The sequence below is a fragment of the Monodon monoceros genome, unplaced genomic scaffold (assembly GCF_005190385.1).
Source record: "Monodon monoceros isolate NGI ecotype Baffin Bay Population unplaced genomic scaffold, NGI_Narwhal_1 Super_Scaffold_12, whole genome shotgun sequence".
Classification (NCBI taxonomy): Eukaryota; Metazoa; Chordata; class Mammalia; order Artiodactyla; family Monodontidae; genus Monodon; species Monodon monoceros.
In genome coordinates this window covers 95,256,318-95,400,496 of record NW_021703768.1, presented here as the reverse complement: position 1 = coordinate 95,400,496, position 144,179 = coordinate 95,256,318, and the positions used below count along the sequence as shown (strand labels likewise).

Here is a 144,179-nt window from a genome sequence, read left to right as displayed (position 1 = left end):
TATGTATTATTTGTGTGAAAAGTATTATAAACCTATTATAGTACAGACTATATAGCTGATTGTGTTAGTTGGGTACCTAGGCTAACTTTGTTGGACTTACGAACAAATTGGACTTAACGAATGCACTCTAGGAACAGAACTCGTTCGTGTGTAGGGGACATATTCGTATGTATTTTTCCCCTCTTCACGTTTAAAATGGGGGAAGTTCTGGGGTAGCTCTCCTTGGAACAGGGTAGGGTCCTATTGTTGGAAACGAGAGCAGGATCAGCCTTTTGGTGTCCAAGGTTGTTACATTCCCAGAACACGCCAGACCACCTCCAGGTCCCATGAGCCCCTGAGGCACCTGGACACCTGGGCGTTGGTTAGAACCCGCTGCTCCCCTCAGCCAGAGGTCAGGAGCCCGTACTCTACGGATGAGCTGGGACCCAAGGGACAGAGAGCAGGACTCATCGGGACGGCCTGAAGCTATGCAAACCTTAAGCTCCGTTAGCCACCCCTGCAGTCGTCCAACATTGCAGAAACAGAAGCTTCCCCAAAGAACTCAGCACGAGGCTCAGAGGAAATAATAAGTGATCAGGAGAGCTTGTCAGAATCTTAGGCTGTCACTGCACGAAGGCAGAGGCCTGAGACAGCTGTCCAGATGTTTGAACTTAGATGTCTCTTTACTCTGGGCTTCCCTGTGCTCTCTTCTTCTGCAGCCACAGCTACTTGCAGGATTCTGTGACCCTTATTTTGAAAGGACAGCTCTGCCAAACAGGTAGAAGAAATAAAAAGATAAAATGAAAAAGAAGAGGACTAGCTCAATTTGAATTAAGTGGGGCTGGAGTAAGAGACAGTGTGGTGTGGAAGAGTTCTGGGCTAAGAAAGAAGCCACTTGAACCCAGTCCATTGCTTCCCAGGGAGAGACATCTGCAAGTGCCCCAGTAAGGCCCAAACCTCTTGGAACCACAGAATTCTCATCTCTGAGAAGGAGGGTGTTAGCCTATATCAGAGATTTTCAAGCTTGTTTGTTGTGAAGCATAACAGTCTTTATTCAAAACAGACTTTTTTTTTTTTTTTTTTTAAAGAACTGGTCTCGCTAAACTTGGAAACAATTGAAAACTCCTGGTCTAAAGGATTGCGGAAGGCCCTGACTGAAAATGCCCTCAGTACTCTTCCCTCACGCCCTGCACGTTCACCCCACACAGATGATGTCTTGTCCTCCACACACATGCAGCAGAAATTCCCTTGAGGGAATGTTAAAGTTGCAAAGTGATATTCAAAGAGCAGAACTGTTATTATGTTCTGGCAGAAAAGAAGGTAGATGAAAAAGGATCTGGGCCACACTTGTGACAGTTATTTGGAAATGGGAACAACCCTCAGTGAACTGGAAGAGAAAATATGTTGAGGAATTTTGTCCTGGTTGGTAGATCCTAGATTTGCCTGGGAGGAACTGAGATCCCAATAAATGGCCCTAGAGTCGAGATCCTTAGTTTGCTCAAGCCTTAGAGGGTTACCAAGGTCTTCCCTGCTCTGCAAGAGAGTTCTTTAGTCCCTGCAGGCCTCCTTTCTACCATTAAATACACCTTCACTCCATCCTGGCTCATCCCAACAGATCAAGAATTCAGAGACCCTCATAGCTGGATGTCAAACATCTCTAGCCTGTAAGAAACTCCTTCAGCATGCTGCCGTTAGCTTCTGAGGGTCTGGTTTTCCTTAGACCCTGGGGAAGGGGTTAGGCAGAAACATTTGGTGCTGTTCATTCACCAGCTGATATTAAATACAGGTAGAATTCTAAGCATGCAGCTGGCTTGGAACCACTAATATACTAATCTGTAGCATTCCTAGTGTTATCCAAATGTGGAACAAAACTTTTATACACACTTCTTGGGAAGTCAGTCAATCTGTCAGCACTGAATGAACTTCTCGGGAGCAAGGAAATATTCAAATTATTTACCAAGTACTACCTCGCATGAATGGACGTGTCAGAATGGGTGAGGGACTGGAGTGAGTCCTGGAGTCCTCCTGTTGTGCCAGGTGTTGACTTTTAGTTGATAAGTTATATTAGGGGTCAAGTTGTGTCCTTCCCAAAATTCATATGTTTAAATCCTAACCCCCAGTACCTCAGAATGTGACCTTATTTGGAAATAGGGTCATTATAGATAAAATGAGATTATACTGGAGAAGGGTGGGTCCCTAATCCAATATGACTGGTGTGCTTATGAAAACAGGACATTTGAACACAGACACTCACACAGGGAGAACACCATGTGTCATGAGGTAGAGATCAGGGCAACGTGTCTACAAGCCAAGGAACACCAAAGACTGTCAGCAAACTAGCAAACTCCCAATAACTGGGGGAGAGGCCTGGAACAGACCCTTCCCTGAGCACCTTCAGAGGGAGCATAACCCTGCCAACATCTTGACGTCAGAATTTGAATCTAGCCTCCAGAACTGTGAGACAATAAATTTCTGTTGTAGAGGCCACCCAGTCTGTGGTCTTTTTTTTTTTTTTTTTGCGGTACATGGGCCTCTCACCATTGTGGCCTCTCCCCTTGCGGACCACAGGCTCCAGACGCACAGGCTCAGCAGCCACGGCTCACGGGCCCAGCCACTCCGCGGCACGTGGGATCTTCCCGGACCGGGGCACGAACCCGTATCCCCTGCATCGGCAGGTGGACTCTCAACCACTGCACCACCAGGGAAGCCCCAGTCTGTGGTCTTTTGTTATAGCAGTCCTACCAAACTGATGTGGATGGTGAGAGGGCCTGGGAGCTCCAGGGGCGGAGCCTGGGTGGCAGAGGGAGAACATTTGAAGGCTTGCGGCAGTGCCTATTTTCCAGTGGGTACGGAAGCACTTCAGTATCTGAGCAATCAGTGTGGCTGTGCATCAGTTTACATACAAACTGATTACCAGGCCTGACTAGATGGTGGGGCGCCCACTGCCTGTCACTTCCGGTGATGTATAAGAGGAAAGAGAACTATCTGTTCAGGAGAGTTAGAGAATGCACCTGCTTTAATAGGGGGCTGGAGAAGAACATTGTTATTTAGGTCTATCTTAGCTGTGTGAGTACCTCAAGTTCCATTCTGTGTTGGGTACCTACTATGAGTTGCTTAGGTGGCCTAAGCATTGACAGAGGAAAGAGAAGTCTAAGATTCAGTCTCTGACCTACAATTTACAGTCTAGCTGGAAGGACAGGATTATGTCCCTCGAAAGAGAAGCTTATATAAAGCAATCAAAACTAGAGTGCAATATGACACATACAAATTGTTTTTCTTACGATTACTAATAATTATTGTTATTTTAAGAACCAGCTCAGATGACTACACTAAATTAAAGATTCCCATCAGTCCAAGAGCTCTTCTGTGAGATGAATGGCTATGAAATGCTCAGACTGATAGTTCACATCTTTTCCCCCTGCTCCAGCATACAAGTTGCTCCAAACATTGAGATGTGAGCATCTCTCTTAGATTGTGGGCTCCTTCTAAAAGAATTGGAACAGATCCCCATGCTTTCCACATATAATGTCAGTGTTCTCCTCACAACTTTTTTAGTCTCATTCTTGATTTTAATTCATTTTACATTCGGTTTCTGTGTCCATCCTGGTTGTGAAATGTGAGGGTGGTTAATTTGTGTTTCATTAACCTGCCCTCAAGCGTATCGAGATTTCTAGTCTGCTTAGGGCATGTGGATGTGGGCCAGACACACAAATAAGAGCTGTGCACAGACCCTTTCTAGAAAAAGCCAGGGGAAAGTTCTCTGTGTGGTGAGGAAAGCAGGTCTGACTGACAGGAAGAGGGAGGGAATGGGCGAGGCTGATCAGCAACAGGTCTTCCCAGAAGTGGCAGAATTTGCCAAGGGACATCCTGTGGCCCAAGGCCTGCCATGAACACGGTGCCCTTTTTAGCCCCATTTACACCAGGAGAGAGCACAGCCTCAGCATCATCACCTCTGAATAAGAAGGTGCGTGAATGGAGATGACGTGGACAAGTTCCCATCTCTCAGAGAACTATGGTTGGAGATTCTAAGGGATATAAGTCTGGCCACACAGTCCAGGAAGAAGCTTCAATATCTGCTCCGCCTCCGGGCCCAGTCTGGAGTCCACGAAGCCAACCGGCCAAATGTGTTATTTCCTCTGGCCAGAAACACAGTATCTTCACCTTGACTTTTCTTCCCTTTCCTAAGTTGTTTTTGTTATTGGGCTTTGTTTTTCTTCCAGTCTGATTTTCTTCATAACTTCTTCAAACTTTAAACTTGGACACCCACTCAAAAAGAAAAATGCTGTCACTGCAGATTCTGTGAGGCTGGGAGACAGGAGCTTTCGGAAGTGAACTGGGAACAGACGCATTTTGAATATCTGTTATTTAGAAACGTATCTAGGTGTTTTCTAAACATTTGAATTGAATCTCCATGAAACTCCTGTTGGATCTGTCTGGATCCTTCCATTACCATAACTGCCTCAGGGATGACACTGGTGTGGTATAAGTAACGCTTTACTTTTATCATCTCTACCCCAATTATCAACGCTTTACAAATTATAACACTGAGGCACACACGGCTGTGTCGCTGCTATAAACAAAGGATTAAATTATGTTTCCTTTTCATTTTAGTCCTAGTCCTAGAGTTGTACTATTGGTTACAAATTCTCCAAGAACTCTGTCAACCTGTGACTGTCTACAGGCAAATACCTTCTCCAGGGTGGAGCCTTCAGAAGAGTGTTGACTGATACTTAGGTAGGCTTTAACACTTCTAGTCAAATCTTAACATACTCCTTCTAAGAAGACAAACAGCAGACTCATGTTTAAACCCAGAATGTATCAACTTCAGTTATCTGGGTGAATTAAAGCACTAAGACACATACCTACCAAAAAGTAGAACTCCAAAATGAAGGCCAACTGAAGAGTAAACGATTTAGAAGAATTTTAATATTTTCTCCCTTCTAGTTCATTTCTGTGTAGGTTGGTTTATTTCCTTGGAAATCTACCTAAGTAAACACTTGATTTGCTCTAGCCAGATGTTTGTGGGCTCTTGGCCTGGTATACAGAAAGCAGTGATGGGGAGAAAGCTGGGGAGGAAGATGAGGGCACAAGGGAATGGAAGAGTGAGACTCAGACTGGGGTGGTTGCTGCTTGTCGCGACTCTGATGATTTCTGAAAAATGTTTCCGCTTTCTGTATTTACTGAGGAGCATCAGTTTCCAGGATATATGTTTTCTTCAAGAACTTCTATTACTTCACAGTGGAGCTGGGGTCTGTTGCTACACGGCTTGTAGTGCCTAGCACAGAGCCTTGTACACAGAAGACATTCCAGGAATGTGTATTTGCTAAATTTACATGAATTCCTAAAGATTGTGGGTAAATTCCATTTTTATAAGTTGAATCATACTTTAAGAATATATGGGGAACACATTTAAAGGAATACTGCATTAGATCATTTCGTAAAGTTAGTATCACCTCCTGATTTATTTGTTTCGTAAACAGAATTGTGTTTATCAGGTTTCCTTAAAACTGAGTGTGCAGATCCTCTGTTCCTCATCTGCAACATGGGGGGGTTGGACTCAGTGACTTTGAATATTTTTCTGTTTATTGAATATTTCTTCCAGTGCTAAAATTTTAAGGTTTTAGAACCTACCTCCGAATAACATTAAATTTTAGAAATTGAGAGATTTGGCTGTCTTTTCTGTTTTGGGGGATAGGGAGAAAAAAGTCAAGTGATTCCTCTCAAGTTTTGTCTTCATTTATTCACAATCAACTCCTTATTGCAATTATATTCACCTGAAATAATTATTTGTATGATCCCAGCCCTACCTCTCCTATTAGGCAGAGCTCTACTCTGGATTAAATGCATTGTTTGCTTTTAGATGTGCTTTACTTCTTGGCTACAGAAGAAATGAGCTCTACTGGATTGAAGAGGGAACAATTGAGCATTCCTCCCCCCTGTAGTGGCTGACTGTAAAAGACATGTATCTTAAAAGCAAAATCACACAACTAGGATCCTTTCTTTTTTTTTTTTTTTTTGGGTGGGAGTTTCCACAGGAAAAAAATTTTAAACATGCTATTTTTTTTTAAGATTATATAACTAACAACATTTAAATGTACTGATGGATTATGGTAATTTAGCAAGCTCTCTCTTGGGCCAAATATCCTGTAAATTCTTACAAAATGAAAACGTATGTTGGTTCCTATCATAACTAGAATATTATCAAGTTCTTGAGGATTGGCACATCTCTCTCCAACTCCATTTAAAACAACATAGTGACTTTAATATCTTGATAGGAATAACACGATTATTAAGTAATTCAAGCAGTTCAGAACATCACCACAATTTTCACTAGTCAGATACAGTAATCCTTAAAATGTGGTGGACAAACCCTTGTGCACTGTTGGTGAGAATGTAAATTGGTGCAGCCATGATGGAAAACAGTATGGAGGTTCCTCAAAATTTGAAAATAGAAATACCATACAATCCAACAATTCCACTCCTGGGTATTTATCCGGAGAAAATGAAAACACTAATTCAAAAAGAGGTATATGCGCTCCCATGTTCATAGAAGCATTATTTGCAATAGGCAAGATATGGAAGCAACCTAAGTGTCTATCAACAGATGAATGGATAAAGAAGTGACATACATATAAACACACACACACACACACATATATATATACACACATATACACACACACAATGGAATATTACTCAACCAAAAAAAGAAAAAAATTTTGCCATTTGTAACAACATGGATGGGCCTGGAAGGTATTATGCTTAACGAAATAAGTCAGAGAGAGAAATTCAAGTACTGTATGTTTTCACTTATGGGGGATCTAAAAAATAAAACAAATGAACAAATACAACAAAACAGAAATAGACTCACAGATACAGAGAATTATATATACAGCCTCATAGATACAGTGTTTTCCAGAGGGAAGAGGGGTGGGGGAGGGGGCAAAATGGTGAGGGGGGTTAAAAAGTACAAACTACTAGGTATAAAATAGCTATTACAAGGATGTAATGTATAGCACAGGGAATACAACCAATACTTTATAGCAACTTTTTATATGGAGTGTAATCTATAAAATATCAAATTACTGTGGTGTATACCTGAAACCAATATAATATTGTAAGTCAACTATATTTCAGTTTTTTAAAATGTGGTACACTGGTCAGAATGGCTGTCATCAAAAAGTCTACAAATAATAAATGCTGGAGAGGGTGTGGAGAAAAGGGAACCCTCCTACACTGTTGGTGGGAACGTAAATTGATACAGCCACTATGGAGAACAGTATGGAGGTTCCTTAAAAAACTAAAAGTAGAGTCACCATATGACCCAGCAATCCCACTCCTGGGCATACATCTGGGAAAGATGAAAACTCTAATCTGAAAAGGTACATGTACCCCAATGTTCATAGCAGCTCTGTTTACAATAGCCAAGACATGGAAGCAACCTAAGTGTCCATCGACACTTAGGTTAGATGAATGGATAAAGAAGATGTGGTATATATATAAAATGGAATATTGCTCAGCCATAAAAAAGAATGACACAAAATAGTGCCATTTGCAGCAACATGGACGGACCTAGAGATTATCATATTAAGTGAAGCAAGTCAGACAAATATCATATGATATCACTTATTGGTGGAACCTAAAAAATGATACAGATTAACTTATTTACAAAACAGAAACAGACTCACAGACATAGAAAACAATCATAGTACCAAAGGGAAAGGAGTGGGGAGGGATAAATAAGGAGTCTGGGATTAACTACTATATATAAAATAGATACACACCACCATACACACTACTATATATAAAATAGATAAACAACAAGGACCTACTGTATAGCACAGGGAACTATATTCAATATCTTGTAATAACTGATAATGAAAAAGAATCTGAAAAAGAATACATATATATGTGTGTGTATATACACATATACACACAAATATATGTGTGTGTATATATATATATATATACCTGAATCACTTGCTATACACCCAAAACTAACACAACATTGTAAATCAACTTTACTTCAATATTTTTTTAAAAAAAGGGATCCATACCCTGCAGGAAAAACAAAAATGTGGTGGACAGCATTACAGGCGACACTCTATGTACAAATACAGAGAGAAGAATTGATGGAAGAACAGAGGGATATATGGATGGATGGATGGAAAGAAGAAAGGAAGGAAAGAAAATCACACTATACATGCTTTTGGATTTTTTAAATGTATTTTTAAATTTTAGAATAGCTTTAAATTTACAGAAAAGTAGCAACGGTTGTATAGAGGGTTCCCTTATACCCGGTGTCCAGTTGTCCCCACTGCTAATATCCTACATTAGAAGGATACTGTCAGTGAGGGGGAAATCTCCCGCCTACCTCTCTTTTGAGTTCTTTTGGCTGGTGTAGTAATTAAATTGACACAAGACAGATAAAACAGGAGAAAAAAACAATTTAGTTCTTACACATGGAGTTCTTATAGAAATGGAATCCCCAAAGTGACAAAAGCAAGCTGTTTATATATCATTTTTAGACAAAGAAACAATTATTTGTGAAGGTTTAACAAAACAAAGGGGCTCGTGCTTGGGGTTGCAGACTAATGGAGAAGGAACACAGTTTGTTTATACAGCTTTCTTAGCCTTGAATTCCCTAACTGGTGATAAGGATGCTTTCTATCCTCCTGATACAGGGAGGATACCTTCACTTGGGAGATTTATTTCCTGCTTTCAGCAGGAAAGAGCAGGGTCAGAGTGGGTTTTTTAAAATATTTTTTTTCACCAGCTGCTTCTCAAGTAACTTTAGTTCAAAACAATCAATATGCCATTGAGGCATATTTTGGGGCAGCCTGCCCTGGGCCCCAACAATACATTGGTCAAAACTAATGAACTAATTTGTCAAGACTAGTGAACATTATTATTAACTAAAGTCCATACTTTATTCAAATTTCCTTAGTTTTTAATTCATGTCCTTTTTCTGCCCCAGGATCTCATCTAGGATACCACATTACATTAAGTCATCGCTTCTCCTTAGGCTCCTCTGGCCTGTGACAGTTTCTCAGATTTTTCTTGTTTTTGATGAACTTGAGAGTTCTGAAGAATACAGGTCAGGATACTTTGTAGCCTGGCCCTCAATTTGGGTTTTTCTGATGTTGTTCTCGTGATTAGGGTTAGGGTGCTTGGGGGGAAGACTGCAAAGGTAAAGTGCCATTCTCACCGCAACATGTCCAGGGTACATGCTATCAACAACACTCATCGCTGATGATGTTAAACTTGATTGTACACTTGTGGCAGTGTTTGTCAGATTTTTCCACTCTTGTCCTCCTTTCCATACTGTACTCTTTGGATGGAAGTCACTATAGGCAGCCCATATTTAAGGGTTAGAGGGTTATGCTGTATTGATTTCAGAGTATAGCACCTACATAAATTATTTGAAATTCTTTTTTTTTTTTGGCTGCACTGTACAGCATGCGGGATCTTAATTTCCCAACCAGGGATCGAACCTGGGCCCCCTGCAGTGGAAGTACAGAGTCCTAACTACTGGACTGCCAAGGAATTCCCTTGAAATTCTTTTGTACAGGAGATTTGTCTGTTCTTATTTATTTACCTACTCATTTTTTGTGTCAATATGGATTCAAAGATATTTATTTTATACTTTGGGTTATAATCCAATACTACATTTAGTTTGTTGCTCAAAATGTTTCAGCTTTGGCCATTGAGAGCTCTTTCGGATAGCCCGTGAGTCCCTTTGACATACATCCATTGTCTTGTTTTTTGAGCATTTCCTTGCTTTCTGGCACCACAAGATGCTCCGGGTTCATCTTGTATATTCCCTGTCCCAGCCCTAGGATCAGCCATTTCTCCAGTGAGTCCTGTTCCCCTTTACTGAAGAATGGTATTTAGAATCCAAGATCTGGGTGCTGGGTGTGCTCTTTGCCACTGGGGTTTAGCACTTCTTTCCTTTTCTCTTCTTCTAGACCCTCTCAGAGTAAAGAAATATTTCTGTGTATACTACCCAGTGTATATACACATATCTATATTTCTATATGCATCCATCTGTCTCTATATTACGACAAACATGAGTCCATACTAACGTCTCCAAGTCTAGTCTATTACCATACATTTTTAAAATATTGCAACTGCGGAGAAATATAAAGCCAACCTGATTTTTTCCCTTCTTCTACTTAACTCACTTTTCCTAGCAATTCTGCTTATCTTTCACATTCAGTAACTTTACCAGGCCCTACATTAGATTTGATCATTTTGACTGGACCCTGGCTCTATGAGTGGGACAGAAGTGTTCAGAGGACAAGACAAGGAAGCCACCTTCTCCACAACTTCTAGGCTAAGTCCCATGGTGGTGGCTCCAATCCTAGGACAAAGAGTTCTCTTTGTCCTCTCCTATTGTCCAACTAGGGAAAAAACTCTTCCAGGGCAAGTAGCTCCAAGTAAGGATTTGTAACTTACTTAGTTTTAAAAATTTATGTTTAAATTTGTACAGAGTAAAAGTCACTGTCTGTGATGTGCAGTTCCATGGATTTTGACAAATATATAGAGATGTGTATCTATCACCACAGTCATGATACAGAACAGTTCACTCACCCTGCAAGTTCTCTCCTGTGTCCCTTTATAGTCAACACTCTTCCCTTCTCCCCCATCTTTGTTAACCACTGACCTGTTCCTCATCCCTATAGCTTTGTCTTCTTCAAAATGTCATATAGCAGGCAGCCTTTTGGGTCTGGCTTATTTCACTTAGCAAAAATTCATTTGCGATTCCTCCATATTATTACATAAAATCACATAATTTTAATATTAATATCCATGTACTATATCAGCATAGTTTAGATTTTTGCCCTAGTGAATCCTTTGAATGCCTCTATTAGTTTCCTTTTGCTACATAACAGATCAGTGCCATCTTAGGAAGTTAAAACATCAGTTTATAACTCACAGTTTCCATGGGTCTGGAGTCCAGGCACAGCTTGAAGGAGTCCTCGATTCAGGGTCCCACAAGGCTGCAGTCAACATGTCAGTCTGGGTTGCTATCACATCTGAGGCTCACAATCCTCTTCTAAGCTCACCGCTGGCAGAATTCAGTTCCTTGCAGTTATAGGACTGAAGTTCTTGCCCTGCCAACACTTTGACTTTAGTGCTGCGAAACTGATTTCGGATTTCTGACCTCCCAGACTGTAAGAGAATAAACTTGTGTGTTTTAATCCCTTAAGTTGTGGTAATTTGTTACAGCATTAGTGAGACACTAATACACTGCACATTAGGAGAGAAGTGTATGTCCAAGGGATATATTAAATAGAATAGGGATTCTCAAACTCTTTTGACTGCCAACTCTTGGTAAGAAATACATTTTACATTAATATCCAATATGAGCAAGGATTCACAGTTGTATATATAATCCAAAGTTTTACAAAGAAATATTTATTCCCTAAAGTATTACCCTGACATTTTCTGTACTATTTTATTCCATTCCATTCTTCTTCTCCCTCTTGTTTTTTTAAATGCTGGTTGGGACCCACTAAATAGATTTCATAATCTCCTAATGAGTATCTTGGAAAACACTGGTGTTCAGGGAAGAGACTACCACCTAAGAAGGGTAGACTGGAACTCAACTGAGATGGGCTTTAAAGGTCAACCTCTTGACAGCATATGACAAATGCTTCTTAGTAGTTCATAGTTGGTGCCACTGCCATCAGGGACCTAAACAAACTACAGACAGTGCAAAGTTTTTCTCTGGAACTCTGAGCGAATTTCCTACTTCAATGGTTCTCAACTGAGGGTGATTTTGCAGCCCAGGGGACATTGGACAGTGTCTGGAGACATTTTTGCTGTTACAGTTGGGAGAAAGGCAGCTACTGGCATCAAGTGGGTGGAGGCCAGGGGTGATACTGATAATCAGTCTTCAATGCACAGGACAGCCCTCACAACAATGAATTATCTAGCCCCACATGCCAATAGTCCTGAGGCTGAGAAACCAAGCTCCGGTTGCATCTTAGTCAGCTGTGTCCAAACCGGCTGTGTCAGTCTCTTTTGAAGCCCTTTCCAGGCCTATTCTCCCTTACCATGTCCTGTGGTCCAAAATTATGCCTTTCCTACCTGGCATAAAACATTCACAAACTCTTGTGAATTACGTTTATGTTTTAGTCCATTTGGGCTGCTGTAACAAATACTGCAAACTGGTAGCTTATAAACAACAGTAATGTATTTCTCGCTGTTCTGGAGGCTAGGAGTCTGAATCAAAGTGCCAGTATGGTCGAGTGAGGGGTTCCTCTTCCGGGTTTCAGACTTTCCGTTGTATCCTCCCATGGCGGAAGAGGAGAGCAAGCCCTGCGGAGCCTCCTCTATAAAGGCACTGATCCCACTCATGAAGGCTCCACCCTCATGATCTAAGTGCCTCTCAAAGGGACCATCTCCCGATAACATCACCTTGCGGAAGACGGCGGCGGGTGGGGTTAGATTTCAACATGTGAGTTTTGCGGGGGACACATTCAGACCATACATAGCAGCTTGGGATAAATGACAGCTGCATTTAGAAGAGTTTATTAATGGCAAGCAGTGACTGGTGAAATGTGCACCAGACCTTCTTGGCACACAGCGGCTTGGTCCAGGCTGCTGCTCTCAGTGAATTAAACAGCCACACCTGCAAATTGTTTCAAACTTTCCAAACTACAAAGTAGCTCATCTGGTCATCTTTATGCTTTATTAGATTTTACTACAGTCAGAGTTAAAGTACATTTGAAAATCATCTGAATGGGACACAATTAGCGTTGGTCTACTGAAAGTTGAAAAGATAATGACTTCCACATTATAAAGCTGTTTAAGAAGTTTTTCACTCTAAATGTGATTTAAGTGTCCCTAATTCTGTAAGTTCCATGGTGGGGCACCAGAAAGCAGCTTAAGGGTAGAAGGAACAGTCAATAACTACCTTCTGTTGTTTCTACAAGGAACTGGTATAAAATACACCATATATTTAGGAAAGGACATCTAATTAAAGCCAATAGTGGTTAACTTTCTAAGGGAGGCCCAGGCCACATTCACAGGGCCAGCTCATTGGGATAGAGGTCAGTGGTGACACACATAGAGAAGGGAGTGGTTGTATTTAGTGTAAACGGTGGATTGTGAAAATAATCTATTTTAGCCTTCATATTTGGGGTGGTCTTTAGGGAAAAAAATACCACATGTATTGTTAATTCTAGAACAAATGGTTCCGTGGCTGGAGTATTATTGTCTCTTCTTGTTCCATAGAAACATGAAAGCACTTACAAAAATAAACTCCAGGAAGTGGACGATACATTACAAAGAGGGATTTATACATAATAATTAGAATTCCTGCCTTCTGAAACTAAGATAGCTTTACTGTGGAAAATACTCTGATCTTAATTTCTGTGTTGCAATATGCAGCCTTTACCCAACCCCAGGGGAGGTTGAAATAGTAGCCAGGAGGTCTTAGCAAACCAAAATTCAGGAGCTTGAATAGTTAAGGAAGGTGTCCAAAAGAGAAAGTTCCAGAAGGCAGTGTTCCAAGCAGAACAGACCCTTGAAAGTGAAAAATATTCTTTACTAGCCAGCCAGGCTCCTTCTGTACTTGTAGGTATTTCCTCCACCGGAGCAAAAACATGTTTTTTTTGTGTGTGTGTGCATCTGTGTGTTTTTTGGCTGTGTTGGGTCTTTGTTGCTGCGCACGGGCTTCCTCTAGTTGCTGTGAGTGGGGGCTACTCTACGTTGCGGCGCGCAGGCTTCTCCTCGCGGTGGCTTCTCTTGTGGCGGAGCATGGGCTCTAGGCGCACAGGCTTCAGTAGTTGTGTCACGCGGGCTCTAGAGCATAGGCTCAGTAGTTGTGGCGCATGGGCTTAGTTGCCATGAACCACAACTACTGAAACCCGCACGCCTTGAGACCATGCACGGGTAACCACCATTTTCTCTGTTTTTATGAATTCAGCTTTTTTTAGATTCCATATTCAGGTGATATACCTAGTATTTGTCTTTCTCTGTCTGACCCATCACACTTAGCGTAATACCTCAAGATCCATGTGGCTGCAAATGGCAGGGTTTCCTTCTTTCTTGTGGCTGAAAAATTGTGTGTGTGTATGATTTTTTTTCCACACTCTCACCAACACTTAACCTCTTGTCTTCTTGATGACAGCCATTCTAACAGATGTGAGTTGATAACTCATTGTGGTTTTCTTTAACCTCTTTTTTAATTGAAGTATAGTTAATTTACAATGTTGTGTTAGTTTCAGATGTACAGTAAAGTGATTCAGTTATATATATATATATATATATATATATCTCACATGATTCTTGTCTTTGTCTGACTTACTTCACTTAGAATAATAATTTCTAGGTCCATCCATGTTGCTGCAAATGGCATTATTTCATTCATTTCTATGGCCAAGTAATATTCCATTGTGTGTGTGTGTATGTGTGTGTGTGTACATATGTGTATATATATATATGCCACATCTTCTTAATCCATTCATCTGTCAATGGACACTTAGGTTGCTTCCATGTCTTGGCTATTATAAACAGTGCTGCTATGAACATTGGGGAGTATGTATCTTTCTGAATCAGAGTTTTCATCTCTTCTGGATATATGCCCAGGACTGGGATTGCTGGATCATATGATAACTCTATTTTTCGTTTTTTAAGGAACCTCCATACTGTTTGTTCTCCACAGTGGCTGCATTAATTTGCATGCCCATCAACAGTGTAGGAGGGTTCCCTTGTCTCCACACCCTCTTCAGTATTTATTGTTCATAGATTTTTTGATGATAACCATTCTGGCTGGTGTAAGGTGATATTTCACTACAGTTTTGATTTGCATTTCTCTAATAGTTAGCGATATTGAGCATCTTTTCATGTGCCTGTTGGCCATCTGTATGTCTTCTTTGGAGAAATGTCTATTTAGGTCTTCTGCCCATTTTTTGATTGAGTTGTTTGTTTTTCTGATATTAAGCTGTATGAGCTGTTTGTATATTTTGGAAATTAATCCCTTGTCAGTAGCATTGTTTGCAAATATTTTCTCCCATTCTGTAGGTTGTCTTTTCATTTTATTTATGGTTTCTTTTGTGTGCAGAAGCTTTTAAGTTTAATTAGGTCCCATTTCTTTATTTTTGTTTTTATTTCCATTACTCTAGGAGACGGATCCAAAAAACTATTGCTACAATTTATGTCAAAGAGTGTTCTGCCTATGTATTCCTCTAGAGTTTTATTATTTGGTCTTACATTTAGGTCTTTAATCCATTTTGAGTTTGTTTTTGTATATGGTGTTAGAGAATGTTCTAATTTCATTCTTTTACATGTGGCTATCCAGTTTTCCCAGCATGACTTATTGAAGAGACTGTCTTTTCTACAGTGTATATTCTTACCTTCTTTGTTGTAGATTAATTGACCATAAGTGCATGGGTTTATTTCTGGGTTTTCTATCCTGTTCCACTGATCTATATGTCTCAGGTAGATTGCTTATGTCTATTTCACTTAGTTCTTCTTCTGGGGTTTTATCTTGTTCGTTTGTCTGGAACATACTCCTCCATTGCCTCATTTTGTCTAAATTTCTATTTGTATTTTTATGTACATGGCAGGTTATGTTTCTCTACCTTGGAGAAGTGTCCCTCTGTAGGAGATGTCCTATGCATCCCAGCAGTGCACTCTCCTCTTGTCACCCAAGGGTCAGGGGCCAGCTGGTCCCAGGGTAATGTCTGGCCTGCCTTTGCAGTTTCGGTCTATAGGCTGTTAATTGTTTGGCCTGAGGTGTCCCAGCACTGGAGCCTACAGGCTGTTGGATGGGGCCAGATCTTGGTGCTAACGATCCAAGCAAGATGTCAGCCTCGAGGGGAGTTCATGCAGATAACCACTATTGATATATCCACCACCAGTGCCTGTGCCCACAGGGTGGGCCACAGCCGCCCCCCTGCCTCCCCAGGAGACCCTCCAAGACCACCAGGTAGATCTGGCCCAGATTCCTATGAAATTACTGCTTTTGCCTTTGGTCCTGGTGTGAATGAGATTTTGTGCACGCGTTTTAAGAGTGAAGTCTCTATTTCCCCCAATCCTGTGGAGCTCCTGCAATCAAGCCCTGCTGGCCTTCGAAGCCAAATGCTCTGGGGGATCCTCTTCCAGAGCCCCGGACCCCCGGGCTGGGGGTGGCCTGATGTGGGGCTTAGAACTCTCACTCCTGTGGGAGATCCTCTGAAATATAATTATTCTCCAGTTTGTGGCTGTCCCACTGGGTTGCGGTGGGGGGGTTATATGGGATTTGATTATATTGTTAGTCTGCCCCTCCTACTGGTCTTGCTGTGGTTCCTTCTTTATATCTTTAGTTGTAGATCTTTTCTGGTAGGTTTCAGACTTTTTCATTGATAGTTGTTCTGCAGATGGTTGTGATTTTGGTGAGCTCATGAGAGAAGGTGAGCTTAGGGTCCTTCTACTCTGCCATCTTGGCCACTTTCTCCCTCATTGTGGTTTTGATTTGCATTTCCCTGATGATTAGTGATGCTGAGCATCTTTTCATGTAACTGTTGGCTATCTGGATGTCTTCTTTGGAAAAATGTATACTTAATGTTCTTCTACTCATTTTTTAATCAGGTGTTTTTTTTGTTGTTATTTAGTTGTATAAATTCTTTATATATTTTGGATATTAACCCCTTACCTGATATGTAGTTTGAAAATATTTCCTCTTATCCTGTAGGTTGCCTTTTCATTTTGCTGATTGTTTCTTTTGCTGTGCAGAAGCTTTAAAATTTGTAGTCCCACTTGTCAATTATCACTTTTGTTGTTTGTGCTTTTGGTATCAAAAAACATTGCCAAGACCAACACTGAGGAGCTTATTCCCTGTGTTTTCTTCTAGGAAATTTATAATATCAGGTCTTATGTTTAAGTCTTTAATCCATTTTAATTTTTGTGAGTGGTTGGAGAAAGGGTCCAGTTTCATTTTTCTGCATGTGCTTATCCAGTTTTCCCAGCACCATTTGTTGAAGAGACTGTCCTTTCCCCACTGGTTTTTCTTGGCTCCCCTGTCAAATATTAGTTGACTGTACATGCAGGGCTTTATTTATGGGCTCTTGATTCTGTTGCATTGGTCTATGTGTCTATTTTTATGTCAGTACCATACTGTTAATTACTATAGTTTTGTAGTACAGTTTGAAATCTGGAAGTGTGATGCCTCTGCTTTTGTTCTTCTTTCTCATGATTGCTTTGGTCTTTTGTGATTCCACTCAACTTTTAGGATTTTTTTTTTCTATTTCTGTGGAAAATGTCATTGGAACTTTAATAGGGATTGAGTTGAATCTGTGAATGGCTTTGGGGATGGGGGTTGATGTCAGCATCATGGTGGCATGAGTTGTCCCTTTTTTCTTTCCCCTTTTATTTGCAACAAATTAGTTATTCACAACAAAACAAACGTGCTTCTTCACATTACACCAGAACACAGAGGGTGGGGTGGGGGAGGGGAGGGGAGACTAGTGAATGCAAAACAAGGCAGACATGCAAGGGAGACAGAGAATTTGTGGAAGTCCAGACAGGCTAGCAGGAGAATCAGGCATGCCGTTGGACCAGGAGAGAGGCCAGTTTGGAGGCAGAGGAGAAGGAGAATCTCAAGAAGTCAGCCCTCCTTCCCCAGGGTGACACGACATGCTCTGGGCTTTCCCAGCAGTAGCAATAGTGACTTCCCTCACAGAGGAGGTGGAGAGCAAAAGGGTGTGCGTGACTGACCACTGGGCTGCACAGGTCACAGGAGGATGGATCTGTTTCTCTCCAGCAGCATGGATTTCAGAGGAAAAACCTCTGTGACTGAGGGGGGTGGAGGGGAGGAAAGGAAAAGAGGCAGACAAGTATATCAAAGGCCATTAAAGGAACAAGTGCCCTCCTGCCGGCTTCAAGATTTCAGCAGGAGGTTCAACCCCAACTTGAGGAACTTCCTACTGGGCAATGGGCACCCAGAAAGCCCCAGGGGCTAAGCCCACACTACACCCTACTCTGCTGCTAGCTTTTTCCATGCCAGTTTGTTTGTTTGTTTTAACCAGGTGCTCCCAAGTGCAAGCCCAGAGCTAGTTCAGGTAAAGGGAGCCAAAAGCTTGACCAACGGCGCCACCGTGTGGAAAACAGAAGTTTCTAATTGCCCATCTGTTAAACTGAACAAAGTAAACAAGAAAGGTGTGTGGTATTTCAAATGCAACAGCAGAGGCACATTTCATCACTAAGAGAAATCATGGTAATATGGTATAACAAAAAGAACAATAATTCTCTAGCAACTGAACCCAAAGGCACAGAATACTGCAATCTAATTGATAAAAAATTCAAAACAGCTGTTATGAAGAGATTCAATGAGCTACAAGAAAACTCAGAAAGGCAATTAAATGAACTCAGGAGTAAAATGAATGAATAGAAGGAGTTATTTACCAACGAGACGGACATTCTAAAAAAGAACCAGACAAAAATTCTGGAGCTGAAAAAGTCAATGAATCTGATAAAGAATACATTAGAGAATTTAGGAAAAGATGCAGAAAGATCAAAGAGGAATTAGCAACCCACAGGATAGAAACGTAGAAATGAATCAGAAGAGTAAAGACAAACTAAGATTTTTTTAAAGTAAAGAAACCCTTTGAGAACTATGAGATATGATGAGAAAAACAAATAAAAGAATAATTGGTCTACCAGAAGGAGAAGAGTGGAAGGAGGGAGCAGAGAGTGTATTTAGAGAAATAAGAGCTGAGAATGTCCAACCCCTGGGGAAGGAATTGGACATACAAGTCCAAGAAGCTAATAGAACACCCTATTATCTCAATGCAAAAATAACTTCCCAAGATACATTATAACGAAATTGTCAAAAATCAACGATAAAGATAGAATCTTAAAGGCAGCCAGGGGAAAAAAAGAAAGTAACCTACAAAGGAACTCCCACTAGGCTATCAGCATATTTCTCAGCAGAAATGCTACAGGACAGGAGAGAGTGAAATACATATTCAAAGAGCTGAAAGGTAAAAATTGCCAGCCAAGAATACTTTATCCAGGGGTTACCCTTCAGATATGAAGGAGAAATACTTTCCCAGACAAACAAAAACTGAGGGAATTCATCACCACTAGACCTGCCTTATAAGAAATGCTGAAAGGATTCTTCAAGTTGAAATGAAAAGATTCTGGGACTTCCCTGGTGGCACAGTGGTTGAGAATCTTCCTGCCAATGCAGGGGACACAGGTTCGCTCCCTGGTCCGGGAAGACCCCACATGCCGCAGAGCAACTAAGCCTGTGCGCCACAACTACTGAACCTGCACTCTAGAGCCCGTGAGCCACAACTACTGAAGCCCGTGCGCCTAGAGCCCGTGCTCTGCAACAAGAGAAGCCACTGCGATGAGAAGCCCATGCACCACAACGAAGAGTAGTCCCCACTTGCCACAACTAGAGAGAAAGCCCGCGTGCAGCAACAAAGATCCAACACAGCCAAGAAAAAAAAAAGATGGTAATTAGTGACATAAAAGTAAATCAAAGTGCACTATACTCTAGCAATGGTGAAAAATAAACAGTCAGAACATAGATGACTTTTTATCAATTTTAATTTTTCCAATCCACAAACTTCCAATTGTTTGTGTCTTCTTCAGTTTCCTTCAACAAAGTCTTGGAGTTTTCATTCTACAAATCTTTGACTTCCTTGATTAAATTTATTCCTAGGCATTTTATTGTTTTTGAAGCTACTGTAAAAGGGATAGTTTTCATTTCTTTCTCAGCTCTTTAGATTTTTAGTGTATAGAAATGCACCTGATTTCTGTATGTTAATCTTACACCCTGCAATTTAACTGAATTTGTTGATTAGTCCCAACAATTTTTTCATAGAGTCTCTGGGATTTTCTATATATAAAATCATATCATCTGCAAATAATGTCAATTTTACTTCTTCCTTTCTGATTTGGATGACTTTTCTTTATCTTGCTTAATTGCTCTAGCTAGGACTTCCAGTACTATACTAAACAAGAGAGGTGAGAATGGATATACTTGTCTTGTTCCTGATCTTAGAAGAAAATCTTTCAATTTTTCTCCATTGAGTATAATATTACAATGTTACCTGTGGATTTGTCATATATGGTCTTGATTATGCTGAAGTATGTCCCTTCTATAACCAATCTGTTGAGGATTTTTACCATGAAAAGATGTATTTTGTCGAGTGCTTTCTCTGCATTTATTGAGATGATCATGTGATTTTCATCTTTCATTCTATTAATGTGGTGTAAGACATTTATTGAATTACATATGTTGAACCATCCTCACATCCTAGGGGGATGAATCTTACTTGGTCATGTGTATAATCTTTTCAGTGTGTCCATGAATTCACTTTGCTAATATTCTGTTCAGAATTTTTGTATTTATATTCATCAGGAATAATGATCTATAGTTTCCTTTTCTTGTAGTGTCCTTATCTGGCTTTGGTATCAGGGTAATGCTGTCCTCATGTATTGAGTCTGGAAGTGCTCCCTCCTCTTCAATTTTTTGGAATAGTTTGAGAAGAATAGGTGTTAGGACTTCTTTAAATATTTGGTAGAATTCCTCCGTGAAGCCCTCCAGTACTGGAGTTTTGTTTGTTGGGAGGGTTTTTGTTTTGTTATGTTTGTTTTATTTTGTTTTGTTTTTACTAACTCAGTTTCATTACTAGTAATTGGGCCATTCAGATTTTCTATTTCTTCCTGATTCAGTCTTGGAAGGCATGTGTTTCTAGGAATTTATCTAGGCTGTCTAATTTGTTGACATATAATTGTTCATAGTAGTCTCTTATGACCTTTTGTATTTCTGTAGTATCAGTTGTAACATCTGCTCTTGCATTTCTGATTTTAACTTATTTGCGTCTTCTCTCTTTTTTTTTTTTCTTGGTCTAGCTAAAGGTTTCTTTAGTGTAGTTGAAGGTTTGTACATTTTATCTTTCTCAAAAGCCAGCACTTAGTTTCATTGATCTTTCCTATTGTTTTTTTCTGGTGTTTATTTCATTTATTTCCACTCTGGTTTTATTATTTCCTTCCTTCTGTTAACTTTAAGATTAATTTGCTTTTTTTTCTAGTTCTTTGAGATGTAAAGTTAGGTTATTTATTTGAGATCTAATTTCTTAATGTATGCATTTCTTGCTATAAACTTCCCTCTCAGTATTGCTTTTGCAGCATCCCAAAGGTTTTGGTATGTTGTGTTTCCTTTTTTGTTTGTTTCAAGATATTTTTTTATTTCCCTTTTGATTTCTCCTTTGACCCATTGGTTGTTCAGAAGTGTGTTGTTTAGTTTCCACATATTTGTAGATTTTCCAGCTTTCCTTTTGTTATTGATTTCTAATTTTATACCACTGTGGTTGGAAAAATAGTTGGTATGATTTCAATCTTCTTAAATTTGCCAAGACTTGTTTTTGTCCTTTCACATGATTTATCTGGAGAATGTTCTGTGTGAACTTACCAGAATGTATTTTCTGCTGCTGGATGGAATGTTCTATATATGTCTGTTAGGTCCATTTGGTCTAAAATATGGTTCAATTCCAACATTTCCTTGTTGATTTTCTGTCTGGATGATCTAGCCACTGCTGAAAGTAGGGTATTGACATCTATTATTGCGTTTGTTGTCTCTTTCTCCCTTCAGACCTTTTAGTGTTTGGTTAATATATCTAGGTGCTCCAATGTTTGGTGTGTATATTTATGACTGCTATATCTTCTTGATGTATTGACACCTTTATCATTATATAATGACCCTGTCTCTTGTTACAGTTTTTGGCTTAAAGCCTGCTTTGTCTGATATAACTATGGCTATTCTACTTCTTTTGAGTTTCTCCTTGTATCTTCTTCCATCCCTTTACTCTGAGCCTATGTGTGTCCTGAAAGCTGAAGTGAGTCTCCTGTAGGCAGCATAAAGTTGGGTCTTGTGTTTTTATCCATTCAGCTACTCTGTGTCTTTTGCTTGGTGAATTCAATTCATTTACACTTAGAGTAATTAAAGATATGTAAAGACTTACTATTGCCATCCTAATGATTTCTTTCTGGTTGTTTTGTATTTCCACTGTTTCTTTTTTCCTTCTGTTTATGCCTACATTTGTAAATTGGTGATCTACTAGCTTTATGAACATGGATGTCCAAGTCGTTCCCCACATTTGGGAAGTTTCCAGCTATTACTTCTTTAAATAAACTCTGTCCCCTTCTCTATCTCTTCTCCTTCTGAAACACTTACTATTCTAATATTTGCCCTTTGATTGAGTTCCATAGATCATTCAGGCTTTCTTTGCTCTTTTTTATTATATTTCTTTGTTCACTTCCATGTTGTTTCTAAATTCCTACCTTCTAAGTCACTAATTCTATTTTCCATCTAGTCTGCTACCCATGCTCTTTATTGTAATCTTTTCATTCACTCTCCTGCTCCAGAATTTGTTTGGTTGTTTTTTATGATTTCTATCTCTTTGGTCAAGATTTCATTTTGTTTGTTCATGTATTTTCCCCCTAATATCACTGAACTATCTTTCTGTGTTTTCTTGTAGTTCACTGAATCTCTTCAAACAGCTATTCTGAATTCTTTATCAGCTAGATCAGTTTTCCGTAGCTGTGAGGTCAGTTGTTGGAGAATTATTCATTTTAGGGGTGAAATATTTTCTTGGTTTTTCAGGTTCCTTATGTTTTTGTGTTGCTGTTTTTCCATCTGAAGTAGAAGACAACTCCTTAAATCTTTATTGGTTGCCTTCAGATGGGGCAGTGATCACTGGTGCTGCTATATCTGGGGTTTCCTCAACTTTTGAGGGTAGACCTGCTCAACTCTCCTGTTCCCTCTTGAGGTGGCAGAATTCTTAAGATTTTACATCTTTTCTTACTCTTATAACTCACCAGGCTGACTGCTGGAAACCTCTTATGTCTTCCAGAAGGTGGTGCTACAGCTCTAGTTTGTAGTTTCTCCCTGGTCCATTTTTCTAAGAACACTCTGATTACTGGACCTGCTCTCTCACCTCTGTACTCTGGAGCACCCATAAGGATCCATCCACAGAATGGGGGGGGAAGAGGCACAGGTAGGAGTGTGGATTTAGCACTCCAGGTGATGGGGGTGCCCATGGACCCAGTGGTAGGATTTTCCAGTGGGATAATCCCGAAAGCTTGAGGGTGACTTCCTGCTGAAGTGCTGAAGTAGTCAGCAGGAACCTCCTTAATGCCTTTTGATATTCTTATCTGCTTCCTTCCCTTTATCCTCCTCTCCCCAGTCATGGAGGTCCCACCTCAGTACTCTGGGTGCTGCTGGAGAGAAATGGGTTTCTCCGGCTGTAACCCACAAAACTGGGCTAGCTGGGCACTCACTCACAGCTTTCCACCTCCTCCACAGGAGAGGTCACCAATACTTGACAGCTTAGTCCTATGTAGGCATTGCCCTGCATGGGGAAGGGGGCTCTGGGAGAGTCCCTTCCTCTCCACTGTGTACAAACTCTTATCCTTCCCGTCTTAATGGTGTACTGGTATCTCCCCTCAGGCAGGCTGGACTTGTACAAAATCCTCTTGCTCCTGGGTATCTGAATAGGCCAGTACTCTCCAAGTTTTGCCCCTACTGGAGTGAGCAGGGTGTGGGGCAGGCTCGCTGACTCCCTTCGGTCTGCAGCCCTTACCATGTCTGTTTGTCTATTTTTGGAAGCACAAGTAGGTGAAAGTCCTCCCAGGTCCCTTGGTGTAGGGTAGTAGGTCCCACAGCTCCCCACGAGGCACTTTTGTTCATGGAGAGATGTCTAATTAATTGCTAAAAAGCGGGGAGAGAAAACAGCAACATCTTACGTTGCTATGATGCTGACGTCACTCCCTATCAATTCTTAGGTATCGACCTATTACAGAAGGTAATTCTGACACAGAAATTATGTTCTCCAATTTCTGTGATCTTACATGGGTAGTAACCACACCTCTTCTTCACCTGCAATAACTGGTTACTCTTCAGTTTGATCTCTCTCTCCCTCTCCACACACAATATATATATATATTTTAACATCTGGTTTTGGAACCACCCTGAGTGAGCTGTGCTAAGTCAGCAGCTGCAACACCAGCAACAGAGTCCTAACGAAACCTATCTCCCAAGTAGCTGTGATTTTCACTACACGAGTCATGACAGCTATTATTTTTGGTGCTCTGAAAGACACTTATTTTGGTCAGACTTCAATAGGCTATGGAGGAATGGAGGATAAGGACTCTTTTCCTTGCCAACAAGATCTTTTGATATGAGCATCTTGAAATGAATGGAGGGCTGCTGTAGATTAAAGGTGAATACAATTCTTGTTGCACCCCTGGAGGAAGCATTTCTGGGATCCAAGACCTCTGTACCATAGATCCTAGAGTTTGTGACACAAATTCCCCTGGTGGGTCACTGGGAGTGGTGTAAGTCGAGCCACTCCTACTTCTACCCCTTGGTGCCTGGACCCCTGTGGTCTACTTGTTGGGAACAGAAAACCATATAACGGTTGTCAATTTAGGCACCTAGTGCCTCAGGTATGCCTTTTTAAAAGACCATTACTCTCCCTATCAGTCCAGCAGCTTCAGTTGGGCAGCATAGAACAAGGTCAGTTCATCTCATGGTTCTGCATTCATTGCAGCACTTCCTTTACTGGAAGGTAGATTCCTTGGTCCTTTGTGATGCTATGTGGGCTCCCATGTAGGTTGATCAAACCCTTTGTAAATCCTTCCATAGCGATGTTGGTTGAGGTCATGCAGCCAAGAAACAAAAGCTCATATCCAGAATATATGTCAATTCGATCAGGATTAATTCACTCCCCTTTCTAAAATCGAAGGGGCCCAAAATTAAATACTTGCCACCAAGTGGCTGCTTGGTCTCCTCAAGGGAAGGTGCTGTATCAGGGCCTCAGCATTGGTCTCTGTTACTGGTAGTTAGGACATTTGACACATGCAGTAGCTAAATCAGCCTTGATGAGTAGGAGTTCATGCTGCTGGGCCCACGTGTAGCCCTCAATCCCTGGATACTCCATTCTAGCTCCCATTGTATCAACACTGAGGCCAATAACAGAAGCACAATAACACTGTGCTGAGTCATTCTATTTGGCAGTACAGTGTCTCTTCAGATGATTTCTATAGGTAACACATGATTCAAAAATCTTCATATTTTCATGCTTATTCCTATATAGGTCTATCCACATGCCTCTTCCCCAAACCTTGTCCTTGATCTTCCAATCTTTCTCCTTCCAAGACTTTGGCTAACCAACCAAGTCATTAGGTATTGCCTGTGAGTCCTTGGGCCACTTTTATCTTCACATAGAGTGGATGCCCACGTATATAACCCAAAGTTCTGCCCACTGGATTTCTCCACACTACTACCTTTCCCTGGAGCTGAAGGAGAGGCAGTGGTCAACAGTGGAGAATGAAATTGGAATCAGGAGTTGTGCAGCTTACTTATGCCCTCTGGCTCCATTCTTTCCCATGTTATCACTTGCATCTTACTACAGATTGTTGCTAGTTCTGCCAAACCTTATGATTTTGTGACTCTGACAGAACCCAGCTCAGTTCTGGATGTATGATCACTTCTATGATCAGATGCTTGTCTCAACCAGGGCCCAGGAGTACCCGAGGAACTGTTTTTCAAATTACGTGTAGTTTTCCACTACAGGTGGCATTGTCTGACTGCAATGGGGTTTATGTTGTCATTGTTCAACTGGGGCATGCCATAAGCAGCACATGGCATCTTTTGCCATAACTAACAGCTCTGATATCATTGGGTCTGTCAGGGAGTATGGCTCAAGGGGGAGGGACACTTACATTGCAGGCTGGACCTGCTGCAGATCCCTTTCCTGCTCTGGGTCTCACTCATATCTAGAAGCTGTTTGTATGAATTGGTTGGAATAGTGTTCCCAGTATAAAATAGGCTGCCTCCAGAACCTGAAGACTCCCACCAACCTCTGTGTTTGCTTCTGAGTGGGGGAGCTGTGAAATACAATACTTTGTTTTTTACTTTGAAAGGGATAGGTTGGCATATCCTAGATCATCGGATCCCTAAAAACTTCACTGATGTGGTAGGGCCCTGAATCTTCACAGGGCTTATCATCCACCCATGGAGGGCATGTATCTTACCAAAGGCTTCGATGTGCTTGCAACTCCTTGTTCATCCAGTTCAAGTAACACAATGTTATCAAAATGCGGACCAATGTCACAGTATATCCAGATGACCCAGATCCTTTCTATGTTATGTTCTGAGGGCGAGTTAATATTCATAGTACACGGCTGTGTATCCATAATGTGAACTTTCTGGTCCTCCCACCTAACAGGGATGGAGAAGAAGGCATTTACCAGATCAACGGCCATATACCATCTATCTGAGGCCTTGTTAATCTTCTCTAACAAAGATACCACATCTGGTACAACACCTACAATTAGAGCTACAACTTGGTCCAGTTTGCAGTAGTCCACTGTCATCCTCCAGGACCCACCTGTAGGGAACTGGTCAATAAATGGGTATGTGATGGAGGCCACCATTTTAAAATCTTTTAGGTCTTTAAATGTCATACTAATCTCTCTCCTCCCCAAGACGCAATATCATTATTTATTTCCTATCTTGGCTGTGAGTATGGGGGCAATTGCAAAGCTTCCACTTAAGTCTTTCTTTCTATAATAGCTCTTATGTCACAGATAACTGTCCATGCCAGTTATATTCGGGTATGGGGAAAAACGACCAATAGGTGGATTTGTAGACCTGGCAGACTCACTATATCTGGGCCAGGACTAAATTTATTACCTAGCCCCCATATGCTCCCACTGTAATGGGGGCAGGGACCAAATGATGATATTTGGTCCCTAGTTAACAGTGTCAGCTTGGAAACTGTGCCCCAAAATCCTCAAAACATTGGGTATTTTCCATTTCCCAGTGTATGGTTATCCAAGTAAATAAGTCCCTTTAAGGAAGTAGTTGAAAAATCATTAATATTATGCACTTGCCATGGTGTGCAGGGTCCTTCCTCCTGGAGATTTGGTCCTTCTGTCAATCAATGAGTTCTGGGTCTGAGAACTGGCTCAGGACCAGAAACTGGAACAAAAGTAATGACTTTATTGTGGTGGCTGCTCTCAACCTCCTGATCATCCATTTTTTACTTCTTTAGATTATCTAGATGGGGCAACGCCCTTACTGGCTGACCATCCACCTTGTACCTACCGAAGCTTCGTTCCATTAACCACCTCTACAGCTCTCTGTGGATCAGGATCTTTGGTTGCCACTCTGACCCTGCAGTTCATTAAGATAATTAACCCACTATGCACCTCCTGGTTAAGTGCCACAACCTGGCATCTATTATTTCACGATCTCATCATCCCCACTGTTATCAGGGCACCTTAAGTCCTGGCCTTCAGAAGACAGTCACTACCGAGTTCCTAAATGATGCCAGTGTCCCTATAAACAGTGACATATTCCTTACTGCTTTGGTAAATGGAGGAACTTCCAGGCTGTCTTGCCTTACACAGTATATTCACTTTAGCCCACACACTTCTCTAAGGTTTGTAATCTCTTCTTCCCCTTGTCTGCTTGGAGGTTCTGTTACACTTCACTTAGCTGGGCCAAGTGTAGTGGCTCAGCCTTTCTCCAAGCTTCCAAGAACTACCCTAGCAGTGTGTCAGCACCGTCTCCTCAGGTCCCCGCCAGTGTTAAATGTTCTCTCATTGGAGAGCTTACATATAAAACACTCCCTCATCCAGCTTTATGTTCCTCTCCCCTTAAGCCAGAACCCTCAGGATCCAGGCCCAAATATATTCTCTTGGCTCTTCCAGGTTTATTTTGGCAAGGTTCTGCAACAACTTTGGCAGCCCTAGCACTTCCCTGGCCCAATTATGTTGTGTCTCCACCCGACTGGCTTGGTGTTCAGAGCAGGGGAGGCAAATCCTGAGGAGGGTGCATGTTAACCTGCAAGGCAGAAGCTTCTGCATCCTCTCCAAGCAAGGAGGAGGAAGGGACTGAGTGGTAGCTTAATGGTAAGAAGTGGGCTACTTCTATAGGTCTATATCCGAGACTTTTGCCCTGACCTTGGCTTAGCAGACATGATGAGGCTGGAATCCAATCTTCTCTTGAACTTTGCCAATCTTACAGTTAAGGCCTGGGCCTGATCCTCAGCTTTTTCTGTCCTCCAGCTGCAAGAGATGAAAGTCTTTTTATACGTTGTTAAGAAGCCCTTCTGGTCTTCATACATAGCCTTTAATTGGTAATTAATCACCCTCAGCATTTCTCTAATGGAATGAATGCCTGTAAGAACAGCCATCCAATTCCATACTCTTCATAATTACTAGTTCTCTTATATTTCTCAAATGCCTGAGACACTGTCCCTACCAAGGCATTCCCAGTTCACCATCAGTGAAAGTTTCAACAATTACACTGCTATGGCACGCTAGTGGTGAACCATGCTCCAGCTGCCACCAGTAACATGGTCTTCTGTTGCCAGCCTGCCAGTGGGTGGTCCAGCTCCAAAATCTCATTTTGGAATCTGCTTCCTCAGACCATTCTTGGCTCTAACTGTTTTAGATGGGCTTCCCTGAAAACCAGACTGAGACAGTGATTTGGATGCAAGCTAATCACTGTGATATGCCATTGGGATCAAAGCCTGAAATCTAAAGGAAGTAGGATGAGGCAGAGAGAAGAGTTAAACTGCAATGCAGTCATGACAAAGGCTTTAGCTGATCCCATGGGTAGCACTGGAGCTGCGATGGCCTTTCCGAGTTGTCCTGCCTTAGCCAAGTGGGTTGGGCTTTTATAACTTGGATGTAGGATGTCTTTGTTGAGGAGTCGTGACTTCAGGTGAAGTAGCTTCCTTCAGCTGGTGGCAATTCTCAGCAACTCAGCTGAGCGCTCTTAGCCACCAACACTGCCAGCAGCTGAGGAAATGAGTGCTTCAGTCCTAAAGGATGCATGCCAGAGCATCCACTACAGGCACCGAGGCACCTTCTCCTCTGCTTTACCCCAGAGTCCACATGCACAGCCTCGGAATTTTAAAATATCACCAATACCAGGATTACAGAAAACAATTTAATTCGGGGGGTGGGCAGGGAAGGTCTTTTAGTCTTTAGTGGTGTATAGTTAAGAGTTTTAAAGTCATGTGAAGCAGTTCCCCTTTGGGTGATTATGCCACCAACTCATCACATAGTTCAATTTATCTGCTTTGCTTTTAATTTTTAGGGGTTACTTTTTTAAAATTTAAGTTTGATTACTAATTACTTAAAATATTTACAAGGTTTCAAAACAAGGTACATTCCAAGAAGTCTAGCTTCTATCCCCACACTTCTGCCGTTTCCTCCTTCTCACTATATATGTATGTTGTATATATGTGTATGTATGTATGTGTGTATATATATATGATTTATCCTTTCATTTAGAAGTACACACAACACACACACCACTCACTCTCCCTTTTTCTTAGATAACTGGTAGAATACTGTGATGGTTAATTTTGTGTGTCAACTTGACTGGGGCACGCGAGTGCCCAGACATTTGGTCAAACATTCTGGGTGTTTCTGTGAGGGTGTTTTTGGTTGAGAGTAACATTTAAATCAGTAAACTGAGTAAAGCAGATTGCCCTCCATAATGTGGATGGGCCTCACACAATCAGTTGAAGGCATGAATAGTATTAAAAGGCTGACCTCTGTCCAAGTATGAGAAATTCCTCCTGACTGACTGCCTTCAAGCTAGGACATTGGCACTTTCCTGCCTTCAGACTTTGAGTTTTATAATAAATCTCTTATTTAAACAAAATCACCAACTTGATGATTTTATTTAAAAAGACTTATTATAAGGAATGCGCCCCTGTGATTATGGAAGCTTATAAGTCTCAAGGTCTGCAGGGTGAGTTGACAAGCTGGAGACCCAGAGAGCCTAAGATGGAGTTCCAGTCCAGATCTGAAGGCTGGAAAACCAGGAGAGCTGATGGTATAGTTCCAGTCTGAAGGCTGGCAGGTTTGATACACAGGATGAACCCATGTTTCAGTTCAAGACTGAAGGCAGGAAAAAGCCAACATCCCAGTTTGAAGGCAGTCAGGCAGGAGGAATTCTTTCTCACTTGGATGAGGGTCAGCCCTTTTATTCTATGCAGGCCTTCAACTGATTGGATGAGGCCCACCCACATTAAGAAGGGCAATCTGCTTTACTCAGTCTACTGAGTTAAATGTCAATCTCATTACACACACACACACACACACACACACTACTACTACTACTACTACTACTACTACTGGTTCTGGAGAACCCTGACTAATACACACACCATCAATATACTTTTTTCCATCTTGATTGTTTTTCACTTAACATTTTATACTAGGGATCAATTTTCAGCAATATAGAGAGATATTTTTCATTTTGATAGCTTCACAGGACTCCATAATGTGGATGTAATCCAGCTTTTCAACCAATCTCCTTCTAATGGACATTTGGGTCATTCCAGTCTTTTGCTATTACAACTAGTGTGGTAGTTACAATAATTTATTCAACATTTCCTTACTGGTGGGCATTTAAGATATCTCCAGTTTATTATTATTTTGTTTTAAAAAGTTGATGAAATAATTACCTTTGTATATAAAGATATCCAGGAATGCTAAGAGAATAGAGAGTTCCCAAAGTGAGTCACGGGGTATGTATGATATGTGTATTTTTGATTTTTAAAAATTTTCACAGAACTTGGCATATTCTTTTTTTTTTTAAGTTACAGTAAATTACATTCCCACGAGCAATGTATGACAGTTCTTATTCCTCACATCCTCTCCAACACTGGATACTGTCACCCCTTCTAATTTTTGCTAATATGACAGGTGAAAATAAAATCTAATTGTCCTTTAAACTTGCATTCCCTGGCTACTACTAGTGAGATTAAGCATCTCTACATATTTCGTGGTCACTGAGATTTAGTTTTCTATGACTTGCCTACTTCTGTCATTTGCACATGACTGGGTTTTCTTTTTCATACTAGAATATAGTAAAAGATGAAACCCTTTTGACTATTTCTTGAGGTTAAAGTATGATCCGGCCCAGAAGTTTCCCTAATTTTGGTACATTCTAACCAAATCAAAACTTAAATCTTTCCATAATCCACCCCCACCCCCCAAAAAAAGGGAAAAGAGAAAAGCGTGGTACTGCATATATGTCCATGAGGACAGGGACTTGTTCACCTGGCACATTCAAATGACTGAAGACCAGGGACCTCCCTGCATGTTCTGCTTTGCATAACCTTCCTCTACGACTTTTATACATCTCTGAACTGATGGAAATCCCAATAATCACAGACTGAGTTTCCTGTTGCCTCAGTAGGATGGGGCTTAGAGTCAGATTAATTTTATTTAGAACAAATAATGACTTTTCTTATACCCCAGAACTTGGAGTAAAATTCATACATGCCACACATCTAAGGAAATGTTTCAAAAAATAGTATTTGGGGAGGGAGGACTAGAACTAGAAGGAAAGCCTTAGTCCAACTGGAAGAAGAATCCCACTCATGGATCCCAAGATAAGATTAAATAAGAAAATGTGGGCAAATTATGAGAAACCAGAATATGAGAGTATTAGGACTTAAGAAAGTTTTGATTTTGGGATGAAACAAGTGGGGCCCCAAAGGGTTTTGTGTTCAAAAGCAACTAAGTATTTGCTATGAAATTATTTTTCATCATCTCAGCAAGAAGGGATCAGATGCAAGACTTAAACCTATGTGTGTAAAACAGATTTTGCAATTTCTCAATATGGATTTTATAAAAAGATTTGTCATCTCCCCCTCCAGATCTCATCCTACACAATATACTATGAGATACACTACTCTTGACTTGTGAAATAATTGAGTTTTAGAATAATGAGGTTCTGAATATTAAAAATATAAGTATAAATTAAATAAATCAACATTAACAGCTGCTTAACAGTGATAAAATATATTTTTATTTACTTCGTTGAGTCAGAGGGTCATAAAAAAAATTATTGCTAAAGTAGATACCAGGCAAACAGAATGGTGCTTTAGAAGTCCAGTTACCTTGGAGTTTATTTAAACTAAGAGAAAAAGGTCATAATGTTTTCATGCAATACATACTTCGTTCTTTAAATAACAATTCTGACAAATAACAGAAAGAATTAAGGAATGCTGTATTTGTGATCCATACAAAACACCAACATTTTGGGTTATACATAATTTAAAGAAATGTCCCAAACACTTTTCAAAATACTGTAGTAGCCAATACATAGAGGCATGCCTTAGGTGGCCATAGGAATGCAGCTTAGAAAATAAAGGAAAAAATCACACTGTAACTACTCAAATTCTTCAAAATCACTGAGCAAGAAAAGCAACAATGAACTTCCATACTGATTTTACATAACTTCTATACAGTACCTTGACTTAAATCCAAGAGCAAAAGTTAAGCCTCTCCTCCTCTATTTTTGGTAAACAACTGCATGGTAAACTTAGATGACATTTCCCCCGGATTTTACCTGGGAGTGGCCTTTTAAATTTTTTATTTAAAAGAGGGCAGGTTTGGCACTTTTATACTGATGTCACCAATGTTAATATTTCTTGGGATCTCAGGAAGATTCATATTCTTTACAGCTGATACAGCACGGGCTGGAGCTCCTGCTAAGCCAGCCTGTATACAGAAGCAAATAAAAGAAAAAGAAAATGTACAGCTCAGGTGTAGCCCATCAAAAAACATTAAAACTGGAGGACAATGATAAAAGAGTTTCATAAAACAAGCTTAGAGGCCAGATGGTAGTTTGAATTGGTATGGAATGGTTACTTTGAAATACTAATCTATAAAGAGAAAACAGTTGACACCTTAAAAAATACAGTGAATACATGCAATGATAACAATGTAAAGATTTAAATACAAATTAACCTGTGCTACGGAAACATCACACACAATATTCAAATGACAAAGCTAGATCTTCACCTATATTTTGATTTAACTGACTTATGATATAAGCATAAAGCATATTTTACATTAGTTTCCTTATTAGACATCTCTTGCAACAACTGTGATAGATTTTGGGTTTTTGCTTTTCAACTGTCATTTATTATTAATATATGCTGTGAAATAAAAACTGAAAGTAATAAATCATGTTCGTTTAGTTTCTTAGGGCTAAACCCTTAAAACATTTCAAAACAATGAAGTTTTTAAAAATTATTTTTTAAAATTGTAGAGGCTCTTCTAAACTTTTCTAGGAAAGTTCTAGGACATTTAAAAAAAAAAATCAGGCTTTTAAAGTGAAGCCGTCAGGACTTCCCTGGTGGTCCAGTGGTTAAAACTTTGCCTTCTAATGCAGGGGGTGCGGGTTTGATCCCTGGCCGGGGAGCTAAGATCCCACATGCCTCGCAGCCAAAAAACCAAAACATAAAACAGAAGCAATATTGTAACAAATTCAATAAAGATTAAAAAAACATAATAAAGTGAAGCCTCAATCCAAAGAGAACGGTTCTGCCTAAAAATGAAACTGCAAGAACAGGATCAATCCAACCCTTCAATGAATTGGTAAAAATATAATGATTAAAAAAATTTTGTCATATAAAGTAGATTCAACATATGTTCAGTTTACAATATACAAATTTAGAGAAAGAAGAGCATAAATGCAAAAGGTAGGATATATATAAATAAATGAATTCTAAAATTTCCAATACCATTAGTGTACAATATTTGGCTTTCATCATAGTTGGAAAATTTATAATTTTTGAAATAATTTTGAGGGAAAATATGCTTAAAAATAAAGAAAAGTGGGGCTTCCCTGGTGGCGCAGTGGTTGAGAGTCCGCCTGCCGATGCAGGGGACACGGGTTCGTGCCCCGGTCCGGGAAGATCCCACATGCTGCGGAGCGGCTGGGCCCGTGGGCCATGGCCGCTGAGCCTGTGCGTTGGGAGCCTGTGCCCCGCAACGGGAGAGGCCACAACAGTTGAGAGGCCCGCGTACCGCAAAAAATAAATAAATAAAAAAATAATAAAGAAATAAAGAAAAATGCATATATATCACTTTTCTCAAATAGCTACATCAACAGTCTTCATATTTTTATGATTTAATTTATATACCAATTAGATTTCAGCAACTTTTATTCAGGTTATGTAATAAAGCCAACAAACACATGTGAATTCGGTGTCATACATTATCTTGCACAAAAGCAATTAAGTAACAAAAACAAATCTTCTACTTTGCTTAGATTACATATATGAGACAGTGTCCATGTAATCAGAAAGATTAGTTTTAATGTCCCTTTTTGTAATTTAGTTTTTTTCTCTCATGTAATCCTACCTCTTTTGTTAATTAAAAAATAATAATAATAAAGCTGTTACCTGAGAAAAATCTTGACTGATACAAAATAGGCCAGTGTAAACTATTTGCTGAATAAAGGATACAAACATTGTTAAGCAATGAAATAAAAGCCATAGGTTATCAAGTTAGAATTGGAAATAATAGAAAAATCAGTAAAATAGTATTTAATAATATATAGTCCACACAGGCAATGATAAGGGTGATATGGATGAAAAACTCCATACCCAATTAAAGACTGAATAGGGTTGGAGAATTCAATTTTTATAATTTAATGGAGTGTAGTTGTTTTTGATGTATAACTAAAAATTTGACTGACCTCTACATTTATACCTACCTGAAGCAATGCAGTTTTTGTTATACCCCACCTCTCTCCAACTGCCCCCCAAAAGATGTTGGAGATATAGATGAATATTATTTAGGGTAGCATGAATAATATTCAAAAGGATCTTTAACTTGATCTTTTCAAGTTCAGTGGTTAACTCCCAAAATTTAGAATGGTTTAGGATCAGAGAAGACTCTAATTCAAAGAGCTTCCTTTTGCTAGGAAGTATGTTGTTTGCCAAGGGAACAAAAATTATTTTACAAACTTACAGATAACCTGGAACTAAGTATCATTTTTCCAGTAGAAGGATTTTATAATTTTTCTAATTAAAAAATCAATTTGCCACTATTGCTACTTTGGAATTTCTATACAGGGTGCTAATTATGAGTAGGCTATAGAAAAGTAATGACAAGGTATTTAACTATAAACATTTTAAAAGGCATGAATTATTAGAGGATTTTATTATTGAGAAAAAGAGAGAAAAGGTAGGGTGTGTATGTGTGTGTCCATCTGTTTGTTTTACTGGATGCTATGGTTGACATTTATAAGTAGTAAAAATACTTTTTTTAGTATTAAATGTCATTGTCAAGAAGCCTTCTTTTCCATAATACCCGGTACCATGAGCAGCTAAACTAAAGAATAAAACTTCATCCTGTTAAATGTCATTAGATTAAGTCGTTTCTTTGTGACCACAGATGGTGTTGACTGTTAGCTGCTAATGAGAATACATAAAGTCAATATAGCAATTGATTTCAACAGCATACATGTGCCAAATTCATATTATGTAAAACCAAAAGAAGTTTCTAAGTCAACAAACTACAATTTCTCTAAACATAAGCAGCAAGCCATAGACATGCAAAGGATGGTAACTACTCAGAACACGCAAATGAATCAAGAGAATCAAATTATTTCTCAAGCATGTTCAATACTTTTGTGTAGTTATGTCACAAATTTAAATGATAGTAAATTTAAAAATTGTAATGTGTACTTCAATTAAGTTTTAATTAAACTAACATTTTAAGAAATCAGATTCTTTAGAATATAAAATGTAAAGAAAAATATGAGAAGGACTGTTGATCGCTATTCAGATGCTTAAATGAGCTGTCCATGTTTATATACAAAAACTCAGGGCTTAAAAAAAAAAGACTTCATGTCACTCAGGTAGTTAACACCAGAACTGCTATAAAACACATTTCAGTTTCAGACTTCCATGAACGTGAAGTCTGAAACATTTTTATTAAAGAATAAAATGTAAAAGAGGTAATTTGCCATTAGGAAATCAGTTTGCCAACACAAAGGTATAAAGGAATTTTCATCTTAGTTAAGATTTTTTTTTAGTAGGATATACTCAAAACAAGATAACTTTCATTAAACACAATTTTTTTGAACACTAAAATTTACAGAAATTAAGTTTACCTGACTTGTTAGTGGTATGTACAATTTAAAATGTAAAAATAAGATACTTCTGACAGTACAGCATAGTTCTTATAGATTTAAGATTACACAGTTGACATAAAGGAGAAATAAAAAGAATGAAACCCTACTGGAGAAATAACTTGTTTCCATCTATGTTGTTATACTTGAGCACCACCATGGCAGGTAAACTGCAGCAACTCCACTAACAAAAACAAATACATGAATCCAAAGCAGTTAAGAGTATGAATCGGATGGAAGAATGAAGTACAGCATATAAAAGAATGGTCGTGTTTTCTCTCCCATGAGATTAAATAAATTAACAGAATTAAGAGAAAGAAAACAAAATGAAGTCTGCAAGTATACCAAAATGAGGCCAAACAGAAGACTTATACAGACATACTCTCAGAAATTTCAAGCACTTGAATCACAAAGATAGTAATGGATGGATATGATTTGGTTTTGATTTTGTTTTTAAATTGCCAGACCCAAAAATAAACAAAATATGTGCAAGCGAAACTGAAAAAGCAGCATTACTAAAACATATTTCAAAGAATCTGAAGACTCCCTTTTCCTCATGCAATAAGCAATTAGCTTTCTCCAAGGGAAAAGGAAAGAACCTAGATATTTACTTCATCTAACACATAAAATTTCCTACCATCTTAAAATATTTTTTCAAGCTTGATATATAGCATAATAAGATGGTAGTTGAAATAATTTGTACATACTAAAACCTTTACCCACCCATCCTGCTGGAAGTTGCTATATGCACATTCATAATTTTGACCTAACAGCAAAGTGAAAGAACATCAACATTAATAAACACAGTATTAAATGGTTTCAGACTCAAAATCATTAACAAAATAATGGCAGGTTTTGAAAGCATGCTTTGAGCAGAATAGAAAATGTCAATATTTTAATTTCTGAATTTAAGGCAGAAAAACTTTTAAACTGGGGACAGGCTTGCTCTTTGCTTTAAAGGCAGTGCTATAATACTGCAATTATAAACAGATTAGAAATGCTGATGACGGTCCTCTAGTAAGCAAGAACTATGGCATTTTATGAAAATTTTTATCAAAATGAGAATATTTAAAATTTTTTAAACCTTTCAGTACTAGTCATTTTATGTAATCTTAAATTACAGTTTTAATTTCTAGCATAGGATTTACCTGTGTGAAATAAATATAGCAGACCGATGTCATTTATGGATTTAATATAAATAGTTTTGACCCTCACAAGTGACCTCAAGGGTCCTCATCATAATTTTGAATAAGAGAGTAACTGTGTGTCAAAGTAGAGGGGCAGAACCAACTCACAAGCTGACTTTCCAACATCTGTATCTTAGGGCTGCTTTTCTTGTTATCTATTCTTTGAAAATAGATACTTGATTAAAAAAAAAAAAGCAAATTACTAGTTCTAGTGATGGAAGTTATAAGACCTACGTGATTGATGGTTCTTTGGTAGAAAAAGCAATTTAACATAAATTAAAGACTGGAACATAGAAACTAGCAGTGATTGAGATCAATGGAGTAAATGAGACCATTACATATTTTCTATTCCCAGGATAAAGTAATACAGATCCAGGGTCCAAAAGTGGTGTCCCTAGCTTCATGATACATAGCCCACTAACTCGGGATAAGAAATTGTAAAGCTACCTGTATGTTGCTGCTTCTTAAACACATCCAGAACGTAGTAATTTAGTGTCTAAAAAGCAATGCCAAATTCCCAGTGGCATTTTTCTAATTACTAAAGTGGTTAATCTAACTTGTTAAGTTTACACATTTTTTCCTTGCATGGCACTCAATAAAGTATTCTCATTTTGAAATTTTTAAATGGAAGTATATGAACATTTTCATTTTCTTGAAATGTTTTTGTACAAAGAAGTTGTTCATCACCGTCTCTACATGGAAATGTTTAAAGAGTAATTCACACAGGTAACTTATGGTGTGAAAAATGCACAGGAACTAGCAGACAAAATTTAGTTTTGTACGGCTAGGAGTCTATTTAAAACATTTCCAATTTTTGCCAATATGCTTTGCAAAAATTTTCAGGGTTTACAATACCTTATTGAGTCTTACTATGATATGCCTGGATATCAGAAGGTTGCTACAGTGAAAATACATTTTATTTTGGTCAATATATTTAATTCCATGTTTTAGAGTATTTATTTCTATTTTAGAAGATTTCTGATCTTACTTTTTGTTGGCTACTTCTAATATTCACCTGTTAGTCAAAACTGCAAAAGCAATTGTTAAGACTTTGGAACTGAAAACCATTAGGTCCGGGGAAGGGGACTATTTAACAGTCACTGTTCTAAGCCTTTACCAGTTCCCACTTTGTATGCTAATCTCTAAAGGTTCAGCTTTTGGTTTTTAAATTCACAGCTTCCAAAACCCAGCATACAATTTTATGTTAGGATCCTAATTTAGAAACATGGGGGAAAAAAATCTGTGAGAGTTAAATTAAGGTTCTGCCATATGATGCTAAAAATAAACTCTGATTTACATACAAAGTAAATTGTCATTTCTACAAATGTAATTTGTCAGTTAAATGACAATGTTTAAAAAAAAAGAACAAAAAAACTTAAACTTTCCTTTTACAATGCAGGCACACAAAACAGAACAAACATGACATCAATGATATACTAGTAAAATACACTAAGTCCAATAAAAGATGAATAAACTACAAGGAGAAACTAGAATGGAAAATAGGCTACAGGGACTATATGGGTTCATTAACACAAAGAATTTTTGAGTCTGGCCTAAATAATTAATTGCCTTTGACATCATTTTGCTTTCCCTTTGTTAAAATACATTTTTCTCAAAGTCAGCAATACCTTGTCTACCTGTCCTGTCTGGGAGATTGAAAGATAAAGGTCTGTAAGAGAGAAGAATGGAAAGAGCTAGAAAGATCAGGATGTTCGGAAAAAAGAGGACTGACTTTTAAAAAGTAGTGACTAAATTCAGACCCATTTATTCATCTTGAAAATCACATGAAATACATAAAGGCTAACAAGTCTCCCCAACCCCACCCCTCTACCTCCACCCCCAGGGAGTCCTTTTACTCCTAGGCAGATTCCTGAGTGCCTCTTACACTTCCCCCAAATCCCACCAACCTCCCAGCTTAAATCCTCCTTTCCCAAGATCCCAATGTTATAGTAAACCATTTATCTATCAAAGCAGGATAGATGAAAATATATTCAGCGCATATCTTTGCTTCTCGTCTCTTTAAAGATCTGAGTGATCTTTGCTTCTACCTGTCTAGGTAATGGGAATTAAACTGGTTCACTTTTGACTGTTACCAGAAATGTACTACTTTTAAGATAAAATAATAAAATCTTTGATTTCTGACAAAGTAAAGGCGACTCGATACATCCATGTTATATTTTAAAAGCTGTATCTTAATTATATCCAGGCTTCTTAAAAGATAAATGATATTCTAAACATTACTTAAATTAATTTTTAAAACATGATAAACAGGTCTTTTCATCAATCATGGTATTCTGAACTTTAAGATTTGCTTTGTAGCTTTTTGCTTACATAATACATTTTAACTAAAATTTTGTAAGAGTAAGATTAATAAAAGCTTATAGCTTGCTCTCAAATAATTTTGGATTATTCTGCAGTCATATATTTGGTAGATATAACCAGTTTAAATAACATGGAAAAGGAACCCATATGAAAACTCTTGACATTTCACTGCATCTGGAATAAAGCTGGTAGCCTTCCAAACACACTTAAAATATATGAAAATTTCTGAAAAATTACATAAAATCAACATTATTTCAACACAATTTCTTAAAGTATGATCAGAACTGTATGGCTTCACCGTGACTCAAAATCCTACTTTATGAGGAAAATATTAGCAGACATCACACATAGAGAAACACTTGATAAACATATGTTAGTTTATCCATCAGATTTAAAACATACTTTTTTTGTAAAGGAGAAAAAGAAAAACTAATTTGGTAGCAGATAACAATTGATTATACATGTTAAAAGACAATCAGTGGATGAAAAACAAATATTCACCAGTATTCAAAACCATTTTAAATAGCATGTTTAAATAGCATGTTTCTGTTAAAGGACTTTAAGTTATAATGTTCTTATAACTATTTCCACTAAAAATGTAAATTCTTTATTTTACTGCTCTTTATAGATAAAAAAAAACTGGCTCATTAACAAAGTTTTACTGGACAATCAAAAAGCAAATATCCATTATGTAATTATTACAGGTCCTGCATGACTTCTGTCAATATTATATATAGCAAACCTAAGGAGGAAAAGGTGGGCAGGCGGGAGGAAGGGCACCACCAATGGAAAGGAGTTAAATACCTGGAAATGTGATAATTCCAGACAAGAGGTCGATATATTTCTACAGATGATTACATGGAATTCACAAATTACCACATATCCACTCATTTTAGACTAATTATTAATGGATTGTATCACTGTCTGTCTCTTGGCATTTAAAATCTATAACCATATAGTTTTGTAAAGCAAGGTTTAACAGACATAAATTTCAAGTTATCATTTTAAGACTTTAAAAACTATAGCTTAGTGTTTATGGTAAACCTTTTGCCATATTGAACAATACACTGCAAGCCAACTCCAGTAAATAATATTCTTAGCCCTTTTCCTTGTCCTAAAACAAAATTTTCTCTATTAATCTAGTTTGTTTTCCCTTTTCAAAAATCAGTATTTTAAAAATTGGCTGTAGAACACACAAAATATATACAATTACTTAAAAAGAGTCATAATTTTAAGCTCTTCCCCATTACAACCCTCTCCTTTGGGAAACCAAGGAGGATGATAACTTGAGATAAAGAGAAATTAAGGACTATTTTAATTTAAAACAGAACATTGGAAAATGTTTTTATACAAAACTTCAACTGTTTCTAATCCTCAGATTTCAGATTTATCCACCATCCTGTGTTTCATTCCATTCCAATGAGCACAGCATTTTAAGCTGATCTTTTGAAAAGCCAACAAGATAAAAATTCTTCAGAACTCACCTGTTGTAAATTAATGCTAGCATATTTTTAATATCTTTCTGCTTTCATAGTAATATTTACTTTAGATCAACCAAATAACTGTACTAATAATTATAAATAAAATTAGTTTTCTGCATTATGACTATAAATACCAAAGGTAAGAGTATCCTCAAACATGTGTAGTATTGAATGAGATATCAAGACTATTCATCTTTCTAAATTTCTGTATAGCAATAAGAAACAACCAAAATCATGTAAACTTGAGAGGCTCAGCTACAGCACCTGGTACTGATATTCAGCCTTGTTATTGAGGGAAGAGTCATACAATTCTAAAGTAGAGTTTTACAAAAGGCTAAACTGCTGGTTGGTCCTCATTCACTCAATTTAGCAGCACAAAGTTAGCTGTATATAACTAACCAAATCTTTCTCTTCTAGAATGCAATAAAAGCCATGAATACGTGTATCATTATATGGAATGTATGATTTAGCTAACTTGTCAGTGACCTTTGGGAAGGATCCAGAATTAAAAGATTAGAGCATTGAATTTCTTTTTTCAATGTGTACTCAGGCCTACTAAGCACCCATTATAACATTACTTCCTTATGAGAATTCCATTTTCTCTCCTTTCCTTTTGCAGAAATAGTTTTATAAAACACTAAATTTATATATCTTTAGAAAACCAGTTCTAAGACCTCCTTGATAATTAATGACTAAGGTTTACTAACAAATATTGATTGCATTATTCATAATTTCTTTTTTAAGCAACAAGAATTGGGAATTTTATTCATTACCCAAAGCAATTACGACTGTGGCTAAAAGAATACACAAAACTATTTGGTGGATAGTGGTCACAGAACATTTAACATACTAAAATGTGTATATTCCACTTCTTTTTAAAATTGAATAAGCATACCAGCTGTACCTAAAGGGTGATACTGAAGGACAAACAGTGAAAGCTACAAATCATGCATAATTTATGATCATGCTTACTACCTTCATTACCTAAAGCACTTTCCATTCTTACCTCAGATTTCTCCAGTTTATTTTGTGCCTCAATTTGTGTAACAATCTCATTCATGTTGGTCTCCAATACCATTCCCCCCATCACCATTTCTGCAAGAATATTGTGAACCTAAAGAAAGAAAATTCACTATAAGAATGTTTCATGATCCCAGTAAGTTTTCTTTCAAATACTGCTGTTTTATGAGCTGTAAAACAAAAATAATTTGGAGTGAAGACTCATAATACACTTATGTCACTACTGTGAAGCCTTAGGCAATTATACAAACCTCTTTAAATCTTAGTTTAATGAGCTGTAAAACAGAGATAATAATAGTATCTCCTTCATAGACTGATGGAAAGATCAAGTGAGGTCAGTGACCATGGAAGTGCCCAAAACAAAGTAAATAATCAATAAACATTAGCTACCATGATAGTATCAGGATTAATGCTAAAAAAAAAAAAATGACCCATAAGGGCCTTTTATACCTGATTCTTAGTCTGTAATTATTAAGTTGTTTTATGCTCAAGGTACTCAATGAGGCTATGTAGCATTCCTACAAGCTCTAGATTTAAAATGAAGTAAAAGTTTCATTATATTATAGGTACTTTAATAATGCTTTTACCCCAAAGCCCTCTCTATATATCTAATTACTCAGATTTTTTATGATCAAATACATCTTACAATGACAAAAAACAACATTTTCCATTGGGGAGAAAAACTATAACCCAGGTGTTTTGTCATAAGGTATTTTACTGGATCAAAAATCACCAAGTCAAAGCTGGAGTATCACAGAACAGTATACTGTGCTATAATTTTTAAAAAGTAATGTGGCAGCATTAAGAATGGAGACTCCGAAATTAGAAAGGTATAAATACTGACTCTATCACTTATTAGTTGTATACCCTTCAGAAGTTAGTTACTTGGCCTCTCTGTTACCTTATCTGTAAAAGAGAGGTAGAAATAGTATGGGTACCTCATAGAATTATCATAAGGATTAAATAAATTCAAGTGATGCACCTAATAGGTGCTTAAAAAAAAAAAAACCTAATAGGTATTTTAAACAAAAACTTTTAAAAATTAAATATATAATTATACTGTTTGCTTTTCATTCCTTTTTAAGTTTTCATGCAAATGTACTCATGATTTTTAAAATTCCTATTATTTATTAATGTTTCATTTTGGAAAGATGGACACCTCACATACCAATTTTGAAGAATTACAGAAATTACTTTTCCTTAGCAAACAAAACCAGAAGCTACAATTGTTTTAAACAATAGTGCTAAATATCATCACTTCTACTACTATCTTTTCTGTTACTAGATACCATTTATTAAAACTCTGTTTTGATGCTGCACTTACAGTATCTGATTTAATTCTCACATTAACCTTTGTTACAGCTGAGAGAATAAACCAGCTCACTCAAGACGCATAAGCTAATATGTGGCAAATCAATGACTCAAACCTAAATCTGAGTGATCCAAGTCCAATACTTTGCTTTCTTCTGTTAACAATAATAAATGAAATTGATACAGCAAATCATAATCTATGAAAATTCAATTAAAGGTCAAGAAGATAACTAGGTGATAAAATAAAATTACCTTATAATAGCTAATAGGTACTGTATGCATAAAAAGTGTTCAGAAAGAAAGGCCATGGCCAGGGGACAGAGATTCATTAAAACTTCTGTTTTAGCAGTGGAAATTCCTCTTTTCTTTTTAAAACAAATTCTTATGCAGTAGCGTGACTTATATGCTGATAGAAGTGTAACAACTCCACCACCCCCATTTTGCTCAGGCTTTCTTATGGGTTCATCCCTACATATACATTGTACTATTGCCTTTCGAAACATCTCAGAACACAATCACTAGATTGGTGGAAACTACAGATTTCAGTAATACTGAAATATCTACCAACCTTAGAGGTAACAAAATATGAGCAGCCTACAAATGTGGGTCGTATGTAAGAAATTCTAAGAAATGTATGTAAATTTGTCCTTAAAGTAAAAATAATTCCTATGAAAGCCAGTTCAGTTCCAGAAGAGACAGAAACTAGAATTGAAGGGCCTGTGAGCTAAATTCTTAAACATAATCTCACTTATTATAAAGATAATAAATGCCTAAAGAGTGTATTCTCAGTGAGGAGGTACAACACGTTATGTAGAAATTTAAGGAGAGGGCTTCCCTCGTGGCACAGTGGTTAAGAATCCGCTTGCCAACACAGGGGACACGGGTTCGAGCCCTGGTCCGGGAAGATCCCACATGCCGCAGAGCAGCTAAGCCTGTGTACCACAACTACTGAGTCTGCAAGCCACAACTACTGAGCCCATATGCCACAACTACTGAAGCCTGCATGCCTAGAGCCCATGCTCCACAACAAAGAGAAGCCACCACAATGAGATGCCCGCATAAAGAGTAGGCAACAAAGAGTAGGCCCTGCTCGCTGCAACTAGAGAAAGCCCACGCACAGCAACGAAGACCCAACGCAGCCAAAAATAAATAAATAAAATAAATTTAAATAAATAAATAAGAAATTTAAGGAGATAAACATCGTGGGAATGAGAACTATTAATTGGGAGGCTACTCCAATACTATTCAGGTTATGGTGTCCAAAGTAAGGTATGTCACATGAGGAGGGGAAATTAAGAAGGTGAACATGTCTACTGATAGAAAAATTCATGTTCCAACAATTGAGAAGAATTTTTGGCAGACTTAATATGAGAAAGAGGATGATAAAGCTCTGCTTTTAGCTTAGCCCTAACTCATATGGTTGACATATTTCAGTATTTTGTTTTATAAATTTTACTTAAAACAGATTTTTATGGAAATAAAAGGGTAACAATTTGCTTATAATACAACTCATCTACTAAACTGCTTTGATGTTCACCGAAAAGTTCAACGAGTTTTCACTCTCTCTTATGAATTTTTATAGGTATTTAAGTGTTTAAAAAGTGGCAAATACCACACTAACTGTATTTTTGCCTTTTTCTTCTGGACATAGACCGTAACTTCTAAATTTCATTTTTATTTTTTTTAAATCACAATATAAGCCATACAGAAACTTATATATAAAAATAGTCTCTACCATCCTCTGCTTCTGTTATTAGGTCCCTCTAAAGATAATCACAGTTAATTGTATCTTATATATCCTTCTAGAAAACTTGTTATGCATATACTCGTTATATGTGTGTGTGTATATATCTAATGTACACAAATGAGATCACATTGCACACATTATTCCCACAGTTCTACAAGAAAATAAAGATTGAATTGTCGGTGCTTTGTGACCACCTAGAGGGGTGGGATAGGAAGGGTGGGAGGGAGGGAGACGCAAGAGGGAAGAGATATGGGGATATATGTATATGTATAACTGATTCACTTTGTTATAAAGCAGAAACTAACACACCATTGTAAAGCAATTATACTCCAATAAAGATGTTAAATGGGGAAAAAAAAAGAATGACAAAAAAACCGACTGAATTGAAAGTTAGAGGCAAGAGAAAATGAGCATTATGAGTTAATAAAATAATAAAAGTTACTGGAGCCAGATATATGTACAAGAATAAGAATGATCAATGAAACTGTTGGTAAGAGCAAAGAAAAATACAAAACTAAAACGGTGAATCTACACTATTATCACACACCTAAAAATGAGAAATATACAGATTCCTCAGAAATACTGGTAAGTTATTAAATGAACAAATGAGAGGGACAGAACGATATCTATAATATGGTCCCACTGAGGTATACTAAAAAAATTACACACATACACACACTTGGATATACCCAGAAAAATTCTGGAAAGGCACGAAAATAATTAGAAAAAAAAAAAGACTTTATTTTTTTAAGAGCAGTTTTAGGTTCACAACAAAATTAAGAGGAAGGTACAGAAACTTTCCCATACATACAGCCTGGCCTCTGACATGCACAGCTTACCCAGAGTGGTAAATATATTACAACTGATGAACCTACACTGACACATCATAATCACCCAAAGTCATAGTCTACCTCAAGAGCTCTCTTTTGGTGGTGTACATTCTATGGGTTTGGATAAATATGATATATATCTATCATTATGGTATCACACAGAGTATCCTAAATATCCTCTATGCTCCACCTATTCACCCATCCCCCTCCCTCCCCAAGCCTGACAACCACTAATCTTTTCAGTATATGCATAGTTTTACCTTTTCCAGAATGTCATATAGTTGGAATCACACAGTACATAGCCTTTTCTGATTGGTTTCTTGCACTTAGTAATATGCATTTTAAGGTTCCTCAATGTCTTTTCATAGTTTGATAGTTCATTTATTTTTAGCACTGAATAAAATTCCATTGACTGAATATAACACAGCTTGTTTGTCCATTTACCTACTGAAGGACATCTTGGTTGCTTTAAAGTTTTGGCAACTATGAAAAGAGTTGCTATAAACATCCATGTGCAGGTTTTTGTATAGACATAAGTTTTCAACTCTTTTGGGTACATACCACAGAGCATGATTGCTGGATTGCATGATAAGAGTATGTTTAGTTTTTTAAGGCATCGCCAAACTGTCTTCCAAAGTGACTGTATCATTTTGCATTCACACCAGAAATGAATGAGAATTCCTGTTGCTTCACATCCTTACCAGCATTTGGCGTTGTCAGTATTCTGGATTTTGGCCATTCCAATAGGTGTATAATGTGCTGCAAATATTTTTTAATGGATAGTAGTTGCCTAAAGAATGGGATTGGAGGGCTGAGGAAGAAAGGAGACTTAGCTTTCTTTCATAGTTTTTGTTTGTTTGTTTGTTTATTTGTTTTGAAAACTTTTAACATGAGCATATATTACTTAAAAAAAAACACCTTCCTAAAGAGTCAGAGAGATCATTCAGAGGAACAATATTAAAGGCAATGGCCATGTACCTATTTAAGTTATTTATTTATTTATTTATTATTATTATTTTTTTTTGCGGTATGCGGGCCTCTCACTGTTGTGGCCTCTCCTGTTGCGGAGCACAGGCTCCGGGCGCGCAGGCTCAGTGGCCATGGCTCACGGGCCTAGCCGCTCCGTGGCATGTGGGATCTTCCCACACCGGGGCACGAACCCGTATCCCCTGCATCGGCAGGGGACTCTCAACCACTGCGCCACCAGGGAAGCCCCTATTTAAGTTATTTAAGAGGTAGCTCAAAGGTGTTGAATATTTGTTAGTGATAAGAGAAGCATGCCACTTTTTACATGTGTTAAACAATAAGTCTTTTTATGTGTCAATGCAGAACCTGAGACTTTGGCTTAAAACTACTGTAACACATAAGATTAAGTGGTCTCTATAGTATTTTATTATTATTTACAAAATATTATAATGCACACAGTTGGCATCTAATAAATATTAGATGCCAACACTTCTTTCTTCAAAATCATTTATCTCAATTATCTTAAAATTCAAAAGTTAAAAGAACACGGCATTTTTTGTACTTAGTCTAACTACCCCATCAGTAAACCATATTTATTAAATATTTATATACAGTGCTTACAGACAGCAGCATCTTAGTTGAGTAAAGCCTACATAATCATTGGAGAGTAAATGAAGATTAAATCAAATACATTTCACTTTTTACTGTTTTTTTGTCACACTGCACAGCATGTGGGATCTTAGTTCCCCGACCAGGGATCGCACCCACCCTCCCTGCACTGGAAGCATGGAGTCAACCACTAGATCACCAAGGAAGTCCTACATTTCACTTTTTAACAGTTACAGGTCAACCAGGCAGAACCAAGCATCTAAAAACAAAAAAATGAAAGGAAGTCAAATTACATAGAGCCCTTTCTATGGATTGTCACTTGTTTTCAAAGAATAAAGCTACTTTGCTATAATTTATGCTAGAAATGAGGTCCTTTGCACCAAACATCTTTTAATTTGACTACATTAATATCTTACTACAGGGGTGGTCAAGTAAAATACGGCATATACGTTCTACACAATATTTCACTTAAGAATAAAGCTGATACATATATATTGATATGGAAGGATCTAAAGAGAGATGAAGTTAATAGAGCAAGGCATAGAACATTATGTGAAATAAAAACATGCTTTATCACTCACTGAACCAAGAGAACTATGCATATCTTTGGAAACATATAGAAAGAAAGTCTGGAAGCCTATCTAGACAAACTATTAAGAGAAATTACTTCACGGAAGTGGGGTAGCGGTTAATAGGTATAAGGAAGGGGACAAGGTAAGAAGAACTTTCATGTTTAATCATATAGCCTTCAGTACTATTTGACTTCTTTGTTTCAAGAAATTTAAGTATTATTATTGTAATTTTAAAATAATAAAATATATGAATAACACTGTAATGTTAATGGTTTGTGTCTGTGAGACAGACAAAGACACAGACACAGGCAGACAGACACCACACATCTTCCTAAAACAATTACTTGAGGACTGGGGTAAGGACATATTCTTCACATAACCCTGCAAAGTGTTAAGCACTCAATAAATATTTTGTAAAATGTGTTCTGCAAGGAACACCTCCCTCTTCTCCTCTTGAAAAAGAACACTGAACAGGAGTTTTAAAAGGGGTTGAAGGGGAGGCAAAGCAGAGTTATAAGTCTACTCTAAAGACCATAATACTGTAAGAAATTTTTTTTATTATTAATAAAATAGCCGATTTTGATGAAATGACACATTATTTTAAATATGTTAGCAAATTTCCATTTATGTACCTGTGGGTCATACTCTTACTAATTTGATAATAAAATGTTAATACATGTATTTTCTAATAAAAATTTAAATAATGTACCTCAAGTAATCTATTAATACCTGTATTTATAATTCTAAATGGTCTAAACCTCACTTCACATTTTGATATTTCTTCAAATGTAAGTACAATTGATCATAAAAAACATCATTACTTTACATACCACTGAAAAGGAAAAGTGCTGACAATTAAATTATGACAAGCAGCCAACCTCGCTGCCTCAACCCCGCCAGGGTAGCGGCCAAGCAGAGGGCTGTTGGGGGCAAGGTACGCATGGGGTCTTCAGATGCCTGCCTCCCACCCATCTGCTGTTGCCAGACCAGTGGGAGGACAGAGCGACCTACTCCACTGCTCTAGGGACTTTCCTGGTGGCTCAGTGGTTAAGAACCCGCCTGCCAACGCAGGGGACACGGTTCGAGCCCTGGTCTGGAAAGGTCCCACATGCCGTGGAGCAACTAAACCTGTGCACCACAACTACTGAGCCTGCACTCTAGAGCCCATGAGCCACAACTACTGAGCCCTCGTGCCACAAATACTGAAGCCCGCGTACCTAGAGCCCATGCTCCGCAACAAGAGAAGCCACCGCAAGAAGAAGCCCGTGCACCACAACAAAGAGTAGCCCCCACTTGCTGCAACTAGAGAAAGCCTGTGCGCAGCAACGAAGACCCAATGTGGCAAAAGAAAATAAATTTAAAAAATAAAATGTAACTACCAGAAAAAGTAAAAAAAAATTATGGCAAGCTATAGAATTGTAAATGCATACTGATCTCAAAAGTGTTAAAATGTGAAAGAAAATCAGCATTTTAGAATCAACGAAGTATGATATTTTCTTGTCATGCTTTAGCTCTATGGGTATTTACAAATAAAAGCTATAATGAAAACATTTAAGTAAGAAAATGGATGTCTTTGGGTTTTACTGGAGTCACTACCAACATTTAAAAAAAAAAGCTTAGCTTCAGAAATACATCCTCTCAAAATATATTTATCAGAACTTCATTAAATCTAAAAATATATTAAATTTTTGTATAATTATTCTCCAACAGGATAGCTGACATATCAAAGTGTTATATAAATCAAAACTTTCACCTGGGGACTTCCCTGGTGGCACAGTGGTTAAGAATCCGCCTGCCAATGCAGGCGACACAGGTTCGATCCCTGGTCCAGGAAGATCCCACATGCTGCGGAGCAACTAAGCCCTTGCACCACAACTACCGAGCCTGAGCTCTAGAGCCAGCGAGCCACAACTACTGAGCCTGTGTGCCACAACTACTGAAGCCTGTGCGCCTAGAGCCCGTGCTCCACAACTAAGAGAAGCCACTGCAGTGAGAAGCCCGTGCACCACAATGAAGAGTAGCCCCCACTCGCTGCAACTAGAGAAAACCCGCATGCAGCAATGAACACAGCCAAAAAATCAAAACAAAACAAAACTTTCACTTGATAATATAAATTAACCTGAAGAAAGTGTTTGCTAAGGAAATAATCAGTGCTACAGGTATGTGGATAATATCTTGAGATTGATGCAGCTGAGCAGGTTCTCCTGCTAAAGAGCATAATCCCCACACAAACTTCTCTCTTCTTTAATATTATATCATGAAAGAGAAGTCTAAAGTATGACAATTTTGTAAGTAATTTTGAAAGGAATTAAGAGTATATTTTGTTAGCCATCAAAATTTTGATAAAATTTTCAAGACAAAATAGAAAGGTTAAGTATATAACATACTTTAACATACTATAATATACTAATAATAATGAGGCATTTGTTAATTGCTGACCAATGGAAAGCAACAGTGGTATAGTAATTTAAAGCAACAGGTAAAGGAATTCCCTGGTGGTCCAGTGGTTAGGATACAGCGCTTCCACTGCAGGGGCACAGGTTTAATCCCTGATCGGGGAACTAAGATCCCACAAGCCGTGCTGTGTGGCCAAACAAAAAACAAAAATAAATAAATAGAGTAATAGGTAAGAGTGATTCTATTTTGTTACACAATGCATTTTATACTCACACTGAATATGAATGTTTCAAATCGGAAAATTCAAAATATTCAAGTCTGAAAAACTAGAAAGCTGTTCTACTTGCTATTCTATATTTTGGGTTGATTATACAGAAATCCTTTTTAAAGGCTGCTTATCATAAGGGTCATGGATGCTCATTAAAAGACCTTAGGGGCTTCCCTGGTGGTGCGGTGGTTGAGAGTCCTCCTGCCGATGCAGGGGACATGGGTTCGTGCCCCGGTCCGGGAAGATCCCACATGCCGTGGAGCGGCTAGGCCCGTGAGCCATGGCCACTGAGCCTGTGCGTCCGGAGCCTGTGCTCCACAACGGGAGAGGCCACAACAGTGAGAGGCCCGCGTACCGGAAAAAAAAAAAAAAAAAAAAGACCTTAGAATATTCCTGGCTTACGTGTTATTGTTGACTTGTATTTTAATGCTACAATTTTTTTTCATTTTAATCTCATAAGTACTTTAAGAGTCAATGTTCTTTTATCCTTACCCACAAATTTACTTCTTTCTTTGCTCTTCTTCCCTCTTCAACTCACTCCTTATATTTCAGATTTCTTTCCGTGTAAACTGCCCTCTTTAGAATTTCCTTTAGTCCAAAGGCTTGCTGGTTGCAAATTCCCTCATTATTTCTCCAATAATGTTTTTATTTCACCCATAATCTTGAAAGATGGTTTTGCTAATTTTAGAACTACAGTTGACAGTTACTTTCTTTCAACACAACATCTTCTAACTTCTGTGGTTGCTGTTGAGAATTCACTTCCCAGTCTGACCACTGCTCTTGTGAAAGTAATATGTCTTTTATTTCTGGATGATTTTAAGAGCTCTCTCTCTGCTATTCAATTTTACTATCATTAGTCTATGTGTAGATTTCTTTTTATTTATTCTGCTTGTGATTCTTTTATCTGTGGATTGGCATCTTCCATTAATTCTGGAAAATTCTCAGCCATTAGATACTCAGATATTGAATATGCCTCGTTCTTTCTCTCTTTTTCATTAGATATTTCTTGCTCTATCTTCCCTGACCTGTAAACTATATTTCACATTTTCAGGCTTTCTTGTCCTTTTATGCTGCATTATGGACAATGTATTCTACCTTTCTATTTACTCAGATATGTTTATGTTTAAACCCATCCACTGAAAATTTTAATTTTGACATTTTTCTCTTCTAGAAATTTCATTCTTTTTCAAATCATCTAAGTTTTTAAAAAGTACTTTTATTTACTGCAATTTTTTTTTATCAGGTTTGACTTTCTAACAACTTGCTCAGTAGAAGGGGGGTGCCAAGCATTTGACTAGTGCTGGCAGGTGAGGGTGAAGCCCTGAATGTCTGGCTTTGAATGGCCCAGCCAGGAGCTGGGTTATAGAAAGGAAGGATTAAGCAAATTAAGTAAATGCATCAACAATAATACAAATAATAGGAATGAGAATAATCTCTCACTGTCAGAGAAGTGCAGATATGGAAAAGATGAAGGCTAGAATAAATTCTGTAGAGTTGCACTAGACGCTGGGGTATTAAGAACTCAATGATTTTTAATATATATAAAGATATAGAAATAGGCAGGTGTGTGTGTGTGTGTGTGTGTGTACATACATCTATTTCCTAGCTTGGTTCACTGAGAACCAGAAGTAATAACCACACCTCTACCAACTAGCATACATGTTGCTAGGACTGTCATTTCTATACATCATCATCCACTAAAAGGAACCTTACAGAGAGAACATTAACATGAGGGCTAAGGCAAAAAATATGTAAGACGCTCTGCCCATAGAAAAGGTGGAGAAACAATGATCAACCTCATAATTACAAGCACCTCCATCCAGACTATGATTTCTCCATACCATTTCCCACTTAAAAAAAAAAAACATCAGGGCTCCTAGAAGGAATGACTGATAACATATCTAGAGCCGGAAATAAATAAAGTGAATCTGGAACACCTAGTTGTACCAGAACACAAAGCAGCTATCAAAGTCATGGAGGGGGAGAGGGGTCATGTCAAAAGAACCCAGAAGACAACGTGAAGGGGTTCCCCCACTGGCCAAAGACAGGGCAATCTGAGCATCAAAAAGAATAATATCCACAGTGGATTAAAACAAATCAATTATGTTAAAATTCGTATGTCACAAGGGTACTAAAAAAGAAATTCCATGATCACTTCTGGTGACTACTGGGGAACCAAATGTTATGGAAACTGGTTAATAAAGGGAAATACTCTAGAATTTATCCTGTCTTTCCTATATACGCTGTACTTTTTTTTTTTTTTTGCGGTATGCGGGCCTCTCACTGCTGTGGCCTCTCCCGTTGCGGAGCACAGGCTCCAGACGCGCAGGCTCAGCGGCCATGGCTCACGGGTCCAGCCGCTCTGCAGCATGTGGGATCCTCCCGGACCGGGGCACAAACCCATGTCCCCTGCATCGGCAGGCAGACTCTCAACCACTGCGCCACCAGGGAAGCCCCAAAGCTGTACCTTTTTAAACGCATCATCTCTGACTTTTAATGGATTGTTTCATTCAATTCACACTTACTATACTGAATAATACATTTATTTTAAATAATTTCCCTTTCCCCCAAAGTTGGTTGTCTTGATCAGATTTTATTTATATTATTTCCCCCTTTTAAATCAGAGATTCTACTGTTTATAATTTTTATTAATGAAAACTATCTCTTTCCTTGCTCTTTTAATCAAATATGACTTTATTCTTATTTGTAAAATATCAAGTCTTTCTACTGCTGAGATGCCTTGTTTTCCTACTAAATGCTCTGTTATTCCCTACTCTCCTTTCCCCCAGGTGGATAACAGCTTCAAAATACTTTTATAATACATGCTAAATACTTCATATTCTCTTACCTTTTCCTTCATGTTTTCTATCTCTTAATCTTTCAATTATATGCTTTGAGATTATTTCCTGCATTCATCTTCTATCTGTAATTCAAGCCTCAACTGTGACCATTCTCTTCTTTAAACTCTGTAGTTTGAAAACACATTTTTAAGCCCCAGGAAGACCTTTTCGAATTGCATCTCCTTAAGCACTTTTTACCATTTTAAAATTTCAAGTGTTCACTGATCTCCTGTAGTAGTTCTTTTTCACGGAGCATATGTTCTGATTGTTCAGCCTGTTCCTCATCTCTCTGTTGAGATGGCATTCTTTTTTCTCTGTTGGCTCACTGGTACTTAGGTGTGGTTGCTGAGATACTCTTAATGGTTAGAGTTCTTCAGGTGGTGAAAGGAAAAGGAGACTCTCACTCTGTGTCCTGTGGTTTAAGGATAGGCTATCAAACTCCTTAAGAGGGACTGGGCTAGAGGAAACCTCTCCACTCTTAATTCTTCATTCTCCTGGCCTGGAGGGTAGGAAAGACACTGAAGCCTCCAATCAGATCTCCCTTACCCTGATCTTATGGGGGATGGGGGGAATGCAGGGAGGAGTAGACAGAGCACTTTTATAGCTGTCCATACATGTCATACATGCTCCAAACCAAGCTCTTTATAAATCTTTAGCTCTTTCATCTTTGCCCCGGGATTTGATGCTGTGCTGCAGTAGTGGTGACAACCTGGGGCTGCCCAATTAAAGCCACAGTGTTCAGGAAATGGGCAGGTAACACAGTTGCGCAAATAAGCAGACCTTCCCAGCAAACCCACAGTGGCCATGCAGTATAAGTAAGAAATAAACCAAGTTACTCATATTTTAGGTGTTATTACCACAGCATAACTTAGCTGTAATAGAGTCTGACTCCATTTTTGATGCCTGCCTGCTGACAGCTTTCAAATCCCACTGTTCTCCCTTCCTCTTCTGCCCACATGTGGGCAAGTTGATAAGAAAGTCCAGGTGCTCCTTCCTTTGCACTGGCGGGAAGTTTAAATTACACAAGACCTGGCCTGCATTGTGGAAACCCTCAACCCAGCCCTACCCCCTAACCACATAAAACCCCAAGATAGTCGCTGTTCCTTGTTTTCCCCCGAAAAGCTTATTATGTAAATGATAAACCTTTTCAGATCAGATCCTCTTGGTGTACATGTGGTATCTTCAGTCTCTACATCCAAATCAATTTTGGGCAGGGGGGTGCTGTTCCACTACTTCAGGGTGACTACAAATATTAGCTTATGTGACTGATACACAAATTAGTACTTGAAGGTTTGTAATGAGAAACTGATAACAATCACAATAAAGGAAAAGACACTGACTTAGGGGTTGGGCAGTAGGCCACATGGAAACTATTATATTGGAGGCTAGAAAGTTAGTGATCCATGCTTGTAGTGGCAAAACTATCATGTGTGATAGTCTGAAAAGCAGATAAATTTACCCATGAAAACTCTTTTCTCTCTGACATAAAAACTGATGATTTTCCAGATACTGGCAGCTTTGTCACCATGGATTCCAGACTGACAGCATGTGGGACATGATAAACATACTGTGCGAATTAGAAATACTCTGATATTGTTACCGCAGCATAAACTAGCCCATCCTGACTGATAACAAAAGGGGTATTCTTTACAACTTCCTCCTTCCCTCTATCCAAGTGTAGTATAACAGCACACAGAGGATTGCGTACAAAACTCTGTATTTGCTCCTAGGAAGAAATGAGTTGAGCTATTTAGGAGATCTCTGACTGTTGGAAGGTCCAGGGCTGCTTGAAAGTTGAAAACGAGCCTACTTTCATAGAAGGGCTGAAAACAAGACTAGCATTGTTTTAGACGGAGAGTACAGGGACAGGAAGTGTCTATTTTACTGGTCTCTAACTCTTGTTATACTGAAGCTTTTTTCTCATTGCATTGAAAAAAAATTAAAACAAGAGTTTAGGCCAGCAAATTCTGGCAGGTTTCAAAACAGTGATACACTGTTGTGTGAAATGAACAGGCTATACAGACTACATATGTGGTCCTATTTTTGATTTTTTAAAGACATATTTGTTTCAGTACTCATTTGTACAAAAAAGTCTAGAAATACACATACTCTAAAATGTTAACACTAGTGTTAATTAAAAAAAGGAGGCGATTAGACTGAGGCGGCTCTAATACATAAGCAAAGCACAACCTCAGCCTAAAATGCCTCAAGGTTAAGAAATCAACACCTAAGAACAACCAATCACAAACAGCCAACTTGGCTTTCCCAAATAATATAGGTGCTTAAGCAATAGCCAATCAGATAATTCCCTTGCTTTGCTTCTGCCTCTTCTCTATAAACGTCTTTCCCCTAGCTCCTGTCAGCGGAGTATTCCTAACCATTTCTGGTTTGGTGCTGACCAATCTGAATCAATTTTTACTCAAATAAACTCTTAAAATTTTTAGTGTGCCTCAGTTTATCTTTTAATACTAGTCAATCTCTGAAACTGAGATAGTGTCTATTTATTCTCCTCTTATTTATACTTTCTGATTTTTCTAAAATGGACATATATTAACATAAAATAGAAGTTTTAAAAACACTGTGTATCATGTATGGAAGTTGTATATATGTAGAGCTTAATTTTCCTATTAAGGAAAACTTTTATTCTCTGCCACAAATGTGACAACTTTACTCTTGCGACAATATTTTACAATAGAATCTTCAATTTTCTCAAAAAATTGCTAGATGCAACATATAAGCTAGTGATCTTTGAGCAGTCATTTTAAAAATAGAATTTTAAACATTTTAACCATGTACCAAAACATACTTTAGAATATTGTGAACCTTAATGCCTAAAAATAACAGGAGTCTTTGTAAGTGCGAACAGCATAAGACAGATAATAGAGAAAAGCAGTAGAAAACTAAAATAATTCTCTTAAAGATATCAAGTTTAAGTTCTATATCCAAAATGAGTCAATATATGAAATTAAATCATTTAGTAAATGAGAAATATGACCTAAAGGACCAGCTAATAGTAAATGTATTCTTTTGATGTTCACAAATAATATAATGCATTCCTTGTGCTGTATCTTGATTGTGGTAATGGTTACATAACTAAATGCACGTGCCAAAACTTAGGCAAATGTATGCTTAAAGCTACTGAATTTTCATGTGTGTAAATTACACTTCAATAAAGCTGATTTTTAAAAATCACAATTTTTTGCTAAAATTTTCAGATTTCCAGACAATTTTATTCAATGGCTTAACCATTCAAAACAGTCTGTTACATTATATGAACTTATAGAAAAAAAAAATCTATATATAGTAAAAGTGGAATCTCTTCCTCATAAATTTCCTATCTCCAATACCCAGTAAAACTGGCTAGAGAATTTCAGTCATTCTTCCTTTCTCTCACCTCCTTTCAATAGGCCATCAAGTCCTATCAATTATATACTTTCTTTCATCCCTACTCTACTGCCTTAGTTCATTCCTTTCTGGACTACTGCAATAGACTTCTAATTGATTTCCTTGACTTTAATCTCCCACCTACCAATCCAAAATCCTTAACACAGAAAAAAACAATTATCTTGCCCCCGCAAAAAATGAACAAACAAAGCAACAATAATGTTAATAGAAACTTGTTTTAAAAAACTAAATTGCTTCAGAATGAAGCCCAAAATCCATGTCACTAAAGGTACTTTACGGCCTCATGATCAATATCAAATCCTCCCCTCACAAAAAGCATGTATTTTATATCTCTGCCTGTAGAGTCATCCTCTCCTTTTCTGTCTGTGAAATATCTACTAATCCCTAAAAAACTCTAGTTTAAATATAATTTCCTCCGTTCCCATTGTCCTCCTCTAGATGTGAATTCCTCTAGGCCAGGGTCTGAACCTTCTTCACTAAGCACCATGCCTGGCTCAGAGTAAATACACTTATGAATTGAATAAAGGAATAAAAACAGTATTATTCACTAAATCTATTTTTACTTTAACAAATTAACATTTTTTTTCTAAGATAAAAAGCTTAGAAAATTTGATAATGTAGAAACTGTACCTTGTCTACATGGAAAATTAAATCCAGTTCACAGACGTTTTCAAAACACTTGTCTAATGTTTCCACAAATACCTAAAGAAAAGAAAAAAGGTTAAAAGCTTTTGAGAACTGAATAAGTTCATTCAAATCTATTACCTATAAGGCAGACAATTCTTAATTGTGAATTAAAACTTCTAACTCTATTATCACATTTCTTTTTTAAATTAAAAACTGTATTAAGTGCAAAAGGAATAATTATAGCCTGTACATCTAAGCTATTTTTCAATACATTAATAAATGAAATACAATAAACAAAATAAACTTCACTGAAAAGTACTAAGACCTAAAAATTGTTAGCACCATTACTTACAAAAATACTGAAAAATACTCAAATCAGGCTCCCTATCTTCATATGAGGAAACAAGAAAGCTTGCCATAAGTATCTATCAAGCTAGATGGGCACAGTCCAAGTCTCAACCACATCTAATATAGCCAATAATTTTTAATTAGCAAATCAGTATAAAAGATCACTAAAAATTAAACTTACGGAAAGAGCACAGACTCTGGAATCAGACTTACCTGGACTCAAACTCTGGTTCAAACACCTTGTACGACCTTGTGTGGGAAAGGGTTAACTCAGTAAGCCTGGGTTGTTCAACCCCTATATGTTCCCCAAAATGGCCTGTTTTCAGACGAGCCTTTGGCTAGTTCCTGGGAACTGAGCTCTGAGCCCTTGGAAAGTTCTGTCTGATAAGAGTGTTTCTGCATGCTTGAGGCCCTGGGCCACACAGTACCAGTGTGAGCAGTTTATGCTAACAGTGTGATTTACAATGAACATATTTTTTCTCTGAGGTTCTGGAGCTTAAGTAACCAAGGTCAGTCATGGAGGTGTCACATGCCTATGTGACTGACCCCCAATAAAAATCCTGGAAACCCAGGCTAGGGTGAGTTGCCTAGTTTGGAACACTTTGCACATGTCATCACATATCACTTCTGGGGGAATTAAGCACATCTTGTGTGACTCCAGTAGAAAGGGACAACACCTGGAAGCTTGCACCTGGTTTCCTCCATACTTCCCTTCATGTGCCTTTGATGGTTTTACTCTGTATACTTTCACTGTAATAAACCCTAACCATAAACACAGCAACTTCTGAGTTCTGTGATTCCTAGCAAATCACTGAGATGGTCTTGGGGACCTCTGATACAAACTTTCAAAAATTAATCTCTTAGGGCTTCCCTGGTGGCGCAGTGGTTGAGAGTCCGCCTGCCGATGCAGGGGACACTGGTTCGTGCCCCAGTCTGGGAGGATCCCACATGCCATGGAGCGGCTGGGCCCGTGGGCCATGGCCTCTGAGCCTGCGCGTCCAGAGCCTGTGCTCCACAACAGGAGAGGCCACAACAGTGAGAGGCCTGAGTAGCGCAAAAAAAAAAAAAATTAATCTCCTAAATTCCACTTTGCATAGTTGTCACTATTCTATCACTATTTCTGTATCCCCTACCCTTCTCAGTGGTAATTTTCACAGATAGAATGACCGTAAGTTTATCATTTGAACTGGGGAGTATTACGAGTAAAAGAGAGCATCTACTAATTATTGTATTATAATAACAGTATGCAATGTTATTGTACTATAATAATAACCTGGAACAACAGATGTAAACCAGGACTGTTCCAAGCAAACTGAAATGTATGGTCACTGTATTCATAGGTGATCCTACCGGACAGAATAGAATCTAAACAACAGACTTCTTGCTATAACTACTCCAATCTGAGGCCAATTTCCACAGATCCACAATCCAAGGCTCCTTCCTGGCATCAATGTAGATGAATAAGACAGGTGAAACAATGTATTTAACTATATGACCATGATCAACATTGTCTTAGACCAAGGGTTGGCAAACTTTCTCTGCAAAGGGCTGGAGAGTAAAGATTTTAATTTTAGGCTTTGTGGGCCATACAGTATAGCACAAAAGCAGCCACAGACAATACATAAGCAAATGAGCATGGCTCTATTCCAATAAAACTTTATTTATAAAAACAGGTAGCAGGCTGAATTTGACCTGCAGGATGTAATCTGTTGATCCTTGACTTAGATCAGGAGAAATAAAAGATCAGTAGTAACCAAGAATATACAGTTTTATACATAGTTTCATTTATGACAAGGCAAGTTATTAAGATGACCAAGTGTGGGGCATACAAAGGTAATCCTCAAGTGAGTGCCTAGTTTGTTTCAATTGTGTGATAAGTAGAAAATATATATTGTTGAGTACCTATCCAAACTCCCAACTTCATCTATTTCTCCTCAAGGTCTTGGTGACATGGTCCATGAAATGACTTTATTCATTCTATTTCTAATTCTGACTCACTTTTCTTCTTCTTATAACACGTTCTTGTTATGAGGATAGAATGGGATAACGCTGCTTGAACAAAGAATAAGCATTTAACAAATACTGACTTCTTGAGGAGTCCAAAAGAGAAAATTTTCCCGTTGAGAAAGATGAATTTATTTTTGACACAGTATCTCTAACATGGAAGTGGTCTGAATACATTTATAAACTCATAGTTAAATAAGTTACAGGAAATAAAACCATTTAAGTTCTATCCTTCAGTAAATTTTTACTGAAGTATAACATACGTACAGAAAAGTACACCACACTGTTCGTAGGAATGTAAATTGGCGCAGCCACTGTGTAAAACAGTATGGAGGTTCCTCAAAAAACTAAAAACAGAACTACCATATCATCCAGCAATTCCACTCCTGGGTGGGTATACAGCTGAAGAAAAAAAACCACTAACTTGAAAAGATGCATGTACCCCAATGTTCATAGCAGCATTATTTACAACTGCCAACATATGGAAGCAACCTCAGTGTCCATCAACAGATGAATGGATAAAGGCGTGGTATACTCACACACACACACACACACACACACACACACAGAGAGAGAGAGAGAGAGAGAGAGAGAGAGAGAGAGAGAGAGGAATACTACTCAACCATGAAAAAGAATGAAATTTTGCCAGTTCCAACAACATGGAGGGTATTATGCATAGAGAAATAAGTCAGAGAGAAAGACAAATACTGTCTGTTATCACCTTCATGTGGAATCTAAAAAATAAAACAAACGAATGAATATAACAAAACAGAAACAGACTCACAGATATAGATAACAAACTAGTGGTTACCAGTGGGAAGAGGGAAGGGGGAGGGGAAAGATAGGAGTAGGGGATTAAGAGGTACAAACAACTATGTATAAAATTAGTAAGCTACAAGGATATATTATACAGCACAGGGAATATAGCCAATATTTTATAATAGCCAATATTTTATAATAACTTTAAATGGAGTATAGTCTATAAAAATTGTGAATCATTATGTTGTACACCTGAAACCAATGTAATATTGTAAGCCAAGTATACCTCAATAATAAAAAAAAGTACACAAATCATAACAATGTACAACCTGATGAATTTTCACAAAGTAAGTACACCTGTGTAACCAGCACTTAATATTCAGGTGTTAGACTATTACCAGCACTGTAGAAGCCCGCTCATACTCCATTCGGCAACTATCAACATCAAGGGTAACTACCCTGCTTTCTAACATTAAAGATATATTTTGTCTATTTCTGAACTACTATTGGCCCTTGAACAATCTGGGCTTGAGCTGTGTGGGTCCAATGCTGCACGCATGCTTAGAAACAAGTTTTTTTCAATAACTATAGTACTATACTACCCATGGTTGGCTGAATCCAGGGATGCGGAACCCACAGATACAGAAGGCCAACTGTAAGGGACTTGAGCATCCACGGATTCTGGTCACAGCAGGTCCTGTAACCAATTCCCGGCAGATACCAACTACCATACCAAGGGACAACCGTGTATTTAAATGGAATCATACAGTATGGAACCATATGAGTGGCTTCTTCTATTCACTGATTTGTTTGTGAGATTTATTTATTTTGTTACATAGTATTAGTATAACAGTTCATTCATTCTTGTTGTTATACAGTGTGCTATTGCAGAAATATACCACAATGTATTTATCTATTCCACGGTTGACAGAAATTCGGGTCCGGCATGGGGCCATTACAATTAGTACTGATACTAATTCTTATATAAGTCTTTTAGTGAACATATATACACATATCTACTGAATGTATACCTAAAGTAGAATCACTGGGCCATGGAGCAGATAGGTTTTCAAAGCAATTATAAAACTTTACAATCCAGGGACTTCCTTGGCAGTCCAGCGGTTAAGACTCCACACTTCCACTGCAGGGGGGGCGGGTTTGATCCCTCTCAGGGAACTAAGATCCCGCAAGCCGTGTGGTACAGTCATTAAAAAAAAAAAAAATTTACAATCCAAATCATAGTATATGGGAGTTCCCATAGTGCCACATCCTTGTCAACCCTGTATGTTGTCAATCTTTTAATTTTAGTCATTCTTATGGGTGTGTGGTGGTCTGTCATTGTGATATTCATTTGTATTTCCCTGAAGCCTAAAGAGATGGACCACCATTTCATATTTACCATTTTGATATCCTTTTTCATGATGTCTATTCAAGACTTCTGCTCATTTTTCTGTTCAAGACTTCTGCTCATTACCTGTCTTTCTTATTGATGTATAGAAATTCTTTACATAGCTAGATACAGTCCTGTCATACACACATATTACAGATATCTTTTCCTACTCTGACTTGCCTTTTCATTCTCCTAATAATGTTCTCGGAAGAACAGAAGCTTTAAATTTCAATATAGTCCAACTTATCAGCTTTTTTCCTTTATGGTTAATCTGTTTTTTGGTCCAATTTAAGAAATTTTTGCCTATAGCAAGGTCAGGAAGATATTCTCCCAGAAGAAAACAAAAGCTTCATGGTTTTATTTTTCATGTTTGGACCAAATCTATCTGGAATTAATTTTCGTATGTGGTGTGAGGTGGTCTTTCTTAATTTAAAATTATTATTAAACTTACTATTCAGAATAAAGTTTCCAGTATGGCTTTATTTTTTCATGTTTACTTTTTCCAGATCCACTGGTTTGATTACCCATATACTGTAGCCATTCTTTCTTAACCATCAGAAGATGACTATCTTGGTGAAAATGCTGTCTGAATAGTTTCCCTTCACTCATGTGTTACTTATGAAGGATCAGTGGAACCCACTGAACATAGACTATATCTGACAAAGAGAGAAAAAAATTTCTTGGTAGCATTGAATGTGCCACTGGTGAACTATAATGTGCAAAAAATATGAGCTGTCTATAGAGGCAGTATAGCAAAGCAGTGAGGAAACCACAAAGACCTGACTTCAAACCCCTCCTTAGCTACTACCTAGCTATGTGAGCCTAAGTCACTCAACTCCTCCAAATATCAGAACTATAAAATAGTTATACAACTATCTACCTTTCTGGATTATCTTAAAGATTTAGTTAAATAATTTAGATAAAGTGCTGAACACTGCCCAAAACACATCAACTAAACAAAAGCCAGTACTATTTACCTGGCTGTTCAAAACATATGATTACAAAATTAAAACAGAAAGAGAAAATTCTAATTCTACTAATAAACACTGACATAAAAGCAAGGTAACTACATGCTGTGGTGTCCAAGTTTTTGGGATTTGCTTACTAACTTAGAAAGAAAAAGGCTGTCAATATTTAAAACAGAACAATACCAAGTATGAAAAATGTAAATACTTTTTAATAAAGTGCCCTGCAGCAAAATATCATTACAACTACATGTTCTTAACTCAGGGAAAGAATTCTTAAGATTTAAGGCATTCAAATGCTAAGTTTGGATGAAAACTTAAAAACCCACTTCAAAAAACTCTCCATTAATTTTCTTTTGAGTTAGCAAGAATTACTTAACGTAATTAGAATCTAGAGCCCCAAGGTAGATATACACTGCTGATTCGTTACATGGACAAGGTCAATACAAAACTAATAATCTACAAACTGAAGTTAAGAAATTAAGAAAAACAAATTAATGGGCCTTGGGGGTTCTAGCCAGGACAACCAAAAAAATAATAAAACTGCTGTTGCATTATATTTCACAAAGAGAAAGATAAAAAGACTAAAAAACTAGAAGTAACATGGTACATGGCACCCTCTTGTGTTTTATTTTTAAATGATAAAAGTTTAAAGTCAATTTCAATATAACTTGTTATCTACTAAGTAGCTACTCATTAATCTCTGGCCTTGGGAATTCAAAGGCTGGTGGAAGAAAAATTACTTTTAATTTATTAAGAATAATATTTTAAGTTTTCCTTCATTTTAATAATTACATAGTTTTCCAAAAGTAAATATAAAAGATAGTGATATTCAGAAAAATGCCATATCCACATATAAACAGAGTCTCCCTTCCCTGTGCCCTTCTATCAACAAAACTTCCTTGTGTTTCCTTTATCTTTAATTACAAATTTATATGCCTGGATCACAAAGGGTAACAGGAATCTATTCCAAAGCAGCTTAGTACTTAAGAGTACTTAGTACTCTACTAAAATTCCAGCTTAGCCTCTGACTATGAAATCTAGGGCAAGTTATTTAATTCTAAGCCTCATTTGGGTATAATAATAGTGCCTATGCCATAGAGTTGTTTTAGTGATTAAATAATAAATATAAATGGCTTAGAACAGTATCTCACCAAAAAAAGTACTCAATATATTTTAGCTAGTATTATAATACTATACACAGATGCAAAAATAAAAATGTGCACTAGATAAAATAAATGCCACAAAAATATCCTTAAGCAATATCACTTATTTGGCAGACTCTCCTTTAGAGTTTCTAGGGGAAAAAAATTTTTTTTTTTCTGGGTTTGGGGAATTCTGTTAAATTTCAGGAGGAATTGCTCTTACTGTTTCTAATCTATAATATTAAATAAAATACGTAAATGTTAAACTGACATGTTATAAGACAGGAAAAGTCTTAAGCCCAAGAATAGAAGGCATAAATTTAGGAATATGCCAAGAGATCTAAAAAAATTGTTTTTCAGTCAGCAGCAAGATGTTCTAGAGAGATACTGGCTTAGCTTAAGTAAGGAATCAAAAAATACCACTAAAAATGTACCAAGAAAGCTAGGGAACACAGACTGAACTTAAAATCAGATTAATTAGCTTTGAAGAACAACTATGAATACAGCACTGTTGCATATAATATTCAGAATCTTTTTAATGTATGGTGTTTAAGGTGTGTAAGTAGCACTCGGGCTAGCCTATGACTGGATTCTGAACTGGATTTCCACTAAACCTGACCTAGACACTAATGTGCCCACGAGGACGGATATTTTTCTAACAGTAAAAATAGAGACATTTATTGTACATTTATTATGTACCAGTTAACTTAGACATATTAAACTCTTGACTTCAATATGAAAAAATTAAGAGTTGATGAAAGGACTATCTGTCTTCTATATTGATGTCATAATGATTCTTTAAGAGTTCTTAAAGAACTCAATGATTCATATTGTGTGATTTATTTCTTTCTATTTTTTTAAATAAAATTTTTTTAAAAATTTAAAAGCTAACAATGATAATAGCACTTATTGAGTATATACTATTATGGCACTGCTATTGTTCCAAGTGCTTTAAATAGATTATTTTGTTTAATCCTTCACAGTAATCCCATAAGGCAGGTACTTTTTATCAACCATCTGCAGAAGAGTAAGTTAAAGTACAAAGTTAACTAACTACTAGCAGTTAGGTAGGAGAGTCCTCACTAAAATCCAGAAAGTCTCATGGCAGAACCCACACTCTTATTCACTAGAGATACTCCCTCCAACAACAACAAAAATCATCTTTTATTTTTAATGTAGTAAGAGGTGATTATTCAGAAAATTTAGAAAATACATAAAAGTGTAAAGCAAAAATTTTAACTGTCTATACTTTTATCACCCAAATTAACAACAGTATTGTGCAAAGACTTCTTGTACTATAGGAAATTTAATTACATTGTAGTCTCTCCATTAAAGTGACTTAATATGATTTGTATGTTGGATTTAGACATCTAAGGAAGAAGTAGGGTTTTGAATTTATAAGGCTAATATATCAAATATTAATTTAGAAAATGAAAGTAGCCTCTGCATTATTTCTTTTGGTGCACAGAAGCTACTCCAAGCACATTTTAAAAACTCATATTGACATCAATTGTTAGAACTCCATTTAAACTTCCAAGCAAAAGTTGATTTTTTTAATGGTATTTGGCCTTGAAAGATATTCTCTTGTGTATAATTGAATATGGTACAATTGGTATCTTGAACAGACTTAAAACAAAATAAAATGAATAAAAATCTTAGCTTTTTCTTACAGAATAGCAACTAATAAGTATAGAAATCATGATGGGAAAATCACTATTTGGCAAACACCACAATAATTCTTTCAGGCAGGAATCATCAACAGATGCTAAAAGTAATGACCAAATTATGATTAGAAAAAGGATATTTATATACTCAAAGTTATTCCCCATAGGATACTTCTAAGCACAAAGGGAAAATGGAAGTTTAAGTAGGTAAACCTGGCAGGCACCTCATTAACCAAGGAATCAGAATAAATACCACAAGTAATGGGGTAAAATGATATCATGTATCTCCTGAATATGATGCACTGGAGAAAGACATAACATCACTTGTGATATTCGAAAATACATAATCCGAATTTAATCATTAAGAAACATCAAATCCAAACTGAGGAATACTCTACAAAATAGCTGGCTATGGCCTTCCCTGGTGGTGCACTGGTTAAGAGTCTGCCTGCCAGTGCAAGGGACACGGGTTCGTGCCCCAGTCTGGGAGGACCCCACATGCCGTGGAGCGGCTGGGCCCGTGAGCCATGGCCGCTGAGCCTGCGTGTCCGGAGCCTGTGCTCCACAACGGGAGAGGCCACAGCAGTGAGAGGCCTGCGTACCGCAAAAAAAATAAAAATAAAAATAATTGTCTAGTACTCTTCAAAGGATCAAGGTAAGAAACACATGAATGGAAGACAGATGAAGAACTATAACCGAGTAAAGGAAACTTAGGAGATAAGAAAACTAACACTCTATGTAACCTGAATTGAACTCTAAACAAGAAAAATTACATTAATGGGACAACTGGCAAATTTTAAATAAGATCTACAGATTAGATAATAGTATTCTATCAATGTAAATTTCCTGATTTTAATTACCTACTTGAGGTTATGGAAGATGTTAAATTTGAGGAATCTGGATGAAGATACAGTATGCAAATTCTTTGCATTATATTTGCCACTTTTCTAAGTCTGAAATAATTTCAATGTTAAAAGTTTTTTTTTTAATTTTTAAAGAAAAAAATTTTTGAAAAACCAAGCTCAAAAGGAACTCTTCTCCTCTATATCCAATCCCTCCCTGAAACCTACTATTCTACACTGAGAAATAAGGAACTCACCATAAACCAAAGAAAAATACCAACATAACCTGAGTTTTTCACTCTCTCAAACCTACTTTGAAGGGGAAAAAAATAAATTTTAAGTTACTTCTAGCTCCAAAATTCTGACTTTAAGTACTTGAGTTCCAAAATACTTTCTTCACCACTATAAAGTAAGTAATAACAATGTGTCTGCTATCTTCTAGGCCCTGTGCTGACTGCTTTATATACATTAGCTCCAATTCTTATAACAATGCTGGCAAGGTAGGTATGAATATCAACATTTACAGACAAGAAAATTGGGGATGAATAAGACTAAGTAATTTGCTCAAAGATATAGAACTGTTAGATGACATAGCCAATATTTAAACCCATACCACCTAACTCCAAACACAATAATGCCTCCCAAGAGGACTGCTGAGAGGTCAAAAGAACATGTAAATTAGAATGGTAAGTATCATCAAATTGTTACCTGGGTTTATCATTAAGAAGAAGCAATGTAAATAACTGAAAAGTGAATTATTACCTTTCCAATGACTGTAAATCAGACTTTTCAACAATGAAAATAAGATAGGAAAAGGATTTTAAGAGTGCTGAATCGGGCTTCCCTGGTGGCACAGTGGTTAAGAATCCACCTGCCAATGCAGGGGACATGGGTTCGAGCCCTAGTCCAGGAAGATCCCACATGCTGCAGAGCAACTAAGCCCGTGCGCCACAACTACTGAGCCTGTGCTCTAGAGCCCAGGAGCCACAACTACTGAACCCGTGTGCCACAACTACTGAAGCCTGCGTGCCTAGAGCTCGTGCTCTGCAACAAGAGAAGCCACCGCAATGAGAAGACCACACACCGCAACGAAGAGTAGCCCCTGCTAGCCACAACTAGAGAAAGCCCACATGCAGCAATGAAGACCCAATACAACCAAAAATAAATAAAATAAATTAATTAAAAAAAAAAGAATGCTGAATCACTCTAACAGTGTCCAATTCAAATTGTTTATAGAACTATTTTTTGGTTTCTTTCATATGTAAGAAACAAATATTATTAAAAACAGAAGTTTTTAATACTCTGGTAACACAGTATGGTGTAGTAAACACCATAGAATTTTCCTAAAATGATCCTGGGCATTCACTCTGGATTGCCTGGAAAATAAACAAATTGAGCCAGGGCTCTCTCTTTCTCCAGCAGGAGGAACTGCACCAGAACTCATCTCTCCGTGGGACCAGGGGTTTATCCCACTCAATCCTCCAATAGGTGAGCTGCAACTTCCCACAGTTCTCAAGAGCTGGTCAGGGACTTTTCCCAGGCAACTCTTAAAGACACGTGGCACCTAAACGTGTATAGCTCAAAGCTTAAGTAATGTATATGCCACCCCACTGACAAGGATGCTTTCAAAGAGCCTACTCTTGTAATAAAAGAAAACAATGATGTGGAGTGGGAGGGGTGAGGCCTCTATTGGCAAATTATTCTATGTTTAGTAGTATCTACATCAGCGCAGCTTCCTATGAGATAGTGGGAAGATCAGGGGATCTTTCTTAGGTATTCTTGGCTTACAAGTTTCCTCAATTAAGCCTATTCTTATCACATAATTCTATCACAATGCAGAATTCCTTCAAAGCCATCAAAGAACATATAGGATAAATAGATTCACAAATTCTTGTAAAAATGAAAAAGAAAAATAAAAGGACTTCTTTACCCAATTTAGTTTGTGTACTGATGAAATTATATGCCTTCCTTATAAAATACACGCTTTAACGATAATGTTAGCTAAAAACCACTGACTATTTCAGGTCAGTCATTTAGCGACAGGCTTCACACACACCATCTTTTTTTAATGCTTTCACATGTTCTATGAGTTGGTATTATTATTATTACCTCCACTTTGCAGATGAACAAAATCAGGGTCAAAGAGGTTAAATAATTTGCCCAAAGTTATATAGCCAGTATAGAGAAGGGCCTGAATGGTTTTAACCACTACTACTTTGCTTTAATTCACTGATATTTCTAACAACTCATGAGGTCTATAGGCAGCATACTGAAACAGGCATACTTTACAGGTGAAAAATGCAAGGTCTATTAACATTAAATGACTTGCTCAGTATCATACTAAATTAACACTAATAGCAATAAGTAAAATAACTTCACAAAACTCAGTCTAACGCTCAGTACTGGAGTACTGACAAATGCTATATACATAACAGTTCTAATTTATATACATATTCTAACACCATGGTCAAAACATATCTTTCTAAACCTAAAGATAAGTTTAGTTGTTAGTCCTCAATTTTTTCCTAACTATAACTGAACAAGGCTGATGCTGATATAATTGCTACATGTGATACAGAAAACTGTTACAAAATTTGGAATTATCTAGTGAACTTTTATGCCTCCATATCAGCGTGGCAACTAACTTAATTGAGGGCAATATGACTGCTTATAAATAACTCAAACAACCAACATTAATATTTAATTAACTTCTATTCTCACTCTGTAAATATTTTAACACTTCCAATGACAACATGCTATAACAGAAAGGACTTCAAAAAAGGCTAGCTATCAACTCTGAAACTAGCTTATATTGTAATCAATATCACATTAAAATAGTACACACCAGAAACAAAAAAAGATCACCTTTTTCTCCCAACTAACAAAGAATTAAAAGAAAACAAAACAGAAGCTGATTATTCAACCTGGTGACATACTAGTATAATTCCCACATGGAATTTACTAAGAATTCCTTCTCTCAGATTTTATATAAGGTAAAAAGTCAAATCTGGGGTAATACATACATACCTTAGAAACACAAAACCTTTGCATAAAAATATAAGCTTCTAATGATCATTTGAATTATATCATTTTTAATGTTCAAAAAACCAAAATGATAAAATTCAAAAAAAGTTTTTAAAAAGTTTTAATTCTGGATGACAGGAATATAGGTATTTATTGTTTTATCCTTTGTGTTTTCCTGTATTTTAAACAGTTCTAGAAATGTAAATAAAAGTAAAATACAAACATTCAAAAAAAAACAAATGAAACTGTGTTTAGTTATCACATGTTGATGTTTACTAAGTTTTCTTGACCCATTCCCTAAAGAAAATACAAAACCAAGAGGCTTTGGTCTAAACTCTCTTGATTTATAATTTTCCACTTTTATTATATTTCTCAAAACTAGAGGATGGACAAAGCAAGAAAACCAGTTCTAAGTAAACTCTGAATAGCTGTTTCATGAAACAGAAGCAGAAACAATAAGCTACTCCCTTCCATCTTTGTTCACTCAACCAATGTTTTTAAAGTGCCTGACTTATGCATGCTCAGCACTCCCTCTTAAGTATTTAATGATCTGTAATAACCACCGGGGAAAGACAGCAACTACAGAACTTCCAACATTTTCAAGGTAGTGACAGAATTCATCCTTGTAAGGTAAATTACAGAAAGTTTCTTTTTTTGTGACATGATAGATCAACATGTAATAATAACTCAATGGGATCTTCTTATAAAAACTGTTCAAGCCTACGTTAGAAACGGGACAATAAGAAAATCCTCCTGAAATTCTTTTTTCTGTATCTTATTTAATATCAAGACAAATTACCAACATTTCAAATAATAATGGCTAAAAACTTTTGCAAAACACAAGACATAGTTTCCATTTTCCACAAATACATGATAGAATTTACTTCAGATATGATGTAGGATATTTGTTTTTTGACAACTCCTCATATAATTCCCTTCTAAGATATAACAACCATGCTATCATAACCATTAAGACCAGCAACAGCATCAAAATAATAATCGATGAGGGGAGAACAATCTAGGTAGAAAGATCAGCAAGTACAAAGGCTCTGAGGTAAGCATGCTGGTATATCTGAGGAACAAGGAGGCCAGTGTCGATGGAGCAAAGGGGAAAAGAGTAGAAAATGAAGTAAGATACGTAGTAGGGTTCGGCAAGGGGAGTCAGATCATGTGAGGCCTCATGGGTCATTTATAAGGAATTTGGCTTTTACTCTTAGTGAGAAGGGAAGCCATTGAAGAACTCAAAATGGAAAAGTATAAAATGTAACATATTTGAATAGTATCACTCCAGTTGTTTTACTGAGAAAAGACAAAAAGGAAAGGACAGTGGAAGCAGGAAGACCAGTCAGAAAACTACTGACATAGTCCAGGCAAGAGCTGACGGTGGCGTGGGCCCATGTGGAGGCAGTGCAGAGAGCAGTAAGTGGATTCTGCATAATCAACAGGATTTGCCAAAGAAGAAGACGTAAGGGAGATCAAGAAACTAAAATGAAGCAACTGAAGTAGTAGCATGCAAACCAGGTATCCTAGAAGCCAAGTGAGGAAGATACTTCATGAAGAAGAGAGTAATAAACAATCTTAATCAAATAAAGGAGGACTGATGAGAACCTTTGGATTCAGCAACAGTACAGCTGAAAAACCTGATTAGAATGTGTTCAGGAAAGAATGGGAGAAGAAAAATTTGAGACATTGCATACAGAAAATGTTTTTAAAGTGTTTTGCTATAAAGAGAGGGAAAGAAATGAGGCAGTGGCTGGAGAAGGAAGTAGGGACAGAATTTTTTTTTTTTTAAGATGGAAGAACATATTAACATATTATAGACTAGTGGGAATGATCTAGAGAGAGGAAAAAATGATACTGAAGAGAGAAAAATGCTAGAGCAATGAGGAAGAAGTAAACTAGTATATAAGTGGGTGAGTTGGCCTTAGCTAAGAGCAAAGTTCATTCATCTCTTATAGAAAAGAGTACAAGGACACAGATACAGAGTCTGTAGAAGTTCCCTTCTGATTGCTTCTGATTGCCTAGTGAACTTGGAAGCTACACATTAGAAGTGCTACAGGTTTGAGAGGGGAGGAGAATGTATCAGCAGTTGTCTAGGAGTGTGGGAGAGTGAAATGACCAGGGAAATATAATGTGATTATTGGGTAGCATTAAGGAATCACTGAAGTCAGAGATCATGAATTTAAAGTGAGGCCAGCATGTATGGTTATCTTTTTTTCCTCTACATATGTTCAGATGTGTGGATTCAGGCAAAGAGCTGAGTATATACAAGCCTATGATTATCATGATTGACCATGGAGTTTAAGCTGGGCAAGGAGAGTAAGACATCAGGAGGATCAGGGACAGTGAGAAGACAGATTTAAAAGGCAGAAGGTCCCAAAGACACACTGAAAAGATATAAGGAACACAGGAAGAGAATACAGGATTCTGGATATAAACATGTCTATTTTTCTAAAGCTGCCATTTATCTATTAATAAACATTGAACAGTTCAAAAATGTACAACTATACCTAGAAAACTGTCAATAAAAATTTTTATCCTCAAAAAAAAAAACCAACAAAAAAAGGGACTGAAGGTCCCAATGGGCTCAAAGAACTGTTGGAGTAACAGTAATTGTGATAAGAAAAGATAAGAGATGGTAGCAGAGAGTGGAAACTGTGAAATTAAGATGATGGAGGGACTTAAGTCTGGATAAAGACATGGTCTAGAAATGAACAGTGAAGTGGGGTAATGGGCAGAATTCACTGGAGAAGAGGAATTCCAGTTTGAAGATACCAGTGTACTGAATGAACTATCCACATGAACGTTGAAATAACCAAGAATTATAACACAAGTAGTACTGGAGTGAATGTCAGTGAACTAAGAACTAAAATCTGTTAGGAGACAATTCTTCATGGGTGTTCCATTCCTGCACACCATGTGAACAGAGGTACTGACTGCCTTTATTGTGGATTATCTTTTCAAGCAAGCTCGTATAGCCAACAGCCCTGGAAAATAGATAGTGTTTCCCTCCAAAGCAAAGGGTAAGTTTATCTATACTTTGTTTGGAAGATATTCTCTTCCTCCAGGACATGGGCAGATATGCTTCGTGTTCATTATAGAAGATTCCAGTTCACTAAGCTTGGGCTTCCTCTCCTATAACTCAATCCACTGTGTGTGCAGGTCTTACCTGCACCTTATCAAGTCACACTTTAGGAACTGGGACTTGAGTAACCAGTGTAAGAAAATGCTGTCACTTTGACTACTGCTTTGGCTGTCAGAAATAAAGTCCTTGTTTCTGGCCCCGAAATCTCCCATCTTCTGTCAGCATCCATGAAACTGTGGTAGTTAACTTGTTAGCTTGCAGGTAGAGTAAAATCTCAGACTATTGAAAGTTTTTGACAAAATCTCCAATGAATAGGGAGTGGGAATGAGAGATTACTGCAACCGGATTGGTAGAAGTAGGTATAGTTTGAGAATATGAGATAAAGTCTGGAGATGTTTTAGAAGAGAAAAAGGTCTGGAAAATGTAATGAGAAGCAAAGAGAACACCCTCCAGCCTCAATGGTATGAAGAAAGTGAAAGAGAAAACTGCTACTACTTGAGAGGGTGGCAGGTAGTTTCATCGGGGAAGCCAGATTTAACCTACAGCAAAAAGGTGAAGATAATATTAACAGAAGAGGTTGAAGATAAGGAGAAATTTGCTGATGACTGACCTTGAGTTCCAGGGCCATTATGAAAGATTTTCAGGAGATAGAAAGGGGTGGGTTTGGGGGTTAGATCTGGATACATATGGTAAAAGACCTATGAGTGTTGGGGTTCTTGTGGTGACTTACATGAATAGGAAAAAAGGGCATGAGGAAATTAGTTGCAGTTAGTCTTAATTAGATTAAATGACTGTGCTACATCCCTCATCCCTCTTTTATCCACCCAGCATCTACTATGGAACACTTATTTCTTACCAAACAAAACATCATTTTAGAAAATTTAGAACACAGAAGTTTTAAAAAATTGAAATGCCAAAATTGTTGTTTAAGACAGTAAGAGGCAAGTGTTAACTTACTTGAATTAGATCTAAAATGCCAAGTTCACTTTCTGAAGAATCCACACAGAAGACAAAATATAATGTTGCATAATGTCTATAAATCAGTTTGTTGTCAGATCCTCCAATTAATCTAAATGACAAAACAAAACAATTGGAATGTTATAGCTACAAAATAAAAAACATTTTCATTAGTTCAAGAAAACTGACAATTTGTTTAAAACCTTCTATAAAAAGAAAGGTAACATTTAATGACACAGCATTCAAGTGAACTAGATGGTTGTTTTCTTCAGAGAAGTCAAGTAAAAGATGCCGATGCTTAATATTAGTTCATTCATTCATTCAATTATTTACTGAGTACTTACTATGTGCCAGGTACTGAGAGTGGGTAAGGAGCAATAAACAAACAAAGAAAATATTATCAGAGTGGAAGGGACTACTTAGAGAATCAAAAGAGGATGATGCCACATTGATGGATTTGCTACTTCCTATTGGGTGTTAAAAGAGTTGATGTTTAAGCTGAGATCTAATGATAAGGAACGTGCCATGAAAAAATTTAGAGAAGAGCATTTCAGGCAAAGGTAAACTAATAAAAAGGCAATTTCATCAAGAAAGAAATATCTGTGTTCAAGAAAGAAAAAGAAGGCCTGCGATCAATGAAAGATTAGTAAGCAATTAGGTCAGAGAAGTAGGCAGAATTGAGATCATAGGGCATTTTTAAGAGCTTACTAGATTTAACTCCATAGGTCACAGTAAGTTACACAGCTTAACACTGATTATCAACTAGGAAAAAAAAATGACATTTCTTCATAAGTTTTGGACATATTTACCATCAAGATCTTCTCCAAAAACACATTTTGTTTTGGAATATAAATGCAAGAAAACTGAGCTAAGAGATACTCAATCCTTTTGCCAAATATTTTTATTTATGTTGACTGGAATTTCAGCATTTTAAAAATAATAATTCAGGAATCATTACAAACACCTTTCGTTTTTCTAAATACAGTTTAACTGTTCCATAGTTAAGTTTACAACAATTCATTCACCTTCTCAAAAGACCCTTTAACACTAACGAAACACAAAAAAATCAAGGCTAAGTGTAATCAGAGCTAACTGAACATTCAAACAAGACAAAGGAAAATAACACCTATTTCTTTTTTTTTTTTTTGGCTGCGCTGGGCAGCATGCGGGATCTTAGTTCCCGATCAGGGATCAAACCCATGCCCCCGGCCGTGGAAGCATGGAGTCTTAACCACTGGACCGCCAGGGAAGTCCCTATTTGTCACTCAATAAAAGTAATACTAAATTCACAAGTTTTGTAGAAACAACTTCTCTACATATACACTCATTATTTTTTATTACTTTATATCCTCTAATACCAAAAGTGAAAATGATCTTTGACAAGAATTAAAAACTCCTACTATCTAGAAAAGGTATGCAATTTAAAAATATGTACAAGCACTTTAAAGATTCTCTGAGTTGTATTTATAGACTATCATTGCAACTGTTCCTTAAAAGGGACAAAAAGCAGCAACAGCAGACTTTACGTCATCCTGAATCTGCAATTTAGTGATTATCTAATTTTTTGTTTCGATCTGCTTTAAAAGAAGACCAAACTTTTGAAAACTGTAAGCTTCAAAATGGCAATTAGGACTTCCCTGGTGGCGCAGTGGTTGAGAGTCTGCCTGCCGATGCAGGGGACACGGGTTCGTGCCCCAGTCCGGGAAGATCCCACATGCCGCAGAGCGGCTAGGCCCGTGAGCCATGGCCGCTGAGCCTGCGCAGTCTGGAGCCTGTGCTCCACAACAGGAGAGGCCGCAACAGTGAGAGGCCCGCATACCGCAAAAAAAAGAAAAAAAAAAAAAAGGCAATTAAAGTTATTAAAAGAAAACAAAATATTAATATAAGTACACGTTTTGTTATAATTTCATCCTTATACTACAGTACAATACTGATTCAAATTCTTGTATAGAATGCAATACACAACATAAAAGCTACAGAATTTTAGAAATCCTTAGTCCAAATATCTTATTTAACATAAGAAGAGAAAACTGTGGTACAAAGAATTTAAGTGACCTAACCAAGAAAACCAGCTTGTTAGTAACAAAACTAGGACTAAACCAGATGTGTAGCCTCATCTCTGATGCAATATTTGCTTTCTACTTTTTGTAAGGTTGGAAAAGAAAAATTACAAACTCAAGTCATACTTCCTAGTTCAAACAGTGCCCTGGTTAGACCAATCAATTTCTTGCACTGTGCTGGGTGATTAATTTCCTGTAAGGTTAGAAGATTAAGGAGCTGAGATAAAGGGAAACGATGGTAATGGCAAACACAACTCAACTACAGTTTAAGAGAGATAAGTAAAGTACAATTAAAATACAAAAACAGAAAGCAAGTACATCTGTCTCAACTATTAAATTGGAGGCCTCGCGTTAACAGCAAAATTTACAAATCATAGGTGTGTATTTGCAAATTTAAGAGCAGCATGATATAACCTTTCAAGAAACGCAAGTAAACTTTCTACATGATAAAAAGTAATTTATAGTCAGGTAAGAATGAATTCTGTATTATGAAAACTGTTTTTCATAATATGCATCATACACCTTAAAAATACAGAAAAGTGTATGTTTCTCAGACTAATCTCTGATTATTCATAATGAGGTTCAGCTAAAGTTTAGTTTTTGAATTGTCACTGAGGAAATATCTTGTTAAGAAATTAAACATATAAATATGGGAAGGAATGTTTATGAAACTATTTGAGAACAAATTATTTTCATGAAACCCATTAATTTAAAACTATTTACAATAGTTGGCAAACTAATCATAAGCAATTTTTATTTATTCATTTTAAAAATAGAGAGGTCTTAGATGAATTCAAATCTGTCTATCTAGACACACACATATATTTGAAAAGCAGACGTCAGAATTGATCATAATATAAAATAAAGGGTGTTATCTAAATTCTTATGAAAACAGGTCCATTCACCCTAAGGAGTACTCTGTAGTCATTAAAAAGAATGAGTTTGCTTTAGATGGGTTTATATGCAGAGTTTTTCAAAGTATAAGTGCAAACAAGCAACACGAAAACCAGCATACATGTGTGATCCCGTAAGTAAAAATTTTTAAGGTTATACTTTTATATGTTAGTGCAAAATTAATTTTCTAGAAGGATACACAAGAAACTGGGAAGAAGGACTAAAGCTGGAGGAGGAAGACTTGGTCTACATTTTATACTTCCATGTAATGTTTGAATTTTTGCCATATGAATATATTACCTTTATATAAAATGCCTTTATAAATTTTTAAAAGAAAAAGATTAAATATCTTCAAAAAATTATTTAAGTTAGATTTATAGTTAACATAAATGGCAATTAATTCCCCCAATCCAATTAATCAAATTAGGAAATTTTAAGATAAAACGATTAAACAGTATATATTTTACTCATATAGTCAAAGATTAGAAATGTCCATTAAATGCTTTACTTACAATCCTCCTTCTAGGAAATTACAAACATTTTCATCTCTCTTAGATACCAAATGGAATGTCTCCCTGATGATTTGCTGTTGTGTATCTTCACTCTGAGAAAGAATAATTCATATATGTTAGGATCTAATTTCTAGGTTTAACAGCATTATAAGAATTAAAAAAATAAAAGGTAGTAGTATCTGTCTGGGAAATTCATCTAAGAGTGCAGTCCTTGGAGAACTAACCTATCATACCTTAAAAGAAACAAAACCCAACATTTTAAAATTAAAAACAAAACAAAAAATCAGCAGTTTATAGTTTACCACTTCACTAAAACTTATTTCTCAGCTTCAGAAACCAACAAGAAAAATATCAGACACATGAATTATAGACACTAGTAAAAGGGACACTAGATATTAACTAGTCAAAGCCCACTGTTTTACAAATGAGTAAACTGAAATGAAGAGATGAAGTTATAAATAATTCACATAGCTAATCTATATTTTAATGGAAGAAAGTACAGAAGTTTGGAGCTTCCAATTAAGTAAGTTTAACTAAATGCAAATTGAAGTAAGAGTCTATCCATCTTACTCATTTTTATATAAGCGCTGCCTAAAGCCAAGAATTGATTCACTAATATTTATTAAATTCACCAAGCAATTCATATCCCAGTAAAAAAGAGTCAGCTTCTCAAACACTGCAATAGACAACTGGAAAATAGAAAATCATGAACAGGAATTTCACAGGAAAGAAAATATGATGGTCCATAAACAATAGAAGGATGGTAAACCTCATTAGTGAAACACAAGTTAAAGTAACAATGAGATAACTCCACATGTACCATATTAGCAAAAATGTAAAATTATGACACTATCAAATGTTGACAAAGATGTGGAGTCAAAGAAACTCATCCTACCAGTGGGAAGGTAAGTGGTATAACCACTTGGGCAAAAAGTTTTACAATCCAGCACTCACTCCTAGGTACAATGATAACCCACATGAAACCATTGTTTTTGAAGGTCAAAAACAATAGAAAATTGGCCAACTACATATATATAATAAATTCTTAACCTGTATACCAAGAAGCACAAAGAAGAATGTTCATAAAAGTACCATAACAACAACAAAAAGCTGAAAACAACCCAAATGTCCACCAACGACATATAAATTATGGTATGCTTTTTTTAAATTAATTAATTAATTAATTAATTAATTTTTGGCTGCATTGGGTCTTCGTTGCTGTGTGCGGGCTTTCTCTAGTTGCGGCGAGCATTGCGGTGCGTGGGCTTCTCATTGTGGTGGCTTCTCTTGTTGTGGAGCATGGGCTCTAGGCATGCGGGCTTCCATAGTTGTGGCTCGTGGGCTCTAGAGCGCAGGCTCAGTAGTTGTGGTGCACGGGCTTAGTTGCTCCACGATATGTGGGATCTTCCCGGACCAGGGCTCGAACCCATGTCCCCTGCATTAGCAGGTGGATTCTTAACCACCGTGCCAACAGGGAAGTCCCTGTGGTATGCTTATAAAATAGAATCCTATAAGCAGTAAAAATTAAATCGGTATATTATACCCATCAATATGAATGATTCTCAAAAGTTTAATGTGGAAAAAAGGAGTTACCACAGCTCAAGTTGCCATTAAAAAAATACCATAGACTGATGGTTCAACTAACAGAAATTTATTTTCGCACAATTCTGGAGGCTAAAGGTTCAAGACTGAGGTGCCAGCATAGTTGGGTTCTGGTGAGTGATCTCTTCTTGGCTGGACCACCTTCTCACTGTGTCCTTACATGTCCTTATGGGGAAAAACAGCAAGAACAGGTTCTCTGGTATCTCTTCTGGTAAGGGCACTAATCACATCATGAGGGCCCCACCCTCATAATCTCATCTAAACCTAATTATCTCCCAAAGTTCCAATCCCAAACACCATCAAATTGAGGGTTAGGGCTTCAACATGTGGATCTGGGGGGTACACAATTCACTCTACAGCAGGGGAAAAAAGTAAATACCAGAATGATATGTAATCATTCCATTAGTATAAAATTCAAAAACAGGCAAAACTAAATATTACGTAGTGACAGAAATTTGGGGGTGATAAAAATAAAACTATAAAGAAAATCATGGAAATGATTAACAAATTTCAAAGGATTAGTTTCAAAGGAAGAAACAAAACTGTCAGTCACAGATGAAAAGATTTTCCACATAGAAAATCTAACGTAATTTACACAGAAGTGTTGTAATTAGTAAAAGGTTTTAATAAGAACACAAAGAAAGACATTATATATAATTCTACTGCCATTCTAACCTTCTGCAAGTATGAGTTGTAAAATATAATTTTAAAAAGATAACATCAAAAACCATGCAGTGCCTAGGAATAAAGGAAACAACAAAAAAAATGCAAGAGAAAATGTAAAACTTTACTGGAAAAATTAAAGAATACCTAAGTAAATAAAAAAGTGTACAATGCTTATAGATTGAATGATTCAATATTATAAAGATGCTCAATCTCCCCAAAATGCTCCAAAGACTTAAGGCAATTCTAATCAAAATCCCAACAAGGGTGTAGGGGGAGAACTTGAAAACCAGATTATGACTCCAAATGTGACTCCTCTTATGACTTACATATGAAATCAGAGGACTAGAATAACAAGACACTCTCAAGTGGAATATAAGAGGACCTGCTGACCAGATTAAGAATTATTGTAAAGCCACAGTAATTAAGGCAAGATATTGGTGCAGAAATAGGGAAATTGACTGATGGAACCAGAAACACACCCACATATAAATATAGTTATTTAATTTAAAACAGAATACTCACTGCAGATTAGCAAGAATGGAAGGGCATTTCCATAAATGGTACCAGGATAAAAATTTTTCTTTTTGTTCTAATACAATGAACTTCTAGCTCTCACATACTCAAAAATCAATCCCAGATTGATTAAAAATAAATGTCAATGGTGAAGCTACAAAAATTTAAAAATATAATACAGAAGAATATCTTTATAACATTGTAATAGTGTTGGACTTTCAAATAAGACACAAATAACGATAACCATAAAGGAAAAGGTTGGCAAATTTGATCACATCAAAAGTAAGCACTTTTTTAAAAACTTTTTAAATTTATTTATTTATTTTATTTTTGGCTGCGTTGGGTCTTTGTTGCTGCGTGTGGATTTTTCTCTAGTTGCAGCAAGTGTGGGCTACTCTTTGTTGCGGTATATGGGCTTCTCACTGCAGTGGCTTCTCTTGTTGTGGAGCATGGGCTCTAGGCGTGCAGGCTTCAGTTGCTCCACTGCATGTGGGATCTTCCTGGACCAGGGCTCAAACCCATGTCCCCTGCATTGGCAGGAGGATTCTTAACCACTGTGCCACCAGGGAAGCCCAGTAAGCACTTTTAATGCTCAAATGACACCAGAAAAAAGAATTAAGAGAGCTACAAACATGACAAGCATATCTGCAATACATAAAAGCTTACAAAGGAATAGTTGCTAGCATACCTAAAGAACACTTAAATGCCAGTAAGAAAAAGATAAACATCCCAATAGAAAAATGACTTGGCAAAATGTAAGACCTGGAATACATCAAACTAAAAAGTTTCTGTATAGCAAAGAAAACCATCAACAAATAAGTAACCTGCTGAATGGAAGAAAATATCTGCAAATTATATACCTGATAAGAGGTTAATATCCAAAATATATAAAGAACTTATACAACTCAGTAGCAAAAATACAGAAGCAATCCAATTTAAAAAATTAGGACAGAAAATCTAAATAGAGATTTTTCCAAGGAAGACATACAGATGGCCAAAAGGTACATGAAAAGATGCTCAACACCACTAATCATCAGGGAAATGCAAATTAAAACCACAATGAAGTATCACTTCACACCTATTAGAATGGTTATTATAAAGATGCTAAAAATAATGAGTATTGGCAAGGAGGTGGAGAAAATGGGACCCTTGTGTACGTTGGTGGGAATGTAAATTGGTGCAGCTGCTATGAAAACCAGTATGGACGTTCCTCAAAAAATTAAAAATAGAACTACCACATGACCCTGCAATTCCACTTCCAAGTTTTTATCTGAAGAAAATGAAAATACTAACTTGAAAAGATAAAAACACTCTCATGTTCATTAGGACATTACACACAATAGCCAATATATGGGAACAACCTAAGTGTCCAACGGTGTCCATGGATGGGTAAAGAAAATAAAATGTGATGTATATAAAGGCAAACCTTGGAGATATTGAAGGTTTGGTTCTAGACCACAATAAAGCAAATATTATAATAAAGGGAGTCACATGAATATTTTGGTTTCCCAGCGAGTATATGTTATGTTTAAGCTATACAGTAGTCTACTAAGTGTGCAACAGCATTACGTCTAAAAAAATGTACATACCTTAATTTAAAAATACTTTATTGTTAAAAACTGCTAACTATCATCTGAGCTTTCCATGAATTATAATCTTTTTGCTGGTGGAGGGTCTTGCCTCAGTGGCTGCTGACTCCTCAGGGTGGTGGCTGCTAAAGGTTGGGGTGACTGTGCCAATTTCTTAGAATATGACAACAGTAAAGTCTGCCTCGCTGATGGACTCTTCCTTTCATAAAGAAGGAATCATGCAATGCTGCTTGATAGCATTTTACCCACAGAAGAACTTCTTTCAAAATTGGAGTCAGTCCTCTCAAACCCTGCAAATACTTTATCAACTAAGTTTATGAATTATTCTAAGTCCTTTGATGTCATAACAACAATCTTTACAGAATCCTCACCAGGAGTAGATTCTATCTCAAGAAAACACTTCTTTGCTCATCCTTAAGAAGGAACTCCTCATCCACTCAAGTTTTTTATCATGAGACTGTAGCAATTCAGTCACATCTTCAGGCTCTGCTTCTAGTTCTAGTTCTCTTGCTATTTCCACCACAGCTACAGTTACTTCCTCCACTGAAGTCTTGAATCCCTCCCCTGCAAGTCATCCATGAAGGCTGGAATCAACTTCTTCCAAACTCCTGTGAATGTTGATATTATGATCTCTTCTAATGAATCATAATGTTCTTACTGGCATCTAGAATGGTGAGTCCTTCCCAGAAGGCTTTCAAGTGACTTTGCTCAGATCCATCAGAGGAATCACCATCTATGGCAGCTATAGCCTTACAAAATGTATTTCTTAAAGAAGAAGAGCTGAAAGTCAAAATGACTCCTTGATCTGTAGGCTGCAGAATGGACACTGTATTAGCAAGCATGAAAATAACATGAATCTCACTGTACATCTCCATCACAGCTCTTGGGTAACCAGCTGCACTGTCAATGAGCAGTAATATTTTGAAGGGAATCTTTTTTTTCTGAACTGTAGGTCTTAACAGTGGGCTTAAAATAAATTCAGTAGACCATGTTGTAAATAGATGTGCTGTCATCTGGCTTTGTTGTTCCATTTATAGAACACAAGGAGAGTAGCACAATTTTAGCATAACATTAGCATAATTCTTAAGGGCCCTAGGATTTTTGGAATGGTAAATGAGCACTGGCTTCAACAAAGTCACCAGCTACATTGGTCCCCAACAAAAGTGTCAGCCTATCCTTTGAATTGTTGAAGCCAGGCGCGTCCTAGATGGCATCTTCTTCCAACAGAAGGCTCTTTTGTCTACACTGAAAATCAGTTGTTTAGTACAGTCACCTTCGTTCATTATTTTAGTTAGATCTTCGGGAAAACTCAGTGTAGTTTCTACATCAGCACTTGCTGCTTCACCTTGCACTTTCATGTTATGGAGACGGCTTCTTTCCTTAAACCTCTGCTAGCTTCAAACTTTTCTTCTGTAGCATCCTCACCTCTCTCAGCCTTCATATAGAGTTGAAGAGTTAGCGCCTTGCTCTGGATTAGGCTTTGGCTTAAGGGAACGTTATGGCTGGTTTGACCTTTTATTCAGACCACTAAACTTTCTTCACATCAGCAATAAGGCTGTTTCACTTTCTTATCATCCGTGTGCTCACTGCAGTAGCACTTTTAATTTCCTTCAAGAACTTTTCTTTTGCATTCACAGCTTGGCTAACTGGTGCAAGAGGCTAAGCTTTCAGCCTACCTTAGCTTTCAACATGCCTTCCTCACTAAGCTTAATCATATCTTGCTTTTGATTTAAAGTGAGAGACATGCAACTCCTCCTTTCACTTGAACTTAGAGGCCACTGTCAGATTATTAACTGTGTCTCAGGGAACAGGGAGGCCCAAGAAGTGGGAGAGAGATAGGGTATTGGCTGGTGAGTGGAGCAGTCAGAACACACACATTTGTTTCGCTCTCTTATGTGTGTGTGGTTCGTGGCATTCCAAAACAATTACAACAGTAACATCAATGATCACTATCACAGATCACTATCACAAAGATAATAATAATCAAAACTTTTGAAATATTGCGAGAATTACCAAAATATGACATAGAGGCACAAGTGAGCAAATGCTGTTAGAAAAAATGGCGCCAATAGACTTGGCTTGAGGCAGGGCTGCCACAAATCTTCAATCTGTAAAAAATACAGTATCTGTAAAGTGCAATAAAGCAAAGTGCAATAAAATGAGGTATGCCTGCAAATTTGTGTTGTTTTTAAGTCACTGAGTTTGTGGTCATTTGTTAGAGCAGCAGTATAACTGAATACCAGGCCATACTGAAAACAGGGGGGGTTAAGAAAATGTCAACAAGCCAGATGTTGAAATCCCTAGTCCTTTTCTTCAATCAGTTCCCAGAATTCCTACAGTTAGGGCTTCGTCAGCCTCCAGGCTAAAGCCTGGAACAAACTTCTCCAGGAACTGTACCTAGATCTAAAGTCAAGGACGTTGGAGGTTCCAACTTCGGCAGAAACTGTTATCTGTTCACCAAACTCTACTTCCCAAGCACACAATTCAAGAATATTTTCCACTCTCCCTTGAATTTAAGGGAGCCATACAACTCAGTTTTGGACAACGTGATGTGGTAGGCAGTTGCAGTGGTATACCAGAGCTGGCACAACTGAAAACAACAGTGCGTTATCTCTTCCCATTTCTGCATTCAGTCACATGATGTCACTACATCATGCTGGTAGCATGAAACTGACCATAATGGAGTACTTACGTCATGTAGCCAATACTACAAAATAGAGTTCTTTCCTCCCAGGTGAGCCAGTTGTTAAAAATACACTGTCCATGTACCTACTGGTCATCTGTATGTCTTCTTTAAATGCAAATCAAAACTATAGTGAAGTACCACCTCACACCAGTCAGAATGGCCATCACTAAAAATTCTACAAATAACAAATGCTAGAGAGGGTGTGGAGAAAAAGGAACCCTCCTACAGTGTTGGTACCAATGTATTGATAAGCTGGTGCAGCCACTACGGAGAACAGTATGACAGTTCCTCAGTAAACTAAAAATAGAATTACCATATGATCCAACAATCCCACTCCTGGACATATACCTGGACAAAACTATAACTCAAACAGATACATGCACCCGTATGTTTATAGCAGCACTATTCACAATAGCCCAAACATGGAGACAACCTAAATGTCCATAGACAGATGAATGGCTAAAGAAGATGTGGTACATATACACAATGGAAAAATACTCAGCCATAAACAGAACGAAATAATGCCATTTGTAGCAACATGTACGCAAATAGAGATTATCATACTAAGTGAAGTCAGAAAGACAAATGATATCACCATATGATATCACTTATATGTGGAATCTAAAGTATGGCACAAATGAACCTATCTACAAATCAGAAATAGTTTCACAGACATAGAGAACAGACCTGTGGTTGCCAAGGGGGAGGTGGGTGGGGGAGGGAAGTACTGGGAGTTTGGGATTAGTAGATATACTACTAGCAGCAGATATACTACTAGTAGCAGATAAACTACTATATATAGGATGGATAAACAAGCTCCTACTGTATAACACAGGGAACTATATTCAATATCCTGTGATAAACCATCATGCAAAAGAATGTAAGAAAAAGAATGTCTACATGTGTTTAACTGTGTCACTTCGCTGTACAGCAGAGACCGGCACAACACTGTAAATCAACTATACGTCAAAAAAACTTCTTTTAATTTTAAAAATATAAATTTTTTTTTTTTTTTTTAAATAGACCATCTAGGGGCTTCCCTGATGGCGCAGTGCCAATGCAGGGGACACAGGTTGAAGCTCTGGTCTGGGAAGATCCCACATGCTGCGGAGGAACTAAGCCCGTGTGCCACAACTACTGGGCCTGTGCTCTAGAGCCCGCGAGCCACAACTACTGAGCCCACATGCCACAACTACTGAAGTCCGCATGCCTAGAGCCTGTGCCCTGCAACAAGAGAAGCCACTGCAACGAGAAGCCTGCGCACCGCAACAAAGAGCAGCCCCTGCTCGCTGCAACTAGAGAAAGCCCGCATGCAGCAAGGAAGACCCAATGCAGCCAAAAATAAATAAATAAAATAAATTAAAGAAAACAATGCACCATCTAAGCCTCACTCATAAAAATTCCTGCACAATCTTCCATGTTAACTAGATGCAGAAGTTCCATTAACATCATCTCAAGAATGACAAATAAATGCCCACAAAGAAGGTTCTAAGTGATCAGAAACACCAATACTATACTTTATGTGAGTGAGAAATAAACTTTTATTGTGTTAAGGCACTAAGACTGGGGGGATTGTTGTTACAGCAATTGTTACCCTAGCTAAACTGCCTAGCCACACTGTCTCAAGTAAAGCTCATATAGATAACCTCTACTCATGGATTCAGCGTTTCCAATTAGTTTTCAGTATCCTATCTTTACACAGAAGTCAACCAAAGATTAGTGGACATCGGAAGACAGCTCGAACATAAAAGCTAAGGACAAAAGTAGGGGAGAAGAGCAACTGAGAGGAAACAAACCAAGTAGGAAGAAGAAAATTTTTAAGTATATATCATTAATACCAGAGAGATAAGAAAAGATAATCCAACTAGGAAACAGGAACAGTATAACACAAAACAATAACATTCAGAAAATTTTTTAAAAGAGTTCACGTAAATTAAAAATATACAGAGAAATTTTAAAATCTGGGGTAAAGGATGGAAAATAAAGTGAGAAAATCATTCAAAAAATAGGATCAAAGGGCGGAAAGACAGAAAATAGAAGAGAAAGGATAACAAAAGTAGAACAACAGTCCAGAGGAATGCTGAATAAAAGGAGATTCAAAAAGAGAAGAGAGCAAACTGAGAAATTTTTCAAGGAAAGAAAACAAGAACTTCCAGAATTAAAGAGCCCATCAAGGATCCAGCACAACTAATGAAAACAGACTCATAGCAAGGGTCTATGAAACTTTAGAAATTGCTGACAAACAGGACTCTACATATTTTCTGGACAGTAAAAACAGATCATACAAAAAAAAAAAACAGATCATACACAAAGAACAGGTAATCAGAATTGCATCAGGCTTTTCGATAACAATACTGGAAACTAAAAGGTAATAGAGCAATGCCACCAAAATTCTGAGGAAAAGTTATTTCCAACCAAGAATTCTATAGGCAGTCAATGTAAAGTTATACTCTTTTCAGACATGCAAGATCTCAAAAATAATCTACCTCCCATGACCTTTCTCAAGAAGTTACTGGAGGATAACTCCTGTAAGCTCCACCATGGTAAGGTAATAAACCAAAAAAATCAAGCAACAAGGGATCCAACACAGGAATAGGCAAAAGGAATACCTAAGATAACAAAGATCCTAATATGACTGCCATAAAACAGGTCCAGATTGGACCTAGTCAAAGGATTCCAGGAGGGATTTCTTCAGGAACATGAAACTGATAGAAGATGTATATGACTGAGACAACTGGCAAAGACATGAATTAGTGATAAGTAAATAAAAAACTTGATCAAAGGAAAAGGCGACTGTATCCGCAAGGAAAATGAAATGTCAGGAAAGGAAAAACTAAGCACAGTTTACAACATGGTTCAGCTGAGGATGTTTACACAAGAAATTAATATAAACACCAAATACTGATCTAATCAAAATTATGAAGTAACTATGAAAGGACTGGTAGGATACAGATGCTGGGTGGGAGGGGTGGAAAAGGAGCTAAATAATCATTTTCAATAGCAGAAGTCAACAGATCACGCCCACAAGTGAAAAATCAGGCAACAAAACAAGCATGTTATTTAGAGACATGTAATAATCACTGAATTATCAAATAAAAGTACGTACCTGTGGGAAGGGGGAAACGAGACCATGTTGTTTTTTCATTATAAACCTTATAGAACTATTATATTCTTTAACCTATGCTAATGTATAACTTTGATAAGCAAGCTAAAAATAAAAAAGGGAGGGAGGAGAGTATGGATTCTGCAACCAGACTATCGGGGTTTATTCCTGAATATGGTCTATATTAACTGGGTGACTTTGAGCAAGTTACTTAACCTCTCTGTGCCTGAGTTTTCCTCATTTGTAGCAAGAATAACAGTATCTACCTCACAGAGTTGTTGTGAAGATTGAGTTAATATATATAAAGCTCTTAAAGACAACAGCTGGGGCTTCCCTGGTGGCGCAGTGGTTGAGAGTACGCCTGCCAATGCACGGGACGCAGGTTCATGCCCCGGTCCGGGAGGATCCCACATGCTGCGGGGCGGCTGGGCCCGTGAGCCATGGCCGCTGAGCCTGCGCATCCGGAGCCTGTGCTCCACAACGGGAAAGGCCACAACAGTGAGAGGCCCGCGTATCGCAAAAAAAAAACAAAAACAAAAAACAAAAAAAACAACAGCTGGGGCTTCCCTGGTGGCGCAGTGGTTGAGAGTCCGCCTGCCGATGCAGAGGACGCGGGTTCGTGCCCCGGTCTGGGAAGATCCCACATGCCGCGGAGCGGCTGGGCCCGTGAGCCATGGCCGCTGAGCCTGCGCGTCCGGAGCCTGTGCTCTGCAACGGGAGAGGCCACGACAGTGAGAGGCCTGCGTACTGAAAAAAAAAAATAAATAAATAACAGCTGGCACATAATAAGTATGGATTAACACCTACTTACTTTAGAAAATCTACCTCCAGGCCTTGTTAGAATTCTAATGATAGTGTAAAGGTCTTAGAGGAGTTTTATTTTAAGGAAAGTTATCTTTTTGCATTATATTATTGTTTATAAACAAATAACAGGTTAAATATGCTAAACCTTAATTATGTTTCACTATTTTAACAGTGAAAAGAATTTCTCATATGAACTTCAAGACTGCTACTTGGAATCATCTTTCTTAAAATACCAAGCAATACTCAACTAAGAAAATCAATACTGGTAAGAAGTCTTGAAATTTTAATCAAATAACTAGTCTAAGCTAAGATTAAACAAATTAAGTCTCTGCTTACATAAGACAACTTCCCTTTAAAAATCAATTTAATTTAACAGCTTTCATAAAGAAGCCTGGAGCTTGCCTCAGGCTGATCAGATTTCCTAACACTATGTTTCATAACAAAGGTATACATACATTTCAGTCGGTCACAACTCCCAGATTACATCAGTCTAAAGACAACTAGAGTTACATAAAGGCAACAACTTTTATTATTTTAAATACTTCTTAATGCATACTGAAAATTAAATTTTAAAAATTCAGTATCCCACTAAACTTTATCTTTTCCTATGTTTCTTCCTTGTTCCTACACATATATCATAAAAGGCAACTTTAAAACCCAAACTTTCCTCTAATCAAACAGTAAATATGTCATTATTCTCTTCCCTCCCTCCCAAACACGAAGAAATTTTTTCTAAAATGCATTCATTCGGGCTTCCCTGGTGGCGTAGTGGTTAAGAATCCACCTGCCAATGCAGGGGACATAAGTTCGAGCCCTGGTCCGGGAAGATCCCACATGCCGTGGAGCAACTAAGCCCGTGAGCCACAACTACTAAAGCCTGCATGCCTAGAGCCCGTGTGCCACAACTACTGAAGCCTGCGCACCTAGAGCCTGTGCTCCACAACAAAAGAAGCCACCACAATGAGAAGCCTGCGCACCGCAATGAAGAGTAGCCCCCACTCGCCGCAACTAGAGAAAGCCCGCAAGCAGCAACGAAGACCCAATACAGCCAATAAGAAAAAAAAAAAATGCATTCATTCACTCCACTGAATGTTGGAATATCAAGAATTACCAAGATGAAAGAGAAAGTTTCTTTTCCCAAAGAGCTTAAAGCAAGAAATAAAATGAATATAACTACTTAATATTTTTATTTCATGTTCTATATCTTGCCTTTTTTATATTTCAAAAAAGAAATAGATGTCTTTATAATAAAAGGGGGCAATCCCTGACATAAGAACAGCACAAATAATATACTATAAGAAGGGGAACAAATGATTTTCAGCAGCAAGATTATTTTCAAAGAAAAGTGACATATCTAGGAATGGCCTTAAAGAACAGAATTCAGAAATGCAGAGAAGAGGGGATGTGAAGTTACATGATATTGGAGGCAGAAGGAAAAGTTTGGGCCAAAGCATGGAATCAAGAAAGCAAGCAGCATATATGAGGAATAATAATTAGTTAATTTTGCAAAAGGAAGAGGACTGTCTTTTTCCTAAAAGGAAGAGAAGTTTGAAAACTAAGCCTCAGAGCACTCCAACATTTAGGAATCATGAAGAAGAGAAGGCCCCAGCAAAGAAAATTCAGTGGTTTTTTTGCCAGACCTCTCCCAAGTAGGAAGTCTGGCTGAAGACTTGATATATGTGAGTAGGCTTCACTTTAGCCTGAGTGTATAAAGAACAGTCATCATGGGGCTACCCTTAAATCCCAAACAACAAGCAGGGAAGAGGGCACCTGCAACAGAAATTATATTAACACTTGCCCAGATATTTCATTAAATTTCTTTGAACTCTCTGGCATTTTCCCCCACAATGTATAAAACTGTGTTAAAAATACTTAGCACAAGAAAGAAAGCACTCAATAAATGACAGCTATTATTAACACTCTAAAATTAACATCTACCACACTAAAATGGTTCCCACTTTCAGTGGCAAAAACCTTATTATTTAATTTAAATAACAAACAGCTGAGAAGGTGATAGACTGAGAGTTTGAAATATTTAAAGAGAAAGCCTGAACGGTGGTGGAAGCTGAAAGGTCTGAAAACTCAAAAACAAAGTAAAATTTGGGGAGGAAAGTTGGAGTAAGGTATCTAGACAATTCAATGGGAAAAGAATAGTCTTTTCCACAAATGGTACTAGGAAAACTGAATAGCCACATGCATAAAAATAACATTAATCCCTAGCTCACACCCTGCACAAAACTTACTCAAAAAGGATCACAGACCTAAGTGTAAGAAAACTACAAAACTCTTGGAAGGAATTATAGGTACTAACCTATATGACCTTGGATTCGACAAATCTTTCTTAGATGTGCAAAAAAACACAGGCAAAGGAAAAAATACATAAATTGGACGACATCAAAATTAAAAACCTTTGCACTGCAAATGATATCAGCAGGAAAGTGAAAACAACAAAACAGGAAGAAATATTTACAAATCATACATCTGTAAGGTACTTGTATACAGAGTATATGAAGAACTCTTACAAACTCGATAACAAAAAGGCATATAACCCAACTTAAAAATGAGCTAAGGATTTGAAAAGACTTTTCTCCAAAGATATGCAAACAGTCAATAAGCACATGAAAAGATGCTCACTGTCAGTGTCATTAGGAAAATACAAACCAAAATCACAATGAGATACCATTTGACATTCACCAGCATGGCTAGAATCAAAAAGACATATAATAAAATAACAAGAGTTAATTAGGGACTTCCCTGGTGGTGCAGTGGTGAAGACTCCGTGCTCCCAATGCAGGGGGCCTGGGTTCAATCCTTGGTCAGGGAACTAGATCCCACACACATGCTGCAACTAAGAGTTCACATGCTGCAACTAAGGAGCCCGTGAGCTGCAACTAAGGAGCTGGCAAGCCACAACTAAGGAGCCGGTAAACTGCAACTAAGGAGTCCACCTGCTGCAATAAAGACCTGGCACAACAAAATAAATAAACAAATATTTTTTTAAAAAAAGAATTAATGAGGATATGGAGAAATTAGAACCTTCATACATTGCTGATGGGAATGTAAAATGGAATAGACAGTCTGGAGAACAGTCTGGTAGCTCTTTAAACAATTAATAAACAAAGTTACTGTATGACCTAGCAATTCCATTCCTAGATACACACCCAAAAGATGTGAAAATATATGTTCACAGAAAAATTTGTACATGAATGTTCACAGCAGCACTATTCATAGTAGCCAAAAAGTAGAAACAATTCAAACATCCATCAGCTGATAAAGGGATAAACAAATGTGGTATATCTATACAATGGAATATTACTTGGCCATAAAGAAGAATGCAGTACTGATATGTGCTGTGACATGAGGGAATCTTGAAAGCATCATGCTGAGTGAAAAGAAGCCAACCACAAAAGACTACATATTTCATGATTTCATTTATATGAAATGTCTAGAATAGGCAAATCTAAAGACACAGAAAATAGATCAGTGGTTGCCAGGGGCTGGGGGGAGTACAGATTGGGGAGTGACTATTAATGGGTATGAGGTTTCATTTGGTTTGATGAAAATGTTCTAAACTTAGATTATGGTGATAGTTGCACAACCATGATTACCAAAAACAAAATCATTGAATTGTACACTTTCAATGGGTGAATTTTATAGCATGTGAATTATAAATTATATCTTAAAGTTTTTTTTAAATGTTAGGTAATTCTTTAAAATAAAAAAAAAAAAGCTGGGCAAGTTTTTTAGCTTTCTCCTTAAAACATCTCTCAATGAAACTCTTCTCTGGAAGAATCTTGAAGGACTTTGTATTTTGTAATAAGAAGGAAGTTCATTCCAAAACAAGGTCTACGATTCATTTTGAGGAAATAAGAGTATCTGAGAACAATCTCTGGAATGTTCTACAGTCCCTAAGTTATATAATTTTCCAACTAAGGATAGGAATTAGAAAGAAGTAGTAATAATAAAAGTAATAATAATAAAAGTAGTAATCAAAGTTATTATTTATTTAGGTAAAGTATTGAGTCTTTATTATGCATCAGGTTTTATAAGTATTTTCTTATTCAATCTTCATTTAAAAAAACATTTTTCAAAATAAAAGTCCACAGTAGAAGTCTAGTTAAATAAATTATGATACACTATACAACAAACTATTATGTGGTCATTAAAAAATTATTTTCTGGATATAACACCAAAAGCACAGGAGAAAAAAAAAAAAGGTAAGTTGGACCTCACCAAAATTAAAACCTTTTGTGCATCAAAGGACACTATCCTTTGAAAAAGGATACCATTCCTTGGGTGAAAAAGCAAACCACTGATTGGGAGAAAATATTTGCAAATCATATATCTAATAAGGGATTGATATCCAGAATGTATAAAGAACAGCTCAACAACAAAAAATCAAACAGCCAGATTATAAAGTGGGCAAAGTACTTAAACAGACATTTCTCCAAAGAAGCTATACAAATGATCAGTAAACACATGAGAAGATGCTCAATGTTACTAGTCAGTACAGAAATGTATCCTATGACCCATGTTCATAGCAGTATTATTCACAGTAGCCAGAAAGTGGAAGCAACCCAAGGATCCACTAACAGATAAATGGATAAACAATGTGTGGCACATACATATATGCAATGGAATATTATTCAGCCTTAAAAAGGAATGAAATTTTGACACATTCGACAACATAGTTAAACTTTTGACACATTCGACAACATAGTTAAACTTTTGAAGACATCATACTAAGTGAAATAAGCCAGTCATAAAAGGACAAACATTGTATAATTCCTCTTTCATGAGATTCCTAGAGTAGTCAAATTCATTGAGACAGAAAGGAGAATGGTGGTTACCAGTGGCTGGGAGAAGGGGAGAATGGGGAGTTAAGTGTTTAACAGTGTACAAAGTTTCAAGTGGGGAAGATGAAAAAGTTCTGAAGATGGAGGGTTAGTGATGGTTACACAACACTGAGAATTTACTTAATGCCACAGAGCTATATATACTACCTAAAATGGTAAATTTCACATTACATATATTTTAGCACCATAAAAAATTATTTTGTAACAATCACACTAAGATATATTGATGACAGGAAATGGAAGAATATATGTGTGGTGGGATACACTAGCAATCTTCCCCACTTAATTAGACAGCACATAGTAATCAAAACAATTCAGTGGGTCTGACACACAGATAAAGAGCCCTCTCCTTCTGGGTAACAAAGGGAACAATGACTGACAGCTACTGATTCTTGAATTACAAGGCTCGAAGCAAGGCAGGAAAGATGTAGATGCTTCGCACAATATTAGAGGTGGTTTAGTGGCTTCACATAAACTTTGCTCATCTATAATCAAGGCTGTGAGGTGTCTGGGAAAAATAAATACTTTTTTTCTTGAGTTGTATTACTTCACAGGTTACTTAGGAAGCGAAACCAGCTTGACCACTGGTCTCATTAGTATAGAGGTTGCACAGAATTGAGCACTCACTTTTACCTTCATTCACTGCGTTAGCTCTCCTACCTCTCCAAACCAGGTAGAGAAGAAAATAATTGAGCAGAGTCTCATTACTGAGCATCACTGACTCTCCTGCAGAGGCCAGAGGCATTGTTCAATTGTGCAAAATACAAGTAGGATTCAAGGAGAAATACCACTTCTTGTGGAGAGCATGTTAGGGATGATGTCATCAGACTGAAAGATTCGAAGAGACTGTGTGATTTGGCATATGGGCATGATCTGTCCCTGTCTTTCTCTCTGACTTCATCTCTTGCCACTCCTCCCTGTGATCACTCAACTTGCCTTCTTGCTATTCCTCAACACAAATTTCGGACCCATGTGAGGGATCCTGAACCTCTTTCTGCCTGAAACATTCTTTCCTTAGCTGTTCTCAAACACTCCCTCACCTCATTCAGTTCTCTTCTCAAATGTCAGGTTTTCAAAGAGGCTTTCCTTGATGATTTTATTTAAGATAGCCTCTCCTCCATCATTCTCTATCCCCCTACACTGTTTCATTTTTTTTATAGACTAATCACAGTTGTTACATAATTTGTTTATTGCCTATTTCCTATCACTAGAATGTAAACTCATAGGGCAGGAAGGACATGAGTCTTACTCATTACAATATTAGCAGTGCTTAGAACAGGGGCATACAAACAACAAATAGATATCGGTTGAAGGAATATGGGCAGAGGAAGAGAGCATAGAGAGTGCAATGGACAGGTCAGATAGTATCCAAAAAGGCCACTCCTACTTTCAAAGGACTAAGTCCATATGTGCCTCCCCTTGGAGACTTAAGAACTTAACACCTGATGGCTAGTATACCGGCCTTTACTCCTCCTACACTGTAGTATTCTTGAGCGTTGCCTGATCCTTCAGTAAATAAAGTTGTTTATCTATATTGCAGTTCAAAGGATTTGGTAAGAGGAAGGCTCATAGGGCTGAATGTGTAATTTATCCTAATTTGAGAGTTTTACACAACAAGAAACTAGAAGGGGACTGGCTCCTCTAGGTGGTCAACTCAGAATCACCTTGGCTTAGCAGCAGCAGTGAAGAAATCCATAACCCAAAAAGCACAAAGACAACTCCAAGTGTTAAAGAATGAATTCTTTGACTTTATAACAAAAATTAGCAAATATTGCCCTTTGGGATCAAAAAAGGGAAGGGCCCTGATACACTCAGGTTACTTACAGAAGTTAAACTATGTGGGGAAAAAAAAAGATATACACAGAGAAAAAAATACATGCAAATTATTAAAGTGCAATTAACATACACTATTGTATTTTTAAACATTTAACAATAGAACAGCCAGACATTAACCAGATATTTGGTTATCTTAAAGCCACAAATGTTCCATAAATCCAACAACAGCTTCAATGTATTCTTTGTGTTAGTAATGTCTAAAAGGTATATACTCTTCATCGAAATATTCTGAAAGAAAAAATTTAAGAAAAAATAAACAAGAAATACACTATCAATAGTTATCAATGGGTGGTGAAATCAAGGATGTCCCTAGTGATCTTTTTTTTTTTTGGCCACGCCATGTGGCATGCGGGATCTTAGTTCTCCAACCAGGGATCGAACCTGTGCCCCCTGCATTGGCAGCGCGGAGTCTTAACCACTGCACTGCCAGAGAAGTCCCCCAGTTAACTTAATACTTAAATATTTTCCATGTAATCACAATAAAGAAACATTTAAAAATTAAAACAATAAATAATTGAACAATCAACTTTACCAAAGAAACATAATACAGCCACATTATACAAGACCTTTCTCAGTCCTGAAAGGCAGAGGAATGAACTATAACACTGTCCTATTTATAACCTTTTCCCCCAAACCAAAAAAAAATCACTGTAATCGTGAACATTTTATTTCTTCCTTTCAATACAATTTTCAACAGGTTTATTAAACTTAATTTTTTAAAGCAAGTTTTCAAGCATACTACCCAGAAAAATTGTGATTATATTTGAATTTTTCAATGATCCATTGATGTAAGGAATACCTTGAACTAAGTAAGATCTTTTGTGGCACATGTTCAGAACCACGTATTATCAAGAACCATTCCGATAGTAACATCCTCAGAAGCAATCTAAAATTACAGAGGAAAAAACTACCTATTCAAAAGAAATAACGTGAGCTAATGAAGAGAGAATAGTGGACACTTCTTTGCCTACCCACATCCACTCTTCTCTTCCACCTTTCCAACAGAATACCAATTTTCTTCATGTTTCCACCCTCCTCAGCTGCAAGGGTGGATGGATCCCCATTCGTATAAGCTCTTACTGGTCTTGGGTAGAACTAATCAGGCTGAAGGGAAACACACAGCCCAGGATTACAGGAACAGATCACTCTCTCCTTGTGCATTTTATTGATTACAACTGATTTCAAGGAGGAAATCAGCCTTTGGACATCAATTTTGTGAAGAGGAGGGCAGAGAAAGAGAAAGAAACTGGATCTATGATGAAGTCATTGATTTGCTGAATCAAATAATTTTGTAGTTTGTCTACTAGTCTGCACTTCCTATTCTGTATCCTAACAAAGTTCTTTTTAAGCAAATTTGAGTCAGGTTACATAAAACCCAACTTACTAGCCAAAAGCATCCTAACGCATATGGAAGGAAATCAAATCATTTTGAATTATCTTGTTAACAAAAGTCAAATACTATATGCTAATATGTGTTAATACCTTAATTAATACTTAGAACTGTTGACAACTACGTCTCCATCATAAAAATAAGTTTAAGTATCCCATCTGTCACGTTGTCTTAATAGCTGCCAAAAAAAGACATCAGTAAACACCAATGCATCTTTCTTAAAGATTTTTTAAAAAGAAAAAAGTTATACATACTTACACTTTATATTTTTTATGTAAATACATTCAAAAAAAAAAGGAAAGAACAATCTGAGAGTTCCTTCTAGGGCTTGCATTTGGTTGACAAACAACTTAATAATCAGACATAGTTTATAAGAATATTGAGACAACTCGTGTATGTAAGAGTTTGAAAACTTTCTTGTTGCACTTTGTGTGTATGCTTATACATACACAATTTTTATATGTGTAGACACAACTAAGATAATTAATATTAAAAAACACTTTTATTTTATTACAGCTATTCACCAAAGGATATGCCATGGTGCATTAATAACATGAGAATCATAACCCAAGAGCTTTTTTTTTTGCTTGCTTGATGGCTATGTAAAAATATATCTGGTGGGGCTTCCCTGGTGGCGCAGTGGTTGAGAGTTCGCCTGCCGATGCAGGGGATGCGGGTTTGTGCCCAGGTCCGGGAGGATCCCACATGCCGCGGAGCGGCTGGGCCTGTGAGCCACGGCCGCTGAGCCTGCGCGTCCGAAGCCTGTGCTCCACAACGGGAGGGGCCACAGCAGTGAGAGGCCCGCGTACCGCAAAAAAAAAAAAAAAAAAAAAAAAAAAAAAATATATATATATATATATATATGGCTTATGAAATATAAATCTCATTAGTCATTTATAGTAATACACAAATATTGCCAAGCAAACATAAAAACACTAAAGTTTACTGTTGCCAAGTTGCTATGGCTAAATATCAATTAAAGAAACAAACCAAGAAAAACATTTGAACTTCTGCAGTCATAGCTCAAGGATACAGAAGGTAAAAACAAAAGTGGATGCATTCTGATGTAAACTGATACAGCCACTATGGAGCACAGTATGGAGGTTCCTTAAAAAACTAAAAATAGAACTACCATACGACCCAGCAATCCCACTACTGGGCATATATCCTGAGAAAACCATAATTCAAAAAGAGTCATGGAGCTTCCCTGGTGGCACAGTGGTTGAAAGTCCGCCTGCCGATGCAGGGGACACGGGTTCGTGCCCCAGTCCGGGAAGATCTCACATGCCGCGGAGCGGCTAGGCCCGTGCGCCATGGCCGCTGAGCCTGCGCGTCTGAAGCCTGTGCTCCGCAGCGGGAGAGGCCACGGCAGTGAGAGGCCCGCGTACCGCAAAAAAAAAAAAAAAAAAAAAAGAGTCATGTACCACAATGTTTATTGCCTCTCTATTTACAATAGCCAGGACATGGAAGCAACCTAAGTGTCCATCAACCGATGAATGGATAAAGAAGATGTGGCACATATATACAATGGAATATTACTCAGCCATAAAAAGAAACGAAATTGAGTTATTTGTAGCGAGGTGGATGGACCTAGAGTCTGCCATACAGAGCGAAGTAAGTCAGAAAGAGAAAAACAAATACCGTATGCTAACATATATATGGAATCTAAGGAAAAAAAAAAAAAGGTCATGAAGAACCTAGGGGCAAGATGGGAATAAAGACACAGACCTACTAGAGAATGGACTTGAAGATATGGGGAGGGGGAAGGGTAAGCTAGGACAAAGTGAGAGAGTGGCATGGACATATATACACTACCAAATATAAAATAGATAGCTAGTGGGAAGCAGCCGCATAGCACACAGAAATCAGCTTGGTGCTTTGTGACCACCTAGAGGGGTGGGATAGGGAGGGTGGGAGGGAGGGAGATGCAAGAGGGAAGAGATATGGGGATATATGTGTATGTATAACTGATTCACTTTGTTGTAAAGCAGAAACTAACATACCATTGTAAAGCAATTATACTCCAATAAAGATGTTAAAAAAAAAGAAAAGTGGATGCATTCTGAGTCCACCCTTGAAATATTAACGTCTGACTCTAGCAGAATGAATCAAAAACTTCAGTTTAGAAAAACTGGTGTGACTTCGTATGTCCCTCACATAACAGCAGGTTGGAGGCACAATCAAACCTAAAAATCTATTACAGCGGGAACTGGAAATATGTACTATTAAAGGGTAAAGATGAACATATAAATTGTTTTATCATGAGGGAGGATAAATAAGAAATGGAAATCCAATGCAGTAACGGAAACTGGTTCGCAAATGGTTAAACAGTTTTCAAACTCCTCAGTGTCAAATCAATATTGTTGGACTCAAACCTCAGCATCCTATCAGAGTACAGAACTGGTACCCCAGCCACACACCTAGATATCCCTTAATAAATTAAACTAAAAACTGTCAATATTATTGGATATCTACTTCTTAAAGACTTCTTTCAACTAAAAACAAACAGTTGCAGTTACAGCTATTTCATCATTACTTCTGTCCTAAAGGCATGGATTCTTAAAACTTCTAGTTAATAAAGGACTGAATTTTAAGAGTTGGAAGGGGGACTTCCTGGTGGCACAGTTGTTAAGAATCCACCTGCCAATGCAGGGGACACGGGTTCGAGCCCTGGTCTGGGAAGATCCCACATGCCGCGGAGCAACTGAGCCCATGGACCACAACTACCGAGACTGCGCTCTAGAGCCCGCGAGCCACAATTACTGAGCCCACACGTTGCAACTACTGAAGCCTGCGCGCCTAGAGCCCACACTCCTCAACAAGAGAAGCCACCGCAATGAGAAGCCCGCACACAGCAACAAAGAGTAGCCCAAGCTCACCGCAACTAGAGAAAACCAGCGTGCAGCAATGAAGACAAACGCAGCCAAAAAAAGAGTTGGAAGGAACCTTAGGAAATCATTTCTAATCCACACTCCATCTCAAGCTAGGAAACTCTGATGAATGCATTTAGCAAAGATGTATGGAGTTCTTTATATTCAAAGCTGAATGTTGATTGCTGGGGGTAACACAAGTATATCTAAAACCTGATACCTTCCTTTAAGGAATCTATACGATGCTCCAAGGAATTTTGGGATGCGAAATAGAATATTATACCATAATAAAGATAAAAATAAAATCCTAAGAACCAAGAGAAGTCTTTAAGCAAGATAAAAGGATTCAGTGGATGCTTAAGTGATGTTTGAGTTAAGCATGGAATCTAGACATTTGGCAGTGGAAGGGAAGGACATTCCAGGCAGTGAGAATAGAATAAACTCTGATGCCCTGTACATGCAGACTTCATTTCCAACTCCTCTTTCCTTACGTAGTCTGCTTTTGCCAGTCATCTTGGCACCTATTCTTCCAATAAGACAGGTTCTTCAAACAGGCATTCCCTCCTCAGGGCCTTTGCATCTGCTGCTCCCTCTGCCTGGAAAGAACTTCCCCCAGATACCTGCAAGTCTGGCTTTCTCACCTCCTTCAAGTCTTTGCTCAAATATCATCTTCTCAGTGAAAACTTACCTGACTATCCTATTTTAAAGTGTCATCCTTGCATTCCCTATCACCCTTCCCTGCTCTATTTTTCCCACAGCACTTATTATTATCCGGCATGGTATATATTCTACTTATTAGCTTTGTCTATGCCCCTGCTGAAAGAGCAGAAGTTATCTCTTTGTTCACCTCCAAATTTTAAAACACTGCCTGCACATGGTAGGCATGACATCAACATTTGCTGACAAACAAATGGAATAAAGAGTGAATAAATGAATTGACTGAATGAAAAAGATTTCTGCCCTCAAACAGGTTATGATCTATCAGAGAAAGCAAATATATAAATAAATAAATTCTTAAATTATTCCTGAATGACAAAAGTAAATACACAGTTAGCAAAACTCAATTTATAAAAGACCAGTAACAGTTCCTAGCATCCCCACTTCCACACGTCCAGCAACCACTAGATCCTTCTTTTTTACATCTCTTAGCTCCCTGCCCCCACCCCCGTAACACTGTCATGTAGCAATGACCATAAATGACACCAGAGCTGCCACTGCTGCAACAACTGTCTCTTCCCACATTAACCTTCACTGCTACCTACTGAGTAAAGTAAAAGATATTTCTGTGGCCATCGTTGGACAAGAGAAAGATGTATTCCTGGATTTCCAAATTCAATACATTTTTCTGTATGTGGTTAAATTCTACACTACAGAAGTGGTTACACTGATATTAAAGATTAGCCATGAAACCTTCTACTTTGATTAGTGCTTAGTTATTAAGTGGAGATATGGAAAAACACATTTTAAAATTGTTTCACCATTGGAACACACTGTTTCTACACTGCAAATGGATGGCACAGGCAAAATGGCTAAAAGAAAGATTCCTTCAATAAAGGCTAGCACAGTACTATATTTTAGGCAAATGGGTAGCAATGTAAAGTCAAGGGGATTTTTTTCCACTCAGAAGAATCAACTAGAATTTTATCCTGGATGAAAGAATGATGTAGAATTCTTAGAGCATTAGTATTTAAATTATGCTACACTAAAACCAAACAGGAGTAGTAGAAAATATTCTTTATCGCCAGCAAAAGCAAAACTACTTAAGGAAATGAGGAATGAGCTCAAGATTTCTCACTTCAGCTAACACCTCCACAGACTGCATTATCATTTTAGGCAAAGTGACATTTCACATTTAATTTTTAACAGCAGGAATGATTTCCATCTGGGATTTATCTGCATAAAAGTGTTAGCCTTGGCACACTTTCAGTATTTAGCTGAAAGCTCATTTTTTGGCTCTAAGCAAAATGCCCAATACTACGCAATAGGTATTATCTCTACATTAATCCCACCACTGAGAGCCTAATATTGTGTTCTACATAGTGGTGAATTTTGCCCTCAGATAAGCACATCTGTCTGTAACCCTCCCTCAAACACTGATAAATTACTTATCTTCACTACCTTAAAATCTTCCGCATTTTTCAACAATATTTACACTTCTAAAAGAGTTTAACAGATATTACTATTCTTCGTGAGGAGAAAGAAAAACTATAAATTAGGACAAACTCCCTTACGTAGAAAAATGCCAAACCAGCCGCTGAAATGGTAACTTTCAGGTATAGCATCACAGTTCTAACTGGTCAAACTACAATCCTCGCCAGTTATTGCAGGAGTAGATAAATTGCAGCCACTGGGGGAAAAGCCACATAAAAACGTTAGGTCCTCACTTATCTTTTTCGTTAAAAAGGAGACACCTGAAAGTCACAGGGGCAGTAGATCCCGTAAGGCAACCTACTGGAGAGACTGTACTGAGCATGCATGTCTCCAAACGCAGGAAACCAAAGTTCCTGCGTGACGACAGGATGGCAGCGAAAAACAGTAGCCCATCCGTCCACAGGAGAAGAGAAAGAAGTCCACCAGGAAAGGCTGGGAGTCACGGAGGTGGAGCTGCGAGACCTACCGGCTCCGCGCCGTCTCCCTCGGCTGCTAACAGAAGCCGCGGGCTGCAGATCGGCGAGAGCGCCGGGTGGGCTCGCGGGCGCAGGGGGCTGCGCCTAACCGACTGGCTTCGGCCCCGCACCGGGAAGTCTCCAGGGCCTCGCCCGCGCAGCCGGGAAGCCACCCAGCCCACAGACAGGCGGAGGAGCCACCTGGGCAGAGCCACGTCGGAGGAAGGAAGCGCGGCGGGAGGTGGGCACCCGGCACACCCACCGGGAGGCTGACAGCCCGGAGCGCGAGACGGCCGGGGCGCGAGAAGGGCCGCGGCGCGCTTGAGGGGGTCGCCCTGAGGGCGCCGCCGGCCGCCAACGACCCTCCTAGCCCGAATCGGCTGCAGCGGGGTACTCACGTAGGGCTGGTAGAACTTGGAGAGCCGCGGCTTCCCGTGGTTGTTAAAGATGAGGATCGCCTTGATCATGGCTGAGCCGGGCCGACCGGGTGGGAGCTGGGGGCCAGGGCGGGGGCGGGCGCGCGAGCCTCGCCTCGGGATCTCGCTGGCGATCCTTCCCCACCCGCCCCCTCCCGCACACGCGCGCGCGCGCGCGCCCCGGAGCTGCGGGGCAGGGCTTGGATAGGGCGGGGCCTGGGCGGGGTCGGCGCGGAGGGAAGCGGAAACAGCTCCAGGCCGGAGCTCGAAGCATAGGGGCGCTTGCGCTCCCGGCGGCTCACGGGGACGTTGCCTACCGACCTTTTCCGGAAACTTGCTGTTGGGGGGGCGGAGAAACAGTAGTTGATCTATCAGCGGTCAGGGGACTGCAACAGGTTCGACGCAGAGGACCAACCTGCAATTCCGACTCTCAGTGGTGGTTTGGGTTCTCCCCGCCCCTACTCCGGCACCTCCCTAGCGCCGCTCTTCGGCGCAAAGCCCGCCCACTGTATGCGCTGAGCCACCACTTCCGCCCTCACCTCCCTCCAAGCAGGATGGCTGAGGAACCGGAGTCTTCGCTGCAGCTTCCTCCCTCAATTGCTGCTGAAGGTGAAGGACCCACGGAGGTCTCCCCAGAAACAGCCACTCCGGAGCCCCCTTCTTCTGCTGCAGTCTCTCCGGGAACAGAAGAACCTGCCGGTGACACCAAGAAGAAAAGTAATTTTCAGAGCAGTTTCACTCTGGGCAGAGACGGGAGGTTGAGGTTGTCTTCGAATAGGGATGGCGGCTAATAAAGAAACAAAATTTAGAGGAGGGCCGGTTCCAGACGAGGTTTTTGACCAGTCAGGAGAGAGGAAGTATACTTTAAGGCTTTTAAGACGTTTGAGTTAAGTGCCTCGAAAGAAAGCTATCTCTGGACGCACCTTCGCGGTGGGGTACCGAGTTTTTGAATGTCACGGCATTTATTACGCTGTACTCTTATCTTCCTTTGAAATGACCGGACTGAGAGCTCTTTGAAGGTGGGAACTCTGTGGGATCTGGATAGTTCCAAGTACTTATAATGATTTTAGCTGTTAAGGATGGTCTGTGGCAAATCTGAATTAGCATCCACACCTTCCGACTAGGTCGCTCTTTTTTATACCAAATGAGTGTGAATTCACACCTTGGACCAAAAAACAGGGGTTTTACCCAGTATGAAGACTGCTAAGGGAAAACTAAAGGCAGAGGCATCGCCTTTTTTAAAAAAAAAACAAAAACACTGTTTTGGAATCTTTGTAAATGAATCATTTCGTTGCTTAAACTGGACCCTTTATTGCTTGAGAATTAGTCCTCAACCCTTTATTTCTTGAGAATTAATTCGCCATTGTAAAATACAGTAATTCCTAAGTGGAGCACTCTATGTAGAGTTGCCTATGAGAAAATCAGGAATTCGTTTTCTCATGTTGTGCTCAGTGATATCATGCCCTTTCATCCATCTTCACTTTCTGCTGCTGTGGAGGATAATGGTCTCTCCCAGCACTGTCCCCCTTTTAAGTCAGACTGCCTCTACATTTGGGGGAAATCTTTTCTGTCATTTCCACATTATTCGCCAATAGATAAACAAAAAAACTATAATTATTTCTGTAGGTAACCACTAGACTCGTTCTTCAGATGAATCCCATGGGTTTTAGAGATTCTTTTTCTTTCTTATTGGAGTATAATTGATTAACAATGTTGTGTTAGGTTCTGCTGTACAGCGAAGTGAATCAGTACTGTTGTCCCGTTTTTTCCCTTGCAATTTACTATAAGCAGAAACAGACTTTCAAAGAGTTTGTCTTAATATCTAGCAGTCTTAGTCAACAATTAACTACGTACTTGACCCTGAAGATTGCTGTGTAATACTGTGGCTAAAAAATAAGGCCCACATTCCCAGATATGGCCTGAGGTTATATGGCATGTTTTCTTGAGTCTGCACAATTTATGATTTTTAACTATCATTTAAAAATCAAATTTTCATCTTCTGGCTTCTGTGAGCATTTGAGTTAGCCTCTGTGATAGAAAACTTACTTTCTAGCTATTTAGTGTCTACCCTGAAGTTGTCATCCTTTTTTGAGGACCTTTTCTCATGGAAAAAGCTTAACTATTTCATATGCTCCACCTTTGGTTTAATCTACATATTTCTGAAGCTGACCAAGCTTGTTAGTTATGGCGGCACTTTAGGATCACCTGAGGGAGCTTTTAAACATAGCAGTGCCGAGGCCCTATTTCCAGAAGATTCTGATTTAGTTGATGTAGACATCTGTTTTCTTATACATGTTCCCCCAGTTGAGTCTCCTGTGTAGCTAGAGTGGAGAACTACAAACAAATCACCTTTAGAATTAAAAAAATTAATAATAAAGTACAGCTATAATCATAATAAATATTTTTCCTTCTCTAGCTTCTTGCTGTCTCTCTCTTCTTCAGTAGTACAACTCACTATTTTCTTCTTCACTTTCTTGCAATGCCCAGTTGCAGTTGACTGATTGATAGCCCCAGGGGATTGAAGGAACAGGGACAGGGAGGTATGGAAGGTGAGTTAACCAAAATCTCCTTAGCTATCTCCCAGTTCATCTCTTTTGCTTAGATAACTGAGGGTAGGATTACTAAATGGAAGAAGGAAGATAAACTTTAGTAGGAAGATAAACTGTGCATTATGTGTTCTAGATGGCTTCATTCCAGGGGTAAACTTCAGTAAATTGATCTCAGTAACCTCATTGGGACCCAATTTTTAATACCAAGGAATGGGACAGGAAGGTTGTAATAGAATAGAGTTGACTTTAGGGGGCAGCAGAACACCTCTGCTTTCAGTGTTTCCTTTGATTGTGGATGTCTTTTTTTTAATTTTTTTAAATTGAAGTATAGTTAATTTACAATGTTGTGTTAGTTTCAAGTGTATGGCAAAGTGATTCAGTTATACATATATGTATATTTTCTTAATCAGATTCTTTTCCATTATACGTTATTACAAGATAGTGAGTATAGTTCTCTGTGCTATAAGCAGGTCCTTGTTGTTTACCTATTTTATGTATAGTAGTGTGTATATATAAATACCAAACTCCTAATCTATCCCCCCATCCCCCCCATAAGTTTGTTTTCTGTTTGTGACTCTATTTCTGTTTTGTAAATGAGTTCATTTGTACCATTTTTTAGATTCCACATATAAGTAATATCATATGGTAATTGTTTTTCTCTGACTTCACTTAATATGATGATCTCTAGGTCCATCCATGTTGCTGCCAGTGGCATTATTTCATTCTTTTTATGGCTGAATGATATTCCACATCCTCTTTACCCATTCATCTGTTGATGGACACTTAGGTTTCTTCCATGCCTTGGCTATTGTAAATAGTACTGCTATGAACATTCAGGTGCATATATCTTTTCGATCATGGTTTTCTCCAGATATATGGCCAGGAGTGGGATTGCAGGGTTTTATGGTAACTCTATTTTTAGTTTTTAGTTTTTTAAGGAACCTCCATACTGTTCTCCATAGTGGCTGCAATTTACATTCCCACCAACAGTGTAGGAGGCTTCCTTTTTCTCCACACCCTCTCCAGCATTTATTATTTGTAGACTTTTAAATGATGGCCATTCTGACTGGCGTGAGGTGATATTTCATTGTAGTTTTGATTTGCATTTCTGTAATAATTAACAATATTAAGCATCTTTCCTGTGTCTTTTGGCTGTCTATATCTTCTTTGGAGAAATGTCTATTTAGGACTTCTGCCCATTTTTTGTTTGGGTTGTTTGTTTTTTGATATTAAGCTGTAAGAGCTCTTTGTATATTTTGGAAATTAATCCCTTGTCTGTTGCATCATTTGCAAATATTTTCTCCCAGTCTCTTCATTTTGTTTATGGTTTCTTTCACTGTGCCAAAGCTTTTAACTTTCATTAGGTACCATTTGTTTACATTTACTTTTATTTCCATAACTCTAGGACACTAATCCAAAAAAATATATATATATATATTGCTGCAATTTATGTCAAAGAGTGTTCTGCCTGTGTTTTCGTCTAGGAATTTTATAGTATCCGGTCTTACATTTAGGTCTTTAATATATTTTGAGTTTATTTTTGTGTATGGTGTTAGTGAATGTTCTAATTTCATTCTTTTACATGTAGCTGTCCAGTTTTCCCAGCACCACCTACTGAAGACACTGTCTTTTCTCCATTGTATATTCTTGTCCCCTTTGTAGTAGATTGCTTGACCATAAGTGCGTTGGGTTTATTTCTGGGCTCTCTATCCTGTTCCATTGATCTATGAATCTGTTTTTGTGCCAGTACTGTACTGTTTTGATGACTGTAGCTTCACAGTATAGTCTGAAGGCAGGGAGTGTGATTCCTCCAGCTCTGTTCTTCTTTCTCAAGATTGTTTTGGCTATTCAAGGTCTTTTATGTTTCCATATAAAATTTTAAAATATTTGTTTTAATTCTGTGAAAAATGCCATTGGAAATTTTATAGAGATTGCATTGAATTTGTAGATTGCCTTGGGTAGCATAGTCATTTTAACAACACTGATTATTCCAATCCAAGAACACAGTATATCTTTCTATCTGTTTGTGTTGTCTTCAATTTCTTTCATCAGTGTCTTATAGTTTTTGGAATACAGGTCTTTTGCCTCCTTAGGTATGTTTATTCCTAGGTAATTTATTCTTTTTCATGCAATGGTAAATGAGATTATTTCCTTGATTTCTCTTTCTGATATTTTGTTGTTAGTGTGTAGAAATGCAACAGATGGGACTTCCCTGCCGGTCCAGTGGTTAAGACTCTGCACTCCCAGTGCAGGAGCACAAGTTTGATCCCTGGCCAGGGAACTAAGATCCCACATCCCTCACAGTGCAGCCTAAAAAAAAAAAAAAAAGGAAATGCAACAGATTACTGTACATTAATTTTGTGTCAAACAACTTAACTGAATTCATTGGAGAGTTCTAGTAGTTTTGTATCACATTGATTGATTTGCAGATATTGAAAACTCCTTACATCCCTGGGATAAATCCCACTTGATCATGATGTGTGATCCTTTTCATGTATTGTAGGGATCAGTTTGCTAGTATTTTGTTGAGGACTTTTGCATCTATGTTCATTGGTGATACTGGCCTACAATTTTCTTTTTTTGTGATGTCTTTTTCTGGTTTTGGTATCAGGGTGATGATGGCCTCATAGAATGAGTTAGAAAGTGTTCCTTCCTCTGAAATTTTTTGGAATAGTTTCAGAAGGATACATGTTAATTCTTCTCTAAGTATTTGGTAAAATTCACCTGTGAAGCCATCTGGTCCTGGACTTCTGTTTATTGGCAGTTTTTAAATTACTGATTCAATTTTAGTATTGGTAATTGGTCTGTTCATATTTTCTATTCCTTCCTGGTTCAGTCTTGGAAGATTGTAGCTTTCTAAGAATTTGTCCATTTCTTCTAGGTTGTCCATTTTATTGGCATATAGTTGCTCAGAGTAGTCTCTTATGATCCTTTGTATTTCTGTGGTGTCTGTTGTAACTCCTACTTTTTCATTTCTGATTTTATTAATTTGGGCCCTCTCCCTTTTTTTCTTGATGAGTCTGACTAAAGGTTTATCAATTTTGTTTATCTTTTCAAAGAACCAGGTTTTAGTTTCTTTGATCTTTTCTGTTGTTTTCTTCATCTCTGTTTCATTTATTTCTGCTCTAATCTTTATGATTTCTTTCCTCCTACTAACTTTGGGTTTTGTTTGTTCTTTCTCTAGTTGCTTTAGATGTAAGGTTAAGTTGTCTGAGATTTTTCTTCTTTCCTGAGGTAAACTTGTATCACTATGAACTTTCCTTTTAGAACTGCTTTTGCTGTGTTCCACAGGTTTTAGATCATTGTGTGTTTGGCTTCATTTGTCTCTGGGTATTTTTAATTACCTCTTTGATTTCTTCAGTGAGCCATTGGTTGTTTAGTAGCATATTGTTTAGCTTCCACGTGTTTGTGTTTTTTTGCAGTTTTTTTTCTAGTAGTTGATTTCTAGCCTTGTAATGTTGTGGTCGGAGAAGATGCTTTATATGAATTCAGTTTTCTTAAATTTACCAGAGCTAGCTTTGTGTTGCAGCATGTGATCTATCCTAGAGAATGTTCCATGTGTACTTGAAAAGAATGTGTATTCTGCTGCTTTCGGTTGGAATGCTCTATAACTATCAGTTAAAACTGTCTAACCTAATGTGTTGTTTAAGGCCTGTATTTCCTTATTGATTTTCTGTCTGGATAATCTGTCCATTGATGTAAGTGGGGTGTTAAAGTCCCCCACTATTGTTGTGTTACTGTCAGTTACTCCTTTTATGTTTGTTAACATTTGCCTTATATATTGAGGTGCTCCTGTGTTGGGTGCATATATATTTACAATTGTTATATCTTCTTCGATTGATCCTTTCATTATTATATAGTGTCCTTCTTTGTCTCTTGTAACAGTCTTTATTTAAAAGTCTATTTTGTCTGATATAAGTATTGCAACTGCGGCTTTCTTTGGAGTTCCATTTGTGTGGAATACCTTTTTTCCATCTCCACACTTTCTGTCTGTATGTGTGTCTAGGTCCGAAATGTGTCTCTGGTAGGCAGCAAATATATGGGTCTTGTTTTTGTATCCATTCAGCCAGTCTGTCTTTGGTTGGAGCATTTAGTCTGTTTTCACTTAAGGTAATTATCGATATGTATGTTCCTATTGCCATTTTGTTAATTATTTTGGATTTATCTTTGTAGGTCTTTTTTCCCCCTTTTATTCTCTTCTCTTATGATTTGACAACTGTCTTTAGTATTATGTTTGGATTCATTTTTCTTTTTTGTGTGTGTATCTATTATAGATTTTTGTTTTGCAGTTAACATGAGGTTTTTATATAGGAGCCTATATCTGTACGTGCTTGTTTTAAGTTGCTGATCTCTTAATTTCAAATGCACTTTAGATACGCTGCATTTGTACTCTTCTCCTATCATGATTACTGTTTTGATACTATATTTTACATCTAATTGTTTTGTGTATCCTTTAACTGACTATTATAGATATAGATGATTTTACGAATTTTGTCTTTTAACTTCCCTACTAGCTTTGTGCGTGGCTGATTTCCTGCCTTTATTATATGTTTGCCTTTACCAGTGAGCTTTTCCATATCATAATTTTCTCATTTCTAGTTGTGGCCTTTTATTTTCCACCTACAGAAGTTCTTTTAGCATTTGTTATAAAGCTGGTTTGGTGGTGCTGAATTCTTCTAGCTTTTGCTTGTCTGTAAAGCTTTTGATTTCTCCATCAAATCTGAACAAGAGCCTTGGTGGGTAGAGTGTTCTTGGTTGTAAGTTTTTCTCTTTCATCACTTTAAGTATATCATGCCACTCCCTTCTGACATGAAGAGTTTCTGCTGAAAAATCAGCTGATAGCCTAATGGGAGTTCCCTTGTATATTGCTTTTCATATTTTCTCTTTACCTTTAATTTTTGTCATTTTGATTACAATGTGTCATGGTGTATTTCTCTGTGGGTCAATCCTGTATGAGACTCTGCACTTCCTGGACTTGGGTGACTGCTTCCCTAGGTTAGGGAAATTTTCAGCTGTTATCTCTTCAAGTATTTTCTCAGGCCCGATCTCTCTCTCTTCTCCTTCTGGGATATAATGTGAATATTACCACATTTGATGTTGTCCCAGAAGTCTCTTAAACTGTCCTCATTTCTTTTCATTCTATTTTCTTTATTCTGTTTGATGGCAGTGATTTTCAGTATTTTGTCAGAAGAACTAATACATTCTTCTGCCTCATTTAGTTTAATGTTGATTCCTTCTAGTGCACTTTTCTCTTCAGTTATTGTATTCTTCAGTTCCATTTGGTTGTTCTTTATATTTTCTAATTCTTTTTAATGAGGTAACTTCAGGAGATAGATTCATAGTCTTTCTGTTTGCATCTTTGTATTTTGAATTATTGAAACCTTTGATTTCTCAGAAACCTTTTTGGCCCCTAGTTTTTGTATTTTCTTTTTAATAATTTTTATTGTTTTCCTTTATTTAAAAGTTTATTGTAGAAAACTTGGTGGTTACAAAAAGCACAAGTAAAATCAAGTGATTATCACCTATAATATCCCTACTGGGAAATATCATTTTGGCGCATATTCCACATTTATGTGAATATGTGCCTGTGATGGTTTTAATGAAATTGAAATCTTACGCTGCTTTATATTTAGTATTTTTTGATAATTTTTTCATACTATTAAATATGCTTTTATAGTATCTTTAATGGTAGCTTAATTATCTTAAGGTTTAATAAGTGAGTTATGATCTGGTACTGTTCTAAACACTTTTATGTATTCACTTAATCTTCATAACAGTCTTATCAGGTTGCTGCTATTATCCTCATTTTACAAGTGAAGAAACTGTGGTACAGAGAGATTAAAGAGCTTATCTATATATATGTGTACATACCTAGCAAGTGGCAGAGCCAGGATTTTGAACTCAGGGAGTTCAGAGTGTGTGCTTTATATCTTCACTACAGTATATACATCCTACCATAGAGTATAATATCCTTTACTTAACCAATCTCCGCTAAACATCTTTGTTGGAAATTTAGGTTTACCTTTTTTTTTTTCAATAAAAATACATGTTTTGATGAAGGTGAAATTCTTCTAAGTGAATCTTTTCATATCTTCCATTTATCATCTCAGGCATACCTCCAGTGTCATAAATACATAAACTGTATGTTGATTGAAGGCTTAACTTTTCTGAAGTATTTTATATCACATTCTCTTTAGATGTTTCAGTGTACTTGTTAGTATAGTTTACCATTGAACAACATGGGTTTGAACTAAGCAGGTCTACTTACACATGGACTGTTATCAATAAATACGTACTAGAATACTACATAATCCGTTGTAGGTTGAATCCGCGATATAGAACTGTGGATCCAGAGGGCTGAGTGTAAAGTTATAGGTGGATTTTCGACTGTGTGGACATTGATGCCCCTAATTCCTGTTTTGATTGTGTCAACTGTATTTCTTTTTCCTTTACAGTTGACATCCTGCTAAAGGCTGTGGGAGACACTCCTATAATGAAAACAAAGAAATGGGCTGTAGAGCGAACCCGAACCATTCAAGGACTCATTGACTTCATCAAAAAGTTCCTTAAACTGGTGGCTTCAGAACAGTTGGTAAGAAAACAATGGTGATCATTTCCCTACAAAAATTCACAAAACATTTGTCTCTCAGTATTCAAGGGGGATTTCAGGAGCATCCTTTGCAGATGCTCAGGTTCCTTATATAAAATGGCATATTTGTGTATAATCTGTACACATTCTCTCTTATACTTTAAATCATTTCTAGATCATTTATGATACCTAACACAATGTAAATGCTACATAAATAGTTGCTGGTACACAGCAAATTAAAGTTTTGCTTTTTGGAACTTTCTGGAATTTTTTTCTCCAAATATTTTCCATCACATTTGGATGAACCTGAGGGAGGATGCAGAACCCATAGATATGGAGGGGGTACTGTAGTTCCTAGGCAACAATGAATAACTGTTGTATATAGAAATATATATGGAACCACATATGTTACTTCAGTAATGTCCTTTTATTTCTTTTGTTAGTGGAATTTCTGTGCTTTATTGAAGGATTCTCTGGAGAACCCTGAAAAGAAATGAATTTTAGATTTGCTTTTAAATGTGGACTGACTTTTTTTTTTTAACCTACCGTATTGGTTGTTTTCCTCAAAAAGTCACTGAATGCCCATGCAGAAAGATCTATCATAGAATATCGGTATAGAAAGTTTTGGGGTTTTCTTTGTTTTGGTATTAATGTTGCTTCCTTCCCATTCTCAAGGTAATCAATATACCTTTGCCATGTGCTGTGGAAGAACTAAGAGGTATACAGTTGACCCTTGAACAACATGAGTTTGAACTGCAGCAGTCCACTTATCCGTGGATTTTTTTAGTAAATACATACTATACTACTACACAACCTGCAGTTGGTTGAATCTGCCTTGTATACACAGATTTTTGACTGTGCAGTGTGGGCGCCCCAACCACCTCATTTTTAAGGTTCAGGTGTACTTATTTCATATTATGATACATGTTAAGCATTTCACGGTGAGTTGTTAGGATTAAAAATTTAAATGCCACAGGTTTTTAATTTGTTTTTTTGTGTTTTTGGTTTTTTTTTTGCGGTATGTGGGCCTCTCACTGTTGTGGCCTCTCCTGTTGCGGAGCACAGGCTCCAGATGCGCAGACTCAGTGGCCATGGCTCACAGGCCCAGCCGCTCCGCGGCATGTGGGATCTTCCCGGACCAGGGCACGAACCCTTGCCCCCTGCATCGGCAGGCGGACTCTCGACCACTGCGCTACCAGGGAAGCCCCTTAATTTGGTATTTGGCCACAGAAATTTAAATGTCTACATGTATTTGACATTTTGTCACATGTTATGTTAATATATAGAACGCCTTTATCTTCAGACCACAATCTTGGTCATTGTTAACTCAGGTAATGTATATGTGGATAGATAATTGAAGAATCACTAAGTATTTTTTAAATACAGTTATGTGTAAGGATTGGGTGATTATTTATGAAAGTGAGGTGTGTTGGAATTTATTATTTATGAAAGTGAGGTGTGTTGGAATTTATTTCTTTTTGTCAATGAAGAGGTGGAAATGACTCTGATCTAAGATTTTGGTCGTAAGTGGCTTTCACAAAAGTGTCATGTCATGGGTACAAAAGTAAGTGCAAGATAGGTTAATCACTAGAAGTTATTTGAGGTAAGGATAGCATAGAACCAGGGATTCCTCCAAAGGAAGTTGTAAGGGGAAAGTGATGGGGATTTTTGAGTTTTACAGGTGAACATCTCTGTTTGTGATCACTCGGAATGAGAAAAGATCTGTTTTATAAGAGTGCCGTATAGAATTTAATTAAATTTCAGAGATGGGCAAGGATATTATAGTGTCATCCACTTGCATATGGTAGCTAAAACCTGAGGAGCAGAGGACCTTGCCTAGAGTCCAAGCCTAAATGGAAAAGTTAGGGTAATGAGGACATACACTTAAGAGAAATGAGCAGAGGTTATCTCTACTAACGGTCTACCATGAAGAGTTGGAGAGGTAGGTAACCAGAGGAGTACCAAGTAATTAAGGCATTACTTTTATAAATTTGTGGATAGAAGAAAAGTTGAAAGAATGCTGTGTTCTATGTTAATGTTAGAGTTTTGACATTTTGTATTGCTTATATTCAGTAATCTGAAAGGACTTGGTTGATGTCAATATATATTAGGTTGAACCATGTAAAACTGCCATCAATCAATCATTTTAACCAAAAAAACTCAGCAATTTCACATGGTCCAACTTTAAAGCTTTGTAGCAAATCTGATTATTTCTTCCCATTTAAGCAATAGGAAACATAAACAAAAGTAGTCTTTTTGTCACTTTTCCTGATTAAACTAGAACTCACATCTTCTGGCTTCATAGAGCTGTACCCTACCTTATTTTCACAAAATAAATGTCAAAAGAAAAAGTAATGCTGGGGATTCTGGGAAGATAGCAGTGGTGTCAGAAGGCATGAATTCCCACAAAAATGTAGTCAACTAGAAAGCAAAACCAAAACCCCATGATCAGTATACTTATAACAGAACTTAGATGACAAGTATCCTGAAACCTAAGATTCAAGTTGGTGGGAATACCCACCAATGACCACAGGATCTGCGTCGTATTAGCAAATGTGCTGAAAAAAATAAACAGTAGGATTGGCATCTGATAGCACTGAGAAAGGGAGAACCTGGAAATAGCTAACAGGTATTCACTGGAAAGTACAGTGGGCCAATTTAAGAATAGTAGCTGAAATTGAGAGTGTTTGATTCTCTCCAATAGCAGGCAATTACAATATATCTGCATAAGGAGGACTTAAGGGACTGGAGCAGTCTAGCCCCTGAGAACTCTCAAAACAGACTCAGGCTCCCTTCCAAGACAAGATCCCACACTGAAGAGGAACTTCTGGAAGTGAAACACATTTAAGCAGGGAAAGGAAGGAAAAAGAAGGACCAGGTCAAAATGGAGAGGAACAACCTGGAAAGCTCAGAAAGCAGACCTCCGGCACTTCCCTGGTGGTGCAGTGGTTAAGAATCCGCCTGCCAGTGCAGGGGACATGGCTTTGAGCCCTGGTCCGGAAAGATCCCACATGCCACAGAGCAACTAAGCCCATGCACCACAACTACTGAACACACCACTCTAGAGCCTGTGAGCCACAACTGCTGAGGCCACACGCCACAACTACTGAAGCCCGCATGCCTAGAGCCTGTACTCCGCAACTAGAGAAAGCCCACGTGCAGCAACGAAGACCCAGTGCAGCCATAAATAAATAAAATGTTAATTGTTAAAAAAAAGAAAGAGGGGCTTCCCTGGTGGCGCGGTGGTTGAGAGTCCCCCTGCCGATGCAGGGGACGCAGGTTCGTGCCCCAGTCTGGGAAGATCCCACATGCTGCGGAGCGGCTGGGCCCGTGAGCCATGGCCGCTGAGCCTGCGTGTCCGGAGCCTGTGTTCCACAACGCAAGAGGCCACAACAGTGAGAGGCCCGTGTACCACAAAAAAAATAATAATAATAAAAATAAAGAAAGCAAGCAGACCTCCATATTGTTCAACACTATACAAAAAACAACAGTAGAGGGAGCGCTGTGGAGTTAGCAAAACTACACTAACTCATTTCATTCTAAAAGTTGAGGAAAACTGATTTCATATACAAGTAAGCAACAGAGAAGTATCAAGGTCAAATCCTGCACAGTGTTATAAGGAAGCAAAATAAACAGAGTAACATCCCTAAAGACAATGAAAGCATGCCAGAGAAAAATGTGCCTACAAGCAGGTCAGTAACTGATTTATTATGTCAAAACAAGTGTCAAAAGAAAGATGATACAAGACATGAAAGAACAACATAAATCAGCAATAGTAAAACTTGAAGTGACAGAGCTCAGGAAAAGAATTACAGGTTAAATTTCAGAAATGGAGACTAAACTAGATGGAATATAAGAGCAAATAAACAACAGGTCATGGCTGAAGAAAAATAGAAGGAAAAAAGGAGAATTTTCAAAATCAAAAAGATATACCTAGGAATAAACATACCTAAGGAGGTAAAAGACATATACTCTGAAAACTATAAGAAACCAATGAAAGAAATTGAAGACAACACAAACAGAAAGATATACTGTGTTCTTGGATTGGAATAATCAGTGTTGTTAAAATGACTATGCTACCCAAGGCAATCTACAGATTCAATGCAATCTCTGTAAAATTTCCAATGGCATTTTTCACAGAACTAAAACAAATATTTTAAAATTCTGTATGGAAACATAAAAGACCCTGAATAGCCAAAACAATCTTGAGAAAGAAGAACAGAGCTGGAGGAATCACACTCCCTGCCTTCAGACTATACTGTGAAGCTACAGTCGTCAAAACAGTATGGTATTGCACAAAAACAGATACATAGATCAATGGAACAGGATAGAGAGCCCAGAAATAAACCCACGCACTTATGTCAAGCAGTCTACTACAAAGGGGACAAGAATATACAATGGAGAAAAGACAGTGTCTTCAGTAGGTGGTGCTGGGAAAACTGGACAGCTACATGTAAAAGAATGAAATTAGAACATTCACTAACACCATACACAAAAATAAACTTAAAATATATTAAAGACCTAAATGTAAGACCGGATACTATAAAATTCCTAGAGGAAAACATAGGCAGAACACTCTTTGACATAAATTGCAGCAATATTTTTTTGGGTCAGTCTTCTAGAATAAAGGAAATAAAAGCAAAAACAAACAAATGGGACCTAATTAAACTTAAAAGCTTTTGCATAGCAAAGGAAACCATCCACAAAACAAAAATACAACCTACTGAATGGGAGAATATATTTGCAAACGGTATAACCAATAAGGGATTGATATCCAACATATATAAACAGCTCATACAACTCAACATCAAAAAAACAAACAACCCAATTGTAAGGTGGGCAGAAGAACTGAAAAGACATTTTTCCAAAGAGGAAGTGCAGATGGCCAACAGGCACATGAAAAGATCCTCAACATCAGTAATCATCAGGGAAATGCAAATCAGAACCACAGTGAGCTATCACCTCACACCTGTCAGAATGGCTGTCATCAAAAAGAACACAAATAACAAATGTTGGCAAGGATGTGGAGAAAAGGGAACCCTTGTATACTGTTGGTAGGAATGTAAATTGGTGCAGCCACTGTGGAAAACAATATGGAGGTTTCTCAAAAAACTAAAGATAGAAGTACCTTATGACCCAGCAATTCCACTCCTGGGTATACATCTGAAGAAAACAAAAAAACTTGTTTGAAAAGATATGTGCACCCCTGTGTTCATAGCAGCATTATTTACAGCTGCCAAGATATGGAAGCAACTTAAGTATCCATCAACAGATAAATGCATAGAAGATGTGTACGTACACACACACACACACGCGTGCGCGCGCGCGCACAATGGAATACTACTCAGCCATAAAAAAGAAAGAAATTTTGCCGTTTGCAGCAACATAGATGGACTTGGAGGGCCTTATGCTAAGTGAAATGAGTTAGAGAAAGACATATACTGTGTGATATAACTTTACACGGAATCTAAAAAATACAACAAACTAGTGAATATAACAGAAAAGAAGCAGACTCACAGATGTAGGGAACAAACTAGTGGTTTCCAGTTTGGAGGCGGGGGGACAATAGGGGGGTGGAGGAGTGGGATATACAGACTGAAGGATGCAAGATAGGCTGAGGGATGTGTTGTACAACATGGGGAACATAGCCAATATTTAGTAATAACTGTAAATGGAAAGTAACCTTTAAAAGTTGTATAAAAATTTTTTTAACTTAAAAAAAATGTTAAACAGCATCTGGTTGCTCAGGCTCGGGGATGGGACGGGAGGTAGAATGAAATGTAGAAAGAATTTGAGAAAATGACAAATACTGAGTATAAACAAAGGAGAGTAAACATAGAAATAGGAGTCCCTGAAGAAGAAAACCAAAGCAAAGGAACAAAACAAATACTTAAAATTATAATTCAAGGGAAATTTCTTCTAAAAAGATTTGAAACTACGTATTAAAAAAATGTACCAAGATCCTGAGAATACCAACCCAGTGTAATAATCACCGAGACACATTCTGGTAAGATTACTGGATGTGAAATAAAAAGAAAAATCCTTTGGACATCTAGGGGAAAAAGGACAGCGCTTAGGAAATTAGGTTACTGTCAAAGTTGAGCAGCAAAGATACAAAGAAAGTGTGAGATAAGGATTTTACATACTACAAAACTGATATTTAATCAGGGCACAAAACTGTTAGCAGTGTGCAAGAACTCAAGAGAATGCTGTTCCCATGAACCCTCCCTACAAAATCTCAAGTTTATAACAACCAAAATAACTAAAGAGACATCTATATAAAGACTGGTGATTTAAAAAGAAATCATTATTCTTTAAAATTTTATCCTCCTAAGCTCTAGCATTTAGCTAAAGATTGTATTTTTACCTCCATGGAACTTCCATTTAAACTACCTTAATTACTTTTTTTAAATTAAAGTCACTTTCAGTTGCTAACTCCTGTTACAGAATTACATCAGGTTCTTATAGTTCTCTACTGTATCTGCTGTACTGTCCCCTCAACACTCACATCTTATTTTTGTTTCTTTTGCCTGCAGAGTCCTAATTATTACTCTCTGCACCTAGTTAAGTCCTAATTTGTTCCTCATTTTTTTTTTTCCAGAAAGCCTCTCCTGACCAAAAGGCTAGGCTAAACTAATGCCCCATCTTTGTGCTACAGACCTTGTCAGGTGCATTTTCCCCATCTATATTCTTATCTATTCAGGTATGTTTGCTTATTGAGAGGAGAGATCATATTAATCTTCATAATTCCACACCTTGTGCATTTCCTAGCACATAATAGACACTCAGGGATTGTTTGCTGAAATAAACTAAATTGTTGTCCAGAGCCCTTTTCCTAATTTAAAACGTTCCAAAGAGTAAAATCTATGTTCACTCATAGTTAAACTGTCAGGAGCTAAACACAAATTATTATATCCTTATCACAGGAAATTCACATTAAAATGCACACTGATTTCTGTTGTTTCTGAAATTATGTTAGAACCTTACTCAGCCTTAATAATGAGTTGATATGTAAGCATGAACTTTTTTTTTTTTTGTGGTACGCGGGCCTCTCACTGTTGTGGCCTCTCCTGTTGCGGAGCACAGACTCCGGACACGCATGCTCAGCAGCCATGGCTCACGGGCCCAGCCGCTCTGTGGCATGTGGGATCCTCCCGGACCGGGGCACGAACCCGTGTCCCCTGCATCGGCAGGCAGACTGTCAACCACTGCGCCACCAGGGAAGCGCCACCAGCATGAACTATTTTTAAATAATTTAATAAGTCTAACTAATGTCTATTGAGTACGTATATCAAGCACTTACACTTGATGTGTACTGTCTCATTTTATTTTTCCCAGCAGCTTCAAGAAGTATAGGTCCTGTTATTTTCTGTATTTACAAACAAGGACACAGTTTGAGAAAAGTTATTTGTATTTATAGCCAAAATTCAAACCTAGATCTCAGTAGAGCCCCTACTCTTAATTACCACACTGTATTGCCTGAAGGAGAAATATAAGTGATATTTATTCTTGTTCTAGCTGGTGTCCCAAATAGTATCTATCACCTAACTATTCTGATAGATATTTTTAAGGTCTATGTGAAGCCCAGGAAATTTGTCTTAAAATTTGATTGTAGACAAGGAAAATTGAATATGTTAACCTGCAAGTAATGTTTTGTTTTCTAAAAAGAGAACTATCAGAAGTCACTTGGACACTGTGATCTTTTGTTTCAGTATCTTCAGGAATTTTTTAAGTACTAAAAATGTTTCAGTAGAAACAGACTAAACTGAAACATTGAACAATGAATCCTTTAATAAACAAGGTTGTAAGGACATTAGGTTTCAATTATGCGACATTTTTGCTACTTCATTTGGCTGCAAGTGACTTTACAGAGGTCTCACCCAGCCTGAAATTCAGTACTTCTGAGAGTTTTCAGAGGTGGTAATGGTCAAAAAAATCCAACCATGCATGTCATTTACTCAAGAAAAATGCACCAACTATCTCAATTATTAGATGTTTTTATTTGAGGCTGTGTGTGTAAAATTTTGTTAGGAGAAATTCTGTCTTTAATTATGAATAAATGAGAAACTTGATATTTTTACTAATGTAATTTCTTGGATAAACCTTCAAAAGCTGTTTGTAAAAACAAAAGTTTCTTAGTTATAAAAAGCTGGGAACAAAAATTTTGTTATTCCTCCAGAGGAAAGACATGCTCTTCATAAAGATCTCACTAATTGACTAATTTATGAGAATTAGAAAGAAGGGGTTTAGGGAAGTTTTCTTCAGTTCTGGAGACAAATAATTTGAAATAGCTGGCTGATTGGCACCCAGAAAAATGCAGATTAATCTGGATACCATTAAAACTGAATCACCATAATTTTCTTCTTTCTTGCAGTTTATTTATGTGAATCAGTCCTTTGCCCCCTCCCCAGACCAGGAAGTTGGAACCCTCTATGAGGTAAAACATTACTGCTTTATTTTCTTCATGGAATATGCTCATCTGTGTATAGTATGATCATTAACTCACATCATTTAAAGAGATGATAAGCCATTCTTAATTGTCTATCAAGAAAAGAGATTACTTTCTTGTTCTCTGTTATATCTCTAACACCTTGAACTTAGTTGGATCTCAATATACAGTGATTGAAGAATTAAATAATGAATAACACAAACAGAAGATGACTATGAAATATGACCAGAAAGTAAGATCTCCTTTTTTACCTACATGTAGTATCTTCTACATTGTTTTTATAATCAGTAATCCAGATCTCCCTCCAAGAAATTGAAAAGGAGACTATGTAGGAATGACTTTATTCAGCATTCTTACAGCACCATTACTAGAAAATAGTACATACATTATAGTCAGATGTAGAGAAGGGACAAGGTTAAAATGTCTGCTTATCTATGCTTAAGGTGCTTAAAGGACAAGTTTTATTAAACATTTATGATTACTAATGTGTCCAATAGTAGCTTGCATCTGTTGAAAGAACTAGCCTTATAGATACATGTACATGTATGAGGATGTTTATGATCAGTATAACATTTTTTTTCTTAGTTTCATCTAAGAATAACAAAAATTGAGTTTAATTCATTGCCGTTTTTCTTTTTGTAGTGTTTTGGCAGTGATGGTAAACTGGTCCTGCATTACTGCAAATCTCAGGCATGGGGATGAGCTACAGAGGAAAAGATATTGATAACTTAAAATGAATCTTCACAAAGCAAACAGCTCTGAAAAGTTTTGATCTTGTGGCAAGAGACTTGTGGATGTGATCTCTTCAGCATGCACCTACTGTGACCCATGTCTATACATTTAAAATATCCACAGAGTAGATGGACTCACAAAAATGTGATTTGTATTAAAACACAAATCAGCATAAAAGATTGACATTAGGGTTTACCCATTACTACAACTATTGCTCCAGAGCTGCCTCCAAAGTGTTGAAAAGGAGACTAAGATTATATAAAGCTGCTTTTGTACCATTCTCAAAATGACTGAAACTGTTTACTTGAAAAATTAGCACTCTGCTGATTCCCGCCCCCCCCCTTAAAAGTCAATTTACTAAAGGAATCTTTTGGGGCTTATTCAGGGGAGTGCAATTTGTTTGAGGTATGTGTTTTGCCTTTTCTCATTTACATTTCTATCTACAGTGTTACCTTGTGAAACAAAGTTGCATTGACCTTCTGGCTTTATTACCTTGCATAGTCCAGTAGAGGGCAACCCAGCTGACAGAGTTAGGCAGTTTGGTTTTACCTCTTTGCCAGAAGACAATAGCTATTCCTGCTAATCTCTAGCAAACATCTAGCCAAGAGAGCACACATGTTGACACACTTTAGAGAAAATTCGTGGTTTCGGTTTAACTGTTTTATTGGGAAACAGAAGGAATTTTACAAATTTTGGACAAATGAGTCATCTGACTCTTTTCAATCTTATCATTTAATGATTCTTGAGTCCCAGTGGTTATAACTGTGGTATGAAACTCTCTCTTATTTTTACAGTGTCAAAAGCACTCAATGAGTAAACGAGGCAGCATCTTTCAGTTTTTTATAATGTATTTTCCAGCTTGAAAATGCTCAAAAAATAATTGGAAAATAGCTAGATTTTATGTGTATTTCATGCCATGACTAAAAGTACCATTTTTTACTGATGCTATTAAACTGATAATTGCTTTAAATAAAATTCAGCCTTTTTTCTTCATTCTGTATTGTATTTATAATGCAGCATTTTTTTTAAAAATTCCAATAAATTGAACGGAATGTTCAAACAGGATCTAAGGTGTATACAAGAATTCTAAGTGTTTATTTTCAAAGGTGATGAGAATGGTATGATTTTGTCAAAGGACTTTGAACTACATTTATGTCCTTTAAGTCCCAGAATGTACTTTATGGTTAATGATCTGCCATACATTATCATTAAGGGATGCTAAGGAACAATTCCGTTTAAGGTGATGAAATCACTGTTCAGTTCACATTTTCTGCCCGAGAACAAATTCCTAAGTCCCCTTATAATGATGTCCCTGTTTAATAAATTAATGCAACTAGTATTAACACTGAAATAATACAGGTTGAATTGTGTAAAGGCTAAGTAAGAAATTAGTATGTATGTTGAAAGCTGGAAAGAATGTTATTTTCAGGTCAAATAAGTTGAATATGGAAAGGATCTGTTCTCTAGTTTTGTGCTCTTTCAGTTTACTGAAGGATATGAATGTATTTATATGCATATATATTTAACAGATAGGAAAAATGTGTTTAACCTATGTGTATCTTATGTTTGCTGCTAAGGTTTCAAATGATAGACTATTACCTTAACAGTCAAAACTACTTGAGTTTGAATTTGTGTCATCAACTTAATTATTCTTTTCTGATCTAAATAATTTACTAACTTACTCAATCTGAGGTTAGCTAAATATGTATACTTTGTTTTTTTCACTCACAACTTTTAAGAATATGTAGGGCTTTACACTTTTTAAAACCGTATTTACATTATTCTGTGCTGACTATATAACATTTACTCATAAGCCTGGATCCCATAAGTTATTTGGTTATTAGAACCTAGAACGCAATTCACAGAATATTTTTGCACATGTCTGGTTTAAATGAGCTTGGGGGGGGACTAAACCCTCAGGTTATATTTTAAGTTTTCCATATTTATGAATGAGAAAATCAACATCAGTAATGCCACGCTTTATCTTACTGTGCAAAGATGACCCATTCTACATACAGTGTATATAATGTTAGAATAGTGTGCTTTGCATCTTTGAAGCTGCCTATGCCGAGGCCTTCACAGTGAGTTCCCCATATTTAGGGTGTAAGGTAAGCTAAGAATGTTTATCTGGAATCAAAATAAGATTGAGTACTTCCTGGAATCTATGATTTCTGTAGAAGTTTTAACCCTGAAGGGACCTTTAATATCATCTACTCTGATAAGATTAGAAAACTCAAAGAGAAGTGCAGACCATGCTTTTAAATTATATAGCATTAGTCAACCAGTTTAGTTGTGTGTAACCCAAAGCGGGAAAGTACAGTGTTCAGAGGTATGATAATGAAAATCACCTTTTGTGCAGCTTCTGCTTCATTTTCCAAGGATTGTAATATACTTAGTAAGCTTCTGGACTAAGGGAATTCAGCTACAGACCACATAATGGAAGGAAAGTATTCAGAAAACAGTTCAGCAGGTTTACTTTTACAAATATTATTCTCCTTCAAAATTGTCCAACCCACACTGGATTATTCGCTGTTTCCTGAACGTGCATTGTTTGTTTGTTTTTCTGTTTCCTACACCTCCATCCCTTCAAATCCTACCTCTCTGCCTAATTCATTTTTTAACTTCCTTAAAGCTTATGTGAATCTCAAGGAGGAGATACTCTCTCCCTCATAAGAACACAGCAAACTACCACTATTACAGCAGTTACTGCGCTTACTCCCTTATAAGCATGCCCAACACCCTTTCATCATTGTAATATCCCTGAAAATAGGATGTTTGGGGGTTTTTTATTTGGTACCCACACACATAATACTTAGTACATTTCCTTATGCACATATAATCAGGAATTCATTATATATTGAGTATGATGTGGTTTGCAGAATGATTTAAAGCAGCAATAAAGGAAATTTGCATGTTTTTAATTTTTGTATGGCAGAAGATGAAAATGTTTGCAACATATGACAGGGTTTTGATGTCCAATAATTGAAGAGCTCATTTCAGTTGATAAGAAAAAAGACCGTCTGAAAAATGGGCACAATACATTAAAATGTAATTCCAAAAAATAAAAATATAGATGGCTAATAAAGCATGAAAAGTGCTGAACATCATTAGTTATAAAAAGTACAGGTAGGGCTTCCCTGGTGGCGCAGTGGTTGAGAGTCCGCCTGCCGATGCAGGGGACACGGGTTCTTGCCCCGGTCCGGGAAGATCCCACATGCTGCGGAGTGGCTAGGCCCGTGAGCCATGGCCGCTGAGCCTGCGCGTCCGGAGCCTGTGCTCCGCAACGGGAGAGGCCATAACAGTGAGAGGCCCGCGTACCGCAAAAAAAAAAAAAAAAAATACAGGTAAAAACTACGAAATGCTGAGTATCACCTTTCATAGTATCAATAGTTAAAACAATTGTCAGTATTGGCAGCATTGTGGGGAAATAAGGCCTGTCATATTCTTGGTGAATGGAATGTGAATTGGTACTACAATTTTAGGGGACATTTTGGCAATCTCTTTCAAAAGCCTTGAAACTATAAATTTCCATTTGTTTATTCACATAGAGTGCCTACTATGTCCTCAGCATTGGAATAAGACATAAGATTCCTGTTCTCCTGGAACTTTCATTCTGATTGGAAGGTAGATTGTCAGGTATGAATTTAAATAATTCTTGAAACTTTAAGTTGATTTTTTGAAATAATAGTAAAAAGATAAAATTTGATACCAAATATTAGATTTACCTGTCTTTTGTTTTTGCCCGCGCTGCACGGCTTGTGGAATCTTAGTTCCCTGACCAGTGATTGAACCCAAGCTCTCGGCAGTGAGAGCGCGGAGTCCTAGCCACTGAACCGCCAGGGAATTTCCTGTATTTTCTTATATGATATGGATGAAAGAAGGATAAAACATGTATGTATATTGAGTGTGATTAGAATCTTGAGTTAGAGGAAACCTTATAAATCATAGTTCTTTCTATGTTCTCATATGGAGCAGATATACCTAAAACGTATTGGTTACTTACTAATAGCCATAAGGAAAGCCCTATCCATTTTGAGGTGGATTTATTCTTTATAGAACTCTCTTCCCTCTGCCTTCCTCCTAAAGCTATTTCTTCCCAGTTCTATTATATATCTAGATCTATGAGGCATATCTTTTCCCCCTTTCCCACCTCAGTTCTCCCAAGTCTTCTACTAAATTAATCATGGCAAATCCATTCCTTCCAATTGCTCAACTAATTATTAATCCCTCTCTAACCCACTTCCAGTCTATCAGCAAATCCTGACATCTTTACCAAAACATGTTCAGAATCCAACCATTTTTCATCTATTTTCCCACTCTGGCCAAGCCACCATTATCTTTCACTTGAACTGTAATAGCCAGCTAATTGGCTTCCCTTTATCTGCTCCCTGGCCAAAATCCCCAAGTGACTTCCCATATCAGAGTAAAAGTTGAAGACTTCCATTGTCCTATGTGATCTGCAGTCCCCATTTCTACAGCTTACCACCCACCTCTGTGTTCATCTGTGTTATTATCCAAACACTAGACTTGATCCCATCCCAGGGCTTTTGTGCTTACCATTTCCTCCATCTGGAAACTTCCCCCAGACAATTACATTTCTCACTAACATCCTTCAGTCCCTGTTCAACTATCACATGACACCTCCTCACCACCTTCTACCTTCTTTCTCCTGCTTTATTTTTCTCCATCGTGTATTGTATACGGTACTATGTGTCCATTTCTCCATACATACCGTATTTGTTGGGGTAGCTACCCCCAGCCCCATTAGAACATATGCCCTCTGAGGGCAGAGACTTAAGTTTTGTAAGCAGTGCCAGGCATATAGTACATGCTTGTGAAAATGTGTCAGATGGATGGATAGACCAATATTACTGAACCTCTAATAATTCTAACTCCTTTCTCTGGATATCTGTCACATGTCAACGTCTGTCTTAAAATGTGATGATCATTGACGTGAGCAACGCAGAGTGCGGTAGAACTACCACCTCTGAATCTAGGTATTCTACTTATGTCAATAGAGCCTGTAATGACAGTCACTTTGGGGGGAGGGAGGGACAGTAGTTAAGTTACAATGTGCAATTCTGTGGGGAAGAATATGGGTTTTCTTTACAGAGAAACCAGAAAGAAAGAAAAAAAAAAACCTTGAGAGAAACAAGTCTAGTCTGCTGGATTTGAATGCACAGCCCCAAGGATCCTTAAAACTAGCAGTTGAATTACTCTAGCCAATTACCAGTAATGTTTTTGCTGAAGTCACCATTCATGCATACGCAAGGCACTGTGTACTAGGCGTAGAGAAAGGAATACAAAAATAAAATGTAAAAGGAGACTGTCCCAAACGTCTCACTGTCAAGATAATCCACATAAGTAACTACAATACCTGCTGCAAAGTGGTAAGTGCCATAAGAAAGATACTGATTATTGCCTTAGTTGTTCAAGAGGAGATATAACTTATTTGAGAGGAAAGCGTTTGAGCTAAGACCATAAGGTAGGATCTGGACATATTGAAATGTCTTTCTAGTGTCTAGGCAGAAGGAAAAGCTTAAAGCAGAAGAATGGATTTGGTAACCACAAGAAATAATGACTAATATAACCTGGCTGGAAGACATTTGGTAAAGAAGAAAAGTAAAGATAAAAGATTAAAAAGGAAATGTAGAGCCAAAACATAGAGAATTTTAAATGCCAGGTTGACAAACCTAGTATGTAGGAAATAAGAGTTATTGAAAGTTTCTGACCAGGAAACATAACCAGTCTGAGCTTAAGTATAATTACAGGATGTGAATAAAGGATCTGTACTGGGAAGGGCCAGCATAGTAATCCACCCAAAATTAGAATAGAGGCTTGAGTGGAGTAGCAATAAGAATAGAAAGGTGGAAAAACATAAAAGATATTCTGGAGGTTTAAAAAAGTTAGCTATTGGTTGAAAGAGCTTGAGAATGAAACGGGAAAGAGTAGGCAGTAGTGGATGAGGTTCTTGAGCTCGGGTAGCCTCATTGTGGAAATTGAACCTCCAGGAAATGAAAAGCATGTTTGAAAGGAGTTTTAAATATGGTATATTTCATTTGAGGTGCTAAAAGGTATTAGAGATTACTCTCAGCATGTGAAATTAGAGAGATGTGGGAGACATCCACATAGAAGGGATCAATGAAATTGTGTTGGGGGGGTTAGAGAGGCAATGAATATGTGAATATGGCTATATTATTAGGAAAGATCCTTGAGGTCTCTGAATGTCAGAAGGAGCCAGAGAAAGTAGAAAATGAACGGTTTGAAAACTTTAGAGAAGTGTAATCCACTATGAAATGCAGAAAAGTTTGTGTTCGATTTTTGTTGTTCATTCCCAATATTTGTGGATTAAAACGGCTGAAATGAAGTAATTAAGAGACTCAATAGAAAACACTGACGAGAATAAAGAAATTATGAGTAAATGATGAAAAGGGTACGAGTTACTCTGTCCCATAATTCTTTAATTAACCACCTCTACATCACAAAAGGTAGGCCTCTGGAATGCTTTGTACCTGTAGTAGCCCTTCTGGGACAATGATGATTGAGATGTTACGTTTACTTCCTAACAACATTGTTAGAATGGTTTTAGTGTTATCAGTTTAACCAGGGATGTTTAAGGCTGCAGGTGGCACTAGGAAACTTAAACATATACAGTATAGACACATATACGTACATGTGTATATATATAAAAATACCTTGGAGCAAAGTCTGGGAGAAACAGACCAGTCTTCCAGAAGTCTAGACCTTTAATAACCCTGAATCCATCTATAGTGAGAAAGAAGGAATCTCTACTGGCATTTCTTCTGTCCTTCACTTTTTCCTTATTTTCATTCATACTTAACTTGTGTTAATCTCAAAGCTGCTACGTGCTATGCACAACTTAGAAATTCATATTCTTGTGTGTATTCCCGGTAGGCTACTTCAAGCACAAGCCTAGAATTGAAGGATTTAAATAATCTGATTAGAATCCTTTAAATTACTGTATTAGGAATCAAAAAAAAAAAATCAGCATTTCTTTGTCCCACTACTTGACACATCAGGTCTTTGCCCTGGATATATTATCAATATTTTAAAGGAAATGTTTGATTTTAAAAATCAAAGAGGGATACCCGGCCTTCTGTTGTTTCACCAGTGTTGCTCTAGACCCCAGCCTCCCTTGTCAAGCTGTAGTTTAAGCACAGCACAGCACATTTAAATTTTTTTAAAAGAAGACTTTGACTTATTTTCATCTAGCCTTGGAGCATATTATCGATGGTTTCAATCGACAGAACAGAAGCTCTCCACCTTGGGAGTGGACTCCATACTCAGCCTTTGTAAACTGTTCAAAATCACTCCCTCGGCTCCATTTGGAAGGAAGCGTCCGTGTCCTTCCTCAGCGTCCTGCGCCCCTTCTCCAGACCCCTTCTGTCGACGTCCTAGCGTCGCAAACCAAGGCAGCACAGAGGAGCCTCAGGGAGCGGGGGAGGGGGGAAGAGGGGTTGGGATGGGCGGCCGAAAGACGGTATGTTACGGTGGGGGAGAGATTGCGCGCAGCCCACCGCGAGCACCGGGACCCGGGAGAGAAGGGTTCCGCTAGGGCCGGGGTGCCGAGGGAGCCGGGGCCGTGTGCGTGGGCCTTGCCCGCGCGCTCTCGCCGCCTCCGCCACCCTTCTCAGGTCGCTCCCCGCTTCTCCCCACCCTCCGAGGGACGTTGGTACATTCCCGGTGACTCCGAGAGCTTAAAAAGGGCCCGGGGAGGCCGAACCCAGCAGGTTTGGTCCAGATTTGTGTGCGCGGCCCGTACTCTGATCCGCCACGGTGGGTATCTTGGCGGGGGTTTCTTTACGCTGTGGCACTCGTGCATTTGGGGGCTTCGTGGCTGTGTGTAACTGTCTGGCTAGCAGCTAGGAACTCTCGCCCCTGGCTCCTCGGCTCACTCAGCTCCTCCGTCGCAGCCCAGCAGCGAGACGCGCGCCGCCAGTCCGCAAGGGATGGAGCGGACCGAGGTGCTAAAGCCACGCACCCTGGCCGATCTGATCCGCATCCTGCACCAGCTCTTCGCCGGCGAGGAGGTCAATGTGGAGGAGGTGCAGGCCGTCTTGGAAGCCTACGAGAGCAGCCCCGCCGAGTGGGCAGTGTACGCCAAGTTCGACCAGTACAGGTGAGCGTGCTTTCGCCCTGATCGCCGAGACTCTCCGGCGCCGACTCTTGAGTCCGAGCGGGCGCCGGCGCGGGCGCGTGGGGAGCGGGTCTTGACTCCCGGAGAGCGCGGGCCGCCCGGCGCCCGCAGCGCCCACCCTCCCAGTGCTCCCGGCCGTCTCCCGCACTCCAGCGCCGCGCCTCCTCGTCCGCGAACGCCGGGGCGGGCGTTCGGCGCTTTGGGCCGAAGGCGTGTCCCACTGGCAGGAGACTGCGTCAGGCTCCCAGAGGGGAGGCCGCCGAGCGGTGCAAGTTTTCTGTTCTTTTCTTGTTGATCAGCCCCTCGGCTTCCGAACGGCCACTCCTTCTGCCACCCGCATCCCCCCCACCCCGCAAGCGGAGCCGTCGCTAGCCTAGAATATGGAGGAGATGCGGGGAGACCCCGGTGTCTGGATGCCCTCAGACTCTGGCTGTCTGGACTAACCGGGGTGTTATCAGGAGAGCACTCCAACAGCGGTCCGGAGAAAAGGGTGACGGTGGAGGACGCAGTTAAACGACACCAATTCTCCATCACTTCTCCCTCGGTCGCTTGCAAGCAGGCGTCTGCCAACAGGCATTTTTGTTAATACAAAATAACGACTTGGGGTTGTCAGCTGCTGTTTTTCAGTTTATGATGCCCCCTTTCCCAAACCAGTTGGACTCCCCGGGCTGGGGGTTTATTTAAACCCACTGTCAGGTTCTCGAAATAAACGAGTGCTTTTCTTTCAGCCCCCAAGCAATATGCTTTTCCTTATCCTTAGATCTGAGGGTCTGGAATGTAAATTGGAGACCCCTGCTCCTCAGAGGTGCTTGAGTGAGATGCCTTGGCTTGGAGATTAAATAAAAAATGAAACAGCCTACCAATCCTCTGGGGAGAGAAGTAAAATTTAATCACCCTGAAGAATGAGGGTTTCTTTTCCGAAGGGTAACCAGCGCTTCAGTCTTAATGGTTGGTTGTGATGAGGTCAGGGAAGGGAGCATAGTTGAAAGAGAAGAATAAGAAAAGATGAAGCTTTCCTTTGAAGCCGTTTCAGTTAGTCACTTTACGTCTGCATATACAGTGTGTTTGGTAAAGTTTTGTCGCCAAGGGCTGTTTCATTTGTACTTTAGGAACTGAAATAGAAAAGTGAAGTCTACTTAGGATCCTGTTTTCCACTTGCAAGTGGTTCTAGGAAATTCCTTTGGTTCCTATCCTTCTGTGGCTGCCCATAAAGCTACCAGAGTAATTTTGCCATTAGCTCCAAGTAATTGAGGGCTTGTTATGGGCTCTAGTACTCTTACAATCACTTGACACATGTATTAACTGCTAACCTCACAACAGCTCTGAGATAGGTACCATTCTTATCCCTGTTTTACAGGTGAGAAATAGTAGGCAATGAAAAGGTTGGATTACCTGCACAAGGTCATACTAATGTTCCTTAGCGGCTCCAAGATTCAAATTAGCATTATTCTAGAGCCCACACTCTAAACCACTGCTAAACCCCCTGTAGACACAAGGTAGCCATAATAGTTTTCTTCTGCCTAGATTTATTACTGACCAAGTGAAATTAATTAAGCAGGGTATGCTGTATAGGCTTTTAATCTATAGAACAAGGGCATTTCCAGGGGCCTTGAATTTATCTTGATTGACAAGCTCTAAACCACTTGAAACCTTTGGATTGACCTATTCCACAGGTTTCTGAAGCACAGCTCAGTAAAATAATGGGTGCACTCCTAGGCGGGCAGTTGGAGTAGGGAGGGAGGGAGATGGGAGAGCAGAAATCAATGTGGTAGTATTTTGCGCATGTAATAAGTGTCCTAGTACTGTGAAGGAATCTGATCTCTGACCTTGGGAAGGCCAGTGCAGAAGAATCAAGACAAAATATGTTCCACTGGGGGCCAAGCAGTAAATTGTCTGGAAGAAGCCCCAGAGAAGCAAGACCCTAGGGCTGGAGGAGGGAAAAGTAGGATCCCTGGTACAGGAACCATTTACTGTGAATTAAAGGCTGTGTGCACAGCTGCCTGCTAGGTCCTTAAAAGGGCTCCAAAGTAAGGATAACTGATATCTAAAAAGCACTTACTAATCAACTCTCTCAGTGATCCTACTCTGCCAGCACCTGGCCTCCAGCGCAGGGGAGCAAAGGGGCATGTGGGACATAAGTGAACAGATGACCATGTGAACAAACAAAAGGAGTAAAGATTCCTTTCCTTAAAAATTAGTCTATCGTAGAGATCAAACGCCTGGATACCAAGGGGGAAAGGGCCGGGAGGCGGGGGGGATGAACTGGGAGATTGGGATTGACATATATACACTACCATGTATAAAAGAGATAACTAATGAGAACCTACTGTATAACACAGGGAACTCTACTCAATGCTCTGTGGTGACCTAAATGGGAAGGAAATCCAAAAAGAGGGGATATATGTATACGTATAACTGATCCACTTTGCTGTACAGTAGAAACTAACACAGCATTGTAAAGCAACTGTGCTCCAATAAAAAGTTTAAAAAATAATAGTCTAAATGTACGTCATAATTATCGAACTTTGTTAATTAGATGGTGTCAAGAGTACCTGTGGGACCAATAGAAACTTTAAAGTTGATTTTTTGGAGGGGGTGGGGGATGGTGTGGATGTGGTTGTTTTGGTTTGGGATTTCTGGGGGCTAATTACTAATTTCTCCTCATTGTAAAAGGTTTACAGTGTTATTTTACTTCCCAAGTGTAGTCGCTTTTGTTCTGGTACTTAGGTCAACGCCCGCTCTATTTGTGGAGGACGTTTCATCATGATGCTTTTGAACGTGGATGTCGCTTGTGTCTGGAGTCTAGTAAAACTAAGGAGAATTCTAGAACAGCTATTTAATGAAACCTTGTTTCTCAAATTCTGGTTTAGCTACAGGGAGGGGGGAAAAAGACAATAGCCAACATTCTTGCCTAGAGCAGTAGTGCACTTTGAAAATGCTTTCTGTGAGAAATTTTTATTCTTTTTATCAGTTTGAGGCTGTCACATGGAGACTCAAGGAATTTAATTTTTTTCTCTTACCTTTTTCGTGCCATTAATTAGAACTGAGCAGTTATAAACACAGTGATTCAAAATACAAAAATGTCTAAATGAACTGTGAAAAAATATTTGCTTTCATTTGTGCTCGATTTCTAATTAGACAACCACATTTAAAGTTGCTTCTAGGTAAAAATATTAGCATTTGTAAATGAATGATACTGTATGACACACTTATTTTTCCCTGTGTTTGTCTCATCGACCAAATTCAAACTTTTGAAAACGTTCTTTTCAGATATACCCGAAATCTTGTGGATCAAGGAAATGGAAAATTTAATCTCATGATTCTATGTTGGGGCGAAGGACATGGCAGGTAATACAACTATTCATTCAGATATTTATTCAGTATTTATTCCAGCATGTGAAAAGTACAGTGCCAGGCTGGCCACGTGCCTTGTGAGCACTAACAAATTGCATGTTGTAATTATTTGTTCACAATGTCCCCTAATCCCAGCAAAAATTCTCATGGGAATTAGCGTGAGGGGTTTAGCATATACCATGTATTATGACAGACCTTCCCCCAAAATGAGTAGTAAATCAAAGGAGGTCGAGGTAAGTAACCAGCTTAATTTAATCTCTCTGTGTTCTGTGGAGTTAAACTTTCTATGAAGTTGTGCTAAAACTTGACCTTTGTGGTGCTTTGAAGTGTGTAAACAATTGTCAGACCAAAGACCAAAGCATCCAGATTTGGAGCTAGAAAAGCAAATCACAAATTCAGAAAATTTCTTTCTACTTCAAGCTAATTGTTTATTTTCTGTATACAGAAGATAAGACAACTTAGACTAATACCAATTCTTGAAACATGGTTCCTTAATTTTTCCTTAGTTTATACATTTGCAAGTCTTAACTTACTACCAGTCAAGTATTGTTACCTCTTTAAGCAGATCCTTCTCAGTCTCTTGAGAATGGTAAAAAAAAAAAAAAAAAAAAAAGCCAATAATCCGGACCCATTTTTGGTGGGGAAAAAGTAAACATGAATTTACAAGATTTTGGAAAGTTAGGTCTATAGAGTGCATTTACTTACATAGAATGAGGTTGTTTTCATTCTCTCAATATTTCTTGAAAGCAGATTATATGTCAGGAGTAGAACAAGGCTCTGTGAATTAGAAAACAAGTTCTCATGATACATATATGGGGTAACAGAATTCAACATATGAAGTACATGCTATAGTATATACAGGTTCATATTTTTTAATCAACCCTATAGCTAATACTACATAATAAACTTAAATACTATTTAAGATTATAGGAATAAATTCTTTCCCCAGATCCAATTTGCTTTTTTTCTCCCATCAATATTGGGAGGGAATCACAGATAGGATACTCTAAATGTATAAAATATTAACATTTCATATGCTTTATAGTATAATTTTCGGCTGCTAACACACATGTGCATACCTTTTGTCCCCCAGAGGAAGGAGAAAAAAGAAAAAGCCTGGGGAAAAAACACTGTTATGTGATCTTCTCATTGTGATGCAGTTACAGATAAAGGATTTTTATCCGCTCTAAAATTTCTGTAATGTAGTTTTTAAGTCAAGTTCTAGCCCAGCTTAATTGAGTTATTAAAAGCTATATTTTGGAGAAGATAAATGATTACTGGTTTTGTGTTTCTGTTATCAAAGGAGTATTACAACAAGGTTTAAAAAGATGAATTGTTCTTCTGTAAGGGTATGGGTCAAAACTGTACCCCTTATATGCATTGATATGGAAGACAGTATTTTATTACTTTGCCCTGAATAATGTTGAATTATAAATTGACGGCATTTAAAACTCCAGCTGAAATGGATATTGGCCTGGGAGACGTCCTATTGACAGTTGGCAGCTGTAAGCTCTGGACAGATTGTTACAAGTGTGGGTTCTGGACCATCTACTGAGTTTAGTTGTCATTTTGTGTATATATAGCAGTATCCACGATCACACTGACTCCCACTGCTTTCTGAAGATGCTGCAGGGAAATCTAAAGGAGACATTATTTGCCTGGCCTGACAAAAAATCCAATGAGATGATCAAGAAGTCTGAAAGAATCTTGAGGGAAAACCAGTGTGCCTACATCAACGGTAACATCCAATTTTTCTAACAACAAGTGGGAAAAACCTTGAACTCCCACTTGAAATATTGCTTGCTTATATGTGTGCAATAGAACCTGGATCGTGGAGTCATGATTTCATCTGCTTAGGAAGTGATCTAAAAGCAGTGGGTTTTGTCTTTTTAAAGCTTTGCATGTGGATTGGAATCACTTATTAAAAACATATGCATGCAGGTTAGTGTCCACTGAAGAGTCATTTACCTACCAAGTCTTAGGACAGTTAGAATCGAACATGAATTTACATAAGTAGAGTCTTTTAATAAAGGCATGAGGCCAAGTTGGAAGTGTTAGTCTTTCATTAGAAAATGTAAAGAAATGTTCCGAAACTGATTAAGAATGCTAGCTAGTCCCTGTTTTACTAAAGTGCATACAGCTTACTTTAAAAAGAGTATTCTCAAGAGAAACTTTTTGAAGCACATTATTTAGCAATGATTTCTAGATCTCTTACAAAGAATTCATTCTTTCTTCTAAATGTGATATAGGAGAGCCAAATGCTCTTCAGTAGAGGCAGTGATTAACATCTGTGTTCCTAAAGGACTTAGTAACTTTCCAAAAAGCTCCTTAAAGCTTCCATGAGATAACTTTTTATAATTAATTTATTTATTTTTGGCTGTGTTGGGTCTTTGTTGCTATGTGCAAGCTTTCTCTAGTTGCGGCGAGTGGGCTTCTCATTGTGGTGGCTTCTCTTGTTGTGGAGCACGGGCTCTAGGCACATGGGCTCAGTAGTTGGTGGTGCACGGGCTTAGTTGCTCTGAGGCATGTGGGATCTTCCCCTACCAGGGATCGAATCCGTGTCCCCTGCATTGGTAGGCGGATTCTTAACCACTGTACCACCAGGAAAGTCCTGAGATAACTTTTTATATTATTCCCATTTACAGATGAAATTGCCAACACATAGGAAGATTAAATAACCTGTCCAAGGTCACTCAGGATTTGAACCCAAAGAATTTGATGCCAAAGCCCATAGTCTTAGTTGGGATGCTATCCCACTTATATAAAACAAAATATTACAGAGGTTTTTCTGGCAAAGCAGGTTCGTTCTTCTCAGATCTTAACGTTCAGTATTGGCCTTGATACTTGGCCTAAATTTGTTCAGTTAGTTTAAGAATGCAAGTCAGTTACAGAAGTCAGATTGTATAGGAAGTTTTTCCCCCATTCACGTAACAAAGGAGTTAGTTTCTCAGGTGGTAGGAGACTCTTATTTGAGGGTTGCTGTATATAGCAGGCACACCAGATTTCTAAGAACAAGATTGCTGGTACTGCTCACAAGCCAAAAGCCTTTCAGAGTAATAACTTTCAGCTAGTCATAGAGTCATTGTAAAGCTACATTAGATCTTGGAGAACACCTAAGATTTTTTTTTAAGGGTCTTCAATGCAAAAGTCTATAGGAGCCAAGCAGGTAAAGTGAGTGAGTGATGCAGGCCGGAACTAGGCTGTGGGAACTGGTATGCAAGCTGCCCTGTCTAAAGGGACAACGTGGTCACCCAGCTCCAGTGAGATCGTCCTGACTTCTTTTTCCATAAAGGTGGGAAATTCTGATCGTTATGGGAAATTTTGCCAATCAGTAAAATACTCGATAGGACAGGTGAAATATTTCTGTAGATGCATTACTCAAAAGCCACCAACTTGTAACCTTTGATTTTTTACAGATGCAGGAGGAGGGCTAGATGTGGATAGTGATTAGGGGGGGAAAGGTGTTTCAAGTACAAGAGAGAACATGGGTGAAGGCACAACCCATGTTCAAAGAATGTTGTTCATTCAAACGTTGCAAAGAATGAAGACTATGCAGGAACGGTCTAGCCGGAGGGGAAGATGAATGGGCTTGGATAGGAGTAGTAGGAGAGTAAAGTAAGATCAGGGCCTTAGCCTCCAAGACTAGCTTAAAGTAAAAACTTTCTTTGGTCAGCAGAATTTTGTTCAGGAATATCTTGATTAATCCAGTAGCAATATGCGTCATAGGGTGGAAGAAAGGGAGAGTGGGGCAAGGAGATCAAGTTACTTATTGTAATAGGCAGAAGGTGAACATTGCCTCAACCAAGCTGGCATCCCTAAGTATCACCAAGAAAAGTCCGATATTACTGTGACAGTACATCATTGGCATAAAGGAAAAGGAGGCAAAGACATAATAATAATAATAATGCTGGGATTACTAACATTTAGGGATCAGACGTGAGCTTTGGGAACTTCTAAAGGGTGGGTGACTTGTTTTTGTGGGATCTTTTCTTGCATTGGGTGGTCTATTGGAGGTGCAATTGGAGGAAAAAAAGTTGTTTGTATAAAGGGCAGTCAGTTCTTCAGAATGTTTAACTTTTGTTCAAAAGCAAGCCAGTGTATTATAAAAGCAGTAGGCTATAGAATCAAAGAGTTTGCAGATCTGAGAATTAGGCCCCATTTTTTGTTTTTGTTTTTTTGCGGTACGCGGGCCTCTCACTGTGTGGCCTCTCCCGTTGCGGAGCACAGGCTCCGGACGCGCAGACTCAGCGGCCATGGCTCACGGGCCCAGCCGCTCCGCGGCATGTGGAATCTTCCCGGACCAGGGCACGAACCCCTGTCCCCTGCATCGGCAGGCGGACTCTCAACCACTGCGCCACCAGGGAAGCCCAGGCCCCATTTTTTTAAATGACGAAGACAGAAGATCCAAGAAGTTCTGAGTTGTTCAATGGTAGTCAGTCTAGCTGGGAGTAGAACCAAAGTCGTCTGCTTCTGGGCTTTGCTCTTCTTTGTCATGCAAGCTCATGGAGCTAGATCGTAAAGCATAAGGCCAAATTAGGTGCCTATACTAACTACACTAATACACTGAATTCCTTCCTTGATTAATCTTCCAACTCTCTCCTTACTATATAAATTTCTTATCAACATAGTTATAAAAATCAAGTATTTTGTTTATTTTAATCTTCTTGAAGGCATCTCCCCCAGGCCTTTTGACTTCCTTCAGTGTGGATTGGTTGGCCAGGGCTCATCCTGTGGTCCCCTCACATCATCCAGGCTTTCCATTTACTTTCTCCTGGTGCTTATCCCCTTGTTTCCTGGTCTCGTCTGCTTTGTCTTGGGTTCGTGGCCTTGTTTTGGTGGAACATATCCCCCAACAGCCCTATGAGAAAGGGTTCATGGAAAGTAAATTTCTGAGACCTCTTATATCTAAAAATCTCTATATACAACCCTTGCAACTTGATAGATAATTTAGCTGGATATGAAATCATGACCTGGCAGTCATTTTCTCTCAGAACTATGAAGGTAACCTTTTGTCTTTCAGTTTCCATTCTTCTTGTTCAAAGCCTGGTTGGTACCATTCTGATTTTTGAATCTTACTATGTATGAATCCTATTTTTTCTCTCTAGAAACTTTTGGGGACTTCTCTTTGGGTGTCTTTTCTCTGTCCCCAGTATCACAGTGATGCAGTTTGTTTCATGACACTCATTGTGGTGGAAGCTCAGTAGGTTCTTACAATCTAGAAATTCATGTCCTTCAATTCAAGAAAATATTCTCAAGTTGTTTCTTTGATTTTGTTGTTGTTGTTCTGTTTCTGAAACTACTGTTGATCAGATATTAAACCTCCTGAACTAGTCCTCTAGTTTTTTGGGTTTTTTTAATCTTTCCTATGTTCTATCTTTGGCCCTTTGTTCTTTGAGTCTTTGTCAGCTTTTTCTTCCAACCCTTCTATTCGGAATTTTATTTCTGCTATCATCTTTATATTTCTAAAAGCTCTTTTTATTCTCTAGTCCTTTTAATATAGTATTTTCCTCATCTCTTTTTTTTTTTTCTTTTTTTTGGCCACGCTCTGTGGCTTGCAGGGATCTTAGTTCCCTGACCAGGGATTGAACCCATGCCATAGCAGTGAAAGCTCCAAATCCTAACCACTGGCCTGCTAGAGAATTCCCTTCCTCTTAGGTCTGTGAAGATATTAATGATAAGTTTTTGGTTTTGTTTTTTTAAGGCTTCTCTTGAGTAGTGTCTATTTCATGTTGCCTTTTTTTCAGGTTGCTCTGGCCTCTTTTATTCTAGAGGCTCTGCTCACATGTGTGATGGCCTTGAGTATGTGCTAATATTTAAAAACCAGAGACAAAAAAGTTAATTGGTAGCTTTCAAACATGGATGGTGTCTGTCAACTGGACTTCACTCTAGGATCGTCTGGTAAATCTTTTCCTCGAGGAACAATCAGTGGTGATATCCTCAGGACTTTTTTCTTGAGCTGATCAGATTCTCAGAGAAGCTGCTTCCCATCTCCTGCCTGGAGAAGAAATTCCTGTCTGGCAGCATTCTGGCAGCCGTGTGATGAAGAAAGTGGAGATCTTACCACTCAGTGTGTAAATTTTCACTTAAGTCACCTGTTTTTCACCAGGCATCCACCAGTCCTGAGTTTATCTGTTGTACTCTTTCTAGAGAATAGATCTCTAATTTCTACCAGGGATGGAGGGAAGGTGAGGTGGTGAAAAAGCTTTGTGACGAAACTTAAATAGGCTTCAACCAGTTCTTGTATTTATAGCCCATGTTCACCTTCATTTCAGAAAGTACATGTGCTGCCAGTTCCTGAGCTGTTTGTTAGTTTCAGGATATAAATCAGGTTATTTCTTGGCCATCTCCAAGGGTAGCTGAGGATTTAGCTTTCTCTCCTCTGCAAAGCCATCCATCTACTTCTAAGCTTTCAAATTTTTAAAGATTTTTTTTAAACTTTAATAAAAGAGTTTTTTCTTTTCCCTTTATCTTTGTATGTTGATGTCTTTTTTATTCTTTTACTGCAGTTGTAGGGAAGTTTTTAGGAGAAAGCAGAATGCGTGTCATTTACTATTTTTAACTGGAAGTTCAATTCTAACTAACTTTTAATAATTCATATGTATCAGTTGATTTAGGATCTTGGGTAATTGACCAGATTTTTACCTACAGCTAGCATCTAAGCTCCTTCATCTACCCATCCCTCTTCAATATTGTTTAGATTCCATTGGCTTACATCGAGTAGAGAATATTAGCCATACAGAACCTGCCGTGAGCCTTCACTTGTACAGTCCGCCTTTTGATACGTGCCATGCCTTTGATCAAAGAACAGGACATAAAAACAAAGTCACCATGACATTCCATAGCAAATTTGGAATCAGGACTCCATTTGTAAGTATAATTTCTCTCTCCTGTGTTTAAATGCTTTGTGGGTTGGCAGCATTACACTGATGCATTGCTTTTTTGTTCTAGGTATTATTTAAATATCTTAAGTTTTAAGTATTTTTAAGTATTCTTGAGATAAGTCTTAACTTGGAGAAAAGGCCCATTATATTCTATTATTTTCTTTAACTTTGGAGAGATAAGTCTTAACTTGGAGAAAAGGCCCATTATATTCTATTATTTTCTTTAACTTTGGAGACTATATTTTCAATTTATAAAATAATACTTAAATTAGATGCAAAGAATTGCTTATTCAAAATTTCAAACTGTATGCTTATTCCTAAAGAAAATATTTTCTCTTCATTTATTAGGGAAATAAGAGTGAGAACTATATTGATAAAACTGCTACTACTATGACTTAATGTTCATAGTTCCAGTTTGCTGAGATAACACAAATAACTTACATAGTTAACCTTTGCAAAGTTGAGACCCTATTCTGATAATAATAAATAAAGAAACTTGCCTGTTTTGATTGCCAAGTTGCTTTGTCTTTGAGTAGTGATGGCAACCAAAAATAATATGGTGTGGCAATCTTCTATCACTGAAATAAATTGGCCCTTTGGGGGAATGGTCTTTAGTTAGTCATGGGAATGCCCAGAAATACACAATGCATGAAAACAAAGACTGAACATCCTTATCAGTCTTATGAAAGTACAGCCTTTGAAAGAAGCTAGGGCAGAATTTTCTCAAGTGATTGCTCTGCTTATTTCCAGCATTACGAGCCCCAAGAGATACTCTTATCACAGGAAGGAAACAACAGGGCTCCATTGCCATGCAGTGGATTTTCATATACTGCCAGAAAAGCAGGACTACTTAGAACAAGCAGAAATGTCTCATGTAAAGATTCTTACACAGCTTTCTTTTTTTCTTTCTTACAGACAACTTCAGGATCACTGGAGAACAACTAAGGAGCACCAGACCCTCTGAGGTTTTACTTTAAGGTCCGGTGAAAGTTTTGCCTTGGACAGGAAGCCCTCCTTCCATTTGCTGTCCAGTAATATACTTTACAAGGCCAATACTTAGATCTACTATAAGGCAGATGCTAATCATAAGGCATTAAGTAAGCAAATAGTGCCCTGAGCTACTGTAGAAGAAAAAATCCCACTAAAGATAAAAAGGCTTGTGATTTTAAAGGCCAAATCAAGTGCTCCACTCATTTTACCCTCTAAACCCATTGGAACTATACTGGGAATGTCGATGAAGGTTTTTATAGTTTTTGGAAACACTGGTCTCTGAACTATAATTAGCAATAAATAAAAACAAGACATCAAACCACCCACCTTGTTACTTGGAGGACTAAATGTAGATGTCTTCATTGTACTTTGTATGTTCTTAATCTTTGAAGAGAAGTTTTTGAATCTGTGCATTTTATTTTTTCAATCTTATTTTACAAATTCCTGTTCTATAAATAATAGGGTATTGTAGATAGAGAAACTTAAGGCACTTTGCCATTTGGTAATGAAATGAAGGGCAGAAGATTTAGAAAAATACAGGTACCCAAACCCACAACAAACCAAAATTATAAACTCATGTCTAATGTGTCCAGTGGTCAAAGACTTTGTACTGCTGCCAGAATTGCCAAATAATTTTAATAAAAGTGGATTTGAACATAATTTGAAGTTGTCTTTCTCTTTCACATAAGAATTTCATATAATTCACGGCTTCTTAGGTTCATGCAGACTACCAAAAGCATTGCAAAAGATGCTTTTATGATGTAAGAACATAAGAAGGCCAAAAACTTCATTCAAAAGGAGCTTACCGGGCTTCCCTGGTGGTGCAGTGGTTGAGAGTCCGCCTGCCGATGCAGGGGACACGGGTTCATGCCCCGGTCCAGGAAGATCGCACATGCCGAGGAGCGGCTGGGCCTGTGAGCCATGGCTGCTGAGCCTGCGCGTCCGGAGCCTGTGCTCCACAACGGGAGAGGCCACAACAATGAGAGGCCCGCGTACCGCAAAAAAAAAAAAAAAAAAAAAAAAAAAGGAGCTTACCTTTTGGGGCTTTTATATGTGTTCACCAACTGGCCAGAGATACCAACCCGAGGGTCTCTGGCTCTAGGGCAGCTCATAGACAATCAGTTTAGCCTGAAAATTGTTTGGGGGGTCTGTATGTGTTTAAATATGAATTGGATTCCAACAGTTAAAAACCAGAGATTTCACAGGAGAAGGAATGGACTTTGAAGTATCTGGCAAGACTGAACCTGCATTGCGTTTTCACTGCTATCACTTAACGGGGCTGGGATCTGCCCCTTGGATGGGGCCGCCTCCCTGATCTGCGGCAATCCCCAGCTTGCCTGTTTCCCTTATTCATGTTACCTACAAAGCCCACACGTGCATTTGAGTTTGCTGCCCCCACTTTAGGCAATTTTCTTAGGAATATCTGTCATAATCTTGGAATTTATTATCTCTGGAAACTTAATTAGAAAGTAAAGTCCTTTGAAGATGGTTCTGGTTAGGCCATTGATTGTGGTGTTTATACCATGTCATAGAATTATTTACATCATTATACCTGTGCTTCCTCTCACCTTTGAGAAGGATGTGAACATTTACTGAGTACTTACAGTATACTAGGCATTGTTACAAGTTGTTTAGATGTACTAACAAACTGAATTCCAGAAAACTTCCTTGTGAATTAGGTACTGTACTGGTTTTCTACTGCTGCTGTAACACTACCACAAACTTATTTTCCTACAGATCTATTGGTCAGAAGTCAGAAGCTTCATGGTGCCATGTGCAAGGCCCATGTCAGAGGCTTATCTTTTGGTGTGGGTTCATTAACCATATACTTGGACAAACTGGTTGATGAATGAAGGCCTCTTACCTGTGTTTCATGGGAAGGGACAGCATTACATTTAGCAATGGTGCTTAGTCTTTTTTTTTTTTTTTTTCTGACTGCAACCACTTAGAAATCTCAAATGCTAAAGAACTCTCCAGAAAGGCCCACACGCAACAACTTTGCATAGAATTTCAGAAAAGATTCCTGGACCCTGTGAAGGTCTTTAGGCCCCAGTTAAAGAGCTCTGCCATGTGTGAGGCTTTCCCAAGGCTCGTGGCAAATGGTGGCTATTTCACTTCATTTTCTGAGCAAGGAAGGTGTTAGCAAGCTGGGCTACTAGCTCACCTTTTAAAAGTTACAGTGAGGTTTCTAGGAATCACCAGACGCTGGTGCAACCTTGTCTGAGACATATCTACACATTTCACAAGGTCAGTTCTCTCTAAAGACATTGCAGACTTTCACAACTTTACCTAGTTGATAGATGTTTTCTTGAAAAGTGTATGTGGGATACTGAAATAAGCCAGACACGGAAGGACAAATAATATATGATTCCACTTATACAAGATATGTAGAAAAGGCCAATTCGTAGAGAAAAAAAGGTAGCCTAGAGGTTACTAGAGGCTAAGGGGTAGGGGGAAATGGGAGTTACGGTTTAACAGGTCCAGAGTTTCTGTTGGGGTTGAAGAAAATTATTTGGGTATAGATAGTGATGGTGGGTACACAGCATCGTGAATGTGTCTGATATGACTGAATTGGGCATTTATGAATAATTAAAATAGTAAACGTGTATTTTCCCACAATAAGTTATTTCTTTAAAGAAAGGGTATGTGGGAGAAAAGTGTGTGTGTGTGTGTGTGTGTGTGTGTGTGTGTGTGCTGGAATAGATAAGACTTCCTATCATAGAGAATACAAACGATATGAAAGGCATTGTGGTGAAAAGTATCTTTTTCATCCAATCCCCAGGCTCTCAGTTTTCCTCTCTCCATGTAACCTAATCTATATTACCACTCTGTTGTGTTTCCTCATTTACTTTTCCCCATTGTTTACACAGGGTAGCATTCTAAAGTCCATATGGTGCACTTACAAGATCTTTCCATATCCGAATACAAACAGTTCACTCATTCTTTTGTACTGATGGCTGGCTGCGTGGTATTACACTGTATGAATGTATCATAGTTTAGTCCACCAGTCCTCTATTGATGGACTTTGACGTGATTTCCAACCTTCAACAGTTACAAACAATTCTGCAATGAATAACCACGTATGTGACGTCATTTCACAAATATCAGTTGACATGTCTTTATTACAAAACGACCAAGATAACTCAGCCCCCAAAAATGAGGTAATAGTGGAAGGTCATGGCAAGCTGCCCTGGCTGGAGAGGACCACTTGAGTGCAGAAGCTGTCACCTGATGTCATCACTTCAATTCAGCCACTTCCACCTATTCATGGGTCAGATGTGTTCTCTTGAAGCCTCCAACTGTCAGAAGCTTGACACAGAGATTACTTATCACAAATAGGAAAAGCCCTGTGTTCGTGAGAAAACTAATGATCAATTTAGGATTCTGCCCATGCTCCATACGAAAGCTGATGCGTTCCTGACATTTGGTTTTTGTTTGCTTTTGTCACTGAACTTTTTGAATGATTGAGGATGTGATGGCTTTATGTGCTATTTGAAAACATGCCTCAGGTTGCTTAATGAGGGGCATTTTGTTTATTTCTTAAGTAATTCACAAAGAGATGTAAAGAATCTCAGAGACTGAGATCTGCTGAATGGGATTTTGAGCACTGACTTAAGCCTAAGTCAGTAGTCTGAAGGATATCCTTATACAAGGAGATGGTCATCTGCTTGACATATTTAAATCTGTATATCATATGATGCAGTAGGAGGTATATTTACCTAAAAGTGCAACCAGAAAAATTCCTTGCACATGAAGGGGAGAAATATAGAGCTAGAAAGTAATCTAATGCAATTGAACATTGATTAGCCTTCCATGCCAAGAGCCCTCCTGGACATGTCATAAGAAAAAAAGTGTCATTACAGCAACAGATCACTATGATGCACCTTTCAGTGAATGAAAGTATGACTATGATGAGTCTATGCAGGATTCATCTAACTGATAAATGTAATGCTAGCATGGAATCACGAAGATGCAATGTACTTGAGTGAGCATATTGTCAAACAAATCTTTTGATACGTGAGGAAAATGAGGCAGGTGAGGTTAGGGTTAACCGCTGTCCCAGAGCAGCATTGTGCCGGGCCGGGTTCACACAGCCCCGTGGGAGCTAATATTGAGGAATCTCACAAGCTGATTGGTAGATTAAAATTGGCCATAATGGGAATAGTTACATTGTGGCAATCTGTCAATACTACAAATCAAAGTATGTAATTCTCTACCTCAAGAGAGTCTGCTAAATATTTGATGGCATATACCACTATATCTAAGGCTATTCAGCCAATTGAAAATAAAGACAAGGTTTGCCTGGACTGTTTAAATATACATTTTTATCCTTGCACTGTTATTGGATTTTTG

The 144,179-nt window shown here is 38.0% G+C and overlaps 3 protein-coding genes across 6 annotated transcripts; 2 read left to right on the top strand and 1 right to left on the bottom strand.

Annotated features, from left to right (window-relative positions):
- Positions 1 to 31,811: 31,811 nt before the first annotated feature.
- AP3S1 (adaptor related protein complex 3 subunit sigma 1) lies at positions 31,812 to 102,398 on the bottom strand. The gene is given in 7 exon segments (XM_029218191.1): positions 31,812 to 32,529; positions 41,953 to 42,060; positions 57,542 to 57,613; positions 73,722 to 73,833; positions 77,188 to 77,279; positions 102,107 to 102,299; positions 102,301 to 102,398. Coding segments are annotated over 7 exon segments (804 nt in total). The 3' UTR covers positions 31,812 to 32,400.
- An 89-nt stretch (positions 102,399 to 102,487) lies between these two features.
- ATG12 (autophagy related 12) lies at positions 102,488 to 121,503 on the top strand. Of its 2 annotated transcripts, XM_029218192.1 has the most exons (4): positions 102,488 to 102,841; positions 111,129 to 111,265; positions 119,637 to 119,699; positions 120,354 to 121,503. In XM_029218192.1, the coding sequence occupies exons 1-4, from the start codon at positions 102,679 to 102,681 to the stop codon at positions 120,411 to 120,413; spliced, it is 423 nt and encodes a 140-aa protein (XP_029074025.1). In that variant the 5' UTR covers positions 102,488 to 102,678; the 3' UTR covers positions 120,414 to 121,503. The 2 variants fall into 2 exon arrangements, with proteins under 2 accessions (XP_029074025.1, XP_029074026.1); XM_029218193.1 differs by lacking the exons at positions 111,129 to 111,265; positions 120,354 to 121,503 and having other exon boundaries at positions 102,570 to 102,841; positions 119,637 to 119,698.
- A 6,670-nt stretch (positions 121,504 to 128,173) lies between these two features.
- On the top strand, positions 128,174 to 140,486 carry CDO1 (cysteine dioxygenase type 1). Of its 3 annotated transcripts, none has more exons than XM_029217849.1 (6): positions 128,174 to 128,240; positions 128,378 to 128,583; positions 131,872 to 131,949; positions 133,539 to 133,693; positions 138,653 to 138,822; positions 139,752 to 140,486. In XM_029217849.1, exons 2-6 carry the CDS (start codon positions 128,414 to 128,416, stop codon positions 139,779 to 139,781), a joined length of 603 nt encoding a protein of 200 aa, XP_029073682.1. In that variant the 5' UTR covers positions 128,174 to 128,240; positions 128,378 to 128,413; the 3' UTR covers positions 139,782 to 140,486. The 3 variants fall into 3 exon arrangements, with proteins under 3 accessions (XP_029073682.1, XP_029073683.1, XP_029073681.1); XM_029217850.1 differs by having other exon boundaries at positions 128,208 to 128,240; positions 128,383 to 128,583; XM_029217848.1 differs by having other exon boundaries at positions 128,208 to 128,583.
- Positions 140,487 to 144,179: the final 3,693 nt, after the last annotated feature.

Bases quoted from the DNA above. Each gene is read 5' to 3' on its own strand.
- CDO1 (XM_029217849.1), top strand. From the start codon at position 128,414: ATGGAGCGGACCGAGGTGCTAAAGCCACGCACCCTGGCCGATCTGATC. The intron at 131,950-133,538 runs GTAATACAACTA...GTGTATATATAG, and splicing joins TGGGGCGAAGGACATGGCAG to CAGTATCCACGATCACACTG. The intron at 133,694-138,652 runs GTAACATCCAAT...AATATTGTTTAG, and splicing joins CCAGTGTGCCTACATCAACG to ATTCCATTGGCTTACATCGA.
- ATG12 (XM_029218192.1), top strand. From the start codon at position 102,679: ATGGCTGAGGAACCGGAGTCTTCGCTGCAGCTTCCTCCCTCAATTGCT. The intron at 102,842-111,128 runs GTAATTTTCAGA...TTTCCTTTACAG, and splicing joins CGGTGACACCAAGAAGAAAA to TTGACATCCTGCTAAAGGCT. The intron at 119,700-120,353 runs GTAAAACATTAC...TTCTTTTTGTAG, and splicing joins AAGTTGGAACCCTCTATGAG to TGTTTTGGCAGTGATGGTAA.